We start from the raw sequence: 140,006 nt of genomic DNA, 5'->3' as shown, positions 1-140,006 counted from the left end.
ATGACCATCAGCAAGGCTACTTACAGGCCTGGGTCTTCTTCACACCAATTGGGCTTGCAGCCAGTTCTGAATCCTGCCACGCAAACACTGCCTGTGAATAAACGGCAGGTCAGTCCACTGGCTTCTCTTTTCCTTTCTTCTACAATCACACACAGAGCCTTGCTTCAAGCTTCTAGGAATTAATAGAGGAAGAGACAAACATTAGACTACCGAGATTCTAATTAACTTTGATGTGGATTTATGTGTAAAGTTGGATGAGTCACTGATTTTTAATAAAGGGGAGAGAAAAATTTTAAAGATTAATGTAATAGCTGAGAACACAGGAGCGAGAACTTTGATGCTTGCTTAATTCTTTTTCCCAGCCCACGTCATTTAGAGAAAAAAAAAATCAAAGTCCTTTACAAAGTGGGGAAAGGAAAGGGGATTATGCAAATTCAAAGTTCACAGGACTAAATAATTACTCTTGTGCAAATGAGCTTCTCCTTCATGTGCTTTTCAGGAGTGTTTTAGGGCTATATTTGCTGAGGATACATTCCTGAGGATAATGAGAAATGGAGGCACGATTAAAAAAAGAGACTGATTATGAACTAATTGCTCTTTCTGTACGTTACAGAGTTGTATGTATTGAGTTTTCCCCCTCCTCCCATCCAGTCCAGGCAGCATGTCAGAAGCCTGGACCAGTATGGCTACCTTTCCAGCTGTCCTTACAGTGGTCTAAGCGCTTCATTCGCTTCAGGACCATTGCTGTCCTGCCCCCTTTTTTGCCCTGATTTGAGGACTAGGGCAGAGCAAAGGTTTCTGATGGCCAACAGAAGCTTCTCACTCTTGGGTGCACTGGTTAAAACCAGCAGCTCTGTGGGCTCCCAGGCTGCTCACTTTCCCATCTGATGGAATGTTCCAGTGTTGAGTGTGATCAGGTTAAATAATTTAGCCTTAAGCTCCCTTTGGCCTGATAGTAGACAGCTGCAATATATAAAGATGTATTTTGAGTGGTTGTATAGATTAAGTATTCAACTTTTTCCTAAATGGTAAACTGGCAGGGTGATAGATAGGAAACAATGCACAAGGCCTTACTGTGTCTGATTAACCTTGACTGTGGATGGTTCTGTAGCTTACACAGCTGGTTTGAACAAAATTGTAATTTCGCAGCCTTACCAAAAAAGTCATTAATCTTTCATTATTTTATAAAGTAGGAATTTAGTATATATTTACTGATAATGAAGGGACATGTAGGGTGACATAATTTATTGATACCTTATTTCACACTTGATTTCTGTGGACAAATATTTATAAATAACCTCCTGGGATATATATCTTTTCTCACCTGTCATATTTTTTCTTAGAATAAATTTATGAGACTGTATGAGATTTCTGAGGGAAGTAACTAATAGTGGTGAAGACTGTGAAGGCTGACTTCAGGCTTTACGTCTTATGAGCTGTGCATCTTTATTTAAGTCACTTAACAGCTCAATATCTTCAGCTCAAAAATAGAAATGATACCACTTCATCCTCGAGCTCTGTATTAAATGAAATAACATCTGTAATGTACATAGGCCAGTGTTGGGCATGTAGGAAAACACTTATTAGCATAGCAATTATTCCTAGAAATAGAGTTGCTGGGTTAAGGGTAGGATGTTAAAAATATTAATACAAATTGCTAAAGTTAATCTTAAAATTTTGATTATAAAGTTGTGGGACTCATTATGGAATATATGATAGTAAGAGGTAATAGGCATGCCCGTGAATGTAAGAATCTGCTCCTAGTATTCACCTGTTTGTTTTTTATCTCTTCTCTCTTCTGATAACAGCACCTTGATTTTCCTTGGCAAAACCATATTTCCTCCATTCTTAATCTTAGTTCACTGGTGCTGACCCCATCCTGTGGCTTCAGCAGGGAGCAGGAGTATATGAGACAATTCTCGGTAATCAAGACAACATAACCTGCCACAGTGATTGGTTCAGTAATGGGCATATGATCGAACTGGGTCATCGAGTCCAGGATGCATATTGATATTATTGGGAAAGTGACACCATCTTTTTGCTGGGGTTGCTAAGACTTGAGTTGCTGGTGACTATCTTTGCTCCTATCTAGAAAGAATCTACTGGGGAATGAAGCATGAAGAAATGCAAAGTTGAAATATGGAGATGTTTCCTGGTGACCGTGTTTGAACTCTTGGATGTAACTATGTCATGTTTTGAGTTACATGAGTCAAAATATTCCCTTTATTGCTCAAATCACTTTGTGTTGGGTTCTTATTGAAAGGTGACCATACCTGATAAATCACATTATGTCCTTCAAGGTCACATCCTGCATATGAAATAAGCAGTTTCTATCATATTAAATGTCAGAGACATTTATGTTCTGGGATATTTCTGAATGCGGGTAGGTCACAAGTCAATACGAGTTATGCGATGCGTGTCTGAAGCTGTCATTGGATTAAGACTCACATTGGACAGCTTTAGGTTTCCTTCAAAAGCATTACTGCAACAATGGATATCTGTTGATTACCTGGTAACTAGCTGTGTTTCTATGAAAGTATGTATGAGTGAAGGTAAATACAGGGAATTTTTAAAAAGCTGAATGAATTGTTAAAATGAAAATCTGCAGACTGTATCTGTTGGTGTTAATTCCTAAGACTTCTTCCCAGTAAGTTTCCATTACAAAACATAAGCATTGTTTGTGTTTGACTTTTTCATTTGTCCACACTGAGACTACAAAGGCTAAAATAGAGGGTCACAGAAAACGAAGCCAAGCAGAATGTAAAGACCAAATTTAAGAGGGCTTTGAGCACTGGTCTAAGGCATTTGCACTTCATTCCTTGTGTAATGAGGCGTCCTTAAATATTTTGAGAAAGTTTCTAGAAGGTTAATAGGGCAATAATAGAGAAGAGACAAGAGGCAGCATTACTGGCCTATCATAGTGATTCAGGTTGACATTTAAAAAAGGGGGTGGGGGCTTTGGGAGTGGAAAGAAAACAATGGATGGGGGAGACATTGAGAATGAGGAATCAACAAGACTTGGCCACCACAAGAATAAGGGGCAACAGAGAGAAAGAGTCAAAGATGAGCTTTTGTCATTAAGGTTTTTTAAAAAGCCAAGTTATTTAGGGGAACTGGTTTGGCTTGGTGGAGAAGCAGTGGGGAAGATAATGCATTTGGTTTTATATTTATTTGAACTTTTTTCTATTTGGATTTCAGTTCTCTTAGAAGTTGAATGTAGTATTGAGAGTGGAAGGTAACCATTAGGCAGCCCTGGAAGTTGAAAACTGCTCTCCTAGAGCTATATTTGAAGAGAAGTATAAAAAGTAACTTTATGTTTAAGTCTTTGATCCATTTTGAGTTGATTTTTGTATATGGTATAAGGGAGTGTTCTAGCTTCATTGTTTTACATGCTGCTGTCCAGTTTTCCCAACACCGTTTGCTGAAGAGACTGTCTTTATTCCATTGTATATTCTTGCCTCCTTTGTCGAAGATTAGTTGACCAAAAGTTTGTGGGTTCATTTCTGGGCTCTCTATTCAGAAGATGTGATATATTTATACAATGAAATACTACTCAGCCATAAAAACTGACAACATAATGCCATTTGCAGCAACATGGATGCTCCTGGAGAATGTCATTCTAAGTGAAGTAAGCCAGAAAGAGACAGAAAAATACCATATGAGATCGCTCATATGTGGAATCTAAAAAACAACAACAACAACAACAAACAAGGCATAAATACAAAACAGAAATAGACTCATAGACATCGAATACAAACTTGTGGTTACCAAGGGGGTGGGGGGTAGGAAGGGATAGACGGGATTTCAAAATTGTAGAATAGATAAACAAGATTATACTGTATAGCACAGGGAAATACACACAAAATCTTATGGTAGCTCATAGAGAAAAAAATGTGACAATGAATATATATATGTTCATGTATAACTGAAAAATTGTGCTGAACACTGGAATTTGACACATTGTAAAATGATTATAAATCAATAAAAAATGTTTAAAAAAAGTAACTTTAAGAGCATTAATCTTTATCCATAGCTTGTGATCATATTAACTGATCTAAAAAAAGAATGGCTCATTAGAAAGGGGGTTGTTTGGTAATGAAGTACACAAAATGGTGAGTCATGGAGACAGTTTGGCAGTGCCCCCAAAACACTGTTCGGAGTGGTCTGAGGCCTTGGGCAGTCTGGTGTGATTGGCAGCTGTGACCCAGCATGCTGATGGATGGATGTACCAGGCTATTTTAGCCTTATGGCACTTCCTAGTTTGTTCTAATTTTATACTGACCAAATCAACCTTCTAAATATAATTTGGCTCCTCATATGGTTCTATGCTGGAAGAAAAATTCCTTTTGAGTAGCAGTTCTTTTTCATTGTCTGTTATTAAATTGGTATTCTGGGTAAGAAGCACACATGTCAATTATGACTGTCCACAGTGTTCAGTCATCATCTCCATGATGTGTCCCACCCTGAGACACAGGCAAAACTGGCTTTCCCTGTGTACGGCTGAGGCCCAGTCTGCCTGGTGGTGAGCTACCAGGTCAAGGCCTCACAATAGGTAGGTAGCTGACTTGCCCCCTGGTATGTTTTGACTTTTCTATGATCTCTTCTCCTCAAGTGTATACACTCCGTGATTCAGAACACACCAGGCAACAGAGAATCAGCAACAAGGACTTGAATCTGATAGAAGATCTGTCACAGGCTATGATAATTAACAGCTGGGGCATTTTTCCACTTGGGGAATTTTAAGGCACCACCCAAATCCTATTTACTTTGTTCAGTTTTTTTGCGTGTGTGTGCGTGCGTGTGTGTGCGCACGCGCACGCGTGTGATCATAAAAGTTACTCTTAGTTATTATAGAAAAGAAATAATGAGGAAACAAAGGTGAATAAAAGCAAGTTAATGCCCCTACCCAGAGGCAGCCACAGTTCGGTATATTTCCACCTAGGCAATTTCTTTTTACTGTTAATTTATACACAATTTAAAAAGCTTCATTACATGGTTCCTAATTCCACTGTAAATTAGAAGTAGTAATTTAAATAAAGGGAAGAGAAAGAAAAGTCATAAAAAGTAGATACAATTTGTTGAAGTGCATAGTGTTCGGGATCATTTAATGGGCCACAGTCATGCACAGTTCAGTAACTCCTGGGTTCAGTCCCTGTATTGTAATTGATACAATAATAAATTTATAGCAGGATAATTTTAAATCATCATTAAATGGTTAACTTATGTTTATATACTTCTGTTAAAAGTAGATATAAAGAGTACACTTGAACTATGTTATTCAAACCAGTTAATATACATCAGGGGTGATGTACCCTTAGCTCTCTGGAAACTTGATTATACAGAATTCTTCTTTTTCAATGGGTTCCAAATAGACAAGCTGTAGCTGAAACGATTGGTTGCCTCTCTTGTGTCCATTCTACCCTTCTCCTATCATGTAGCAGCTGTGCTCTTGGTGGGACTCACACATCTCTTGCTCCAGAGAAAGGCTCTGCTTGGCCTAAGCTAATCATTGCTTGCCCCAGCAACTGATTCAGGAATGACCCTGGAACTGTGACCTAAACCAATGGCTCAAAGCATTTCTCGGGCCAGAGTGACCATTCAGAGGTAGATGCTGACCCCAATTCATCAGTCAGAATAAAGCCATTAGCTTCTGTTCAGTGGCTGTGGAAGAGAGACTCTCCTTTCCTGTAATCCGAGATGTACATTTGAGCCCTGGAATTGCTGTAATCATTTGTTACCGCAAGAAAGCCCACCTGAGAATTTTTTTTTAAGCAGCATAAGAGATGATTTATTGTATGTATGTTACACTCAACCACAACTGAGAACACGACTAGTCCAGAATGTCACTGGACGGAGAGTCTGTTTTGGTATGATCGTGGTGGGCCTCACAGAGGTGGCTGTGGCAACTGGATGGCTACAGAAGTTCTAGAGCCACTGAAATAAATTCCAGACAGTAGCATGCAGTCTGAAAACTTGTATCAGCATCCCCAGCCTCCAGCCTTCCATATTTCTGCTACTGTGGCTTCTATGGGTATATAAGACAGTGGCTTACTTGGACCTCTGACTCAACTTTATTTTCTTTTGGTCTTTGGCCTGCACATTTGCTTCTTTCTCTCCTTGGCTCAATGATGCAGAGATTTCTAAGAAAAAAGTGCTAAGATCAATAGCCTTCCTGAGTACTAATGCAACCCACAGAAGAGGGCAGAGCTGAGACAAAGAGAGAAAAGCCAGAATCCTGAAATTCACTCTTCACGTGGGCTTGAGTAAATGATTTTCATTTATATTTAGGCTATTTTGATTTGAACATCCTGTTGCTTGCAATTGAAAGTACACATGTTTTTACTGTGCTTTCTTGGAGGCAAAGGTAGGCCATCAACACATAAATGTCCATGAGTTCTGTGAAGGGCACACATCTAACGTTCTGGACAACAGTCAGGGCTGGGCTTGAGTCACAATTAGGAAGGTAGTAGCGTATCACCCAGAAAAGGGGCGGCTCAATCCAAATATTGGTTGAGTGCGGTTGGAATAGTTAGAATGGATCAGGGCTCACTAGGAGGAAAGACATAAGAGTAGGTCAGAAGACCCAAACTCCAGTGAGCATAAGGAAGAGAAATTAGAATTAATGAAGGAGTCACTGAAGAGATCAGGAGACAGGCAGCATGTTGTTCCATTATTGTGCCTAATGAGAAAAAAGCTTCCATTAAGAGCTGGTGATCTACAATGTTATATGTTTCAGCAGCATCAAGATAATCAATGAGCAGGATGAACTTAGTAATTTGGAGGTAATTGGTGACTTTGTGAGATGCAAAGAAACAAACAGTAAGTGACTTTGAATTTTATTAGATTTGGGATAAATATGGTGTAAAAAGAAGTTTCCCAGAGACGCTGGTCCAACAAAGTATAGGGTCATAATGACAGTCACAAAATGGATTTTCTTTGGTTCTGCTTTTATTTTCTTTGTAGAAAAATCCAGAGATTTAAAAATTCTTTATGCATTTTGGGGGACTCTGGAGTTTTTTTTGTGTCTATTACAAACTCACTGGTTGCTAAGTGCTTTTTACCATTTTCCTCTTGTCCTTCTCTGGCTCTCTGCAGAGTCAGGTGATGTTAGCAAAGGCATAGGGCAAGGAAGAGAAGTCACTTCTAGAAGACCAGCCAGCCACCAACTACTTTCCATAGCTCGTGGCTTTCACTCCGGGAGTTTGACTACCATCGGGGCATAGCTAGTCCTCAGCAGTGGGGTTCAGACCTCTCATTCTGCCAGCACCCTGAGACAGTGCCATTAAGTCAGCTCTCAGAGGCTTGTCTCCTGTGTATAAATTTGTCAATTTTAGGATGCATTATAACAACCCTCAAGAAATGAGAATGCCTGTATTGACAGAAGATTGGAGACAAGGAATCCAAATATTGGGAGTAATTTGATTCAAGAAGTATCCCCCAGCCGGGATAGATTAAGGTACTTCTAGGGATGATGCTGCCAAGAAATTCAAAATGTTTAGTGTTCGGTCAGAATTCCTTTTCCTCTCGGTAACACTGGCATAGTTACCTGTAAACATTTTCTTCCTCTGGGATCCTGTGTTTTCCCCTGTTCATGTGGCTGATCATCCTCTACTCATGTGGTTTTTCAAACACGGGTCTGATACACTTGCTTAGGATTCTGCTTACAATCAAATGCCAGTTCTGCCTCCTTGAGACTGCTCTCAGTCATCTTGATTGGAGCTTTAAGTTTTCATTAACTTTCCCTTCAAACAGTTTTAAAGACAATTTTTGAAATTTATTCCTATGGTTGAAAATGTATATCCAGTGACTCCAATATTTCCTAGTTTGTTCATTCATACATTTTTCATCCATTTATTCACTCATTCATCCCATGAATATTCAGTGTATGCCTCCTAAGTGTCAGGTGCTGTGTTAGATGTTGGGATGGTAACGATTCGTAATACAGGCATAGTTTGGCTCTTTGCAGCTTTGATGGTAAGTACTGGGAGACAGTTCACTCTAGACCCTGGGTGAGGTGACAGTTTCTGCTGCTATGGGAGCCCAAAACATTGATGCCTATGGGAGTGTCCATTGATGCCCCTCAGTGACAGTCAGTTTTCCTTGTTGATGACTCCACCGCCTTGGTACCTAGTACTGCCTTGTATTAGACGCTGCTCAAGGTGGTAGTAAGGCAGCTGAGTCTGCCCCTCAGGCTGGACTCAGGACAGCCAGGGCTGCGAGAACATGAATAATAAATACTGAGGGTGCCGTCTTCTGACACTGAACCAGGCTGCTGGCTTCATTGCCGATCACTCTGCTCCCCTGAACTTCCGTCTGTTTTAGCATTTCTCACTCTTTCTACCCGCCTCCAATTTTATTGAGGTATAATTGACATGTTGTGTAAGTTTAAAAGGTACCCTGTGATGATTTGATAGACATATATATTGTGAAATATTTACCATAATGTTAGTCAACACGTCCTTCACCTTATGTAATTGCCATTTTGATGCCATTTTTGTGAGAACCTTTAAAATCCTGTATAGCAACTTTCAAGTATAAAATACAGTACTGTTAACTAGAGTCACCATGTTGTGCAGTAGATCCCTGGAACTTATTTCTCCTGTAACTGGAAATTTATATCCTTTGACCAACATCTCATTTTCCTCACCCTACTTACCCTGCTCCCCGCCCCGGCCCCCGTCAGCCCCTGGGAACCACTGTTCTGCTCTCTACTTCTATGAATTTGGCTTTTTAAGATTCCACCTATAAGTGAGATCATACAATATTTGTCTTTCTCTGACTTACTTCATTTAGCATAATGCCATCCTTGTCGCAAATGGTAAGATTTCCTTCTTTTTTATGGCTGAATAATATTTTTATATATGAATACAATATATATGAATATATATACTTCTTTTTCCATTCATACATCTACACTTAGGTTGTTTCTATATCTTGACTATTGTGAATAATGCTGCATTGAACATGAGGGTGCAGATAGCTCTTTGAGATAGTGATTTCATTTCCTTTGGCTATAACCAGAGGTGTGACTGCTGGATCATATGGTTGTTCTATTTTTAATTTTGGGGGAATCTCCATACTGTTTTCTATGGTGGTTATACCAATTTACATTGCCACCAACAGTGCACAAGCATTCCCTTTTCTCTGTGTCCTCATCCACCTCTTGTCTTTTTGATAATAGTTATTATTACAGGTATGAAGAGATATCTCATTCTAGTTTTGATTTGCATTTCCCTCATGATTATTGTTGTTGAACATATTTTCATGTGCCTGTTGGTCATTTGTAAGTCTTCTTTGGAAAAATATCTATTCAGGTCCTTTGCCCACTTTTAATCAGATTATTTGTTGTTAGTTTTTTTTTTTTTTGCTTTGATACATGAGTTCCATATGTATTTTTGATATTAACCCCTTATCAGATATACACAGTTTGTAAATATTTTCTCCCATTCAGTAGGTTGCCTTTTCATTCTGTTGATTGTTTCTTATGTTGTGCAGAAGCTTCCTAGTTTGATGTAGTCCCACTTGTTGATATTTTCCTTTGTTGTTTGTGCTTTTGGTGTCATATCCAAAAAATACTTGGTAAGACCAATGTTAAAGTGTATTTTCCCTTTTCTTTGTTTTAGGAGTTTTACTTTTCAGGTTTCAGGTCTTGTGTTTAAGTTCTTAATCTATTTCAAGTTAATTTTTGTGAGAGGTGTAAGATAGGGGTCCAATTTTATCCTTTTGAATATAAATATCTAGTTTTCCCAACACCATTTATCAAAGACATTATCCTTTCCCCACTGAATTTTTTTTACTACTTTTTCAAATATTAGTTGACTGTAAGTATGCCTGAGTTTATTTCTGAGCTCTTAATTCTGTTCCATAATCAATGTGTATGTTTTAATGCCAGTACCATATTGTTTTGATTACTATAGCTTTGTAATGTAGTTTGAAGTCAGGAACTGTAATGCCTCCAAGGTTGTTGTTTTTTTATCACGATTGCTTTGGCTATTTGGGGTCTTTACTGATTTCACTCAAATTTTAGGTTTATTTTTTTCTATTTCTGTGAAAAATGACTTTGGAATTCTGATAGCAATTGCAATAAATCTGTAGATTGCTTTGGGTAGTATGGACATTTTAACAGTATTAATTCTTCTAATCCATGAACATAGTTATCTTTCCATTTATTTGTGTCTTCTTCAATTTCTTTCACCAATATCCTATATTTTTAGTATATAGATTTTTTTACTTCCTTGGTTAAGTTTATTCATAGTTATTTTATTGTTTTTGATGCTATTGTGAATAAAACTGTTTTCTTTATTTCTTTTTCAGATAGTTTATTGTTAGTGTATAGAAATGCAACTGATTTTTGTATGTTGATTTTTGTGTCTTGAAACTACTGAATTTATTTATTAGTTCTAACATTTTTTTGGTGGAATGTTTAGTATTTTCTATATGCAAGATTATGTCAACCATAAACAGAGACATTTTACTTTTTTCCTTTCTGATTTGTTTGCATTTCTTTCTTTCTTTTTTTTTTTTTAACTTAATTGCTCTGGCTAGGACTCCCAGTACTATATTGAATAGAAGTGGTGATACTGGGCACTCTTGTCATGTTTCTGATTTTTTGGGGGGGAGGAGGTAATTAGGTTTGTTTACTTATTTACCCATTTATTTATTTATTATTTTAGTGGAGGAACTGTGGATTTTAGAGGGGAAGCTTTCAACCTTTCACCACTGAGTATGATGTTAGTTGTGGGCTTGTCATATGTGGCCTCTATTATGTTAAGGTATGTTCCTTTATACCTACTTTGTTGAGGTTTTTTATTATGAAAGGATGTTGAATTTTGTTAAATTTTTTTTGCATTTATTGAAGTGATCATGATTTTTATCTTTCATTCTATAAATGTGACCTATTACATTTATTGATTTGCATATGTTGAACGATTGCATCCTAGGGATGAATCCCACTTGATCATGGTGGATGGTGTATCCTTATCTGGCTTTGGTAGTAGGATAATGCTGGCCTCAAAAAATGGGTTTGGAAGTGTTCCCTCTTCTTCAATTTTTCAGAAGAGTTTGAGAAGGATTGGTGTTAATTCTTTAAATGTGTGGTAGAATTCATTCTAGAAGCCATCTGGTCCCAGAGTTTTCTTCTTGGGAGGTTTTTGATTACTGACTCAGTCTCATTGCTTATTATTGGTCTGTTTCTTCATGATTCAGTCTTGGTAGAGTGGATATTTCTAGGAATTTATCCATTTCTTCTAGCTTGTTCAATTTGTTGGTATATAATTATTCATAGTAGTCTCATAATACTTTGTATTTCTATGCTCAGTTTTAATGCCTTCTCTTTCATTTATAATTTTATTTATTTGAGGCCTCTCTTTTTCTTGGCTACTCTAACTAAAGGTTTGTGAATTTTGTTTATCTTTTCAAAAAAATCAATTCTTTGTTTATCTTTTCCATTTTTTTCTATTCTTTATTTCATTTATTTCTACTCTGATCTTTATTTCCTTCCCTCTGCTAAATTTGGGCTTAGTTTTTTCTTTTTTCCTAGTCCTTAAGGTGTAAAGTTAGGTTGTTTATTTAAGATTTTTCCCTTTTAAAATGTAGACGTTTATTGTTATAATCTTCGTACTTAGAACTGCTTTTGCTGTGACCCATAAGTTTTGATATGTTGTTTCCATTTTCATTTGTTTCAAGATATTTTTTCATTTCCTCTTTGATTTCTTCTTTTACTCATTGGTTGTTCAGTAGTGTGTTTAAATTCCACACATTAGTGAAATTTTCAATGTTTCTTTTATTTCTGATTTCTAACTTCATACCATGTGGTAAAAAATGTACTTGGTATGAAATTAATATTTTTAAGTTTGCTAAGATTTGTCTTGTGACCTAATATATGGTGGAAAAAAATATGAAAATGAATATACGCATATTCATGTATGACTGAAGCATTATACTATACATCAGAAATTGACACATTGTAAACTGACTATACTTCAATAAAAAACATATATATGATCTATTCTGGAGAATGTTCAGTGTGCACTTAAGAAGAATGTGTATTCTGCTGCTGTTGGATGGTCTGTTAGGTTTATTTGGTTTAAAGTATAGATCAAGTCCAATGTTTTCTTACTGATTTTCTGTCTGGATGATGGGTCCATTGTTGAAAGTGAGGTATTGAAGTCACCTACAATTATTGTATTATTTTCCATTATTCCTTTAAGATATTTTAGTATTTGCTTAATATATTCAGGTGATCTGATGTTGGTTGCATATGTATTTATGTAATTTGTTATTATAAGTTTTTTTGAGGGGGGGAGGTGGCAATTAGGCTTATTTATTTATCTATTTATTATTTTAGTGGAGGTAGTGGGGATTGAACCCAGGACCTCATGCATGCTAGGGATGCATTCTACCACTGAGCTATACAATTTTTGATAAATTAACCCCTTTATCATTATATAACAATCTTCTTTTCTGTTATTACAGTTTTGGCTTAAGGTGTATTTTATCTAAGTATAGTTTTTGCTATACTTGCTCTTTTCTTGTTTCTATTTGCATGGAAAATATTTTTCCATCCCTTTACTTTGAGATATGTATGTTCTTAAAGCAGAAATGAGTCTCTTGTAGACAGGAGATAATTTGGTTTTTTAAAAAAAAAATTCATTCAGGCACTCAATACCTTTTGATTGGAGAACTGAATCAGTTTACATTTAAAGTAATTGTTGATAGGTAAGGACTTGCTAATGCCTCGTTAATTGTTTTCTCACTGGTTTTTAGTTCCTTTGTTCCTTTCTTCCTCTCTTACTGTCTTCCATTGTGAATTCATAATTTCTGTAGTGGTGTATTTTGATTCCCTTTCTTTGTTTTGTTTTTATAGACTATAGGTTTTTGTTTTGTGGTTACCTTGAAGCTTCTATGAAATATCTTACAGGTTTAACAGTCTATCCAAAGCTGACTGTAACTTAACTTCCATTGTATACAAAAATTCTACCCTTTTACTCCTTATCCACCTTTTGTTTTTAATGTCACAATGTACATGTGCTTATATTGTGTACCCACTGACAAATTATTGTAGCTAAAGCTATTTTTAATACTTCTATCCTTTACCTTTATACTAGAGTTAAATGATCAACACACCACCATATTGCTGTATTGGAGTATTCTGAATTTGGTATATACTTACCTTTACTGTATGTTTTATATGTCATATGTTTTCATGTTACTAATTAGCATCCTTTCATTACAACTTGAAGAACTCCTTTCAACATTTCTTGTAAGGTAGGCCTAGTGGTGATGAATTCCCTTAGCTTTTGTTTGGGAGTCTTTATCTCTCATTCTAAAGATTCTGAATGACATATTTGCTAGGTAAAGTATTCTTGGTTCAAAAATTTTTTTCTTTTAGCACTTTGGAAATATAATATTACTCTCTCTTGACCTGTAAGGTTTCTGCTGGGAAATTTGCTCAAAGCCTTATGGGGGTTCTTTTATAAGTGACAAGCTTCTATTCTCGTGCTGCTTTCAAGGTTTCTGTTTATCTTTGATTTTAGACAATTTTATTGTAATATATTTTGAAGCAGATCATTTTGGGTTTAAATTTTGGGGACATTTATGGGCTTCATGAACTTGTATGTCCAACTCTCTCTCCAGTTTTGGAAATTCTCAGCTATTATTTCTTTAAATAGCTTTCTGTTCCTTTCTCTCTTCTACTGGCACTCCAATAATGCATAGATTGTTTCTCTTTATTTTGTCCCACAAGTTCTATTGCTTTCTTCATTCCTTTTTGTTTTTTTTTCTTTTTTCTCCTCTAACTGGATAATTTCAAATGATCTACTTTAGAATTTTTTTTAATTCTTTCTTTTGCTTGGTCTAATTAATTATTGAAGCTCTATATTGAATTCTTCAGTTCAGTCATTATATTCCTCAGCTGCTATATTTCTGTTTGGTTGTTTTTTATGTTTTCTATATTATTCTTGAACTTTTCATTTTGTCTTTGCATTGTTTTCCTGATATTGTTAAATTGTTTATCTCTGTTCTTTTGTAGCTCTCTGAGCATTTTTACAATAATTATTTTGAATCTTGTCAGGAAATACATTTATCTCCATTTCTGTGGGGTCTGTTAGTGGAAGTTTACTGTGTTGCTTTGGTGGTGTCATGTTTCCCTAATTCTTCATGATCCCCGTAACCCTGCATAGGTATCTGCACATTTGAAGAAGCAGTCACCTCTTTCATACTTTATGGACTGACTTTGGTATGGGAAGAATTTCACCTGATGGTGAGTGCACACTGTAGCACGCTACATACTTGGGTCTAGGGGTACAGGGCACCAAGTGCAGGAACTTGTGGTAACTCTGGGTCTGGGGGGCAGTGTGTGTGATGTCTTATTGGCTTAGGCTGCTGGGGTCCATTGGCATTGACAACTGTGTGGTTCTTGACAAGCACTGTGGGGGTTCCACGGTGGCTGCAAGGCCTGTTGAGGTTTTAGCAGAGCCTCCAGTCACCAGAACTGGGCAGCAGTGGTGCTTTGCGTACACTTGGCTGTGGGGGCTGACTTCAGGTGCCTGTATCATAGCAGGGGCTAGATGCAGACATATACGTAGTAGTCGGGGGCCAGGGCCAGTAGCTAGTGCGGGGGCCAACTGTGGGCATGCTAGCAGCCATGGGGGCCCTGGCTGCCAGTGTGTACTCATATGGCTACAGGGTATCCCCACAGGTGTGCATATGGAAGTGAGGGCCACTGATGGAAGTTGGGCCAGGAGGCATGCACATGCACAGCTAGCTAGGGGCTAGCTACAGGTGAGCCAGCAGTGTAGGCCAGTGACAGACCAGGGCCAGGTCTGGGCCCATAATCAGCTTTGGGGGGATCTGGCTATCAGTGTGTACTCCTGTGGTAGCAGGGTCTCCCCATGGGCATGTGCAAGTGCGTGGCACTGAAGGCTGGTTACAGGTGCTGGGTCAGAGTCTTGCAGGTGCACAGCCAGAGGGGGTAGTCTTGGAAGCACACAGTGGTGGGGGCCAGCTGCTGGGAATCTAGGCTGGTGTCTTACACTCACACAGTAGCAGAGGCCAGTGCTGGCTACCTGTATTGATCCCAGCTCTTTTAGGGATGGGGAGGGCATGGCTGGGGAGTGAGCAGGGAGAGAGCTGGTGTCTGCAAATGGAAAAACCTGTAGAGGGGAAAACCTCACTGGTGAGATCTGTAGGGAACTTGTGGCAGCTGTCCTGGCCCATGGTTTCCTCAGCAGTGAGAGCTGCTGGGGTCCTCTGTGGAGCCGGTCACTGGGAACCTGTTCTGATGGCTGCCACTGCTGCATGGCTCCTGCTTCATGGCTGATTCTGGTAGCCCCTGCCCTTCTTCTGTTTCTAGCTATCTCTAGGTGTCTCAGCTTTGTTGGTCTCTGGATAAGGTGAGGGTCATTCAAGAAGTACCCTGAAAGTCTGGTAAAGCTGGTCACTCACCTCGTTCTCCTCTCCCTGGTTGTGAAGATACACTGCATTGCTGACGTTTTTAAAGGGGACTTCTAAGCCCTCCCAGAGCTGTTTTTGTTCATGGATAGCTGTCTAATTGCTGATCCTCGTTGGGAGGTGGAAGTTGGGGTCTCCTCCTCAATTGTTATGGTAACATCATCTGGCTTTCTCACTCTTTCATTGTAGCCCTTTTCTTCTAGGACTTACTACCCTTGCTCCTACAACTAACACGTGCATATTGACTCTCTCCTTAGAATGAGTTCTTTCTGAAGAAACTTTTTTTTTCCCTCCCCTGATGCAAATATACTCTTGATTTGCCTGCTCCATTATTCCTCCAGATATACGAAGACATCCTAAATCCCTCAGTAAGCAAACCTTATGGTCAAGTCAATGTACCTAAAACAGATTCATTTAACTCCATCACCAATATACATGAATACATACATAGAGAACATTAACCCAGGGCCTAGCAAAGGAACTCACACAGTAAGAAGAAAGGATGAGAGGGAAGGAATGAAAAGGGGAGGAAAATAAAGGAAGAAGAATGAAATAAAGAATGAATTCTAGTGCAGAATTCAAGAAACTGAGCACATAATGAATCCTTAATAATTTAAGATAGGAAGAATAGTTGGATGTAACAGTTTTCTAGAGATTCTGATACTTTTTTTTAGAGAGTGTACGTTATATAATCTGGAATGTATAAAGAGAAACAAGGTTATGATTGCCAAGATACAATATATAACTGGAATATATAGCATAATATTTAAAGCAAAATTCTGAAATACTTTTATACATTTACTTCATCTTTCCAAGGATAGAAATGTCATATCTTTGGAAATTTCAGATGACTAGGTAGTGCCAAATTCATATGAACTGTTTGTGAAATTCATGTGAGAAAATAACAGTATAGAAATTGCTTATCCAGAATGTAAGAAGACTGCAGCATCAGCTGGAAAGTCAGTCTGTGACAGGCTGTTCACATCACTGAGAGGCAGAGCCCCCTGCTGTGAGAGGCTGAGGCCCCTGCTGGGAAATGCTATCTGCACATTTGCTGGGTTTCTTGTATTGCTGGGCTCTTTGTGTTTTGTGGTAAGTTAGAAGCAGCGGAATATGTGAAATGAGGACAGGTGTATTAAAGATCTCTTATAGCTTTTGGTTGCACATATTTAAACTGCTTAGAAACAGTAGCTCCAGGTTCATACCTTCTGTCCTATATATGCGTTTAATCAGTTATAAAGCATATCTTCACTTTGTAAAATGATAACTGGAAGGCTGATTTTTACATTCAGAAAAAAGGGCTGTATCAGAATCACTGGTATCAGGAGTCTTATGCATATGATACAGTATCTTGTGGCTGAAAAGGACCAGATCCAGAAAGGCTATTTCTTCCTGAACTGAAATCTTTACTATAAGTTTAACTGCTTTGTCTCTGAGCAAGGACCCTTTTGTTTAGCTATAGAGACAAAGGAGTTTGCAGAGAAAGTGATGTGTGTGGACTGCTCATCTTTCTCTAGGGAGAAAGCGACTTGGGCACCCCCACTACGTCCTTCCCTTACCTCAAGACTTAGATCCGGATAAAGGGAGATGAGAGTGACCAAGGTAGAAGACAGAAATGATTTGATAACAATGGAATCATGCTCTACAGGGAATTCCAAAATAATAAAAAAGTGTTATATTAGTTATGCTGTCTCTTTCAGTTGTATGCAATAAAAATTAAACTTGAACTGGTTTAAAGAAAATAAACGTACTGACTCCAAGGTACATGATCAGACAAGGCTGGATTCTGGTATACAAGGATTGCTGGCAGGCACCTGACACATTCCACCCCTTGACTTATCTTTTTTCTTGGTGTTGGCTTTGTTCTTAGACTCTTTGCAAACAATCAAAGCCTTCCTTATATTCTACTGCTTCAGCGACACCAGCAGAGTGTCTCTCTTTCCTTACAGATACAGAAACAGCTCTCCAGCTGATGCTCACTGGCCCAAGTCTGGTCATGTATCCATTCCTGAACCCAGTGTTTACTCTGATGGATAGAACCTGGGTCATGTGACCACTCTTTCCCTGCAATCAGGTTGGGCTCCACTCCACCCACATCAATGATCTGACAGTAAGAGAGGGATGGCTCTGCAAACTATATGAAAGGAAAAAAACCCAGAAAACTTAAACAAGCGGGAAAATATTCTCTGTTTTTGGATAGAATGGCTTAACCTCATAGAAATATCAACTCTCTCAAGTTAGTATATTAAGTTTAAGGCAAGACCAATAAAGATACCAATGAACTTTTCCCCTAGAGCTAGACAAGTTGATTCTAAAGATAATGTTAAAAATAAACAAGCAAGTACATCTAGGCAAACCTTAAAATGCAAAGCAATGAAAGAAACTATACTTTAATACCCTATTAAACTTTTCATTATTATCTATTATAAACAATACAGCAAATAATATTCTCTACATGACTTCTTGTGCACATATACAAGATTTTTCTTTAAGATATCTCCTTAGAAGGGAACTTAGGAGGTATAGGATAGGTGTACCTACTAAGCAGTTCTTTTTAAAATTTTTTAGTTGTAAAGGTTTAAAAAATTAACTATAGTGTGACATACATATTTCTGTATAAACGTTTTACAGGTACAGTTTATATGGTGTCAAAAGTACTGAGGATAATGGAACCCACCCCACAGAACGAGAGTTAATTGAGAATTGAGTTTATTCAACAACTAATATTGTAATCATATTAGAGAAAAATCTAAAACTAACAGGCATTGTGATGGTGTTTACTGAAACTCCACTCTCTCTTCAGCCGGGAAATTACTTAACTCTTGGCTGGCCCTGACCTTATCTTTGTGACCCATGATTTTCATTTTGGTTCTTCTCCCATCCTTTTGAATTGATTAGCCCTTGTATCAATGCCTTTATTACTTAAAAGAGTTCTCAGAATCTTTGCATTTTTAAAAATTCACACTTGACTGAGTTTTCTGTTTCAAGCATCTAGCACAGTGCTTGGCAAACAGAAGAACTTCTGTTCGACTGAAGTCTTTTGTCAATTATAGTTCATAGCTCTAACTATCCCTGACCTTATTTGCATAGCTCCATGCAAAGTTCCAAACTGGAACTCCTAATGCATGTTTGGAAATAGTATTGCCAGATGGTTCCAACAAGAATACTAAGATCGCTTGAGAAAAAAAAAAAAATGACCACATACCAAAATTACACATGCCAGGAGGAGCGGTTTGCTGATGACAGTCTATGTTACATCTTGTGCTTTACATTAGATAGTGCTTAATCAAATGTTTATTTTTCAAGAATACACTCTGTTTTCAAACAAGTGGATAATATATCCCAAGAAAGCAAGTTCTTTTTTTTGAGCTAACACTTAATCCTCTGTGTTAATTGTTCCATATATTAAGCATGATCACTGCTGATGTTATAGAGGAACTTCTCTGAAGTTCATTCCAGAACACTCTTTTCCCTGAGAATTATGCAAACGAGAGTTGCATTTTATAGCTGAAGTTATATTTACCAGTGAATTTTAACGTTCACGTATCTTTATATGTCTATCAGTTATCCATCACTGTGGAACAAATTACTCCAAACCTTGGGGGCTTTACATGACATTTATTACCACTTGTAGCACTTATTATTCTTGCCGGTCGGGAATCCAGGAGTGTCTTGGGTGGGTGGTTCTGATTCAGGGTTTCTAATGAGGTTGAGTCAGTTGTCAGCAGCCCTGTGAAGACCTCATGGGGGTTGGAAGACGCACTTCCAAGGTGGCGCACTCATGTGATTGGCAAACTCGTGCTGGCTGTTGACTTCTCGCCATGTGGGTATCTCCAAGAAACTGCCTGAGTGATGGTCTGCAGGATCATGATTCCCTGTGGCAAGCACACTGGAGTCTCTGTGTGGAATTTTCAAAATATCACTCTTGTTCTGGGATTCTGATTACTTACACTAATAATGGTGGTGTGGGAACAATTTAGCACTAATACTGTATGTAAATAGGAAGAATTACATCTATGTCATGATTTTCTGAACTCAAAGTGAATGGCATTTTATCTGCCAATTTTGGGGTGTTATCTCAAGGTCATCCTCAGCACAATCCAATGAGGTGGGTATTATTATTACTTCCAATTTAAAGCTGAGAAAATTGAGAAAGCGCCTGTTCAGGTAATAGCTCCATGGAGCTGAAATTTGAATTTGGGCAGTGGACTCTGAAACCTGTGCTCCTAACAATCAAGCTGTAATGTCTCCTCTTTGGGTCTTATTTTTTTTATAAAATTAAAACTCTATTTTATTCCAAGAATTTGAATATACAATAAAGTAGACAGAATAATTTTATGAACCTATATGTACTTAACACCCAACTCCACCAGTTATCAACTTATGTCCATTCATGGCTCATCTACACCTCTCTCTCCCTTATTTATTTTGAAGGGATTTCAGATATCACATCATTTCATCCATAAATATTTCAGTATGACTCTCTGAAAGATAAGGATTTTTTAAAACATAAACATTATCAGACCAAAAAATTAACACTAATTCCTTATTATCAATATTCACTATTCAAATTTTGAATTGCTTTTATAAATATCATTCCTTTTTAGAAAAGATTTTCATTTGAGTCATCATTCAAATAATATCCACACACTGTGATTGGCTGATATAACTTTTAATTTTATTTTAATCTATATATTCCTCTCTTTTTTTTTTTATCATTGATAAACATGTATTTGCAAGACTTGACTATACAAAGCTGAAATAAATGTCCTTGTATTTATTTTTCTGGGAACTGATGCTTCATGTTTTCATCTATTTTTTATTGGAGTATTTAATGTTTTCAAACTGATTTTAAGAGCTCTTTAAATGTTAAAGAAATGATCTTATTTTTTATATTTATATTATACATATTTTTCCAGTTTGTTGTTTATATTTTGAAATCTTTTGTGGTGTTTAAGTTTAAAATTTGCATGTTGTCAAATTTATCAAGTATCTGGGTTTCTTTCTCTCTTCTGTGATGCCACCAGCCATTTATAATTGATGGCTAGATTTTATAATTTATTAGATGTTGCAAAATGGTAATATTCGATTACTATTTCATCCTTTCTTAATTTACTCACTAGTTGTGATACTTGTATAAAGAGGGACACTCTTTATCTACTATTTGGCTACTCAGTGATCCAGTTTATATAAGAAAGAGAGAAAACAAGAAAAATCTCAGTCTAACCTTAAACCTAAAGGAACTAGAAAAAAGAAGAAGAAAAAAAAGCCCAAGTTCGTAGAAGGAAATAATAAAGATCAGAGTGGAAATAAATGAATAGAGACTGAAAAAATAATAGAAAAGATCCGTGAAACTAACAGCCGGTTCTTTGAAAAGATAAATAAAATCCGTAAGCCTTTAGCCAGACTCATCAAGAAAAAGAGGGCCCAAATAAATAAAATGAGAAATGAAAAAAAAAAAACTATCAGGAAGAGAAATTAGGAAAACAATATCATTTACAATTGTATCAAAAAGAATAAAATATCTAGGAATAAATTTAAACAAGGAAGTAAAGGGCCTGTACTTTGAAACCTGTACGACACGGATGAAAGAAATTGAAAATGACACAAATGGACAGATATACCATGCTTATGGGTTGGAAATTAATGTTAAAATGTCTGTACTACACAAAGCAATCTACAGATTCAAAGCATTCCCTATCAAAGTACCAAAGGCATTTTCCGCAGAACTAGAACAAATAATCCTAAAATTTATAAGGAACCAGACAAGACCCAAACTGCGAAAGCAATCTTGAGAAAGAAAAACAAAGTTGGACGTATCATGCACTCTGATTTTAAGCCATACTACAAAGCTACAGTAATCAAAAGTATGACACTAACACAAAAACAGGCACATAACATCAATTAAACAGAATAGAGACACCAATCTATTAAAGGTATTCTTATGCTCAAATTATCCCATTTTTGAGCAATGAGAACCTCTTTAAGTTGGCTCTAGAATCCTTTTAACATAACTCTAATAGCTTTTAAGAGTTTTTTTTTTTCATCCCCCTATGAATATGAGTAAATGTTCTAAACTTATCTTGTGGATCTCCTGCCGCAGTCTTGGACTCAGGCATTTTTTTGAAGGGTCTTGTACAGAGAGGCAGCAGGATATTTTAAACTTTGAGTGAAACACAGCAAAAATCAACATTTGTTGAATGGGATGTGAACTACCAGCACAGGTATATTCCATTTTTAACATTATGTAGCGCTATAATAGTTTCAATGATGGCATATATTTGCAGTTCTAGGTTTTTGGTGGTTGCTGGGATAAAAAGCAAGTGGCTCTGGAAATCAGTGTGGAACAGGAAATGAGGATGGTGTGTCCAATCTGACTCCAAGCTTTGAGAGGCTGTGCAGACCCCAACAGGTGCATATATCCTGTTAGTAAGTAACTGTCACTATTAAAAAATGAAATAATTTTTTTCAGTTTATGTGTATTACTTTTTTCAAATGACCACTAAGTTGTTAGAAAATAAACACTTAAATTCTTTGGACCTAACTACTCAATAAATGAAATTGTTTCATTTTTAAACATTTTAAAAATCTAGGGCTACCAAGAAGAAACTACTGAGACATCAAGACACTGTGAACTGAGAAAGTTTGGGACCCTCTAGATTAAACTCTCCTTATTTTTATCTGTGGCTAAAAGTTCTCTGTAAGTGTCATCACTGTCACTTTAAAATTTACTTCTGTTTATTTTAGTAGTAGTATTTTTCATCTGTGTTTATTTTGTAGCAACTCCCTTAAGTCACTTGCCCAACATTTGAAAGTTAATTTAGCTAAAACAAAACAATATAATAAAGTTGAAAGTGGTCACAGTGCTAGCCCAGTAAAATATTAGAATCAATCTGTTTGTTGAGACTTTAACTTGCTTTCTCTAACAACTGGTACACAGTGCTGCATTATTCCAGGGGCCGATTTTCTTATTGAAAAGCCACATCAGTGAATTTCATTTCAGATGAATCTGGCTGCTCCACTAGGAACAGGTTAACTATAATATATCATAATATACTGAAGGCAGGTGAACAAGCGCTGGTGCCACTGTTGACTTCCCGAAACTTCCGCTCTTCCCTCAAGACTGTTTAGGAAATTAATGTGCACATGACCACTTAATATACAGAATCAGGCAGGGTGCCAGGGTCAACTGGTATATGAGATAATGGCAAAGCTTAAATACTTCGTTATTTTTCTTCAGATAAAATAGAATTAATAGTTCTAATAATTTTTCTATGACTCCTGGACTATACTCCCTCTCTTTGGAGATTACTACTCCAGAGCAGTTACTCCATGATCACATTTTCCTTGCTACCTACATCTCTTCCTAAGCTAAGCCAATGAAGCTATTGACCGGCCATCAAGGACTTAGGCAAGTCAACTGGGGCCAGGTTTGCAGCATTTCCTGACACTTGCTTGGTACAGCCGACCTTGTCTGGTTGTTTTATTCAGAAGTAAGTTAGGTAGCCTGCATTTCTGAGTTTTCATAAAAATCGGAGCAGAATATTCCACATGGCAGAATATATTTGAGAACTACTAGGGTGGGTTTTGTTTCCCTTTGTTTGCTCTACCTCCCAACCATTGATTCTCCCACTGAGCTAACACCCTCTGTGGCCTCAGGAGGCGTTCATTTGTGCCAGCGATGGACAGACACAGAAGAGTTAAGAAAGAAGAAAATGTTATTTGCATTTTTAAATGCATTGAAAAACCCATAGTAGAACCATATCTTGGAAGCCTGGGTGCTTTCAATTTGAAAGAACCTTTTGAGAGAGAACAGGTTTTTTTTTTTTTAAATTTCATAAGCTTCACTTTGAATATTAAGAGCCAAAGGTCTTAAATATTTGTATGTACAGTTTATCCATTAACTATAAGTGTGAGAGAATTCTGCCACCACCTCTGCCCACTCCTTCAACACACACAGAGAAGAAATATAAAAACCTTTTCTGCACTGAAAATGAAGACAAGAATTCTCAACAGTTGATTAGTCCTTAGCACTCCCATCCTCCAATATAGGGAGGGTGAAAGCAACCCTACATAAAGTTTGGAGGATGCTGTGGAAAAGATCTGTGATTCATTTTAAAGAATGTAGCCCAAGGAGACTGTCAGCTTCTCGGGGAATCCACTGGCTTGCTTGGTGCTGGCATGGTGGATCAGTAGTGAGATGGGCACAGACAAATGGACTTGCAGGCAGCTTCACAGGTCTCAGACAGCAGAGTATTCCAATCTCTGAGAAGGTGTCAGGAGTTTGGGTTGAGGAGGTGAGAGGGCCCAAAGGGACATGACAGTGGGAATGAGGAGGATGCAGAGTTCAGGGGCCAGTCAACTGGAAATCTTGGTGGATATACAGACAATTCATGTAATTTACTTCTGCTTGCTTTATTAATATCTTTCACAACTGCAGACCAGGCGCCTCATCCCCTGCTGCAATGACTCTACATACACCCAAGTAGAACAAAGATACAGGAAAAGTGAGGAAGGCCTAGAAGCTTGAAATGACTAAATTAAGATCCTGAAAAAGAGATAATGAAAAAAATGATTTCATTCAACATGCTTTTCTGAATTTCTACAAATGAGCAGAGATAGTTCTAGGGACTGAGGAAACAGTAATCACCACAGGAGATTAAAAACTTTGCCTTTAGGAGCTTACATGCTCAAGGGGGAGTCTAGACAAAAAAAGATAAATTTAAAAAAATACACAGCATGTTTGACCTTGTGCTATGGAAAGATTAAATCAGGGAAATGGAATAAGTAGTGCTGAGTAGGAAAGTGATGGGCAGTGATCAGGAGGGGAGGTTGAAATTTTAAATAGCGTTGCCAAGAAAGTCCTCACTAAGATTGCAACATTTGAGTAAAAACCTGAAGGGAGTGAAGGAATGAGCTATGTGGATAAGTGGGGGAAAAGCATTCCAGGCAGAATAAACAGTAAAGTGCAAACTCCTTAGCTAAGGCTGGGGGTATGCGTGGTGGGCTGATAAACAGCATAGAAGCCAATGCAGCCAGCACAGAGTGAGTGTTAGGAGAAGGACTCAGAGAATAACACCAGGAGTGTGTGTGTGTACTGAGATGGGACACATATAAAGAGTTTGGGGGAGAAGAATAGCATGATCCAACTTACGTTTAACGAGATTACTCTGGCAGCAGTATAAGAATGGGCTGGAGGATGATTTGAGAGGAAGAAGCAAGGAGACCCATGCAGAGGCTCTGGGAATGACCCAGGAGAGAAGGGCTGTGAACTGGACCAAGGTAACAGCAGTGGCGCTAAGAGCTGGTGAGATTCTGGGTGGATGGTTAGATGGGTGGATGCATGGGCAAGTGTAAGGCACAACTTGAACAACATGAAGTATGGAATTATCACGGGCTCAGATGGGAAGACTAAGCAGGAGAGGAAAAAAGAAGTTGTGATCTGGACTTGTTGAGATACAATGCCTAACAGATATCCAAGTGGAGATAAGGAGGAAGCAGAAGAGCATAAAAGTCTAAGAGTTAATGGGAGAAGTCTGAGCTGGGCTATAAATTTGGGAGTCATAAGAATACTGAGATATTTAAAGCCAAGAGACTAGATGAGATACCCAAGGGAATAAATGATATCCAAAAACCTAGGAGAGAAAAACAGAAGAATGGGGTCATGTCAAAGTAACACAGAAGACAACCTGAAAGAACTGGAATCATTTGAGGAACAAAATAAGTAACATTATTGGATTATAATTCAAAATGTAAAGTAAACATACACAGGTCCATAATGATAGAAATTAATGACTGAATAAACAAAAAACAAACAAATGGAGAAGACACAAATCTTCCTTACAAAAGAATTCTATTTTGTATATATTGATAGTTTCCCCTTGAGGAAGTAGAACCCTCTGTGCCTTGAGGGTGGGCTAGACTTAGTGACTTAATTCTAAAAAAAGACTATAGGAAGGGAGAAATAGTAACTTTACATTACAGAAACCTGGAAGATATTGAAAAGTTGTCCCAGGAAATACTGGGAAACTGTCATAGACTAGAGGAGGCTAGGGAGACATGTCAAGTAAATGAAATGTGGTACCCTTGGGTCTTGGAACAGAAAGGGTATTATTAGCAAACCTGAGAAATCCAAATAAACCTAGGAGATTAATTAATACTAATGTACCACGGTTTTTTGTTTTGTTTTGTTTTGTTTTTGGTTAGCTTTGACAAATGTACTACGGTGGTATAAGATATTAATGATGGGTGAGGGGTATACTGAAACTCTGCATATTCTTTTCAAACAGAAAAGTTTATTAAAAAGAAAAACCAAAATAACTAGGAGAATGCAAGTATTTCCTCTCATTCAAAAAAAGTCCTCCCAAGATTATCTATATTAGCTAGAGCTCTGAAGTTATCAAAGAGATTTGTTATGGCTATGAAAATAATCTTGGATAGCACACAAATATGGAACAGGTAACCAGAGCCAACATCAGTTGCCTTGGTTACAGGAAACTTGCTGCTTACAAAGAGAAAAAGTCAAGTAGATTCAAGCTTGACCTTGCTACCTGTGAAGTATAAAAAGGAAAACACCAGTCCTTCCCAGGGAATTGTACAGCATAGACCTACAGAGCCTGGGAGGCTAAGAAGGGGAGAAGGAGATCTGTATTGCTGGCTAAGGCTGCTTTCCAGTTTCCACATGTCCTGCTTGTTAATGTGTTTTCCTTGATGTGGGCCCATTTGTTCAGTACTTAAGGATGTTTAAAATCATTTATTTTATATCTTGTACCCGAGCTACCAATATTGTTCTAGTAGGTAATACTCATTAATTTATCATTTATTTTATATATAAAACATTTCCATTCATTAAAACAACAATTAAAAACAACAACAAAAAGACTGAACATAGTATGGAAACCTAGGGACTTCTGAAACTTATGAGTAACAAGGCATGGGATATGCAGTGAATTCAATTCCTAGCTTCATCATTGACCACCTATATGACTTTGAATTTATTTCTCTTATTTTTTAAAAATCTTTATTCTCAGATTATTTTTGTTTTCATTATAAATGATAACTTTAGGGCATGCCATGTTCCCAGGGTCTTTACTCAGTTTTATCATTAAGTAATTTTTTTTTCTCTTGCTTAGTTAGATATAAGTAAGGCACAATCTAAAATCCCTAAGGGCAACGATACCTTGGAGAAATTGTATTATCTCTTGAGATAGTGATATTTCATTCTTTTAGAATTATATAAACACATTAATAAAATTCCATTTAAAAACATACAGTGTCTGTTGACAGTAAGGTGAGAGGCAATGATGTCACCACTGACTTTACAATGTCTCCTTTGGCTTATATTATCTTTGACATTTCTAGTTTGGGGCTTTTTTCTTTATCTAATAACAAACTTTTTTTTTTAAACCCTTTTATGGATCACTTGTGAAACTAGAGAACAAACAAAACCTTTTAAGATAGCATTTAGCTAGCATCTTTCATGCCCTGAGCACAAAATCATTGCTAATTTCCACCCCTTTTAGATTTCAATACATATGAAGATACACCTGATGCAGGAAATTCAAGGAGTACAGAGAGGAAGCAGTACTTGAAATCATCCCCATTTATCAATTCCCTAGGTTAAGTACAAGTTTGATCTTAGTGACTTTGAGTTCTAGTAAGGTATTTTATTTTTAAAATAGTGCATATAGCTCAAGATATAAATTTCTAGTGACTTTAAGGAGTCTAAAGGGGAAAACAAAAGGTCAGCTGGAATACAGACATGATTCAATGGCCAAAGGACATTTCTGAATCTGTGACTTTCACTTAACAAAACAAGTTTCTGGATTTTAGGATCCTGGGAATTTCAGCTCCTTCCCCCTAGGTATACCCCTACGCGTACATGTAATTCAAATGCTGAAAAAAAACCAAAATAAACAGAATAATTGACGCTTTTTCGTATTTTTAAGAACAATTAGAAACTGTTTTTTCTAGAGGAATGGAGATGCTGAAGGTTCCCCAACCTTCAGGGGCTGGTTTCTCAATCATAAAGGATCTCTGCCCTTTGAAGGCTCAAGTTTATCATGTCATGTTTGGGTTTGGTGCCACCAAGACCCCCTCATTCTGGTCATTCACTTGTATCAGACTAGTAATACTCCTTCTTTTTAGTTTACACTTAGTCAAAGTAAGAGAATATGAAATCATCTGAATGTGCCAAGAACACTATTAGGAAATACTGCTATGGGCAGCTTAAGCTGTCCAAATTTTATTGAAACGTCTGTTCTGTATTAGGATATACTCACTTATTTTAAAAGGTGAGTGATTATTAACAACCTTGAGAAAGCTGAATAAGAATCACCAGCTTCCATTTTATAAGATTTCTATTCAGTCATCTTGAATAGTATATTTAGAGGATTTTAATAAAACATATATTTTGAATAGTCTAGGTTGGGTAGTAAGTAGTTAGCCTCTTCTTAGGATTTAAGATAATTATTAGATAATATGGAGTTAAAACTTGAAATGTAACTAAAAAGGTCTATTTTTGATATTACAGCTATTCTTAAACTTTTCAGAATTTTGACATTCCAGTTTGGTTATCCTATTTGTCTGACAGGTTTCTCTGCTTCCATAAATGCAAAGTGCCATGTGGTATGCACATTTATTTTAAACTACTGTAGATTTGAATTAGCTTTAAATTGTGTGAAGGCCTATTGTTCAAGGAACTTTAGGGATTACAGAATCAAGGCAGCAATTAGCAACCAATTTTGAATGTTCATTAAGCTTCATCTTCGAATACCAACTCCCTGGTTTTAAGTGAATAATTTTGGTAGGAGAAGAATCAGTATTCCACAAATTCATGATGAAAGACTACTATTGCTCAAGCATAATTATCATGACTGACATAAATACTTGAAAGTAAGTAACAAAATCACTCTCAACACTACCAGCCCATCCTGTATTCGGAATTCAATATGCAGATAAGGAAAATTAGAAAGAAGATGAGAAACGGTGTGCATTCCAATCTGCCATCAAGGTTATTCACTAGTCAAAATCCCTTGTTTTTTTGGCTTCATCATATACTCAATCTTTTCTAAAACCTGATTATTTCAGCAATATGGCCTTATTTACTAAAATAAAAGTGTTTATCAAGGAGGCAGTTTTTTCATTGGGAAAAAAAATTAGAAAAGAAGAAAATCAAGCTATAAAAGATGAAATAATGTGACCAGCCAATTTAAATGATGCTTTGTCTAAGTTTTAAATCTTTTCTTTTTCTGCAGCTGAATTAAGCTGTTTCCTTCGTTGTGCATCTTATTGGAGAAAATTTCTGAGTCAAAAAGTCCTCACAGTCCTTAAACGTGAGCTCTTTGCTCGAAAGCCTGTTTTCTGGCACAGCACCATGACTGGAGGGTTAGAGGTCATGGTTATCGATAGCCCAACCACAGAAGCTGGAATTTCTACAGCTGTTATAGCCGCGTATGTTTTTCTGCTTTAAGTTTCTCTATGAGCTAAATCGCAGAGTCACAGTGTGACCTTGGGCAAATTCGCTTAACCTTTCTGGACATCATTTTACTCTAAGTGTTTTCACAAAGGTGCTTTCCATTTCTGAAATACAGTTGATAAATTCTTTGACTACAGAGAATTTATAAGTCAAACTGAAATGCGGGATTCATTCAATCAATAATAAATTATGTTCTTGTTTAGAAGATAAATACATTATATTCAAACAAAATACTCTATTACTATGATAAGCTGTGGTCTGAAGGAATTTTTTTACAATTTTGAACCAAGAGGGATTTCTCTCTCAGAACAGACTAGACACATTTCTAACACAGTAAAACAGTGTTCCTCCAAAGGCAGCTCTCCAAGAGGAGGCCTCCTAGTTTAGTTCTGCTAAGGAAAAAATTATCAAAAAATTGGAAATAAAGCAAAGGGATGGCTGTGTGTCCTTTCAGCATCATACTGCAACACTGGCTAATAGGCCCACCCAAGACTTACTTAATTCTTTTGAGGGACTATCCTTTTCTTTGACATATTTGTTATTGATTAGGGCCAACATTCAATTTTGACATATTTGTAAGTCATGGCTGTAACATTAAAACATTTCACTTTGATAGTTCATCGTTGCTTTTGCTACCTTCCTACTGCCACCACCTGGAAGAGCAGAGGGAGTCTATCTTTAAATACTCCTCACTGCTTGGATTCCCATTGCTTTTCCTTTTAATCTGTGTGCTACCCGCTACTTCATGGTGTCTGTTGTAATGACTGAGTCCAATCAGAGTACATTATTGGCATTTGAGTTTTAAAAGTTTGTGCTTTTGACTATTTTCAAGTAACTTAACATATAGTGATTCGCAGTTTTGCTGAGGAATGAATTTTGGTCGTAAGCATTGCAATACTGACGTGGCTAGAATGACTCACAGAAGTAGGGAGGTGTCTAGAACAGCCTCTGAATTTTCACTTGGCTGTGTTCTATCTCATTAGCATTCACACAAACTCCTAAAGTGATAAAAACTTAGTTTCTTTGTGTACAATGGACTATAAAAGAAAATTATCTGCTAGTGTTGGTAACGGCAGTAAAGAGACGGGAAAGAGATCTAAGAAAACAGTCATTCTTGGCCACAAAGCAGATATTTTGGAGGTACAAAGTACACTGTCAATTCAGTTAATTCAACAAAAAAAAACATGAAAAATGTTAATCTGACCTAATAATCAACTAATTTAATTAAAATAATATATTTAATTAAAATAATGTATTTTACTCTTACTAAGTTGTCAAAATTTAACAAAAAATGTTGGTATTTCAAGGGTTTGAGATAGGGTTGTTCTTGTGTGGAAGGCAAAGCAATAGAGTGGAAAGGCCCCCAAACTTGTATTCATCATGTCCAACTTCAAGTTTTAGCTCTTCTACTAATTAGCTATAGAACCTATACCTAAAATCTCTGGGTCGTAATTCTAGGAGGACATTGTTTACTGATTTATTGAATAGATTACATGAAGTTCTAGGTTTGGGATAAATCAGTGACTATTATAAAGATCTCTGCCCTCAAAGAGCTTTTGTTTTGCATTGTAGGAGGAGGAGCTAGGGAGAAAGGAAAGACAGTGAATTAAAAAAAAAACAATCAATACCTTAGAATATGACAAATGACATAGAAAAGTAAAAAAAAAAAAGGGACAGGGTGAGAAGAGAATGGTGGGACATTGTGTGTGTGTGCGTGTGTGTGTGCAGTTGTGTCGTTGCAGTACTAAATAGGTTGGTGACAGTAAGCCCCCATGATAAGGTGGCATTTGAGCAAAGATATAAAAAGGTTAGGGAGTTAAACAAGCTGGAAATAATATCCACACAGAAGGAGCAGCTTAAGTGTAGGTGCTGAGGTGGGAGCTTCTCCGGCTTGTGCTCTAGGAAGAAAAAAGGAGCCATGTGGCTGGAGTGGTGTAATCAAAGGGGAGAGCCGTTGGAGATGAAGCGATGTGGTGTTTTCAGTCCTATAAGGTCTAGTAAGCCAATGTCTTTTACTCTGTGCCAATGAGGGAACAATTGGGGATTTTGACCAGAAACTAATATGAGAGTATTTTAGAGGAAGTCAGCCTAGCTGCCAGGTTGAGAGTGACTTGTAAAGGGGTAAGGGCAGAAGTAGGGGAACCGTTAAGAGGCTACTGTAGTAGCCAGGTGAGAGGTGATGACTTAGACCAGGTGGCAGCAGAGAAAGTGGTGAAAAGCATTAGTACAGCTGATACAGGAAAAAGTGGGGTGTGCAAGAGGATGGCCATGTCCCAGGTCTCAGTTGAGTTCCTGGGACATGCCCCGCCAAGTGAGGGTCTTTGGCTTTGCTCAGGAAGGAATTCAAGAGCAAGCCATAGTTGACTAAAAGTAGATTTATTTTTAGAGAGATGTACATGGAAGGGAGGGCAGGGTGGTTAAAGTAAAGGTAGATACACACTCCATAGACAGAGTGCAGGCCATCTTGGAAGGCACGAGAGCAAATGTGATGTGTGGTTGGAATGGATGTGGGGTCTGAGAGAAGGAGATAAGTCAAAGAGGACTCCAGGGTTTTTCATCTGCTGAATGGGAAGGTGGGGTTGCTATTAACTCAGAGAAGGCTGAGGGTAGAGCAGGTTTTGACAGTAAGATCAAGAGTTCAGATTTGGACATGTGGTGTTTTAGATGTTTACTTTACGTCCAAGGACAGACAAATCTGGAGCTAGTGAATGTGGTCTGAGTTGGAGATACACATTTGGAGGTCAGCAGCATATCACTTGTATTTAAAGCCATAATACTGCTTTTTTCATCAAGGGAATCAGTGTAGTTAGAGAAAGGAACAGGATCAAGGACTGGGCCCTGGGGCATTACAAATTTCAAGGGTCTGATAAAAAGAGAAAGAACCAACAAAGGAGATTAAGAAGGAGCAGCCAGTGAGACAGGAGAAAAACAAGAGAATGTAGTGTCCTGGAAGCCAAGTGAAAAAGTGTATCAAGAAGGAGGGAGTGACCAACTGTGCCAAATGCTGCTGATAGGCAAGCAAAGGGAGGACTGGGCTGCTGGACTGGCAGATATTGTTCAGAGTGAACAGTTAAGAGTAGTTTCAGTGGAGGCAAAAATCTGACCAAATTCGGTTTTAATGGAGAATGGCAAGAAACAAAATACAGACTGCAGTTATAGATCATCTCCTGGAGGTGTTTTTGTTCAAAAGGGAGGGAAGAAATGAGACAAAAGCCGGAGAGTGAAATGAAATCCAGAGAAGTTATTGTTTTACTTTAAGTGTTTTTCAAAGACGGGAGTGACATCAACATCTTGTTTGCATTTGAAAGAAAATGATCCGGCAGACTTCTGGAATGATGTCTTTGAGTAAGCTGTAGGGGTTGTGATTTAGTGACTAAGAAGGGGCGACGGCTTTAGGTAGGATCACGGGTAGTAACAGGCATGGAGACAGAGATGTGATACCTGTACTGGTAGGCCGGTACCTATGGTGGGAGGAAGTCTGTGGAGGTTCTCTTGATTGCTTTCCTTTTCTCAGTGATGAAGGATAGTGCAAACAGGAAGTAAGTCTGAATGTTTGAGAAGAGTGAGTGTGAAAAGGCTGTCCAGGAGAGTGGGAAACTGAATGATCTTGGAAAATAAGGTTGTGATCTGCGTAAGCAGTAATAAGAGCTAACTTGAGGATCCATTCGTGAGTTTAAAGTGAGACAATTCAGTATAAATGTATCCCTTTTCTCCAGTCACAGTTTTAGGGTGAAGGTTTGGCACAGGCAGAGTTGGATTTTAAACCAAGATTCTAGTTTTCCAAGTGAGAATGGTAACGCTGAGACGGAAGGGAAGGGGGAAGGCCACAGCCACTCAAGAAAAGACAGCAATTTGACACCAAAATGGTGGAAGATTCACCTCCTAGTGGGCGTTAAGGATTAAGAGGTTTAATTTCTAGTAGACCTTGAGCTTCATTATATGCTCATTGGAACAGCATGATCACATAACATGCCCGCAGGTGCCATGACAGCCCCAAGGCTAATCACAAAAGGCCAAAGAATGGGCGGTGGCCCAATTCCTGGTAATCCCAGCCCCTTCCCCAGGGCAGTTGGATTGATCCCGCCTGTAAGCATGTGAAGCTGCTGAGACCATAAGAAGTGACAACACCACACCTAGTGGCCCTTTGAACTCTCTCTTCCCTTTGGAGACAGGCTGCACTCTGTCTATGGAGTGTGTACCTACTTTTACTTTAACCTGAGCACCCAATTCCCACACCTCTTTCCTTGCCTTTCTCTTGCCTTATACGCTATACATTATGTATCTCTCTAAATAAGTCTACCTTAACTCAACGGTGGCTCGCCCTTGAATTCTTTCCTGTGCGAAGCCAAGGACCCACACTTGGCAGGGCATGTCCCAGGAGCTCAACTGAGACCGCCCCACATCTGTTTTCCTGCATCAAAGCTGAAGAAAGGCAAAAGAGTCAAGGGTATATAGAAGGGAACAAGTATAAAGATTGGTCATGGAATTTAAGCTTGTCAAGTAGGGGGGTGATAACATTAAGGGGTGAAGGATAGTGGAATGCCTAGTGAATTTGAAAGATGACTGGGGATGAGATAGTAGAGGGAGTGAGCTGGAAAGATTAGAGGTGGTGGTCAGAGGGTGGAACACATGAATTTAACATTAAGAATGGTTGCATTTATGGCTAATGACATGATCTAGGGCTATGACCATGGGATTAGAAGTTGTGGTAGAATGACTAACATAATCAATGGAGAAGAGAAAAGTCCAAGGAATTGAGAGGCCCAAGTATAAGCATGATTATCTATCTGTATGTCCAGAGCTCAGGAATTAAGGCAGTAGTAGCACTGGAGAATACCACTATGAGTCAAGAGCTAGAATCCAGAGAAATGATGGAATGGCAGCGTCATCAACTAACGTGATACATGATGACGTGAGGTTCAAGTTGGCATTTTTAGTGTAGAGTGAGGGAGAAGTGTCCAAAATCAGTGAGGAGTAAGGATGCCACCTACTCATTTCCAGGCTCAAAGATCTGAAGGCTACAAAAGGAAAAGCAGTCTCCAATTGGGAGGCTGATAGGGCATTCTCAGGGGGAAGCCAGATTTTGATGAGAGCAAAAAGGTGAAGGGAGTATTAAAAGAACTGTTTGTGAAATAGAGGTGTGGCAGCCAGCCACCAAGATAACACCTAATGATCCTCACTTCCCGGTATTTAAGCCTTTTTTGAGTCCCCTCCCTTATTGAATCAGCTGACCTGTGTGACCTGTGTGACCAATGGAATACTGCAGAAGTGATGACACGTAATTTCCCAGGCAAGGTCATAAAGGCACTGCAGCTTCTGCTTTGCTCTTACATGACTGATTCTTAGTGAATCCAGCCACCAGGCCATGAGGACACTCAAGCAGCCCTGTGGATAGGTCCTTGGGGAGGGGAAGAGAGACTTCTCCCCAACAACCACCACCAGCTTGCCAGCATGTGAGTAAACGACATTGGGAGCAGGTCCCTACTTCTCAAACTTTCAGATGTCCACAGCCTCCAGAGAGGCTTCAAGCTAAAAATGTCTAAACAAACCATTATCTGATTTCCAATCTCTAAAAATTATGCTATATAATAAATTATTATTTTAAGTCACTAGTTTTTGGAGTTATTTGCTATGCAGCAAATCTGTGCATAACTAATACAGGGGTGTTTTGCAAATAACAGTCGTGAATTTCAAAAAGCACAGTCAATGGCTTTTAGGACTAGTGGAAGGGAGAGAGAAGATGAAAGAATAGGATTTGTGAAAAGCTTTAAAAGGATTAGAGTGTGGGAGATGAGAGTCAGTCTGGGAGGTTTTGTGGTGGCTGACATAAATGAGAGTAAGTGAAAACAGGAGACAATTATCAAGACAGATAACAGCGGTGAGAACGCGTGTTTGGTGGTGAAGAGGAAGGAGTTTCTGGAGATCTGTCTTCACCTTTGATAACGGAGATGGAAGGACTCAGGGAGGTTCGTCTTGGTCTCAGGGACAGTTTGCTCTTAACCACCTGTCTTACATGTGTGCTCTGTGTGGATCCCTGTTAGTTGTATATGTTGTGTATTTCTCATTTGAACCTTTGATTTTCATATTATTATCCTCATTTCACAAATGAGAACATTGAGACCTAATGAGGTTAAGTAACTGGCCTGAGGCCACATAGCCAGTAAGGCAGAGTCAGGTTCTGAATTTGGGGTTTTCTGATTTAAGATCCTGCCCTCGTTCCGCATTTCACCTGGAGATAGAAACGTTTTAAAACCAACGTACTTTAATTTTCAAAGGATAGGATGGAAGTTAGTCATCTTGGACATAGATTTGTTAAGTGTAATTATAAATGCTCTTTTAAAAAGCCCACATGATACATGTGAATAATTACATAGAAAAGAATCCAACATGAGAGCCATCGACTCAGAGTAATATCAAGTACCTGGAAGATGCCAGCAAATGGAAGAAAAGAAATAAGAACAAGTACAAATGGATGCTAAATTCGTTTTACTGTCCTCCCCATTTAGAATGTAAATTCTATGAGGTCAGAACTTTGCCTTGTGTCTGGTACTCAACGAATATTAGTGTGTGTTGAAAGAATGAGGAAAAGGGGGTCAGCTAAAGGAAAACTATTCGGATGAAAACATCCTACGTAACATGTTCAAGCATGTTCAGGATAAGAGAGGGGTCAGGACAAGTTGAAGGCAGACTTAAGAGGTTGAAGAAATTCGTCTTCAGGACTTGTTCCTTGTCTACACTGCTCTGCTAATCCAGCCTCCAGGGCAGGTTCATATTCAGAGACATTTCATCATATCATTCTTGTTCTGTTCTCCTTTAAGTCCCTTAGAAACATTGAGAAACCAATAGTTCTTACCTGGCAACACATTAGCATATTTGGGAAGTTAACAACAAAATAAAAAATGCAACAGAAAAGTATCTGGGTTCCCCTCCCCAACACAGTCTAATTTAACTGGCTTAGGGGTGAGACTCAGACACTGACAGTGTTTCAAAGAAGTCCCTTAGGTGATTTTACTGTGTAGCTAGGATTGAGACTCAACTAATAACTTTAAAGTATTGTCCTTCTCAGGGAAATTTGAACATTGAGAGGTCTAAACTTGATAGGATAGTTATGCAGTTCTGACTAGCACTATTTCAGATGTCAGTGGGTGGGGAAGTTCCCAGAAATCACAACAACCTAGACGTAGCGTGGCACTCGAAGAGGAGGTACTCGAGAAATGTTTGCTGAAGGGATGGATGAATTCATACCACGTAGATGCCCCTTGCTCTTGCATAAAGGCTTCTCTCTCTACCTGGAGAAGCAGAGCTATGGAGACAATTGAACAGTCTGAGAAACAAAAATTCTGTATCAGTTGTGGGAGGACGCGTGGGTCGGAGGATGGTTGTGAATCCATGTGTAGACAAAACATCAATATGTCTTGCTTGTGTACTCTACTTTCTTTTTCCCCAAAAGTGTATTCAGAATATCATGGTGAACAAAACAAAGTTTTCTTTTTAAACATATTCTTGAATTCACTGAAGCTTTTTTTATTCTGTATTTTCTTGTTCAGCAGATAACAAAATTACAATTATTGTCGTGGGTAGTCTGGTCTTTTTTTTTTTTTTACCATTGAAAAGAAATGTTTACATTTGAAAAGAATGATACACTCTCATCTAGTCTGGAGGAAAGAGGTTTTGTAGAATGAAGGACATGCATGAAAGTGAGAGGAATTAGTGGAGAGCTATTCAGCATATACTCAATATATTCCTTTTTGCACTAGAAGAAGCTGGAGTTACATGAGCCCTGAGCACAAGAGTTTAATGTAAAACAAAGCATCCTCATCCTGCCCTTCTCCAAAGGTGATCCAACATCATTGTTAACTTAAATAAACGTAAAGAGACTTGTCTGGAGTTTCTGGGTTAGACAATTTATCCATGGTAAATTTAGCATAACCACAGCTCAGATTACTGTAAAAAGTGACACTATCTCCCTCTGTCATGACAATTAGCAGGCAAAAGAGCCACCCATTTCTTTATCAGCTCCAAAGAAAGGGTAAATGAGAAAGCAGCATTCTTGCCCAAAATGAATGAATGTAATGGCTAAATGCTTATTTTTGTGTGATTCACTGCTTCAAGTTGACTTCTGAATCAAATATACACAGGTCACTTGTACATTCTCCATCAAATCATTAATAAGTGAAATGACAATGGCTAGCCACTGTCTCCAACATTTATAATACATGAAAAGCATTTGGGAGATGTAAAGACCAGGCAATTGTGAAGCACCTATAAAGATGCGAGGCCGAAATCACTCATAGTGACATTCAGCTGCTCAGTTATACCAGAATATGGTTAGTGCCCTTTCATTTGTGGCTTTAATTCTGATGTAGGCTCAAGACAGGAAAAGGCCACCATCATATCACAGTGGAATGATATTTGACTTGAAGTCATATGTCCTGCTTCTGAGTCACTGCTCTGACAATGAAAACTTATTGATCCTGAGCAAGTCATGTAATCTCCCAGAGTCTTAATTTCCCCATCTGTAAACAGGAAATAACAAGAATTTCTGCCCTACTATTTTAGTGTGTGGTTCAATCGACATACTGAGTACTATAAAAGTATTTCATAAAATAAAAAACATTGTGCAGATATTTGCTATTACTATTGCATTAATCATCATTCAATTCGAAATAGTGAAGCCAGATCATGGCTTCATGGTCTCCAAGTTCCCATATCCTCATCAGCAGTAAATATTTACTGTAGTTATACAATATAATAGTAGTTGTGTGATGTAGCTTAAAGATATTGTAAATATATCTCTATATACATCCATAAGTAGTGGAATAAGGAAAGTAGTGGAAAGGAAAATTGTCAAAACCTATCTGGGAAGAGTCAAGTCTACTAGTAATATGAAAATATTGACTTTTTGATAAGGTTGATAATAAAGGGTTTTAAAAAGTATGGAAAGAGGCAGGAGGATTAGGGGAGGGAGAACTGGATGAAGGTGGTCAAAAGGTACAAACTTCCAGTTATAAGATAAATAAGTACTAGGGATATAATGTACAACATGATTAATATAATGAACACTGCTGTATGTTTTATATAAAAGTTGTTATGAGAGTAAATCCTAAGAGCACTCATCATTAAGAAAAATATTTTTTTCTTTTTTTAAAATTGTGTACCTATATGAGATGATGGATGGTCACTAAACTTACTGTGGTAATTTTTATGAGGTATGTAAGTCAAATCATTACTCTGTACACCTTAAACTTATATGATGCTCTATGTCAATTATACCTCAATAAAACTAGAAGAAAAAACAAAATAATTTAAATAATGTAAAAAAAAGTTAAGGAAACATGGAGATATTGGGAATCTTAGGAAGCTGTTCAAACAATAGGTGAAGGACCAGCACAGGCACAGTATGAGAGCCATCAGGAACTAGCCGGTATGCAAGTTGCCAACGGTGTGCATGGAAGTTCCCTTTGCTTTCTAGCAGAGCATGGCAGAGATGATCAAAAATCATCTCAGTGTCTCAGAATTGAGGCCTTGCCACCTTAGCATCTTCAATGACATCCAAAATGCTTATAGTAGAGGCTACTGGCACCATATGTAATTTTTTTTTCAATCACATGTAATTCTTGAGGACTCACATTTCTTCTACCCGCTGTGCTCTGCTCCTTATAGGAGGTCTTTTTAGTTCCATATTTATTAATATTTACATTTTGGTTTCTGGTACTAAGATCATAACCCCGGAGAGTGCTGCCTTTACCTGATAGCTCCTGGATTGCAGTTATGAGCATGAAGTTTCATATCCTTGTCCTCAGGTCTGGCCTTCCAGACCCACAGAAGTTTCCACCAGTGGCCACTACCACATGCTGTGTGTATCTGGGGAGACCATACAGAGATGTTTATAGTAAGTCAATAATAAATCACTTTCAGTTTCAGGACAACCAAAGCAAGAAGGAAACTTCACGTGTTATATCACACTCATCTGGCTTTAGAGCATTGCATGGTCTCTGTATACCCCAAACTTGTTTATCTCGGAATTCCTTTTCATCTCTAACCACCTCCCCTAGCTCCCTAATATACCTTGTCTGGAACTGTTTATTTGACTAGGTCCTCATTTTGCCTTTTCTTGATTCCACTATCGACTCCAATCTTTTACCCAGTACAATGGTTTCCTGATGAAGGATCCTGGAAAGTAAATGGCTGAATAGGTAAAACTTGGAGGAAGCTCAGTTTTGTCTTTGTTTTTCAAGGCGAAACATGGCACATGAAAAGAAAAAATACAATCATAATTTTTTCCACCTCTGCTAAGTAGAATGAAAAGAGACAGGCTTACCTCATCAAAAACATTTTTTTTTCCAGTAAAGAAACATATGGCCTGACCATACTTCTCCATATCCTAGAATTTGTAGAGGATTCTAAATTATAGTGAAAGACTGAAGGAGATGGTTGAGGGAAGAATTAAAAGCTGGCTGGACAGAAGGAATTTAGGGAGGTGCGGTGATTATGACAATAGTGAAACCCCAGGAAACTCAGAGTGGGTATGTACTCCCTTGGCTCATTCTTTTGGAAATGATGGGCCATCATATAGCTTTTCTAGAAGTCCCTAACGGAGAGGTCATTCAGCAGACATCCTCATAACGATTCAGAAGTCCTTCAACCTCCAGAGGAACAAAGTTTTACTGTGAACAGAGCGTATTATGCAGACGTATCCTGCAGAGGAACTGCTGGACAGATTGGTGTCCATATGAATACCTTTGGCAGGAGATACTGAAAGTTCTGGATTTGTGAAGTTAAAATCTGGTAACAAATGAGCTTAATGCATCAGAAAGGCAAAGTTCGGCTGCATGTGTATGGGATGTGTCCTAGTAACACAGGATATTACTATTGACTGAGGATACAGCCAAAGGGCAGCTGAGTCAGATTCTAGTGCCTCTGATCAGGGCAAAGTTAGGGTTAACTAGAGCAAAATTCTCTGGTGAGTAAAATGAAACAAAAGATTCATGGTATCCATTTAAAAAGTGATTTCTCTCTCAGTCTCTCTACTCTCTTGGATTTATTTGCATTTGCATAATTCCTTAATCCCAGAATGAATTTATCTTTTATAGTATATTTTTAATATGCAACATTAATTTTCAGAATTTAGATCTGTGGCCTATTAAAAGATGCTTTTTTCCCAAACAGATGATGCAGAGCAGTATAATAAACTTCATTATGTAGGAGTTTACTTAGGATGGAATGAGTCATTCATGTCAGTGAAACAGAATTTTTGCTGCCCCTTTAGTCCCTAACTTCACTAAAATTAAAAAAAAAAAGAGGAGAATCTGTGCTAATATTTATTCAGTCATTTACTATTCTGTAATGAACACTGACAGCTTTTAAAGGAACTGGGTACAGCAGCACACACATTTCTGTTTGTTTCGTCATGGGTTTGGGATTTCTGTGCAGAATTTTCATGGTTCTCTGGTTTTTAAATAGATTAGTGTGACACTGTAGAACATTTCTTGTTAGTGGGGAAATATTAGCAGCAATAAATGTCTAGCAAATATAGAGATATATCTCCCAAATAGAGTATTCTTAAAGCTTTGGAGACTAAAGGACTGTATTCTGTTTGATCCTACTGACATCATTAGTTTCCGTGCATCTTTCCCTTTTGCCTACTCTCACTCCTCACACCCCTCACTAACCCTGACATCTCACATGTACCAAAACCTGAACAGATCTAGGTCTTTTTCCTTCTGCCAAATTCAAAAGAAACCCAAATAAATTATAAAATTCCTGTATGCTTTGACTTAAGTATTTTGAAGAGACAGCAATCTGGAATTACACTGTATGGCGCATGACAAACATTCCCATTATTCACAGGGCTCGAGCACTCCCTTCCCCTCCCAACTCCCGGGACTCTCTCCTAGATCATCAGTCAGAACCCCACCTCCTAGGTTTGCCAGCTCCTGCGTCCTCCCCCTGCTGCCTCCTTCAGTCCCCCAGATCCATTCCACTCTGCAGCTCTCTGTCCTCTTGGTTTTTTCTCTTCATCAAGTGCCGGGTTATCAGCATAAAGAAGACCCTTGAAGTGAGCAGCAACCGAACCGTCTCCTGGAACTGGCAGAGGAAGAAAGATGGTGGACACATTCATACTTTTAGCTCTGTCAAATAGACTCAGACTCATTCCAGTAAGTATTCCGAACTCAGAACCTCCACAGGAAATACTGGTTGTTACCAACCTCCATTCCATTCCGATCCCCGTTTCCGCAACGCCGCCTGTTTTGTAAGCTTCGCTATATGCAGTTTCCTTGGGGAAAGGAGTGAGAAACGCTGGAGGCTGTTCAGGAGGTAGGGTCCGGATTGATTCTTCAAAGGGAGGAGGCTTAGCTTGACTCCGGGATGGGGCCTGGGCGCGGAGGACGACTGCTGAAGGCAGCCCCGGGTCGCTGGCCACACTTGGGAGGGCAGCTCCAGGCCCTGCTGGAAACGGGTGGGCCGAAGGCGCAGGCGGCCGGCGCCATTTTGCCGCAGCCCGCGCCCGCCCGCGTGGCCGTGGGGTGGGCGCCGTCGTTGCCCTCCTCCCCGCCGTCCAGGCGGAGGGTCCAGTAGGCCGGGAGGCCTCACGCCGCCGAGCCCTGACTCTTAGTTCTGGGGAGCGCCCGGCCGACGTGAGCGCTGGAGAGGAGAACGACTTCTCCTGCAGTGAGTACGCAGCCGCGGGAGCCGTCCTCGCGGCCCGAAGCAGCGGCTTCCCGGGCCCCAGCGCGGTCGGGCCCGGCCCTGGGGGCCCTCGCGGTCGCTTCCGCACGTGCCGAGACGGCTTCTGGGGTCTACTCCCTGAACACCCCGGAGAGCCCCCTCCCCGCTTTTGGACTCCTGGGTCCGACTTCCCGCGTGGTGCGCCCTCCCTTCTCCCCGCTCCGGTTCTGAGGTGTCCCGGTTCCGAGGTGTGGGTGCCGTCGCCGTGCCGCGGGGGAGACGGACGGGAGGTCCCTCCGGCCGGATGCTGGTGGGTGCTTCCCGCCGGGGCGTTCCTGGCGGCCTCGAGCATCGCAGACGGCCGCCCGCGGCTTGGTCTGGGCGGGAGAAGCCAGCGCGGGCCGGCGCCTCCCGGGGCCGGCGCCTCCCGGGCTCCCGCGCGGCGAGCGGCCGCGTCTCTGTGGGAACCGGGGCGTGGCGTCTAGGAACGCGAAAGCCTGGGCGTTGAAGGCGGGAGCAGCCAAACCCAGTGCTTGGTCGACGGCCGCCGACCCTTAAGCATTCCTGAGGAGAGCTTTGAGGGGAAAAGGCCACAAGGAGCTCTTTTCCCGTCATGTCCCTTCTACTTTCCTTTCAAAATGAAAGTGGAAATTCTATACCACCTTATTTTTCTGATTCCTTGGTGTTTTTTTTCTTTATATCGCAACTTCCAGTGCTTTTCTTCCTATGACCTTTCATGTAAAAACTGCCCACCCCTTTACAGGTTTTTCCGGTAAAAAACAAAAATAAAAAAGGGAATCTTCTCTCTTAGTCTTACATAACTGAACAAATTTCATGGCTCAGTAGTTTTTTGCCATAGTTTATACTATTCTCTTAACTCAAAATGCTACCTGAAAATTACAGGCCCTGCCCCATTTTTCTTCTCAACCCATCTTCCAGAAAAGAGGGCGCAAAGTTCATTACTTTGGGTTGATAAATATAAACATCACAAAGATAAGTTATCCTCAGCTTAAACGTATTAGAACGTTTAGCAATGATTGAGATACATTAACGAAGTTACCCTGATAGTGGAAATTGGTGGAAGTGAGTGTAAAACCCTGAAAAGAAAACAGTCCCCAGGCAGCATGTGTTGGTATTCCAGTCACTAGGGGGAAATTTTTTACAAAAAAAGAAAAAAAAACAATAGGGCATTAAATATACATGTTTATTTTGAGAAAGCATAGACAGAGGGGAGAGAGCAGAACAAAGCTGGAGAGGGTGTCACGGTTGAGGTCAGAAGTCAGCAGAAAATGAAAGTGCAAAAGAAGAGACCATGAAGATATCCAAGGGGGAAAGGGTGGGCAGTGGAACCAAACGCATAGGAAGAAGATGTTAAAGTTTCATAACATTATCGTTTTATTCCTTTTAAGGAACTTATCCTATATTGTTTTTATAGTCGTTATTTGTGAACATGGCATCTTTTTTCTTTTGAACTCCTTGAGGCTGGGATTCAGGTTTGTTTTACCCATGTTGTGGGAAAGATGGTACACCATGGGCACTCTCAGGTATCCAGCACACATCCAGAAGGGCACTGGTTAGTCTTGAATATTTGTGAGGAGATGAAGGAGCCTAAGTGCTGAATCAGGGTCTTGGAAATTGAGATGACAAATCTAACTCCAGTTTTTTGGATACTTTGATACTTTGTTTATTTTAGAATTCATTTAAATATAATTAAGTGTGATAATCTCGACTACTACTTTATCTCTTATGTTACCAGATGTATATCTCACCAATATATACCATAAGTAAAATAAACACATTTAAATTACAACAGGAAGCCATGTTCATTGTTGAAACAAGTGTTTAACAACTATAATTCCTTTCAGACATTGACAGCTATAGCTATAGGTATATATTTATATATTTTGGTACCATGTAGTTATTCAATAAGTTGCTATTTTATTTACTAATATAACGTGTATCTTTCCACATTATTAGATTTCAGTGAGATGTCAGCAAGTATAGTTTGAGAGCAAATTATGTTGGAATAAATCCATACTGTGAATCATTTATTCTGTGACTTGGAAATCAGATGTTTGGAACAAATGGTATCATTAGTCAGGAAAAGATGAAATTCCTCCTAGGAACTTGAATAGTCGTGAAATATCAGCTCTTCATTGTAGAGCCCAGTACAAGAAGAGCCATTTGGAAGGCAGGACAAGGGTATGGCTTATTTTAAAAGTATTTTTGCTATAATCTACAAAGGAATTTAGTAGTGATTAGTGAATTAATATTTGTAAAACATTTCACAATATATTCAGCTTTAGAGCTATATAAAACATTATCCATAAATATAAATTTAGGGCATGGCTTTGCTTTTTATTTTTTCTACAAAGAAAAAAATTCATTCAGGATAGAAAAATATCTGATGTCTTTTCTAGTTCTTAGTTTTGAACTCATATTCTACTGAAAAACAGATATTCTAGAAAATGATTTAATGTCAGAATTACAATACCTGATTTATTATTCACAGCATAATTTTTTATTAAATACATTTTCAATCCCATTATCATTTTTTAAACTACTTAGCTCCAATCAAAATGAAAATGCCCATTTCTTCATCCTTATTCATGCCTTTCACATTCTAGTGCCCTAGAAAGAGGTTTTCTGCATTCATAAATGAAAAATTCTCGGGGTTGCTCATTATATCTGAAAGATAGAAAGTTGTAGTGGAAATGAATGATGAAAAAGCTCTACAGCAGTAACTGTTTGCTTCATTGTGTTTGGTGCCCCGGAACAGTATCTGTTGTTTTTGTCATCACCAAAACCATTTGGTTCCCTTGCCAGTGTCATTTATTCTCCCTACCTTTTCCTGGGGGTCTACATGGCTTAGTCATCTGAGACTTGAGAACATACTTTTTTGCCTTATACATCATAATTGGGAAAAGTTTTTCTCCAAAAGTAGCACTAGGCTGAAGATAAAGTCCTTTAAAGGGATAGTAAGAAAGCAAAAAGATGTTTTCTTTCTAATGGATGTAAATGGAAATGTAGGTTATGTAATGGGCCCTGAGAAATCCTAACATATTTGTAACATGAAAATGTATTTCCTCCAAAAACGATGATTCTTGAAACTTTATTTTCAAATGACAGAAGTCTTGGAAGGAAACATGAAAGATCTGCTACTGTTTAAAAAGTCTGGGTTATTAAAAAATATATATGCATTCCCAGATAAGACATATAAATTTCAGAAGGAGTGTCTTCTAACAGATTTTGTTTAATTTTTTCACTTGGCATAACAGAGAATTTAACACCCTATTTCATAGATGCCATCTGTTTTGGGTTGACCTTAATTTTCTGGATGATTGCTTTTCTTCAAATATTTCAAGTCATGACTAAATTTCATTTAATAAGAAATGTTTAGGTTAGTTTGTGATCAAGAAATCAGATGCTCTAAATCCAAACAAATTTTAACAAACTGATTTGTAATTGTGTTAATGCCAGGACAAGGTCCATTTTTTATTTGACTCTTTAAAGGCCAATAACACATAGGGGCATATTTATCTTAATTCTACTTCATTCTAACCATAAGCAAAACAAAAAGATAACCTATGGAATGGGAGAAAATATTTGCAAATGTTGCCACTGACAAGGGTTTAATTTTCAGAATATATAAACAGCTCACACAACTTAATAACTAAAAAGCAAACAACCCAATCCAAAAATGGGCAGAAGACCTAAACAAACAATTCTCCATTGAAGACATACAAGTGGCCAATAGGCACATAAAAAATGCTCAGTATTGCTAATTATCAGAGAAATGCAAATGAAAACTACAATGAGGTATTACCTCACACCGGTCGGAATCGCCATCATTCAAAAGTCCACAAACGATAAATGCTGGAGAGGGTGTGGAAAAAAGGAAACCCTCCTATGTTGTTGGTAGGAATGTAGTTTGGTGCAGCCATTATGGAAAACAGTATGGAGATTCCTCAAAAGACTAAAAATAGACTTACCCTATGATCCAGCAATTCCACTCCTGGGGATATATCTGGAGGGAACTCTAATACAAAAATATACATGCAACCCAGTGTTCATAGCACTATTTACAATAGGCAAGACATGGGAACAACATAAATGTCCATTGATAGATGATAGATAAAGGAATTGTGGTATATTTATACAATGAAATACTGTTCAGCTATAAAAAAGAATAAAATAATGCCATTTGAAGCAACATGGATGGACCTGGAGATTGTCATTCTAAGTGAAGTAAGCCAGAAAGAAAAAGAAAAATACTGTATGATATCACTTATATGTGGAATCTGAAAAAAAAAAAGACACAAATGAACTTATTTACAAAACAAAAACAGATTCACAGACATAGAAAGCAAACTTATGGTTACCAAGGGGGGAAAGTGGGTGGGAAGGGATAAATTGGGAGTTTGAGATTTGCAGGTACTAACTACTATATATAAAACAGATATACAACAAGTTTCTTCTGTACAGCACAGGGAACTATACTCAATATCTTGTAGTAACCTATAATGAAAAAGAATATGAAAATGAATATAAGTATGTGTATGTATGACTCAAACATGCTGTACACCAGAAATTGACACAACATTGTAAACTGACTACAGTTCAATAAAAAAAAGAAAACAAATTGTACTTCATTTTGACATTTCATACAACAGTAGCATATTTATTATAAAGGCAAACTCTAGTTCATTAATAGTGAAAGACTGATTATAAATTTTAAAAATTTAATTTAGAAGTTAGAATTTATGATGGATTGATTCACATGTCAATAGACAGTTCATTTTATTTTTGAGAAAAGTCAGTGTTTTCCAAATTGATCCAGTTATAAACTGGAATGCTTGCTAGAAATACAGACTCCCAGCCATCTTATTCTGATTTACTGGATTTGGGGCCCAGGTTTAATCATATGCCCATGTGATTCTTAGGACCCAGCAGAGGTAGGAAACACTGGAACAGAGATGGTTCTCAACTCCTGAGGTATACTCAGTTATCTGAGGGAGTTTTCAAGTAGTGTCAGTGCTCAGGCCTCCTTCCAACACCCATTAAACAGATTCTCCAGGCATTGGAATATTAAAGTAAAAATTCCACTTCTCTAGTCATATGATTCCACACTATACACTGATGGGAGATGGATAAACAATTATGTGAAAGTTTTGTGTTTTTTTTTTGCAATGATAGCTAAAATTCCGAGTAGCTAGAATATCAGCTCCATGAGATCAGGAAACATCTGTGTCATGTCATGTCTCTTTCCTTATCCCCGAGCACAGTGACTTCCATATATATTATGGATGCACAATAATTATTTATTGATTAAATAGTTTCTGTTGGCTAAAATTGTAATTGTCTTCAAATGTTGAGGTCTTGCAATAGATGAACTTTAACAACTGGACATGAAATACAGTCCAAAAATGGTTAAAATTGATACATGTTATGGTAGAGATGAGAGACAGCTGGTGATGCCAGGGGACGACTGATACCTTGGAGGTGAGCCAGGGAGAGCTTTCCCCAAGAAGCCCAGAGTTGGTACCCATCTCAGCAGCCGTTAGTGTCTGTTGATTGGCATCACATGTAGTAATCACATTTTTGAGCCTCCATCTCCACTCCTAGGGATGGTATAGATTAGCAGCCAGGCTTTGGGGACTAGGAGAGCAGAATCCCCTACCTCTGCCTCCTAGCCATCCATTCTGCACCTGGTCCTTGTCAAAGCACACACATATTTTAGTTAATTTTGGCCAGCTCCTCCTGCCCACATCTACTTCCCCTCCTGTTTATCAGCCATTGCCAGTGTGAGATTGGCACTCTGAGACTGTCATTTTGTTGTGTCCACAGTAGCACCTAGCATGGTGCCAATCACACAGTTGTGGCCAATTCTAATACTTAGAGATGATGAATATAATAAAGAGGAGAAGAAGCCAGGAAAACACCACCCTTAGATAGGAAAGGAAAGGGTAGTGATGGAGGACAGTGAAATGGCAGAAGCTTTTAATGTAGTTTTCATTTTTACCTTTTATATAAATTTGAACACTTGGCTAGGATGAGTCTCAGCTGTGAGAGGAGATTGGAAGGCCACCTAGGACTGGGAAAGAAGTAATTAAAAAATACCTGGAATGCTTGGGTACAGTTGAACTAGCAGGGCCAGATGACTGGCAGTGTAATGCAGTGGAAGGAGAATTGGATGAATATTCAGAACACCTGGGTTCTATTCTCAACTACTTACTAATTGAGTGACCTTGGGGAAAGAAGCTCTCTCAACCTTGCTCTCCATACCTGTAAAACGGAGATAATATTACCTACCTTAAAGAATTGTAGAGAGTAAATTAAAAAAATCATGAAGTACTGTTTGGACCTAGGACATGTTTAACAATTGCAGATATCACTGCACAGCTGCCAGCCTTTGCTTTTGAGAAATGAAGGTCAGTTTTCTGCAAGGTAAGTATGTGTATCAGTTTGCACTGATACCTGGGAAACGAGTGGAAAAAAATCACCAGCAATTTAAAAGAACCAAGAGGTTGGGAAGTAACCCGTATGGCTTTAAAAGAGCACGTGGTGCCTTACCAAGTTTATTAGCCTCTATAATTGAGGAAAAGTACCCCAAATAAGGAAATGACAGTGGAATCTTCATGATTATTGAGATATCATTGTAAGCTGAGCAGTTTGAAACTTTCAGTACTATGTTTGTCTCTGGCATATGTTTGCTTATCATTAATTAACTTATAAATATATTGTATTATGTCCTGTATTTAAAGATAGTAAGGTAAGGAATCAGCTCAAGGATTTCACATAAAGTTGAGTCAGTTTACCAGGATTTCGTAAGAGTTGGTTTGAGTATACCATGGACTCTGAGATGGGTGGTATTCTCTAACATAATTGAAAGTAAAGGAGTTCAAGCTATTTGTAATCAGTTCCCTATGACTGAGGGAATTGGAATGTCTGTGCCATTGCTTTACAGAATTCTCGAGCATGGTAGAAAGTGAAAAACTCTTCCATGTCTAGTGATTATCCACAGACCTGGAGCCCCGAGGGCAGTGCTTCTCCGGAGGGTTGCCTGCTAATCAGCAATAGCAGAATTATCTGAAGAACTTGCTAAAAATGCAAACCCCCAAGTCCCTTTGCAGATTTACTGAATGAGAACTCTGGGTGGAGCTTAGAGAGTGAATTTTATCAAACATCATCAGGATTCTTAGGCTCACTGAAATTGCTGATCTGCAGAGAAGAATGGTATTATTCAACATCTATTAACATCCGTACTATGAGTATGGCTCGGAGAATTGAGAGTAACATTAAATACTCAGATGAGTCTAAATATGAAGGGACAGTTACTATTCTGGAAAATTGAAATACAAATCAGTGATTTTGAAAAATTTGAAAGTGAGTCATTCAAACACAGAATGAATTATTTCAACAAATAAAGCAAGGGGATATAATTGGAAACCAAAACTCTATGTTGTAATAATAGCCATCTCCTTGGATTGATACTTTCCAGGTCACCTCCTCAGAGAATCTTCACTCCTTCCTAGATTTTTTCTCTTTTTTTCGCCTCCAGGCAGAGAATACTGTTACCAGGTTAATGAACCAAACTGCTATACTCCCTGGGCTCAGTAGTTCCCATCCTAGATTACACATTAGAATAGCCTGGAACAATTTTAAATAATACCAATTCCCAGTCCCTCTTCTCAGTTTAATCAGATTTTTTATAGGTGGGGCCCGGGCACTGGTGTATTTTAAATGCTTCCAAGTGATTCTAGATTTGAGGAGGACTGAGAACCTCTGTGTAGATAAATGGAGGTGGGGTACAGGAGGTGGCAGGAGAGAAAGATGAAAACGCTTTTTCACTCAGTTATGCTTGTATATAAAAACAGAAGTTTTAAATGTTTAAGCAGGCATATCTGAATTAGCAATATTACTAGCCACACTCAGTGTTCAAATCAGTTTTCGCTTTGAAATATTCCAACATCTGACTCCTTTAGCTTCATTGTCCTTGCCAAATTTATGGTTTTCATCTCTGTCTGGGTAACAATTTCAGAAGTCTTGAATCTGGCCTTCCTGTTTGTTTTGATTATTTGGTCTGCCTGAAACCTAAGATGTGAGGATGTTTTCCTGGGGGGCCAATTCATTCTTTGGTGACAGGGTTTGTGGATCTGTCAGGAGAGTTCTTGCATACACACAACAGATTAGTTACCGATTTTGTCTTTTTTACGCTTGAGGTTGGGATCAGATGCCTGGATCAGCAGTCGGCAGGTCATGTTGGAAAGGTTTGTCATCCCTAGTGTGGTCATAGCTATGACTGCAGCAGAGTTAGCCTGGTTTCCTCGTTACTACGATGATTTGTTCATTCACCAGATTTATATTAAACACCTGAAATATTCAGGTATTTTACTGGGCACTGAGTACAGTCTATCAAGATAATATACCTAATCCTTGTCTGGTAAGCAGCTCATGTTACTTCTTTCTCTCCTGCTTTCCCCCATTCTTCTTCCCACCTCTTTCCTTCCCTCTCTGCATTAAGGAACCTGTTTCTAACGTTCGTGGAGCCTGGGGCAAGAGTACAAATGAAGGCTGTTTACTAAAGTATTTAAAAATTATAAGACAAGTTTACAAGCTGTTAAAAGTATTTTCTGTTCTCCTGCATTGAGAAATACACCCTTGTAATGAGGGAGAAGTGTTGGAATTTAGAATTCTCAGACTCCTCAGAATTTTGAGTTAGAAGATGGTGGTTCTGGGAGAGCCCACTCCTGGGACCCCGCACCCAGCTACTGCTTTTTCTTTTCCCACCTCTGGCTCCTCCAGCTCTTGGCGGGGACCTCCCATACATGCATGTTAAACATGGAGCTTACAGGTCAAGCTCTGGCCAATGCCACTCCCTCACCCCTGCCAGTCAGCTGCTCCTTGGCCACTCTGGAAGTGTGCACGACAGTTTGGTTGGCTCTTGAGAGGGCAGGCCCTGGGGGGAGGCCTAGGCAGGCACTGGGAGTGGCTTGGGGCTATATAGGCAGGGAACTTTAAGGTCTTCCACTCCCAGAGCATGGTCAGTGTGGGGGATGGGTACAGGCTCCAGGTAGACATGTCCCCTTGACCCCAAGGGGAGAGATGCAGCTAGAGGAGAGCCTGAGTGGGACCCCTCTTAAGCGTGGCTCCCTTTAAAGTTGAGGTTCCTCTTAACCTGGGTCTAAGAGTGGTTCTGCTTTTACTTGCCTGCTTACTTTGCTAATTTAACATTTATTGAGCACCTCCATTAAGTACAGGTCACAGTAGATACCATATGTGTTCGTGCAGGAAAGGAAGAATGAGGGAAGGGTGGAAAAAAATTGGTTTTTCCTCTTCTAGTCTCCCTTAGTTTCTCCACTGGTTTGTTTGGACTCTACACATTTCTTGGACTACCCCCCTGCAAGGTGTCCGTGGCCTATCTTTGTCATGAATACAATAAAGGAAAGGAGAGACAACTACATTTCCTGTCTAGGACATTACTGACCAGGGCCTGCACATATCAGGCTGGGAGCAGAGCGGACTGAGTGAGATTTAAACTGGCACGTGGCACATATTACACGTAAATACTAGTTAGGCTTTATACTCGAGATATAATTCCGAATTTGGGGAATCTTTTACATCTATTTCAGATTATGCTTTAATAAACACAAATTCATCTGTGTCAAAATCTAATTGTATTTTACTCTTTCCTTGATGAGTAAAGAGAGTTCAGAGGCAGTTACAGCAGTTTACTTCTGAGCCCAATAATAAATATGCAAATACATGCTAAAATAGAAATCCAATTTGAAATAATTCAAGTGAAATTACATAGAAGTGGTTAGCTTAAATTGGGACTTTCTACCTGTCTCTTTTTATTTGGTTCTGTGTGGAGAGTGTGGAATCAAAGCCAATATTGAGACTCAAATTACGCTGAACACACACAGGCACTTTTCAAACACCTTGGGCTTTTGTGAGACTATTAAGGCAGCTGTTAGGATTGTGTTGTACTTGTCTTGGAAGAAGGATACCTGGCAGGAAACCCTTCTAGGTAAATCTGAAAGAGGGAAGGATAATTGAGGGAAAATACTAGTAAGTACTCCATGAAGAAGTGTGCTCTAAAAATAAGGAGAGGCAGTTGGCAGTGAAAGTCCTTGAAAAATACACTGAGTTTGAGAGAGAAAAGAATGAAGGGAAGTAGGCTTTCTGAAACCAAGTCTTAGTGTAAATTGGGTAGGAGATCTCTGGGACTGTGCCTTGATTGCTTAACCAGGGTAATTGCAGGGAGGAAAACTTTCCAGGTATTTGCTGTTGAATAATTTAGTTTATCCTGCTGATTAAAAAATACCTAAACCTACACCAAATGGGTCTAAATTATTTCCATATTAAGACCAATGAGAGCAATTTTTAAGTTTATTGTGGTTTCCTTTAAATACATTTCAGCTCTTTCCATTAAAATGGCTCATTTGGCAATTGAATAAGGTGATTTGATTAAAATGACTAACATTCAAATAATCAAGATAGTAAAAAAAAATTCGTGAGATTTATAAAAAGCCTAATTGTACAGTTCAATCCTTGGAAATCATTAGCTAATGTTCTGATGATCAAGTAATAAATACATAAGTGGATTAAAGAAACATAAATGAAAATTCATCTAAATTTAATTTAGATAAAATCCACATATATGTTTGAATATTGAATTTTAATGATTTAATGATGTACATATTTTAGGGAGAAAGCAGAAGTTTGAGATTAAACATAATTAATTCTAAGTTTCTAAGAAGTTATCCCCAGGTATCCTTTGTTCTTTACTCTTGGCTTTTGGTGGAGTGTTGTACAAAAAATAACATTGTAAATCTCTCTCTTTTTGTTTTCTTTATACATTTTTTTTTCTCTGAGCAGGTAAAACCACTTTAAAATGTGCATTTCTACCTGTAGGAGCCCTCTTCTCCTGGGGCTTGTGGTTGGAAGAGTTTTGATGGGTAGCCATGGATGTTTGAGGAGCATGAATTTGTGAGGAAGGAACTGTCCATGTTCTTTTTTATTCTCTACCTCAAATATTCAACTTTTCTATTTGTATTTTAATTTATAATTTATATATACCTTCTGCTAAGTGCAATTTAAGATTATAATAGAGGGCACACTTATCATAAGACCATTAACACAGAAGTAGAAAATTAGTGGGTGAAGGAGAGAAAAAGCCTACTAAAAACTTGGGTCAGTATCATTGCAGTATGCATGCTAAAGCATGGAATTAACTTTCCAGTTTGGTGAATTTGTGGATGTAGGGCTGGATCTATACTGGGTTAACAAAATGAACATTTTAGTTAAAGCTTTTGGGAGGATCCAAGTAAATGAAAATAAAATTTTTTTAAGAATTTTTTTTATGAATTGTTTTGTGTTTATTTGATTTGCACTGCCTGTACTCACATAAGATTGTATTGTACCTGAAGGACAATTTCTGCGTTTATTGAAAGGGATGTACTCGGACTGGGAGTGAGAAAGCTGTCTTCACAGGGCATTTTCTCGCCGGCGGTAAGACCAACTTAAAAATTCAATTGACTTATGAAGTTGCTTGTTGTTAAGTGACATCAGTAAGGATCTGGTAGTGATAATGCAGTGGTTCCCAAATTCACCTAGTGAAGTGCTCGAATAGCTAAGGAAAATGAAGACCACTTCTTGACCTCTAACTCTGAACCCAGTATCATGCACTAGGTCTAAGAGGAGAGGTTTAGCTTACCTTATGTACAGTTTCATATTTATCATTAAAATTCACTCAGAATTTACATTTTATCTCATAATATAGCTGCGGTTCTTTTGATGTTAATAGTATGTTTTAATTTGACAACTAGTAATATTTCAGAAATGTACCATGTTTACCCGGGAGCTCCTCATATCTCCAAAATCACCTTCAGTTCTCCTGAGGATACTCATACCACGGTCGGAGAATCATTGTCCTGAAGGGTAGTTCCAGCAAGCTGTGCTGATTTTATAAAATGCCCTTCTTAACCCTAGGGATGGTTCTGTCCTGGGAAATAATTTTCTAGAAGTGCTTAGTGATGTTGGAGACACAAGGAGCCATTTATCTCTAGGATCATCTTTTTCAACACTTGTCACTGCAGTTCTTCTGATTACATCATTTTTTCTGCTCTAGTCTCAAAACTTTACAATTACTCAACTACAAGTTTATGACTGCTTCAGGGAGAGAACTCCAGAAATTGACCTTGCTTTACTGTCTTAATCATTTTTTCCCCTTCAACAGCAATAACAAAAAATTATTGAGTTTCTTCTATTTCTAGGGCACCCTCCTAGGGAAACAAAGAAGTGCAGGCATGATTCCTGTTTTTAACCTACATAATACAGTAGAGAAGACAGATCATATGTGTGGAAAGACAAGTAGTATAAAAGGTAGCACAACATGAATGCTATATTACTTAATTAATTATTTAAGTCAGTGAATGCATACTAAGTGCCAACTCTTGATCAAGCATTGGGCAAAGCTGTGGGTGAGGTCCAGAGGAGAGTGAAGTGTTCTTACGAACAAGTATAATCTAGTGCGACATAATTAATATAGCAATTGATATATGTGTAACTTGCTGTGGAAGCACAAGAGGGAGTGCCTAGCTCTTGGAAGGAAGAAGGTTTTCTCCATTTTACTGAGTGTATCTTTTCTATTTTTGGCATCACTTCCTTTATTTTCTAACTCCACAATTTGTCATGGGAATCATTCTCTCACCAATTTCTTGGGATTTTTGTCCTCTCTTTGGATCAGTTCACCTTTCCCCTTCTTGGCTCGTAGGACTGGACTATGGAATGAGATTGGTGCCAGTGCAAATACATGGACTTCAAACTTTGTTCTCTAATCTTCAGTGCTGCCAGAAGTTCTTTATACATCCCATATAAGTTCCCTCTTCTTTTTTCAATAGCAGCTAATACAGACTTCTACTACTCTTCTCAACCCAGCCTCAGTTCCTCTGTCAACAGATAACTTTCTTTGCTTCACAAAGAAAAGTTAGAAACCATTAGTATGCAACACCATCAATTTCTGGTCTTCTTTCTAAATGCTAGGCATGCTCCCACCTCAGAACCTTTGAACTAGCTGATCTGTTTGTCTGAATCACTGTTCTTCGAGATGTTGGCATGGCTAATCCACTTTTCTTTTTTATGTCTTTGCTTAGTTGTCATTTTCTCAATAAGGCTTCCCTCTTTATCCTTGAATCCCATTCCACTCCCTCCACAGACATACTCTATTCCTCTTACGTGACATGCTCAATGAATATTTGTTGAATAAATGTTGAATTCCTACACATTTTTAACATCCCTCTCTCTTACCTAATAGAAAGGGGGCCCCTTTTCCTTCTATGAATAGTTACTTTTACCTCTGTTCCACCTCCTATTCCCTCCAGATCATCAGGAGTCGAGATTCATCAATTATCCAGTTTCTTCATCTCTCTAACTCTATTCCATCAGCACATACATGTTTTTCAATCTCAAAAAAAAAAATCCTCTCCATTCTAGATCTTTCCTCTAGCCACCCTACAGTAAAACTTCTTGAAAGAAAAGCCTTCACTTACTGTGTCCATTTTCATTTCCTGTTCAGCCCTTGATTTCAGTCTGACTTCTGATCATCTGTCTGATGGTCAGAAAAAATTGTTTCTGTAAAAATGATCAGTGGGCTCCTGTTAAATCAGGCCTTCTTCAGGGGTCTTGTATCATACATGGCTCCCTCCATCATACATTCTATTGCAAGGGACTTGTTGTTGTCTTACCCACTGGACCTTTTATTTCACATATCCATTTTTGGGGGTCAGTTATTCCACAAATATCTATTGAATATTAACATGTACAGAAACTGTTTTAGGTCCTGAGGATTTACCGATAAACTGACAGAAAATTTATGTTAAATGCAGCTATTAGCCTTATGGAAGAAGCAGGCATTAAGCAAAGAGGCAAGTACACATCATAAAATTAAAACTGCCAGATGGTTTTAAAGAAGACTTACACGGTACTATAAGAGTACTTAAGAAGAGAATTGGACCTTTCAAAAAGCTTGAAGAACATATTCCTGAGAAAGGAATGTGGGGGCTGAGAAGTAAAGCCGAGCAGGAGTTATCTAGTCAAAGATGAAGGCATGATGAGAGGGAATAGGATGTGTAAAGTCCTGTGGTTGGAGGGAGCATAGAGTTTGAGAATATGAGATAAAGCTGATATGGCTGGAGCCCATGGATATAAGGGAGGAGTGACAGATGGTTAGGCTAGTAAGAGTCAGGGCCACATGACACTGTGACATTAGAAGAGGTTAAGGATTTGGGTCTTTAATACTAAGAATATATGGATGTATTTAAAGTGGAGGTTGTGTCTTTATATCTTAACCACCTGCTATTAGTTTAGGGCAAGAATCATCAAAGAAGCGTATTAAATGTTTATTGAATGAAGGAAGAAATGGACATTTGAACTAGTCTCAAAGACTGAATATGATGGGTCAGTAGGAAGGGGTAAAGGACATCTCTTTGCCAAGGAACCAGTGTTTAAAGAAACATGAAAATATGAAGGAAAAAAACCCCACATTTTGCTTTGGATAGGACAAGGAGTTCAGTGTAACTGAATGGGAAGTGAGCGGGGGAAAGAAAGAGGTTAGAGATGATGAGGGGACACGGGAGGGAGGGCAGGGTGGTGGGCTGCTGAAAGAAATGGTATGAGAGTTCAAAGGAAGGTGAGATCGAGGGTCAGAACAGTCATCTCAGAATTGTTGCATTTGAGAGGTTAGATGAGGATCTATATTTTGTTTGAAAGGACAGTTAGATCTTAGACAAGCAGAGAGTTATGGGAAAGCATTCTCGACAAGGGAAATGAAATGAATTACGGCTTAGAGGCCAGAATATACTGGAATTCTTCCTTTTCTAGTAAAAGCTGTGTCCCTTTTTAACCTCTATACACGTTTCATCAGTTTTTTTTTCTGGTCTATTTTCCATAATGAATTGTGTGGAAAAAAAGTTTTTACCAAAAATTTGCCTAAATCTTAGAGAAAAAATCCTAAAGAGAATATTTTACTTTTCCTAGGTGTTTTGTTTGACTGAAAGTAAGTTAGAAAAAAATGGGGAAGGTGATCATTTTTCGTTCATAACTGTAGACTAGCTAATACATTTTGGGCTGCATGATATTTTGTTTATTAAGCTCACTATCAGCCTCTTTTGTTGCCAGCTGAAGTGCAGTAATAAGATTTTGTTCCAAATTTTACACTTTGCCAAAGGTCTGTTTCTCAGCTGCATTTTGGGAACAGCTGTCAGCCCCAAGCAATCTGATTGCTTTTCATGAATGATAAATCACTTTCCTGTACACTGATTTGTTTAGGTACAATAGGAAGAGACATCTTTCCACCTAGTATGTTAGCAGAGGAATTGGTAGAGTATTATGGTGGGGGAGAAGTGTGAAAGTTCTAGTGGGTGTTTCCTTAGTACTTAAATGTTCAATTAATGATAATTTCATTTTGAGTGGATACAGGAAAGAAATTCTCTTTATTAGTGGGTCTGAAGGCAGCAGGAAAAAGCAGTGGTCCTTTCTCTATTAGGAGCCATTATCAGTTTACTACTGGATCATCTGTTTGAAAATAAAGAGATTCTCCAGGATCATTCATTTGTTTAAAAAATTGCCCATACCAAGTTGTGAGGGTTAAACGGGTGTTGGAAGTTACAAAAAGGAAGCTCAGCTTTCATTAAAGTATTCAATTAGTGAGACTCAGCAGTCCATGAAAATATTTATCATATTCCCAGCTCAGCTCAGACTTTATCTGCTCCAGTTTTCCTTGCACAGAATCACAGACATCTACATTTGCTGCTTCACATCCAGGGGAACAGGAGAAAGGCTGGAGGTGGTGGGGGCATCTCATCCTTAATGTATTATATTTACTGCTTGAATTTTAGTTTTGGAAAGAAAAGTTTTGAAGTGAGAAGTGAGGGATTCAAGTCTTTCTTTTGCCTTGATGTTTGTTCCTCATGGTGGTGTCCCTGTGTCTGCCTGGTGGGCTACTGTCAACATCTTTCTATGAGAGATCCTGTCATTCTATTTGCCTAACTCTTCTTCTTGAATATAAAAAAAAGATAATCCTAAATAATAGATTTTCACTAAGAACAGTAAGTGGCCTGCGATGGCATATTCAGTTTTTGGCCCCCAATTTGTTGAAGTGTCTCCCTTCATTGTAAGCATAGATGGCCTTGCCAGGCACCCCATGCCCTCATCCTGTGTGCCTCCTTTCTGTGTGCCCCCAACCTCTGTGGGGGCTCCTTGGGGACTGGCGAGTGCAGCCAAGCTGACTTGTACAATCAGACAAAGCAGAAAAACTATTGGCATCATTCCTCAGCTGGATGTCAGCAGGCCAGGCACTTACTGCAGGGATGCTCTTTTATTTTAATAAGTAATTTATTTAATGAGCCGACAATGGCAAAATGTCAAATACAGAGACTTCAAGGATGAACAACACAATTATAAGGAGCAGGAAGTCTGTTGGGCTTGTGATATTCAGCATCCTCGGAAATGACGTTCCTTGAGCTGATTTCAAAATCACTTGGCAACTGACTTGAAAAAGGATCTCTGCCATTAGTCTTGAGAGAAGTGATGTCACCCATATGAAGGTTCAGAGTTAGTAATATGAGCATGGCAAGTCCTGAGTGTAGACAGTGTGGGGTAATATGGTGGGTGGTCATATTTGGTGAGAAGCCTTATAGCTGGCCCAATGGAGTGCCTCCTCCTGCCAAGTCACCTGTGTGGCAGCATCTGATGCTTGCACTCAGTGTGGCCAAGGGAGAGGAAAGAGACCTCCACTTTGGTTCTACTGTCAATTCTAGGTGTGTCCTTGGATGATTCACTTTAGGCTCTGAGGTGTTTGTCCTCTCATGTTAAATGGAAGGGCCTGAAGTTTGAAAAGCTTTGAGTTGCTTTCCAGATTCTGAGATCTGATTTTCCCTTAAAGTAATATCCCTTCCAGTGTACAAGATGTGTTCATTAATTCCTCACACCTGGCTCTGGTTGGTTGCTTTCAAATCCTATAAAAGTAATAAACCAGTTAACCTGAATGTAGAATATAAAAGGTTTATAGTAATTCTACTGATCCAACCTTAATTTAATAATTATCTATTGAGTACCTACTGGATGCCAGGTACTATTTTAGGCACCAGACTTATGGCAAAACATCCTTGCTGTCATTAAGCTAACTTCCTATTAACTTATGGACAGAGTATCATCAGGTACCCTGAACTCATGCTTTGAAAGGAGTATTCTTTCTAGAAGCCTGTATTAATTTTTTTTAATTGGTCAAGTGGAAAAAAAGTCACATTGTGAACTGTGCTACGTTTGATGTGTTAATCTGGCATATTCTTCGGCCATTCTAATTTGTTTCTTCTTCCTTTGTTAGAATTTAATTATAACTCATATTGCTTGATTCTTCCCTTCTGACTCCGGAGGGCTCTGTAATATGCCCGTAATCCTTCCTAGGCCCAAATGCAGGGACAAAAACCTGCTTCTACTCAGAGTCTGGGTTCTGTGCTTCAACTTGTTCTGTGCTGCTCCTCTGCTGGCAGCAGTGCATAACTGTGAGCCACTGATTTGCACATGGTGCTAGCTGGCTTTGCTTCTGAAAGGGATAATGTGCATGGCTGTTCTCCCACTGATGTGTGGGAGCTGCCATTTGAGGGTATGTAATACTTTATTTTCCATCTAGCTTAGATTTCTAAGGCTCAATGTCCGACATCTGTTGTCCTTCATGTTGGAATTTTAAAATTACCTGTTTTATGATTATAAACTAATAATATTTATCATTTAAAATATAGAAAATAAAGTATAAGGAAAAGAAAAATAACCCATAATCCCATGACACTGAATTAACCATTATAAGCCTCCTCTTTGTATATATTTCATAATATATGCAGTTTTGTATTCTGTTTATTTTTTGTCCTCAGAAGTATATTTTGAGAATATCTCCAATAATATTAAAAATCTTTGGAGATCTAATTGTAATGGCTACATAATATTCAATCATATAGACTTATCACAATTTATTTAACCAATACCTTATTATTGGACATAGTCTTCAATTTATTACTCTTACAAATACTGTGGGTAATAGCCTTGTTATGTATTTCAAATATCTACCCAAGTTAATTCCTTAAGAAAAATTCTAAGAAATGAAATTGTTGAACTAAACAACATGAATGTTCCTGACCTAGCTATTGTTTAGAATGGTTCAGAAACTATTCTCTTGCTAGAATCATGTATTACATTTTTGAAAAATCTATGTCAATTTGTTAGCCAAAAAAAGTATTTCACTATTGTTTTATTTTCTAATTGTTAGATTACTAGTGAGATCGAATCTGTGTTGCACGTGTTTATTTGCCGTTTATTTTTTATTCTGTATATTGATTGTCTCTACTTCTTTATCTAATTTTCAGTTGATGTGTGGTGCACTGAATAATGGCCTCCTAAAGATGTTCACAACCTAATCTCCACAAGATGTGAATATGTTGCCTTACATGGCAAAGCGATTTTATAAATGTGTTTAAATTAAGGACCTTGAGATGGGGAGATTATTTTGGATTATACAGGTGGGGTCATTACAAGAGGAAGACTAATGAGTTGATGTGAAAGCCAATGTGATGATGCAAGCAGAGGTCAGAGAAGAGAGAGACCTGAAGATACTATACTGCAAGCATTGAGGAGAAAGGAAGGGTCCGTGAGGCAAAGAATGCAGGTGTCTCTAGAAGCTGGAAGAGGCAGGGAAAGGGGCTGTCTTCTAGGGCCTCTAGAAAGAACCAGCCCTTAGGGCATCTTGACTTCAACCCTGTGAAATTGACTTTGGACCTTTGACCTCCAGATATGTAAGGAAATATATTTGGATTGTTTTAAGCCACTAACTTTGTGGTAATCTGTTATGGCAGCAGGAAATGAATACATAGTATGTTCTTATTTTTCTGATTGATATGTAAATTTTCTTCTATACAATAAAGTTATTAACTTGTATATGTTGCAAATATCTTTCCCAGGTTGCAATTTGCTTTTAAATATTTTTATAGTGTTTTCTGATACAGAGTTTTGTTTTTAACTTTTAAAATATTATTGATGTTACATTAGATTAATTTTATTTCTGTGGTATACAAATTTAAAAAATTATGCAGTCAAATCTATGTATCTTTTCCTTGGTGATATATTTTATTGCTTTTAAATCAGTTTTATATTCACCAATGTTACTTCCAGCATTTTTATGGTATGTGATTTTTCATTTATCATTCTTCATTAAGTTTTTATATATTTTTAGTACTATTTCAGGGCTATCTTGTCTGCCCCATTAATCTGTCAAATCCTGTGCTATTACCATACCATCTAAATTATTGTAGTTTCATAAAAGTTTTTATATCTAGTAAGCCAAGTCCTCATTCATTACTCTTTTCCTTAACATTTTTTTAAGCTGGTCTCAATATTTTATTTTTCCAGATGAATCTTAGAATCATTTAGATAAGTTAAAAAATTTCATGGGTATTTAAATGTGAAATTTGCAATAAATCAGTAAATTATTTTGAAAAGAATGGCATCTTTTAAAATCAGCTCTTATCAGAGAAGAATGTAGTATGTTTTTCTTTTATAAAAATACAAAAAATTTTCTATAAAGTTTTATAGATTTATTGATGTAATCTCGGATGTTATTAAATAAGATTAGTGTTAGGCATTTTGTATGTTTTGTTACTATGGAATTAGAATGTTTTTCCATGGTATTTACTAACTGATTTTAGCTTATATACTGAAAATCTGTCTATTTTCATATGTATATCTTCTGCTTTATTGAACTTTACTAATTATGAGTTTTTCAGTTGATTCTTTTGGGTTTTTAAGTATATAATTATATCACATGCAAATACTGGTGATTTTATCTCCTACATCCTTTGTGTTTCTAGGATATACTGTTTTGCTTATTGGACATTAATTTAGGTGGCTAGATTGTTTGTTTATTAGGATTATTGAATCTATATTTATAAATGAGACAAGGCTGTAATTTTAATATTTTCCTCTATCAGATTTTGGCATTGGGGTGGCATATAGTTTCCTAAAATATTTTTGGTGCTTACAGTTTTTTTTTTTTTCCTATTTCCTGAAGCATATATTGCATGGAGACTTGAAAGAACTCACCCATAAATCTAACTGCTTTGGATCATTTTAGAAGTCATTTTTTAAAACTTACTCAATTTCTTTTACTATTTTTTCTAATCAGGTTTCTTCCACTTAAGTCATTTTCATTGATTTATATTCTTTCACAGAATTGTCCTTTCATTCATTTAAATCTCAGTGAAATCTCAACGATTCCAAAGAATTATTTGGGTGACTATGTTTTCAATTCTCCTAAGATGGTACATTGTTACTACCATTCCATATACATAGGAGAAAAGTTAATTCATTATATGCAATAGTTGCCTTAGGGCTTAATTCTCTCCTGGAGCTGGCTGAAAAGAGCTGGAGTTATACATAATACTTTAAACTAATTATAAAAATTTCTGTGTCTTTTTAAATATTCTATCCCTTCTTGTATTTATTGGGATTAATTTTTTTTCAGATTTATATATTTTTTTCCCCAAAGAACCAGCTCTTGAATCTCAGTTACAATTTTAATGTGATTCTGTTTACTAGTTTGGTTATATTCGGTTTTATTTTTATTTTTCCCTTCCTTCAGATTTTAGTAGGTTTCTTTTGTTGAACTCTTTCTAATGGTTTGATTTGAGTAGCTCGTAGGAACACCCTAAGTAGAGCTAACTGGCTAAGGTAAAGGATGGGATGGGTCAGGGATAAAGAGAGATAACAGCTTAAAAGGCTGGTATAGATAGAATTAGGGAGGGCCATGAGTGCAAAAACAGAGATTTTATTCTGAATGGCAGAATTGGGTGTTAGTGGTTGTAGAGCTAGGAAAGTTATTTACTCTGTGGACAGTTTTAGTCAAGGTGCTGCCCAGAGTCCACTCTTTTGTAAAGACAGTCTGTGTTGATTAAGCCATTTCTGGGTTATAAAGTATTTGTGAAGGGTCTACTAGGAGTGCTACATACGGAGCACTGTGTTAGGGGCAACACAGAACATGCAAGAGGAGTGTGACATTTTTGAGCATTTTGTTGCAAAAGCAAACTGAGTTTGTAGTATCCATTCAAAGAAGAAAGATCAGAGTTAGGATCTTGAATAAACAAAAGATTTTCTGAAAAGGCAGAATTTGATCTGGGTCTGAAAGAAGGAAAATGTGAATGGTTTAGCAATAAACCTCACTCTCACAGTATGGAGAGAACCTAATGGGGATGGGAGTGTGGATTGTGGTGAACAGAGAATGGGCTGATGATAGCCAGTGCATACTAGGTTTACAGAGAATCTTTACAAGCCAGAAGAGTTGGTGTCTTAGTGCAGTAAATGGAAGGGAGCCACTGAAAGTTCTTGAAAAGGGAATGGCCCAGTGAAAGCATCCTTTTCACATGATGAGGCTGGCAATAGTATTTAGGCTGGATCAGAGGGGAGAGACCTGACTCTGACAGTCAGGGGGGAAATTATAGTAGGTTATATGCAGAGTTAGGAATGTCAATTTAGAATACAAATAAATGAAAGGGTGATTTTGAGAGGTGACAGATGGAAAATCAAAGACAGGGAAAGATTAATGACACCTCTCAGTTTTAATTCTTAGGTATTTGAAAGCAAATGGTTGTAAAGGGATGATATTTGAGAAGGAATCTCATGTATTACATTTTGGGCTTCTTGAGTTTGAGATTATGACTGGACATCCACTTGCAGAGTGGCTGTAGTTGGTTGGAAATACGAAACTAATGTGCAGAGGACTAGAGGATAAGAGGTTTGACCAGACCATGGACTTGGATGAGTCCGTCAAAAGGTTAAATGCAGATAGAGAAGAGCAGAAGACTGAGTCCTGAGGAGCTAATCTTGGATATTGTTAGAGAATAAATTCAAGGTGTGTAAGCTACAAAAGGAGTATGAGGTGTTATATGGAAACTGAAGCCAGTAGATACAAAATAACATGTTGCATTGGTTGAGCAGCAGAAAGAAACGTGCTACTTGAAAGAAGGGAAACAGGGTCAAGTGAGCAATAACACTAAAGATAAAAATAATAATGCTAGGAAGGATTTTATGTAATCTAAACATCAGGTGATGCTTGAAGGTATGCAGAGAAAGGCAGAAAGAAGTTATACAGAGAAAGATGATTAAGTACAGGAGCAAATTTTAGTCTTTTTCTGAAATATATTAACTATACTGACCCAAATACATTAATCATATTGAATAAAATATAGTTATCTTAGTAAAAGTTCAGATAAACTTAACTGGATGTAGTCTAGTTTCAAAAAAGTATGTTCAAGTCAGTGATAAAGAATAAAATACTATTCAGTATTAGCATATAATATCCAAGAGCAAAGGAATTGACAGTTGACAAATATGAGCTAAGTTCATGCTAAGAAGTTAACTATCCAGAGTTAATCTATTAAAGAATAGATGGATGGTTTTATCAATATTGCTGACTATTTGGCTCTTCAATAAATGGAATCTATGTGTCTTTGAAGTTTATAAATCAAAGTGACTTTGATATGAGCTTCTTTGGAATAATTGGAAAAATACTGATTTTATTTTCATTTTTCTTTTCTTTTGAGTTGTTACTTGGAATTTGCATACTTCTCTCAGAGTAATAAAATTTAATCTAAAGTTCAAGGCAACTATTTATATTTTATGAAACTCTTAAGTTTAAGATTGTATTTCTTGGAATAGTGATTTACATATGTCTGAAAACTTTATAGGGCAAGAATCAGTTACATTTTTTTTTAAAAGAGGAGGGATAGAAAACTCTGAGTAACAAAGTAGAAAATTATTTTTATATCAGAGAAAAGAAGATAAAAATGTGTGTTTCAGGACATGATTTGAAAGACCTTGTTCTTGCTTACACTGAGGAGGAAGGAGGGGAGAATCGAGGAACTGCAGGATTGAAGTTAGAAACAAGGAGAGGATGCTTGGAAATGAGGTCACCCAGCAGGAGACCAGTGCAAAGATCAGAGTGTGCTGAGATGCCTAGATGAAAACGGAGAAGGGCTGGCAAGGAAGAAAGGGACAGGACGTAGGGAAAGTCTGCAGGAGCCCCCTGAACTGGTCTGATAGCATTCTTTTGTGTAAAACTGCCTCTGAAGTCCAAAGGCCTTGTCCTTATAGCTACCCCTCTATAGAGTTAAAGACCCACCATGCTGAAGCCAGCATCTCTCTCTAGTCGCCGAAGAAACATTTTTTTCTTCCAGTAGAATATAGTTTCTCTTAAACATGGCATAATATTTTTTCTCTAAAAACCTTTTTTATTAGACTTAATTTTGTTCTCCACTCTGGAAAAAGTCTGTGCAGACAAGAATGATTTCACTGGGCTTTGTACATATATTCAGACAGACTTGTCTATGCTGTTGGGAAGTTGGTCAGAGTAAGACTGTGCCAGAAACCTGGGGCATACGTGTTGCTCTGGTTGTAGGGTATTCTCAAGTGAATCAAGGATCTGAGATTCAACCTGCCCAGTGTAGTTCCAGTAGGGTCATAATCAGTAGGGAAAGGCATTTCCTACCATTTGTGGAAATCTGCAGAGACCTTTCTTACGTAGAGTAGATAAATCCATAATCCTGACTATGGAAAGAATTTGGCTTGCTTTAGATGAATAGGATATTTTGGAAAAATATAAGAACCAACTGCAGAGGAAGGATAGTAGAGTGGTTATGCGCATGGACTCTGGAGCCAGAATGACTGGATTTATATCCCATAGCTACCACCAGCCAGCTGGATGACCTTGGGCAAGGGCTGGGTCTTTCTATGCCTCATTTCCTCATCCATTAAATGGAAATGATGGTAGTGATGGTATCTAATGGAGAGATATATGGTGATATAATAATAATAGTCATACCTATAAGGTTGTTGTACTGATTAAATAAGTTTGTATATGTAAAGGATTTAGAATTGCACCTGGCACACATGACACACTTTGTAATTAATGTTGTTATTATTAAATAATGAATTCAATGTCAGAGACTGTCTTCTGTTTTCTATAACATGTAGGTTATGATGTGAGGTCAAAGCTATCTTATAAAGTATCCTCTCTCCCTAGTATTTCCTTTGTTTTTGTAGAAACCAAATCATACTTTTCCCACTTGAAAATGACAATAATGTTTTCTACTTACCATCTGGGTATTGTGTCCCATATTTTTGTTCTAGTGCCAAGACAAAATGAAGATCTTTGACTAACTACTTCAATATAGCTCAGTTGACTTAGTTCAATGAGTTGCTGTTGGCTGAAAGTTTTTCTTTTTTTAATGACATTTCAATGAGCCACTTGCTAATTTTTTGGGGAAAAAGAATTTCCTTATTAGAACTGGAACACAAAACTTGTTGGCTTATGAGGCACTCAGAATTATAAATAAGGTGACTAAAGTCAATAATAGAAAAATCTGAAGGGAATTGTTTTATACTCTCAGTCTTCCTAGAAGATACCAAGGATTGCCCATTTGCTTGAAAAGGAGTTTGAAGTTTGGGTTTCTTTTTCATTTTTCATAGTATATTTCTAGCAGTAGAAATTCATGGATATGTTATTTATTCATTCAATTTACTTATTATAAAATTTGTATTGAATGTCTGCTTCATGTAAAACAAACCACTGTCCTAGGTCCTAGAATTACAAAGATGAATTAGACGACAACATTAGTCCTTAAGGAGCTATCCCTTTTGTGGTAAAATAAGATGACATTTAGATAAATATAATATATGACATAATTTTCTAAATGGCGTATCAAAAAGATAAGGGGAATGCCATAAAGATATGGAGGGGGAAAACAGCAAAGTTAATTTGAAGAGTTAGTGAAATTTTCATGAATTAAATGATACTTGAGTTGGATGTTGAAGGCCAGGAAATTTTGGCTAAGAGGATAGCATGAGTAAATGTGGAGAGATGGGAAACAGCAGCAGACATTTTTAGGGAGAAAACATTATTCAGCAAAGTTTAAAGAGAAAACTTCACACAATGAACACCTATTACGTGCCTTGGTCATGCTGTAGGCCCTGGAGATGTGGAGCTGAACAAGGAGACTAGGTGCCTAGTCTCAACAGAGCATGCATATTAGTGGGTGGAGATACAATGTATAAAGTAAACAGACAAGATAATCTATTAGTGAAAAATGCTATAAAATAAAAATAAAATAATGAAAGACGAGTGACGAGGTTGGGAGAAGTTACTTGAGAAGGTACTTTAGAGTTCAAGGAAGACTTCTCTGAAGAGGTGAAATTTAATGTGAGACTAGAGTAATGAGAAAGATCCAGGGTTTTAAAGACCTATGGAGGGGGAACTGCCAGGGTTAGTGATAAAACAAGCTTATTTGATGAACAGAAAGGTCAGTGTGGCTGGAAAGTCATGATCAGTAGCAAGAATAATATGAGATGAGGTCAGAGAGACAGGCAAGATCTCATAGGATCTTAGAGAGTATGACAACTATTTTGTGTTTTATTCCAAATGCAATGGGAGACCATTTGAGGATTTCAGGCAGAGGAGTGATGTTTGAACTACATTTTAGAAAGAACACTAAGGTTGCTGTGTAAAGAGTGGACTGTGGAATATGGAGGGACAAAATGGAAATTAGGGAGATCTCTTGGAGTTTATTGCAGTAATGGGCAACAGATGATGCTGCCTTACATTAGGGCATAGCAGGGAGATGAGACTTCATTCTGGAAAGACAGGGAGTCATAGAGTGAAGGCCTTTGCATTCTCCCAGTATGAAGATTTGGAATTGATTCTGGAGGCAGAAAGGAGAGTAAAATTATTGACAGATTTAAATCTTTGGAGTGTTTACCCTTTGATTTATTTATTTTTTTCCTTTGGAAGATGTATTTTTAATTTAAAAACACTCATTAGTAGTTGATTAGCACATTACATACTAACTACTTCTGTGGTACCTTAATGATCTGACAAATAAACGGGTCTTAAAAAGTTGTCCACTTCGTAACTGTTGTAGAATCAGATTTCCTTTACCCTTGGGAACATCTTCAGGAAGACAGACTAGAGACACAGGTTTGTTGTTGGTTTTTTAAAACTAATTAGTCCATATTATACTATGAAAAGTGGTCAATATAACAGAGTTCTGCTGGTCTCATAGATACTCTAGTCTGAGGAGTCTGGAAGTTTTAAGGCAGGAATGCCCAACTCAGATGTTAAAAGACTGGACAGGAAATGTGAATGATCTAAATGGGGAGTGTGTGGAATGGGGAAAACTAAAAACTTATCTTCATCTAAAAGTGAGCAGTAATTCCTCCGTTGTGGCAATATGGATATTCTAATTTTTAAGAGAAGAATCTGAAATGTCCCTGATTTTTAAAAGATGACAACTAATTAAAATAAATTAATACTATACAGGCCAAAGTAAAATGTGTTTGTAGACTTGTTTCAGTCTGAGGACCACTACTTTGCAAGTTCGAAATGAAGTCTTCTCCAAAAACCACAGGAAGGCTCTGCTTCAGCTAATCTATGATGGAGGCAGAAACAAAGCTCAGTGCCTTGAAAACTGGGACCCAATGGGGAGGGAATAGAGGCAGAAGAGCCTGTGAGAGTTGTGGGAGAAGCTGAGCAGGAAGAGGAGGCAGAAGAATGAAAGAAGGATGTTCAGTGAGGTGGATGGTGTAGTCTGATGAAGACAGGCTGGGTGAAGCAGAGAAGCATTCTGCGTAAGATCATCTAGACCATGAGTGTTTGTGATCATCTGACATTAGGAGTGTTTTGTTTCTGGTAACAGACTGTACTTACGTGTCCTTCCAGACACTATGGGTAAATCTAAGGGGTTATATAATCTTGAAGTGATATTGGCTTCTTGGGGAGTTTATAGATACAAGCTTATTTTCAACTCTTTTTAAAAACTTAATTTCCAATTAAAATCTCTTCTTTGGTTAAACTGGGCTTCCCAATTGCCTTCTTGCCCATGTGGCTGAGTCACTCCAGTTCTTAGTGATCTTCCCATCAGCTGAGTATACAGCCTTGATTACAGATGATGATACAGAAATCAGTCAGGTACTTTTTTGCAGCTTCTTTGCATAATTATAGTATTTGACAACAATGAATTAACTTTCCCCCATATATTTATCTTTTCTTCCCAAATACTGAGTAATTTTGAAGGTTGAAGATCTTACCTTACTCTTCTAGTATTCACCAAAGGGTTTAATATTGTGCTTTTATACCCTGTAGGTGCCCTCCCCTGGCAAAATGTGTCCAGTTTACAAGATAACAAGATACGGAGTTGAAGAGCAGAAAGTAAAAGTTAGCCAACCACATTGTCTATGTGAGATTAAAAAAAAACTTTGATTTTTTTCCCCCCACTGGATTGAGGATTGATTTTTTTAAAAAACTTAATTGATAGCTTTTTTTGTCTTTTTTTTATTGTAGTATAGTCAGTTTACAATGTTTTATCAATTTCTGGTGTACAGCAAAATGTTTCAGTCATACATATTTATACATATGTTCATTTTCATATTCTTTTTCATTATAAGTTACTACAAGATGTTGAATATAGTTCCCTGTGCTATGCAGAAGAAACATGTTGTTTATCTGTTTTCTATATAGTAGTTAGTATCTGCAAATCTCAAACTCCCAATTTATCCCTTCCCACCCCAACTGATAGCTATTTTGTTATTGCACAGGCATAGCTTCTGTGTTATGGAGCCCAAGAATACGTCTGTCCAAAGCAGAGCATGGTAACAGTTCATAAACCTGGAATTTACCCAGGCCATTTAATTAGCAAGCATTTAATGAGTTTCCCTCCCCCCGCCAACCAGTATTTAGGATTGTGGCTGCTTTGTGGCTCATTGTCTACCATGGTTACAGATCGCCATTTGGATCAAAGATCATCAGAGAAAAAGGCATAGCCAAGGAAATCTGCAGTTGCAGAACACAGTGGAGAAAAGGGATATTGTCCTTCTTTCTAACACTACGGTGTTGGCTGAAGAAATTGCCTTGCAATCTGGTTAGAGAAGCTATAAAAAACTTTAGTATTTGAAACTAAATCTTCATATGATATGGGAAACAATGCCAGAAAATTGAAAAATAAAGAGGCAATACATCAAGTACCACTTTGTCAAGGCTTTATTCTAAAGCATGTACTGCAGATTATCAAATATTCCTTGGGAGGGATGTGGAGGGAGAAAGTTTCTAGAAGAAGAAACAAGATGAGCAATATTGTAGAGTTAGCAGAGGCTTGTGAACCCATATGGATTGTGGATTGTCCCAAATGGCTGGAGGAGAGGATTTCTGCTAAGAGTGTTTTAGGAACAAAAGTGGAGTGTATGGGGGAGTTAAAAGTAGACTAGAACTAGCCTCTTCTTCAGGATTTACTTATGTGTCTGCCTCCCAGGTAGATGAGAACTTCTAAAAAGAACCATATTTTATTCTTTTTTTCTCTTAAGACCAATAAATGCTCAATATTCTTGCTACTTTTTTGTAACCTTGGTGTTTATACAAATGCCTGGAAAACAAGGTTCTGTATGAATGTTGAATCTGATAAGGGTTCATGATAATGGAACTCAGCTGTGTATGGCTTTGAAAGCCAAGTAAGCAAGTTCAGGTTTGGTTCTTGTGCAATGAAGAGTCTTTGAAACTTTCTGAGAAAGGAAATCATATGATCAAAGCTGTGCTTTCTGAAGATAGCACAAGGAACGGTATGAAGGAGAACAAATTAGAGAGAGGAGAGAGCCAAGGCAAGGAGACCTGTCAGCTGTCACAAAAGTCTAGGTGAAGGGGGCCAAGCCCAGACCAAGGGATGGAGGCTGTGAGAGTAGAACAGAGAAAGAAGCTCAGAAAATGAAAGCGAGGACCTGGAGTTACAGGTACCTATCAAACTCAGGTTACTTAAAAACCTTTCAGCCAATCTACCACTTCTATGTGATTCAATAGGCAGCTTCAGTGCTCTTATTTCACTCTTGCTGGTGAAGTCCAGCATGCAGTGTTAGCTTTCAGAAACAAAAGCTGGGCTAAGCCATTATCTCCAAATTATTGCAGTTGATGAAAACTTTTGAGGAGCTTCCAACGCAGGAGCCATTCATATAAAAGATAAGGAGCTCCAAAGAGAGGATCAGGGTTAGCGAACACAGTGGCTCCTGTCAGATTTGTCAGGTAAAGGATAGAAGTGTCAGTTATGCCTCAGAGAATCTGCTTAATGATTTGGAGGTGTCTTCAGTATGACACGTTCATGCAACTAGGTTCAGTTGTTGGTTTAAAGGATTTGCCTAGTTGAAGATTGTGATGATGAGGAGGAATATGCTGTCTGCCTTTGGAGCATCCTTTTTTTTTTAATTTGAAAAGTTTGTATGAAATCAGTAAAATGTTCTTCACAATACATTTTTTTTTCTACTGAGGAAATATTTTGGCTGCTGTCTTCAGCCTCATGCTTGTACGAACTGAAAGAAAACATAGCAAATGTATGTCATAGCTTGTCAAATTGAGAATGGCTTCCCAAACAATAAATATAAAGAAACTTGAAACTTTACCAAGGGTTTCATGTTTGTTCACGAAATGATAAAATGTCAAGAAAGCACCTTCTGACAGCTTTTGAAGTTTGTGTGGAATTATTCAGTACCCACAGATGAGCTACTATTTAAAGGAATTGCCACAAATGTCAACAGCCTAGGCATCAAAACAACAATACCAATCACCTATGGAGTGTCAGAATCCAGTGATGTCAGAAAGAAGGACATATGCAATTTACCACTTACAAGGTGGTTTTAAAAAAAAAAGGATGGATGTATGAGAAGCATCAGGAAAGACCTCTAAAATGAAATATGCTGTAGCAAAGTAGCAGGCATTATCTAGCAGATAGAAAACAGTACCTATTCGCAAGTCCTTGGTATTTGCAACCCAAAACAGGGATGAGGCCACTCTTTCTTGCACTGAATACTGAGTAGACTGTGGAGGAGGAATTGGCATAAAACTGGTGAGAATAAATATTCATTAGATGAAAGATGTTTTATTATCAGATAAGCAATAAGAATTAATTCATTTCAGATGATGTTTATTGAACATTTGCTTTGTAAAATATTAAAATAATACAAAAAATTAAGGAACAAACGTACTTTCCAGGAGTCACTGGTAATAACTAAATCATCATTGATTGGGGTGGGGCTACTATCCTTTGGCAGAATTGGGATAGGATGGCTAAATGTCCTTTGTTTTCTGCTTTTTTCCTCTGCTTATTTCTCCTCTTTCAGTTTCTTCTTTTTCTTGTTCTGCGTCTGCTCTTGTCTGCTTTCCCAGACCCTTCCTCTCCCGGAGGAATGTAAGAGGCAAAACTAATTCACCCTGTGGAAGTGGTTCTCAACTCTGGCTCATGTGAACATCATGAGGGTAGGCAAGGTGAGGAGGGTGTTTCCAGAGATTCTGATGTCATTTTTCCTGGGTAGGATCTGGGCATTTGTGGCTTTGATTCAGGCAGAGTTGAGAATCAAGTGGTTTTCAGACTTCCCCCCTCACACACACTTGACATAGTTTTGAAAAATTCTGTTTCACTTTGCACATTTTTAAGTTGACGTCTAAAATGTTTCAACATATGTTTAAGTAACTTCAATAATGTACTTTTCTACATATTACAAATGTTGATGTTTTTAAAATAAAGCAAATAATTGCATAAGTCCAATAAAACCGAAGACTAGGGGATTTGACATCTATTGCCATTTAAGAAATAGATGAAGCCCCCTTTTAGCCTGTAGACATTTTGCATTATTCCTTTTCCTCTGTGAACTCCTACTTCCATTCGATCTCTCACAGAATTTTGGATTTATTGATTATCTCATCATGTTTCCTTGCAACTAGAACATGTTAAATTGAAATTTAACATTTGAAAAATTTCCCATAAAGCTCCAAGTTAAAATTACTCTCACCCTCAGCTGCATTACCATTAAAAAGTACTATTAACATGGACTTGACCTAACTCTATGACAAATTTTGGTAACGATTAAACTTAAAAAGTATAATATTATTGGAAACGAATTTTTAATGTGATGTATGTGGCTTTAAAAATAAGTTAGCTTAGTATTCTTTAATGTATAATACCTAGTGGTAAATGACACAGGGTTCATTGTTATTGATGCAAATACTGACAAACCTTTTTTCACATAGAGACATGTTGGAAAGAACATTGTTATCACAATACCACTCAGTTTTTTTAAATTTCTTCTGAATTGTGTGCAAAAAAAAAAAACTTACTTAGTGATTTTGCCTTAAAAGCATTTAAAAATATCAGTTGAAAACTGGATTTGGTTCTTCCTTCCATTTTGTTGGAAACAAAAAAATTACCTAACTTGCAAAAGGATATCTTGTCTGTTATCAAACCATTTACTTTCTCAACACCACCGAATGGATCTGCTATTGGATATCCCTGCAATGGCACCCCAGGAAATGTACCACTTAATATTTGTGAAGGAGGAGAAGTATACTTTATTTATTTTAAACAATAATGGTTAGAGAACTATTACAAAAAGAGAAGTGAGAATCCAGAACTAGGTTAATATCTTGATCTTAAGCAAGTGAATTGTTTTTTAGAAAAGGGAAGAAATGGAAATTGGAGATCTTGGAAAGTATTTTCCTGTGACCGGGTTGTGTATATTTAACATGTTAGTCCTCTCATGAATATATTTACTTAATAAGTTAAGATACTTAAGGAAAGTGTGGTTAATTTGAAGACGTTAATTCTTGGCGGTAACAGAGAACTTGGGGATGGGAATGTTCTCCTACCGGAATCTCTCAGATCCTGTGTCACCTGCAACCGCAAATTCTGCCTATTTCTTTTTGACTTGCTTGGTCAGTATTTTTTAGATTTTCTTGAGTTCAGTTGAAGTAGATTTACTCCGTCAAAAATATAAAGTATTTAATGAAATATAATGGAAACCACATATGTAATTTTAAATTTTCTAGTAGCTGCACAAGAAAGGAAAAAGGTGAAATTAATTTTAATAATATATTTTATTTTACCCAATATATCACACTGCTATCATTTCAACAGGTTATCAATACGAAAATTATTGATGATATGTTTTGCGTTCTTACTTTTGTGCTACGTCTTTGAAATCCAGGGTCTATTTCATACTGCACATTTCAATTTGCACTAGTCACATGTCATATGCTCAATAGCCACATGTTCCTAGTGGCTACCATATGGGCAGCACGGCTATAGATAGTTGGAAAGTAAATTTTGTGCATTCTCTAGTACTGTTTTGCAGATGTAGAGCCAGTTCTTCAAACGTAGGAAGAAATGCAAACCCGCTAATTTGCATTTTGCTAAATGACATTCTTTACCCCATCTCACACTCCCTATGAAATCTGGCATTTTACTGAAGTTCTAATTAGCTACTGATTTTTGCAGTGTGTATCACTTCTTGGCAAATGTTCATGGTATAGTACTTATCACACTCCTAAATTACATTTGAAGTAGAATAATCAAGTCTATTTTTCATTAGAACACTGATTTCCTCCAGCTTTTTATTGGTTGCATTGGTTCCCTCTAAACAGCAAATATCAATAATTTTAGATGCTTCTCAAGCAATAGGCTCAGTCTGAATTGAGATCTACTACTATGGGGTTTGGAGCTGCCTTGCTCCTACTCTTCTTCCTCCTTTTCCCCCCCACTTCCACTCCTCACCTCTGCTCTCCTCTCCTCCCTTTCTGTCATCAGAAGCTCAATTTTAATACAAGCCCCCAGGTGCCCAGTTACAATCGATAAATAATGGTTGGTAAGTGATCTGACTTTCCTTTGCCAGTGATTGGGGCAGTGGCTCTTAAAACTTAATGTGACTCAGAATCACGTGGAGAACTTGTTACAACCTAGAATTCTGGGTCCTAACTCTGGAGTTTCTGACTCCATAGGTCTGGGGTGGGGCCTGAGAATTTGTATTTTTAAGAAGTTCCCAGGTACTGCTGCCCCTGCTGGTCTGAGGACCACATTTTAAGAAGTGCTGGTATAGGGTATAGGCATGTGATCCATTTTGGTCAATAAGCTGTAAGGACAACTGGGAAAATTTATTCTTCCTAAGAAGAAACCATCCAGGAAAAAACAGCATTATTCTTTTTCTCTCTCTAACTCCATCTTCTTGCTTCCTGCTTTGGATGCCGTCACGCAAGGTCAAAGTTGTTGGAGCTGCTGTCGTCATCCTGTAACAATAAAAGGGAACCAGGAGAATTTCAGAGATGCCTTTCATATTCTGACATTACGAATCTCCTGAAATACCTACTTCCATGGTCTTGTGTGTGAAATAATTTTAAAAGTCTTTATTTTCTAGCTACAATCTGTCTTATTTTCCGTTGTTTGAAGCCAAAGGGTTCACTGCAGATAGAGTGACTATTCCTCTAAACCACCGTGCCATCAATCGCATTATTGGAAAGGTAATATAGATGCAAAATGATATCATCATAGAATTGTGGCACTAAATCCATGCCTTTTCTTAAAATGACACCAAGTCTTTTTTTTTTTTTTTTTTTTTTTTTTTTTGGATAAACATACCATCTCTGGGTGTGGTGTTTCAGAGTTAAGAAGTTAGAGGAAGCTATGTAGACCGAGTGTTCTCTATGCATAGGTTGGATTTCAAGAAGCTGGAATACGGTATCTAGAGTGCTGTTCCATGGATAAAGTGTGGGAGGTATCCTGATCAGATTAGGTAGGAAGATGAGAGAGAATGTGTGTGATGTCTAGGACTTTCTGGTGAGAAGGGAAGAAGACATTCTGGGTACTTTCAGATAAAAGAACTGGTACAAATGGATTGAATTTATAAAAAGGCAATTTTAGCTCTCTATAAGCAGACAAATTTTCCAACACCAAGAGTATGTGTATAAAGAAACTTTCACTGTGAAGTGGTAAGGTCTGCATTACTTAACTGTTCATTGAGAGGCTTAGAAACCACTTGCAGTCCTGTGGTTTATTTTTCAGCAAAAAGCATCACAACAAACTGAAAATTTCCCATAATATACATTAGGTTTGATCAGACAAAACTGCTGGTATTTAATCATTTTTTGACATATAAAAATGGCAATTTTGTATGATTCTATTTGATGGAAATAGAGTAATGTCCTGGAGTAGAAAGTGAAGTCTGTTTTAAGTCACTGATTGGAAGGGCAACATTTAAACCTTCATCTTCATGTAGGTAGTTTGGCTTTTGTTAACCACAATGTTGGATTCAGTTCCTGGAACCTGCTAAGATTTCATTAAAAGAGTTACTGACCTAAGAATGAACTCTAGCTCTAACTAGCTCAGAGGTTTTGTTTTTGTGTTTTGTGGGGCTAGGAAAGGTGGCACCAGCTTTAGAAAGTAGAGATGTATCTCGAGAATATCGCCGACTTTTTCAGGAAGCTACTTCATTTTGAATCTGTGTCACTTCATTTGGGAAATTGGCTTAATAAATTTATAATCAGAGAAGTAGAAGTATTAGCTCTATATTTACTTTTTCAGAATCTAAAGGATCTTCTGAGTTTTACTATTTTGAGATATTACTCTGTTTTATTCATAATGTTTATAAGTTTCTACATTATCATTATTATATAACCTTCTTGATCTCTGGCTTTCTGGAATTTGAAGTTCGGATGTTTTCAGGTTGGTTCTTAGTTTATTGTTAGTTGTCTTTAGTTGACTTTTTAAAGCTCTCCCTATACAGACACAGCTCTGTTCCTTTTTCTTCCGCCCTTGCCAGGGCTCCTCCCACTCTCTTCAGATCTCAACTTCTTCTAAGAAGTGGTCCATGACTTCTTCCAAACTAGCTTGGGCTTACCTGCAGTAATCTCTCAGAGCAATGTGTACTTCCCATATCACGGTGCTTCCCTACAAGCTGTTGTTTATTTTTAATTTTATAAATAGTCATACAGCACTTTTTATGCACAGGACACTGTTTTAAGCGATATTGACTTACTCAATCTTCACAACAAAACTTTGATGTAGTGCTATTACTGTCCCCAACTTATGGATGAGATGCATGAGGCACAGTGAGGTTACGTTGTCCAAGGCCATGGCTAATCAATGACGGAGCAGGATTTGAATCAGATGGTCTGGCTCTTGCATCCATCCTCTTTACCACCAGGCTATGCTGCCTTTCATTTTATCATGATTCTTTGTTTAATAGTAATATCATAGCAGTCTCCCTTCACCCCCCGCCCCAGTCATGTCTTTGTTAACCATTGTGTGCTCCCACAAATGGTAAGCTTTTCAGAAGGACAATGACAACGTCTGTTTTGTTTCCTATTGAATTCTAGTACCTCCTAAGATAGCGCTTAACACATAATTGGTATTCAGTGCATGTTTATTGGATACATGGACACGTGTATGTTCATTGTAAATGAAATAACAGCAACATCTCTTAGGTACAATCCAAATGTGATCCACTTATACTGGAGGAAAAGGGAACTTATCCTGACATGTGGTATTCTGAAAATTTCAACTGTCTAAAAAAGATGAAAGCTGAAGGGGATTTCAGGGCTGGTATCAGACAGTTCAATTTGAAGCAGAGCTGCTGCTATTTAACCCTTCCCTACTCCCAGCCACAGGAGAAGGCAGACATTTATGAAAGCTTGCAGGCTGGAAGGAAATTCTAATTCCTCAGAATGCACTGAAGAAGGAGGTAGAGCTGTAGATTCTGACTACCTTACTGTAAGACCTGATAACCCTGAAAAAATAGAAAAAACACATAAAAGAGGCCACGAGCCAGATTAGAGGGCCAAGTTGGAGCTGTGTTATCACACGTCCTCAAGAAATCAGCAGGGCCAGAAATAAGGCAGGCTGCAGGCAATTACAGATTGTCATTACAGTTAAAAATATGACCCACAGCACTGTTGCAGTATTGCTTTAGGCAACTAAACCTCCACGCTGTCGGTTGTGACAGGAAGCATGGGAAAGGACGATCAGAATTCTATAGCATTTCTGCATTTTGTTACAGAAGTAAAAATCTGTACATTGTTAGACAACAGCACAGGTAAGCCCGGGCTGATTTTCACGACAGAGAGAGTAGAAAGGTGGAGAAGAGGTACTCGATGTACTTAAAGAAGAGCATTCAAATGGCTGCTTCATAATTGCTTAGGTCTGCGTGGCCACATAATCAGTAACAAGGACGACCTTTCCCACTGGTCAGAAACTATCTTCAACAGTTTTCAAAGCCAAAAATTGAGGACAGTAGACAATATAGGCACTGCATCTGATGAATTAAAAAAACGCATGAGGATTATGGCCAAGTAAAACATTTCATGTAGGTGTCTAATGTGCTAAAAAAAATTCACAACAACGAGAAGACTTAGATTAAAGAAGATTCAATTCTGAGTAAGGGCACAAGGATAAGTGAATGTTAAGATGAACATCTCAGTATAGATCCATTCCTTGTATGACAATTGAACCCTTACTTCACAGTGTGGTAGAGCATAATTTAGCTTAAGAGGGGATAAATGTGTTAGGTAGGAATGATTTGATAAAGAAGGAAGGAGTTTTAATGTCAAGGACAAAGCAATTTGCAATTCGGTTTTTAATCTACAGGCAGTAGGTAGTATCAAGTCATCAAATAGTCCAAAGAATAGGCCGCTAATTGAAACAGAATGTGGACACATTAATGAAATTGATTAGAAGTCACAAAGCAGCTGGATTTGTCTGAATTTCAGCAGATGGAATAGCTCTGATTGATGAAATGACAAGGCTCAGAAACAAAACTGAAATTGAAATGTACAGCCAGATAGTCCTGGCACTGAGAATGTACAACTGCATAAAATTTGAGGAACAAGCCAAAAAGGGATCTTGAAAATGCTCCTGAACGGCATTAGAGAATACGGTTGTTTGTCACTTGGCTCGAACCTGCTACTTCTGGTGACTGCTAGGAGTCTGAGAGTTGGTATGGTGAAACACTTGATGCTATTGCTTGGGTTTAGATGGTGATATCACAGGGAACAGGATTGCTGTAGAATGACCGTCTCTTCACTCTAATTGTATAACTACTGCTCCATGGGCTTTGTCACATTACACAAATGCCGCATTTTCCCAGCTACGTGCCTTGAAGCACTAAGGACCCCATGAGGTGTTAATAGACGTTCAGTGGGAAGGATGCTAGGTCAGATGAGTCTGGAGAAGGCTGTGCACTCTAGAGAGTCGCAACACACATCAGCATAGCAAATGCAAAGTCCTATATTAGAGAGAGTTTGCTGGGCTTCCATAACCACTGAAGTGAACTTTTAAGAAACACCTATCCTATCTCAGAGGGACAATTGCTCTTTGGAGCAAAGCTTGGAAAATGTTGGTGTCCCCAGAGCATTCATGTACCTGGGCCCTTCTGAATATCTACTTCCTGCACTCTGGGAGAATGAGGTAACTCCTGAAAAGAGTCCAGCTCATCGTGAAATGTTTGCCTAATAGTTGACACTCCATATGTATTTGAAAAGATGCTGCCTGACTTTTCCTGCTTGTATTTGCGTGGATTATAGACTCTGTTCCTATAGTTGATCATAGGCAGGCTGCAATTCTGTTATGCTGAGACTATTTGTCTGGTGTATCTTTTGATTTAAGGTGGCAATTCTGGGTAAGAAAAGCAAACCTAGTTGTCAGTGATATCAAATTCTGTGGAACACAAGAGCATCTCCTTGGGTTTTATTTAAAATAAATCGAGACATCTGATAGAGCAAACGTTTCTTCTTTCATTGCCTTAATTGTGTATTTTTTTAGTTAAGGCATTTGTTTAAAGGCTGCTTTAAATATTTCTTAAGTTCATAGAATAGACCCAATTTCAAATTATCTTAATTTAAAAAGTAACAATGTATATGCCACAATGTGTAAAAATCTATGACTTTTTTAACATCCAAAAATCAACTAATGTAAAAAAAATATTAATAGACTAACAGAGAAAAACCTCGTGAAAAGGGGAACGATCAGGAATTGAGGAAGAAGATGACCAGTTGTTTTCACCAATTTTATGCTACAAAGGGGAAGAAAACCCCATACAAATGGAATAGAACATTTCTCACTAAAATTAAACCGAATGAATCAGGCACACATAGTATAACTTCAAGTTATTTATATCGCCTCAAGTTTCTATGATCCATTTACACAGACAAACCCTGAGAGCCATGTTTTTGTGGAATATTTAGCTAAGGGCACAACTTTCACAGCTCGTGGGCATTTGGCCCATGACTGTTTGCAGACGTGTGGATATAGTTCCACAGAAGAGTGCACTGTCTGCGTCCCTGGGGATCTCTGTTTTCTGTCTGCTTCAGCCGAATTGCAGCGTATCTTCTCTTTCTTAGCAAACTCACTCACTGCTCCAGTTTCAGACGTTTCATCTACAAGTGAATGTTATATTTTTGAAATGATTCTTTCTGCTGTCCTGGTTTTCCCAAGGCTTTAATCTCAGCATTTAAAATGGAGATTGAGATAGAAGCAATCAGAAATATACTGTCAAGAAAGAATATCTCCTGAATGAGATTCAGTTAGTGAAATATTTTCTTTTGGTTTCAGTTTTCTTACAAAAAGGAGAGGGTTCTTCCTATAATTCCTATAATTAGTGTGGATTCTTTTTTTCAAATGTGACTGGATATGACATATAGAATGTCAGCTGTATTCGTCTTTGGTGGTTTTATGTATTGAAGATGTTTACTGCAGAACCAGGAAGAGCATCCCATCTTAAGAGGGCTCAGATGGACCACTTCCTGGATAGCCATCTAGAGAAGATAACAGCACTGAAATTTTAGGTTCTGGTACTGCTGACTTGCTTAAATTTGTGCTCACTTAAACTCTGCCTTTTGGGCGGAACAGGAACAAGCATGGTTTGAACTGTTTGTTAGTTTGTCTCATGCTTCTTTTTCCTGCAAAGAGCAAGAAAATAAGGGAGAAGGAGGTAGGAAAAGGCACATATTTTGCTATTAAAAAACTTATCTACATGCATTTCCAATATTTAAATTTATAAAGCTGAGCTGTGATTTACATGTAAATCAAAGTCCAGAACATTGCTTGACTTCAAGAAGTGAAGATTGACCTTGGCTAAAATGGCAAGAGAAGTGGGCTCCAGTTAGAAGATAATCTGGGATGGGCGCCATGCTGTGATGGGCAAGCCCTCACCAGGCTTTCCCATGGCTCTAGAGCTGTAGCATATCACTGGTTTACTGCTTTCAGGGACTGTGGGATATTCACCAGGGCCCAGTAAGCATGACTTTAGGTAGTGCTTCCAAGGACTGGGAGATGCCCATTGCAGTGCTGGGAATTGAGGAGTTGACTCTTGGGAGGTGGTCATTGTTTCCATTTGTCTTGAGAAACCACATATTCTGGATGGCTTGTATAAATAAGAAAATATTATAAAGATCTCAGTAGTATATATCTTTACAAATAAAGATTTCCAAAACCCAGAACTGAGTAACTTAAAAGTTGTGGGGCATGTCAGGACAGACTCAGTATCTGGTGTCCTGAGACTACCTAAGCAGAGACATTTCTCTTGGAAAGTGACAAGCTGTCACTAGAAAGTGAACTGTTCTCCTTTATTGGTTTCTAAGAGTTTGGCCTTTTAGAGAGTTTCTATATCTAACTGAACTTTTGGTGACATATTTTATTCTCCCATCAACTTTTCACAGGATGAAATATTATCTTAAGTAGGTCAGCTGGCCTTTCCATGAATGAAGTCTTCCCTGCTAGATACTTCTACCTTAGAGAATGATTGGAATCGAGGAACCTGATTCTGGACCGCTGTGGAATGATGAAGAATCCTTGTGTATGCCATTGTCACATGCTGGGTATGGGCTTGGTGAAAATAGTGGTTGTGTCCCAAGTGACAGCTCGAGGCAAGATGAAGCAGAATAGCATTTAGGGAATACTTTGGAAGGACTTTGTTTCACTCCATTTCTCTACGAGTCTTCCTCACTTTCTTTAGTCACAGAAGCTATACATTTTCAGATTTAGGAATTCTTACATCAGCTTCCCTGATGAACACTCATTGCCTCTTGGAAGATTCCTTCCTTCTTGCATGATGACTGAGTCAAGAAGTATTAGTAAAGCATGTGCCAAGGGCTCCTCCCCCATTCTCATTTCTCTTGCCTTTTCTTCTTTCATTACTCACATTAAATTCTTTTCAGAATGCAATTCTTTAAAGAATTAGAATTCTTTTTGGAATCATAACAATGAGAGTAGGAAACATCATTGCTTGGTATACGTTTATCAAAAGGAATTGACAAGAGTGGAGACAGATTGTAGAGAAAGGTGAAGGAAGTAGAGAATCGTAGGCATCTAGCTGCAATCCAGAAGAAAGGCAGGGTAACAGACCATGTAGCATAGTTTAGGAGGTGAGCCATAGTAGGGGAGAAAATGAGCTTAGTTTTGGACATGCTGTACACAGAGCCTGAAGCTAGAGCCTCATTCAGTTTCATGAAGCAAATTGAGGAAGATTATTTGTTTCCTGTAACTACTATAAAATGTATCCTAAGTTTTGAAGCTTGAAACAGCACAAGTTTATTCTCTTATCACTCTAGAGGTCAGAAGTCTGAAATGGATCTTGCTGGGCTAAAATCTAGGTACTAGCAGGGCTGTATTCCTTCTGGAGCCATTAGAGGGATAGTCTGTTTCTTTGCCTTTTCCAGCTTCTGTTTGCCACCTGCATCCCATTGTTTGTGAACCCTTTCTCCATATTCAAAGCAGGAAGTGTAGCATCTTCAAATATTTCTCTGATTATCATTACTCTCCTATCTCCCTCTTTCACTTAGAAGAACCCTTGCAATTGCATTGGGTCCATCCACAAAATCCACATACCTGGAAAGTCCCTTTGGCCATGTAAAGGAATCAGATTCCAATGATTAGGACATGGGCCTCTTTAGCAGGGGCATTATTCTGCCCATCACAGGAGGCATCTGTCTAGAGGTAGTAATTAGATTTACCCTTTTATATATCCAAGGGAGTGTGGGTGGAGAGAGAATGGGAGAGATGAGGAATAAGACTTTCTCCTATTAGTTTTCTGTCATCTTTTCTTATCCCCTTTCCCCTTTCTCTTCTCAGTATCAGGGTATCAAAGGGAAGTTCTCTTCCCCTGCTTTGTTCTCCTCCCCACTCTTTTAACTACTCTCAGGGGTCTTCTCAAACAAGGCTTTAACCAGGGTGGCATTTCTCCTGGAAAAGAGAGTGATTGTACTTCCTTGTTTGTTCTCACCTGTAGCCTTGCAAAGCACTGGAATTTTTTAAAAATCAAAAGGAGAGCTTATTTTCATTTGTTTAGTCTTAGTAGTGTTTAGTCATATCTACTTAGAGTGAATTTATAAAATAGCATTGTAGTTGGACTACTGCTAAGTAAGCCACATGCAGTTCATCCTTTCCCTCCATTTAAATAATGAGGAAATAATTGTATTTTCAATATAAGGACTAAACTGCTGTGCTATTGACAACGTCTTAATTGATTTGAAATATGAGAAAGCTTATGCCCTTCTCTGATATAATTGGCTTAGACCCTTGGGTTCTCTACCTGGATTTAACTACTGAGAATGCTTACTGAATGCTGCCTTCCCATTGGGCCCTGTGCTCAGTGCTGCCACACACTTGATCTGAGAGGCAGTGTGCTGCAAGCTGAGAAGCCACTTAACCTGTGGCAGCAGGGCATGTGGACTTTGGAGTCTATATCCATTCACTTAACCACTGATTTCTTTTATTCTGCCTTAAACACTGGAGTGCCTCTGCTGTGTAGGAACTGTGTGGACCCTGGGGATAAGTCCTGAATAAACCACAGTCTCTAGCAATTAAGATACTTACAGTCAGTGGTTGGGGATAGGAGGAGAAGTCCTACAAGAAAATAGGCAACTATATTATACCATGAAAAGCACTGTCAGAAATGGTGGTGTGCCTACAGTACTGTGGGAACACATACATACAAGAGGCAGGCTGCCTATAGAAAATAGCACATAAGTCAAGTCCTGAAAGACCAGTAAGAATTATCCAGGCAAACAAAGAGATGAGGAGAGGACATTATAATCTTTCCTGGGAGAAGTGCTAGCAGGTGCAGAAGATGAGGCAAGAGAGAATATAGTTGAAATCCTTATTCAACTCCTTTCGTGTGAGTATCCTTGAGTAATTACTTGAATTGTCCAAGTCTGAGTCCCTTCATCTGTAAAACGAGGTTAGGAATATTTCAAGGATTTGTCAAAGAAATGGTAGAGTTGAGGGATAATATGTTTCTTGTTTGTTGTTGTTGTCGTTTTTCATTACTTACATAGTAATTAATCAATGATGCACCCCACTCCACAAAAGAACTAAAAAACAAAATAAAAACAAATAAAATCCCAACCTGCATATGCTCTAGATTTCTTAGCCTAAAGCCAGGTTGCGTATTCTGACAGCATTGATGTAATTTAGAATATTAAATGATTAATAATGATTTTAACTTCTCAATCACAGTTGCAGTAGTTCTTATCTCTGGCATATATATATGTATACACACACACACACACACACACACACACACACACATAAACCATATTATGTATTTTTATTAAAGCCTTATCCTTTGCTTTTCAAAACACTTTGACACATCAAATGAACACGTGCCCACGTGGCTTAAAATAGATGAATCATGGAACTAAAGAACATGTGTTTTCTCTGACTTCTGTAATTCATTTTCAAAGGAAGTTTTCTTCCAGGGAAATCCTGAGTTTGTTAAGCTGGAGGTGTTCTTTCAGATGCTGGTAACAGTTGGGGACAGTGGGCATGACTAAGAGGGAGTGAAAAGCATTATTTTAAATGAGGACAGTTTAATCATGCTGACTGATGAACGCATCCTGCAATTGAGAACAATTTGTCCTTTCTATGCAAGTCTGCATTATCATCATTTGTCATCGCTCTTGTTATAAATATATTAAGCACATAGGGATTCTGGACAATACTTATTTTTTTCAGGGCAGGGATTATAAAAATTATTTATTGTTCTGTATTTAAACAGGCATCCTGAATTCATAGAAAATTGAGAGAAGACATGGCATAGTGAGGCGTGGAGTGTCAGTGAAGATACTAAGTTCAGGAGCTTCTTAATATCAGAGAGACCTTGATTTAAATTCAGGACTCAATATGTGGCCCCGAAAAATTATCTGTCTCTGTGGCTCAGTTTTCTCGTCTGTAAAATGGAGGTATGAGCAGTACTTCCCTCAAAAGTTACTTAAAAGAATTAAGTGAAATGCTCCATTAGAAGTAATTGTGTTTCATACATATCTCTCCATGAGAGATAAATATTATTAGGTATCATGATCAAAGTATTTTTTTTTCAAGTTTAGGTCATGTTGCAATGAGCTGAAGAGTCAAGGTATAGGAAGGAGTCATTAACGCTGGTAACTTTTTCCAATGAGGGAATCAAAGTACAGCACTGAGATATGGCCCAGAGTGGCAAACGACATGAAACCCAGGCTCTCAAGGGTCCATTTTTACAGGCTGAATGCATACCATCATGCATGCATAGGTCCTGCATCTGTTGTCTGGATAGTTATGCAAGTAACGGGATGTCAGTAAACTGAGTCAAGGAAGGTCCAAGTTGGAGAGATTTGGTTGTGAAAGTTGGCCCGCAAAGATTTTTTAAGCTGTTGCCTTTTCAACATGATTTTATCCTAATAAGCTAATTAAATCTAAGAATGTGAAAGTGAGTCTGAACATGGACTTATCATTGACTCTTATCTTGTTTTTTTGAACAAGCAGAGTATTTTCTAGTCTTCTCTCGTAAGATCTATTTCCCAGCTAGAACACTTCAGAATAGATTGCTCAGGCCACCTCCATTAACACTGCACCTCTTCCCACTGCAGGTACGGGCCTGATCCATTCACGTCTGGATTAATGGAGCCTCACTCCCAGTCACACAGGCAACTGGCTAAGTGGCCTTCAGCTCTCCCTCTTCTCTGCAGAGGGCACTGCTCAATGCTTGTGAGTACACATGCTTAATTAAGTAGGGGCTTACTTTTAATAACATTCTGTTTTAAATTATGAGATGTTCTTAATTCTAATGACAATTCCACTCTAGAAATGACCTGTACAGCAGGCCAGAAATGCTCTTTGGTGAATTTATTAGATATTATTAGGCTAATAACAATCTGGTTTGTAAATCAGGAGAAATTGATCAATTACCCAGATGTCCGCTGAGCAAGGATCACATTGGGTCTGAACAGATTGCTGCCTTTTTTTTTTTTTCCCTTCAGTGCTTCATATTACCTTTCTGCCTTCAGAGTTTGCTTGATGGTGAAACAGGGAATATAAACATGAACCTATGTGACAGTATGCCACATGACCCACATCTAACGCACTCTGGCTTTCCTTGAATAAAGGCTTCATGACAAGCCATTGCAGAAGTACTTCAGGGTTTTATAAGCCTAATTAGAATTTCATTAACTTAATCATGAATTACCCCTGGCTCATGTCTGCTTGTTACCTTTTCCCTCTCAGTTTGGATTTTGACCCATGGGTTTAAACTGTTTAATGTGGCAGCTGCTTAGATCCTATGTTGAAGGGTAGGCTTGAAATTCATGCAGTGAAGGGGCTATCTTTCTCAGTCTGTTTGAAGTGCACCTGGAAATTGTAGGCTTAGCAGGAAGAGAAAACGCTCAAACCTGACACTGCAGCTCGAAGTGTTAAATGGGCGGTACTCTAAGGAAGCGTGGAGATATGCTGCCTCTGCACCAACGGTGCTTTGAACTTAAAAAAATCCAGATCTCATTCAAAAAGTCTGCATGTGGTTTCCTCCCCTAATCTAAGTTTCAAGATTCACTTAGAATTAAAATCAGGCAACAGAAAAATATCAAAAGTTTAAAATGTCACATCTAAACTCACTGGTTTATGGAAATGGAAGAATACTGAGGAAGGTACATCTGAAATGTCGTCCAATAGCTCTGAGAGTTATGTGTTGCCCAAAGGTGTGAATCCTGTATCACTTAAGATAATCTGCTGGCTGCTCTAAGTCTGACAGTTCACAGCACATTGTAAATCACCTGAATCTGATTTATGTACACACAAACACTGTAATGAGAAGAATTACTATGACTGTTAGTGGTGGATGCTGTCTGAATGGGTGCCAAGATGTTGGCTGATTATTGGTGCAATGCCAAGCTTTGTGTGTATGTGTGTGTGTGTGTGTGTGTGTTAATGTGGATAGATAATTCTGCATTTCAAATTGTGCAGGGCTTTAATTGGCAAGATGAGTGGCATCTTGTTTGGTTTTATCTGGTTTCCTGTACATCCAAAGGTACTGGAGTTGGCTGCTCTGATACCAGCTACAAGATTGCCTTGATATCTCTCTATCATCTTCTTTAAAAATGAAAGTTATTTTTTAATGTTGATGTGAGTGATTAGAATCTTTTATAGGTTAAAAATTCTTTTTAGTGTTCAAATGTTGATGACTTCAGTTGGAATTCTAATTGTACTTCATTTCTGCCTCTTTACCAGTTGGAAAACATCAGGGCCTTAGACCAAGAGGTCCTAAAATATTTAATTCACCTAGCTCCTGAGGGAAAAGTCCACCTGCTTTCACAGTTCTCTGTTGAAGTTGTGGGAATGGATTCTTTGGAAATAAAGAATTTTCAAGAAATATAGTTAAGCTTTTTAGAAAATTTATAGCTTATTTGGACATTTGAATACCTGAGGGAAATCTTGCTGAAATCTAGGTGCATAGCCCAGGCCAGAATGCTGTCAACTACCTGGCCGTCTCTGGAGTGTTTTCTTTTTTAGGCCATACAAGTTCCCTCTCAAGATAGGGAAGAGAGTCTGTCACTTCTAGTCTTAAGAGGCCTGGGATCACTTTTTGTCATAATTGTGCTAAACTAGCATTATACTTCAGGATCAGTTACTCTCCTTCTGCAATGTCACTTTAGTAAGTCCAGCTAAACCCAGATGTCAGAAACATTCCTTTTCTAAAATATGAAAATGAATATATGTATGTATATGCATGACTGGGACATTGTGCTGTACACCAGAAATCGACACATTGTAATTGACTGTACTTCAATAAAAAATTAAATAAAATAAAAGTCACTTAAAAATTGAAAAAAACAGAACAAAACAAGACAAAAAAATTCCTCTCCTTATAACTTAGGCATCCCTAGGAAAGAAGGGCAAAGAACTAGGGACTTCAGACAAAGAAAAAGAATAATAGGGGGACTGTCATTCTAAATACAATTAGTGCAGTGAGGCCAGAATTGATCTCTCAATCAAACATTCAAACCTCAAGTTTATACTGAGTGCCTACCACATACACAGTACTATGTGAGGCATTGTTTTCTCAGGAAAAATTGTGAAATACCGGTATGGGACAAAGTAAAAAAAAAAGAAAAATAATCTCAAGTGTCCTATCTAGCATGACCTTCTAGGTTATCTCTGGTTTTCATTGTCTTTTAGTTATTTTATAACTCTGTAAGTTGTGGAGAACCGATAGTAATGCAAATGATTCTTGTCCCTGGAAATGAAAATTGTGTCTGGTGGAATGAAATTGATTATAGCCCTGTGAATAGACCTGTTTGGCATCTAGTTGTAAATTTATTTCAGAATTTCTTATCTAATTATATATGTATGGTACTTTAAATTCTCCTCTGAACAAATTGTAATATCTTACTGGTCCCCTCATTAATTATTCAGTTAAATAAAGTCTTTGACATGTTCATTTTATATTTGTTTAAAGGTCGTGATTATGCCCTCCTTTAAACACTCTAACAATTTGGCAATAAAAATTATGACTCATAGTTGCTCTTAAATTGTTTGATTTTTAAATGGGAAGATGAGACAAATGACTACAAATTGACATGCAATTCTGAGCTCTCTCTGTCAACGAGGTTGGTGTTTATATTCTGAGGGCAGATTATACTAATCAATAACTATTTGCACTTATTCTTTCATTTCTTTTAACTAGTTGATTACTTGCAAGTGAGAAAATTCATGTGAAAAGATCAAAGAGGTGTCTTTTATAGGCTACTGTAGCCACAGTGATTAAAAAAAAATTTAGATAAGACTTTTTTTCATTATCAAAATAAGAATTTTATTAATATCTAGAAAATAATCATGGAGAGTAATAAAACTTGGAAATCATGGAAAATCAAGGAGAATAAAAACAATAAACCACAGCTCTACTAAGTAATGCAAGCATTTTGACATATTTTTATCTAGATTTTCTATGCTCAGTTTTGTTATTTGTTTTCATTTTTAGTTTTGTGTGGTTGTTTGGCTTGTATCTTTTGCATAGTATATATAAGCTGAATAATGGTCCCCCCAAATATCCCACATCCTAATCCATGGGACCTATGAATAAGTGAGTTCCATGGCAAAGGGGAAGTAAAGCTGCAGCTGGAATTAAGGTTGCTAGTCAGCTGACTTTAAAATAGACAGATGATCCTGGATTATTAAGGTAGGCCCAGTATAACTACAAGGGTCTTTAAAGTGAAAAAAGGAGACAGAAAAGGGAAAGCTAGAAAGATGGCAACTCGCTGGAGAAGAGAGCCCCAAGCCAAGGAATGCAGGTGGCCTCTAGAATCTGGAAAAAGTAAGGAAATGAATTTTCTCCTAGAGTATCCAGGAGCAATGCAGTCCTGCTGATACCTTGATTTTAGCCCACTGAGATGCACTTCAGATTTCTCACCTCTAGAACTGTAAAGTAATACATTTATATTGTTTAAACTACTAAGTTTGTGGTTATTGTTTATAGCAACAATATGAAACTAATGCAGTACACATACATAGATTTTTAAAACCTTTAATGTTATATTATATAAACCTACATGTGACTTTAAAGTTTTTGCAAACATAATTTGTAATGGGCACCTCATAGTTTACTTAATCATTCTCTTATTATTGTCCATTTAGAATGTTTCTATTTTTCTACTGAAATGATATGCTCCTATTAATACCTTTGGGCATAAAGCTTTTTGTATATTTTGCATTAACTTCCCTAGGATAGATTCACAAAAATAGAATTACTGTATCAAAAGGTAGAAGCATTTTTAGGGCAAAAAGTTTATGAGGAAAGGCAGATGAAGATCATAGAATTCATATTTCTGACCAATGGGTAGGGGGTGTGTATTTTCAGCTTTTACCAAGCCCACTCAAAAGACCTGAGTAAATAATCCTTCTTTTGCCTCCTTGTCCACCTTCCTCAGTTGCTCAGTGCAACAGAACCCAAAAAGAACAATGAGGCAAGTTTCAAAGATCTGAGTGACAGTCTTACAGACTCAGGTATAGAAAACAGCAGAGTGACTTCATTAACCCTGAAAATAAGTAACTGGTGAAAGGTACAGAATTTAGCAGAGTTTCTTGAAGAAAAACAACCTCCTTCAAGTACATTAAGAGTGACTTTGTGTGTGTGTGTGTGTGTGTGTACAATTAGGACTTGTGCAAGACAGTGATCATCTTGGGATGATCTTGGGTTGGGGCCTCAGAGGGTGATAAGTGCAAATTTTCAGAGTATAAAAAGGGATTTTGAGAATGGACAAGAGATGCTTCCTTTGGTACTATGGTTCAAGTCTTTGCTAATTCCTAGTAAGGGAGAAATTAAAATAAATGTTACAACCAACTGTATTATTTGAATATGTTATTTATAATCAGCTGCTTGGAAACTCCCGTGTAATTCTTACTCTATCTGACAGGCTCTGTGATTTCCAATAAATAGAATTCTATTATTATTTTCCTAAAGGGTTATAATAACAAATCTCTCCAGGTATTCTCATAACTAAGTATCTTGGCAAAGTTGTCACCCTTCACAACTGTAGTCAGAGTTCCTGTATCTGGAGTGAGCAGACCAGGTAAATAATGCCTTCTGACTCTCTCTTCCCCCAAGCCCATGTGCAGTCTTGCCTTTGTCTGGGTGTGCTGTCACATCTTGACTTTGTACTTCCAGAGGCTATAAGCAACCAGTTGGGAAAAAGAAGAATGTGGAATCTTCCAATTAGCTATTTCTTGGATTCCCTAGATAACTAGGAGAAGAGAGATTTTAACCTCTTAAGCCAATCTTAGTGAGATAAAGAAGACTTCATTCCTAGATATGCAGGAAAAAGTAAAACTGGGGGAAAGAAATGAACTCAAAGGTCCAAGTATAGTGTTAATTATATTTTAATTTTTCTATTTGTTAAAAGTTTCTAAGCCATCACTTTATTGTCTCTTCAACTTATTTTACAGGTAACTTCATTTAACATGCAATGAGAAGGTGAAGCAGGACAGGCTGAAGTGTTTATTAGGAGTGTTTATGGGCTGAGGAGGTGACCCATGGGAGGCATCCCTGTAGGAATGATGCTCAGATTAAACAACAAGACAGCTGAGTGGAAAATGTGTCTTTCCAGGATGGGATTGGACCTTGACTGCTATAAACTGCAATAAAATTAGCAAAGGAGAGCATTAAGTGTTGACCTAGAAAGACTGAAGAAAGGTTACAATTTCATTAGAATAATGTTTTTTTTTGAATAAGGAAAGTTTTATATGGGACGACAAGGAGGATGGGAATTATTACTGATATTTAGTTATGCTTTTGGGAGTACAATCAGTGCTCTGTATCCACAGGTTCCATATTCATGGATTCAACTACCCATGGATTGAAAATATATATAAAAAAATTCCAGAAAGTTCCAAAAAGTAAAACTTGAACTTACATAGCATTTACATTGTATTTACAACTATTTACATAGCATTTACATTGTATTAAGTATTATGAGTAATCTAGAGATGATATAAAGTGTATAGGAGAATGTGCAAATACTATGCCATTTTAAATAAGGGACTTGAGCATCTGTGGATTTTGATATCCACGCGTGGGTTCTGGATACCAAGGGACAATTGCAATAAAGAGGAACACAGAGTAAAATGGCAACAATTGCTTAGGAGCCAGCCAGTAGTTCCTCTGTTATATTTTCCCAGGATGAAGACATTTGCTTAGAATGTAATGGACTTCCAAATAATCACTTTCATCCTAAATGAGTCTATCCAGGAAGAAAAAGCTATTAAGCCATCAAGGCAGCCCCCTCCCTGCTCCTCACCTAGGTGTTAAAACAAAATGTTTGCAAACCAAGGATCTCATTTTCAGGAGAGGCCTGTAAGTTAACAGCCTTGCCTATGGAATCTCAATTTGCAAACACATTCTGAATATTTACCTAAAAACTTAAGTTCTTACAATGTCAATTGTTTGGAGATGAGATATTGACCTGTGATGCTATGTAAAGAAGTATATTATAAGGCTACTTTGGAGAAGTGAATTTCAAAAAATAGTATCTGAATCTGTAGTTGTTTCAACATTCAATTGTGTGAATAAATTAAGTATTCTAACTCCTCATTTTTGCTTTGCATATGTAAATATGGTATTTTGTACTTGTGGAATTGTTTAGATAATTAGAGAGTTGGATTCTGAGCTCAAAAATCAAATCTTTCAAAGGCACATTTGGCTGAGAAAAGAATGGGGCAATTTTTTTCATCTTTGCTTTTTTGGGTTATGAGAAAAAGTTCTTTTGGTCGAGTTGTGTTGCTGCCAACCTCTCTCAGAGTGAAATGGTAGTTTGTGTATGGAAATCCATGAGTCAGGAGCAAAAATAAATGGTGATTAAAAAAAAGAGAGTGAGATTAATGTGGAAAGATTTCAAATGGTGCATAGGTGCCAAACGCTTATGCTGCTGAGCGGTTGCAGAGGGCTATACTCAAATATCTTTTGAGCCTCCAGTAGGTGGTAGGCAATCCTTTAGGTGCTGGTGGTTTAGTAGTGAATAGGCAGATGAAACTCAGGCCCCATTGGAAAGGACCCAGAGAAAGGATCATTGAAAAGTCTTAAGGCCAGAGTATAGTTGTAGTGCTGACCATGAGGGAAGCACATTTCTCAGCTTCTACCTCATTGGCTCCATATTAACTAGGCAAGTGTCCGAAAAAGTCTTTGGAACAGAACATACCTCACAGGTTCCCTGCACCTTTCAAGGCAAGGGCTGGGTCTGGAGACTCCACTAGAGAGTTGTTCTTTTGAGTATACTTTGATGATCCAGGCCTGGGATTTCTCAAGCAGGGTTAGATTATTCATCCAAATAGTTAATAAATAGTTATTTAGCTTCTCCTAGGTTCCAGGCACCATAAAGATACAATGGTGACAAAATATTCACAGACTCTGCCTCATCTAGTTTTGAGGCTAGTGAGAGAGACAGATGTAATAGAAAAAAAATGAAAATATAATTACAAACTGAGATCAGAAGTTCAGGGTTCTGCAAGAACACAGAATGGGGGCCTCTCAACTGTGATGGGATTTGAAAGGTGAGTAGAGTTTAGTAGGGGAGTGGGAGGAGAGGCTCATTCCAGAAAGGGGCCAGGTTATGAGAGTTCCTGGGATTGGGGAGGAAGAAGGCCACTATGGCTGGACTACCGAGTGTTGGCAAGGACGTTAAGATTATAGGCAGAGTTGGCAAGGAAAGTATGTACAAAGAGAGAGAATCCTCTTGATGCTAGTCGGGCTGCTGGTGGTTTCCAGCAGGTATGGAGAGATGCTCTCTATTTCTAGTCTAGAAATTGGGGTGTGGGTGAAGGTTGGGGGTGGTGTGGGAGAGCATTAGATCATTTATTTTTTCAAAATTAGGCTAACATTAGACTGATTTACTAAACAGGAATAGTTTGTTATAGCATTCTAAGATTGAATAGAGTAAGATACTATTATGAAATACCAATATACCATTGGTTTATCCATATCTAGCTACTTTCTCTATTTCATAGGCATTAAGGAGTGATTTGATAACATATTTCCTACAATCTAGCACAGTGCCTGCTTGGAGTATGCACCTAAAAATTTGCTGATTGATTAAGTTCACTTTAATCACAAAAATCACTACCCTATAGACTAAAACCTAATGAAGGCCTTATGTATATGATGGAAATCCAAGCATGCAAATTGGGGAAAGAAAAATGGGGATCATAACTAAATAATTTACATATTCATCCCCAAAGCTGAATTGCCCAAGTCCTGGAAAACAGATTTTTTTTTTAATCATTGGAATTTGGGGATAATTCAGAGGCATTTTCTTATGTTAAGGAAGGAGACTTTATGGTTATGGGAATTTAGTCTGCATGTTTTACCTACAAAAGATGCATCATATCTGAGAAAAAAACCAAAGTAATTTAAAGAAGTGATCCTACATGTTCTCAGGAGTATTTTGTACTGTAAGTTCCAGTATCAAAGCTAGTGTTCTAACTTAATAAATCCACTTCTATTTTCAGTTGGATAAAATTTTTTTGTTTGTTTATCTTGTTTGGGTTTAAAACAGCAATTTTCAAACAAGTGTCCGTACAAACCTGGAAGTACACAGACTTTGCAGAGCTACAAAGTCGTAGCTCCCTTTAAGGGAATCCATTTCCAGATCCTCACCTTCTACATGGACTCTTTCCTAAAACTAATCTCCCAGAGAGAATGACTGGAGAGAATCCTTCCCCATTACCTTTTCACAACCACTCTCCTTTATTCTATATAAGAAAACCATGCGTCTAACTCATCTCTAATCTTATTGTAGTGTGTAACAGTGATAGTTGAGACTGCATGGCTCCTGAGGGAGGCTCTGGTAAAAGCAAAGCAGAGAAAACTTGGATCGGAATTACTGATGCCTGCTGCGCCCTATTTCTATGTCATTATGGCAACAAACTCACATCTTTCTATCTCACAATGAGTTTGAAAATATAGGTAATAATAAATTGAGGTTTTTAGCTCCAAGTTTTGACAAATATATGTTTAAAACATATATTGATGTAAACTATGCTGGTAAATAATCCTCTGCAGTAATTTAAACTTATATGAAAAGTTTTAGAAGTTAACTTAAAAGTGTGAAAGGGGATACACGGTTTTTCAGAAGCTTATGGATGTAAAATATTAGCTTATGGGAATAAGAGAATGTGCGGTGGCCCAGTGAATGAAAAGGAGCTCCCAAACCTCTCACTAGGAAAATGATTTGGCACCAATTAAATCACTTAACATTAAATAAACAAATTTCCTGGAGAATGATTGTATATACATGTGTATGTGTATATGTGTACCTATATATTTCTCACAATTTTCCAGAGGTAAATGATGGATTTGTTGAGTTTTTCATTGACACTCTGCCTTTCTTCTAGGGGAGCATAGGCTATCTTGTTCAGCAAAGTTGTCTTCCAGGGGTTGAGAAATAAGTCTGTCATTTCAATTTTTAAACACTCTGGAGGCAGGGCCACGAGAAGAGTGTTTTAACCCCAGATTTACTAAAAGATCTATTTTCTCACTGTGAAAGTAATGTTTGTTGTAGAAAATTTTGAAAATACAAAAAGGACATTAAAAAAAAAACAGCAATGCATTGCCGTTAGGTTGCATATGTATCTTTTTACTCATTTTTCTATGTATAGAAATTACTTTCTTTTTGTAACATTAGAATCCTACTGCTGCAGTTTACAACCATTTTTAAATTGAAAAAATAAGTCTTGATCATTTCCCCACTTCATTAAATGTTATTCTACAATGTCATTTGTAATGATTGAGTATTATTCCTTTGGAAAGAGGTTCCATAATTAATTAACTCTACATTTCTCAGTCTTGAGCAAATATATGGATCCTTTTTAAGGGAAAAATAAATTCTCATGCTCCCTTCTGGGTTGGCTTATATTATTTTTATTATGTAGTTACTCTCTATATAGAAATATAAAATTAGTATTAATTATTCATGATCCTAACTTGTCTACAACTATAAAAACAACACAAATTTACATTTAAATTGAGATATAAAATCAATATAATTTAAATGCCAACAGTCATTGAAGGTGATAGTTGATATTTAATAGTAGGATGAAAAATGTTTTATATTTTTTTGCTTGGCATGGTGCATTTGATTTTAAGCCTGGTGGAACATCATCTGAATTATTTGAATATCATCATCATTATTTTTCCTTATAATAATAAACTCATTTTAAAACAGTGATCTATTATTTCCATGGATTAATCAATCTAATGGTGCACCTCAAAATACAATACCACCAGAAGTTTAAACAAAAATTCTTTACTACTATACTTATTCTCGTTAGATGCAAAGACGGCTCCTCATAGTGTGAATGTGACATTAACAGCTATTTGCCCGCGATAACATAGTCTTCCCACAACTCTTCTCTGAACTGCCGTGTCAGCTTTGTTCTTGGAGTACTCCGTGGAGTTAGCCTTCACTTGGCACTACTAATGTGACTATAAACACAAACACAAACTCGGGCATTGAAATCATAGCGTAGCTGTTGGTTATAAATTGATCTACCAGATGGTCCAGAATATCTTTACATGAACGTTTTTTAGATTATCATCAAAATAAAAACACTGGGTTAAAAAAAAAAACTTTCATAACTCAGACCCTGAAGTACAAGGCTTTTGGAGCCCTAAATTGGTTAAAGTCTCTCTTCCTTGATATCTGGTACATTAGTTTTTCATTGCTATTGTATCAAATGACCACAACTTTAGCATCTTAAAACAACACAAATTTTTTAATCTTACAATTCTGGAGGTCAGAAGCCCTAAAACTGTGGTGTCAGCATGGCTTTCTTTCTAAATTTCTAGTGCTGGAATGTCGGAGCCAGCCGACAATCGATCAGGTCCAGAAACCTGTGCTGCAGGACTGAGAAAAGGAAAGACGTAACAAAGAGACAGCAAGACAAGACTAAAAGGTGGGGCTGAGAGGGTCTCACTCTAGCCCGCAAGACGCTAGGTCAAGAGTGGACGACGAGTTTATTTCAGGTGGTTCTTTTATATGATTTTAACCCATTAGCTCATACATTCCTGCACGTAGGCAATAAGGCCTAACCTCGTGACTCGTATACATTCAACTCAGGTGATACATTCAACTCAGGTGATTGTTCTCTAAAAGGATCACTGATTTATGTGCCAATTGTATCTCTCCCTCCGAAGGTCTTTTGTAACTTAATAGCTCAAAGATGTTTTCCTCAGGCATTAGCGCACCTGGTGCATTCTTTAGTAAAAGAGGTGGCGGGACAGAGATTGTTCTAACTCAATTGACCTTTGAGCCGGGCGCCCCGCACTGTGGGAGTTTAGGCCCAACCTTTGTGCTCGGCAGCCTCAATCTCAGAGCCTGGCGCCCTGCACTTTGGGGTTTTACGCCCAAGTTTTGTGCTCGGCAGCCCTCCGTCACGAGCGGCTCCCCGCACTGGAATGTATAAACCACAGAAGAAAATAATTGGCTGCATTGCTTATAGAGGTTGACTTTGCTATGTAGACACCACCTAACCTGTAAGTGGTATCTTTCTGAAATTGTAACATCAAGAAGAAAATGAAGAATGCCTTTGAACTAAAGTTTGCATATCGGAATGTTAAGGAGAGTGAACTAATTGTTTAGATGGATGCAAGGGTGATACTGTTCAGGAGGAAATTAATTCAGCCTGGTGTGTTTTGTGTGTAGGGGCATTATACCCTTCTAACCGGGGTAGCGTGCTCACACATAGAGGCATGTCAGGGCTGGAGTGTCTCTTGTTGCTGCTGCACTAGGCTGTAGTCTGCTCTCCAGGAAAAACACCCTACGATGGATTTACATCATTGCTCAATAAAAACTAGATATTTTATCTGAGACCAATTATTACCTCATTATGATTGTAAAAATATGAGACAGAAAAACTTTCTAAATAGATGAACATTTGATGGATTTTTAGAAATTGTTTTATTATACAATTGTTACATGCTTAGTGAATAAACATTTTAAATTCAGGTAAGCAAAAGGGGGAAAAAAAAGTCATGGTGAAAGGAATAGTTCCTAAAGCCTTCTTTTATCCCCAGGATGGTTGAGAAGTCAGACGCCTGGGATGTGAGTAACTGAGTCTAGAATGGTAAGACTGAACACGTTAGATTAAGTGAGCAGGGTGTTATAGGTGGCTAGGCTTTATTTGCGTAAAGACTCTAGGCTTTCTCCCTCCGAAGAATTCTTAACTTGTTGCTGCTGAATTAGGGAAAAACAGACGCAACACAAAGCATTTAACCCTGCGGAAATCTTGCTAAAATATTGCCCTCAGAGTTTTGGGAGCCAAGGATATCCTCCTTTTCCTTGCTGAATCACTGTGGGGCTTTGCTTTCCTTGAAGAAGACAAATGTCAGTGGTTTTCTTCCTTTAAGATCTCCGGGAGGAGGCTGTTTTTAGCTGAGAGCTGCTGCTTTGCCTGTCACTGCGGTGCTGTGTAGGTTGCTTGGTTGAGAAGGCAGCTGGAGAGGGGGAAGTCTGAAAGTGAGCACGTGTAAGGAGGGAGCTGGGGAATCAAAAGAGAATGTGCTGGGACTTAAGCACCCAGCAAGTGAAGCCTTTCGGCATAGCAGACCTGGGCGCCTTTGGCCATATCTAGCCTTCGGGCTTTTTCATCTGTTTGGTGTTTTACCAAGATCTGATTTATTTGTGTCATTTCAATGATACTGTGAGGTTAAAAATGTTTCCTTGTGCATAGTAATTAACAACAGGCCCTGCAGAATGGAATATTCCAGGACTTGGAGAGTGCTAGGCATTTTATCAGCTGCAGCCAGCAGATGGTGGTAGTGTATCACAAAAAGGCAAATAAATTAGGCTTGGCAAAGCTGGGAGGTTCAGTTTTGGTTTGCTTTGTTATTTAAGCTTGACGATACCCACCTATATATTCTGTGGGCACAGAGTGTTTGAGCCCAGTCTGATCTTAAACTTGTTTTATGATGATATCATTATTTTTTACTGCTACAAATTAACTGTCGGTTTCAATCTAACCCATGCTTCCGGTGCCTTCCGGGATCATCTTGTCAGTTATGCAGCTTTCCAATTTTATGGCTGAGATCAAGAATGATTCCTTAAAGGCACATGGGAAACACAGTGTATCTTTAGAATGAAATGTGGGAGAGTGGATGTGAGCTTTGTTACACGGCCAGTGCTGTAGGTGTGCAGAAAAGATAGATAAGGGCAAACCACTAAGGCCCCTTTCAGTTTGAAATTTGAATGTCTTGACATTTACTCAGGTGCAATCAGTCATGAAAGTATCCATAGTGACCTCCTATCAGTGGAGTGAAATGGAGCTGGATGAGTTCCGATACTATCTTAGAGAGTTATGTTCAAACATATGAAAATGTAAAGAGGAACTTGTGGGCAACACCAGTGCTTCCAGATCTGTAGGAAATTCTTTCACTGGGGTATAAAGTATCACTTGAAGTCATTTATTCATTCTTCCTTACATCTGATGCTTACTGAGTGCCTACTAGGTGCCTGCTCTTGTTCCAAGTGCTGGAGACTTGCAAACTTACCGGGCAGAAACTTGATTGCGGCCTAATCTTTTCTTGAAATGTAAGGGTGAAAAGAGATTAAGATCCTCTTTATAGAGTTGGCAGAGCACCACTGATTGATGATAAACTTGAAGGAGAAAAGGGTCATATAGTAGCTTGCCCCAGTCAAAGATTTCCATCAGCAACACACTGTCATAAATCTATCACTGAATTCTGCTACCGGCTAGCACACTGTCCAACGAGGTACTGAGAGACAGGGAGAAATCCCAAAAGCCAATAAAAAAGGACAGCCTGTCTTTCAAATGTTGGCTGGACAGAGTGAGCTCGTGTTCAAGCTCCCTGCCAAATTATCTGGAGTCTACAGAATGTCACTCTAGTTGCCTAAGTGACATGAAACCTGTTCCTAGAACTTTCTGGTTTTCATCAGAACTGAACAACAACGACCATCCAGCAGCGTGTTCAATATGCGCTAGGTGTTACTTCAATCTTTATAACACTTACTCAAGAGAGGCATTATTGTACCCTTTTTACATATAAGATAAGTGAGGCTTATAGAGGTTGATTAACTTGTCTGGTAAATGGCCAAGCCAAGAGTTTCACAAAGGTCTTTCCATGCTATTCCCACCATGCCGTACTCTCTCTTCTGAAGCCTTCTTTGCTATCACACTGTTCCACTGGCTAGAACAGGTATGGAAGAGAGATAAAGGCAGCCATCCCAAGATTTGTGCTGAGAGGATGACAGATGTAAAGGAGTCAGGCAGAATGCGCCCTGAGCTGGCCCATCATCTGGTCTGCAGAGATTTGGAATAGGGGGAAACAAAATCAGCAGACATGACGTGGAAGTTTAACCAGCAGAAATGGGGTGGCTTGTTCTGAGCAAAGGCTTCAGGGCAGCGGGCAGACTGTGGAGCTAAAGGCAGAGAAACAAAACACAGTTAGAATTGCCACACCAGGGAAATCTTTGCTTGAATTCAGGGAATGGAGAGGATGGATAGCCATGCATTGGTCTTTTCAGCTCCACTCTCAGGCAAGGATAACAACGCAGCTGACAGAAGCGTTTTGAAACTCAGACAGCCACCAGTATTTATTTATAGAGAGAAAGTGCGCAGGGTGGGATAAATGCACAGAAACTCTCTGAACGCTAAACGTAGTGCAAATGGGTCCACTATTGATTCTTAGCGGAAATGTTCACGTCTGCCTCATGAACAAATATTACTCCTGAGACCACCTTTAACAAAATATTTAGTCTGACCTCTCCAGACTGCATTTACAAGCTCATTTCTCTCTTTCTGTTTTGGGCTTTCCTCTGAGATGGAAGTAGGCTCTGTGCAGCAGTCCCAGAAGACTTGCACAAGAAAAGTTTCAGACAACAGAAAATAATCCTAAGTGTTGTGCAGTGGGTTTCCATTGAGAGGTGTCATATCAGTGCTGTAGAAGAAGAATGAGAATTACAGAAAGTTAATATAAATGGACATAAAGGCACAGTAAGGCATCACATCAGCTGGTATGGCCGACTTTAGAATGCCAGGAAGCAAAATGGTCAGATGATGCCTGTTGGGTTTTCACCCCCAACTTGACTCTTTTTCCATGTGCACATAATTGAATCTGTTGTGACTATGGACATAGCCAAGTGTGGAGTACTTAGGATAGTTAAAGAATCCATTAGAATCATTAGATCTCCTCTGAGCTAGCCAGAAAAATCAAATTTATTTCCAAGTGGAACTAGTTTGGCTGTCGATCTTACTTACCTTTCAAAAGAATTGAAAGGAAAATCTTATGCAAGATTCGTTCACAAATGCCTTCTAATGGTTCTCTAAAAACATTCTACTCATCTCCAGTAAAAATGGCTTCATATTTATGTTACTGAAGGTCATTTTTCAAAATATATTGTGACTTCTGTTTAATAGTCTGTGAACCCAGGTTACCTATAGGATGATTTGGAATTGAGCAGTCTGTGACTATAACATAAATGATATTTAAAAAAAAATCAAGCTGCATATTTATTTGATTGCTTGAAGTTCTCAGTGCATTATCTGGATAGCCTGTCCATTTTTGTTTGGGTAAGTGTCAGAAATTTTCAATTGCAAGTCCCTCCAGGACAGGACTGATGTCATCTCCATCTCTCTGAGAGCCCCAGGCCCCTCATCCAATAAGCATTTCTTGAGTGCCCATTACGAGACAGGCATTCCTCTGGCACACAGTGCTCCTCCATCTAGAGATGGCAGCGAAGACATTTTCCTTCCTGCATAAATAAGTATGTGTGGAGAATCAGAGCTTTTTTTTTTCCCTTTTCTGAAAGCTGTCTTTCTCTCTCCTGATCCTGTCAAGGGAAGGAAGGGCAAAATGAGGCGTGTAATTTTTTGAATCTTGAGTGTTCAGTTGAAAGCTAAGGCCGATGTAAGGACAGCTTGCTCAGTGTGATGGTCATAGCTTGCTGTGCTATGTGGCAGATACTTGGTTGTGTTTGATCTTTTTGATCTTTCTCGCTCTCTTTCTGCTTCTGCTATAATCTCCTCAAAGTCAGGAAATAAACACAATGGATTGTGTCAATTGCCACACCGCCTACTAGCACTGCTGCTCTTTTATGCCTCATGGCCTGCCACCATCAGCTGGGAGGGACTTTTGGTCATTGGGCTGTCTTGAGCCTTTAAACCACATGGTGTATGCAGCTGATCTAGGAGAACAGGAACCCGAAGATACCAATCAATATTTTTAGATAGATCCCAAAGATCTATCATGTTCAGAACTCTGTCTCTATGGAAACATTTTTTGTATGGCTATGTAGACATCTGGAGTATTTGCCTTTTGATATAGATCATTTATATTTGTAGAAGTTATTGTAGTTTTAGATCCTTTAATCACCTGATTTGGCGAGTGTTGCCAAAGGTAGGGAATGAAGTATATAGTGAAAAGCCCAGAGGACGAGACGTATGACACCACTTAAAGACTTGCAGATTGGAGCAAGTTGCTCTTTACAAGTCTCAGTATTTCCATCAGTAAAGTGGGAGTAATAATGCCTTCCCTGGCTTTACCTAATCTAAGAAAAGAGCAAGTCTTTTAAAATTCCAAAGTGCTTTGCAAGTGTATATAGTTAGAAGGGAAAATAACATTTATTCAGCCTCTTCTCTGTGTGACAAGTCATGCTAAGGTAATACTATTGTACAAGGAGACAGCCTTATCTAGAATAATCCTTACTTGAAATTCTTGTCTCTAAACAGAGCATCATAGCACAAGCAACAATGCAGTGTTAGCGTGATGGCTAAAAATTGGACTTTGGAGCCTTGGATTTTGGATCCAGGGAGATATGGGTTCAGATTCTAGCTGTGCCACTTTGTGACCTTGTCATTTAACCTTTTTATTTTCCCATTCATAAAATAAAGCTGGTAGTTTCTATTTCCTGGAGCTTTGGCAGAGATTAAGTGAGATACCGTATGATGAATTATGTGGCAGAGTGTGAGTGTGAAATGCATTACTAGTTAGGAACTTGTGTGCTCTTCTACCACAAAAGGTAATTTCTGTTTGCTTTAGGTGAAATATTATGCCCTCACTTAAGCTATTAATTCATAAAAGTTATATTTTTTTTATTTCAGAAGCACGTTTGAATTTCACTTGCAGGAAATCTAGCTTCAGCCAACAACCTTTTTTTCCCGTATTGACCCCTCCCACTGAGGAATTAACACTGCCTTCAAGTCTGTGGCATCGTCAGCTTTGGTAGGCGCTAGTCACTGCACTCTTCTCTTCTTAGACTCAGGTCTGCCACAAGCTCTTGGTGGAAAGGAACCCATCACCATCTTGCTACTGTGCTGCTCCTGCTGTGTCAGAAGGGCTGAGTTCAAGTCACACTAGATCCTGGGAGTCTGCTTGTCAGGGAGGTGTCAAGGTTTACTACTTTCACACGTGGGCTTTAGAGATCGGTCGCCTGAAGTCAGAGCCTAGCTTTGTCCATTATTCACTGTATGACCTTGAGAAAGTTACCTAACCTTTGAAGTCTCCACTTTTTCATCTTTAGTGAGCGGATAACACTAATAGTTAAGAATTATTGAAGCTTTTCCATGTGCCAGATTGTATGTTCAATATTTTACATGTACTGACTCACTTCACCTTACAACAGCCTGTGAGGTGGGGATTATTCTAACACTCATCTTGGCAATAATGAAAAAAGAAAACGTAGAGAAAAAACCCAGAAATATATTTTCTGGGGATACACATCTAGTAAACGTTCCTGCTGGGCTTCAGTCTCACCAAGTGGCTTGTGTTCTGGAAGTGATAACACTTCATACTAGTGTTAGGTAGTTTAGACAGAAATGAGCACTGGGTAGGGGGAGAGGAGAGGGAAAGGAACAATCCAGAGCACAAGGAACCTGAGCTGTCAATCAACCAGAGCGCAGGGAACCTGAATTGTCAATCAGTCAATCAGTCAATCAGTCAATCACGAAACCAGGATATAAAAACAGGAAAAACAAGGGAACGGCATCATTTCCTCTCTTGGATAGGCCCGCTCCCAATTCTCGGGAGTGTACTATATTTTACTTTTTTTTTTAACCTCACTAATGAAAGTCTTGCTTATATCACGCTCTTTGTCTCTAGTCAAAAATCTTTTTTACGGGTGATTAAGAACCGAGGTAATTCTTATTTCCCTTTTCCCGGTAACACTAGGATTGAACTCCTAAGAGTGTCTGGCATCTGTAAACTCGAAATAAATGTCATTTAATTCTATTATCATGAATGCTGTTCCTCTGGTTCTAGTGCTTTTGTCCACCTGCCTTGAGTTTTACTCAGTTGAATTTCTGAAGAGGTAAAATTCTCAGTTATGAGGCTGAGCTCAAGCCCATTAAAGAGGTAAATTTGTATTAGTACTAATTCAGAAAACCAGTCTAATCTTAGACTGTTATAAACTTCACGAAATTTTAATAATTTTTACACCTTCTCCTCTTCATGTTCCTCTCCTTACTATATGAATACATTTCATAAATGTATTCATTGATTCCCCAACTAAATATAAATATTAAAAATAAAGTCTTATTCTCTTGCACCAATAGTAAAACCAAAAGCTGTCATTTACTCTCACAAATCAGGATTCTAATCCCCAGAGAGGGTATATCAACTTGATCTGAGAATGAACGAAACTGTACTGACCCTCAGTATTCCTTCTGGAGAGAAGATCAGAACACAGCTGTGGCCACAAGAATGGCTACTAAGCCCCAGAATAAATAGCAGTGAATTGGCCACGCTGCCCGGCAGCTTTTGTTGCCCCTAGGCTAAGAGATGTTTGGAGAAGGGTCAGTGAAAACTAATTGTTTCTTGAGGGTCTTGCCTTGATTGTATGAGGCCAGGATTAGAAGCCCTTGCCAAGCTGGAAGTTTGCTCTGCTTTGGGGAAGTGATTTCTTTACAGATGTGAATGGAGCCGAGGAATAAGGGAGGATGCCAGAGGGAGCTTTGTCACAGCTTACAGCCGTCATTTCACTGGAAGTCATTCTGCCATTTTCCTCTTATCCTGTGGTTCTGGGTTTGTAATTTTTCTCAATGCAGCAAGTTTTCTGCCCTTTTCCCTGTCACAGAAAATGTGGCTTTCCTTATCTGTAAAGTGTCTTAATTTAGTGGAAAATAGAATTGAGTCCACTGCCCACTCTCTGTTCCAGGAATGCTTTTCTCAAAATAGGAAATATATAATGTGTAGGCTGGGTGGCTAGAATTAGGTTGGATCAGTATGAAACAGGGAGATTTGTTTGCTTCAGAAAAAAAATCTCCCACTGCCTTGGCTGGCTGCAGAATCCAGGACAAATACCTGGACTCAGAGATACAGAAATCAGACCACCCTGGGTGGATTATTATCATGATGACCCTCCCCATGGATTCCCACACGCCCTTTTAATAAAGCCTTTGTGTCCAAACTGGCATTCCTAGTTAAGATTTTGAAACCATTATTTTTAATGCCTTCTCATATTGATTAGGGCAAGAAAGAAAGAAATGGACCTTCCTATGGAGATAGGGAAATCTTTTCCTTCTCCCTCTGTTTTTATAATGAACTCAAATACAAAGCTTCTCTAGACATACAGATGAAATTGATCACTTCAAAACGGAGAGGAGGAAAGTCGCAAGTGCGAAATATGTCTGAGTTTTTTGTGGCTTCGAACACCCATCTAGGTAAAGACTACCAGATTTATTGCTTCCAGCCTTTGGGTTATTATTTCCTATCTACCTGTTGGATAATAAAGGCTTAGATTTGTTTTGACTGTTTCAGTACACCACAAAGCAACAATGAAAATGCGAATCACTCCATCTCTAGCACATGGTCTGGGAGGAAAGATGGGGAAAAATGACTCATAGCATGTATGAAATTTCTAGTGCCTGTACTTGAGAGATAGGAGGGTCACAAAACACAGGAGAAGTGTACATTTCTTACTGGCTGAAGGATTTCCAGGTAACGTGATTCATGGAATGCAAATAAATCTTGTACCTTAGGACAGGAAACTTCTTTCTACTCCCCTAGATCTCTCAATCGAAAACTTTATTTTTCCATTAAAAAAGAATTGTGCTTTGTGATTTATAAAGTCTCTTACTTTTTCTTTAAGTTGGATGTTAACGTTCTGCCTTGTGCCCTTAACTTAATGGATATTCTCAAAACTGGCAGCTTCTCTTTCATGCGGGAAGAAGGAATAATTCTGAATTAAGAGCACCAAAATAGGTTAAGGATACATTATGTCAGAGACTGTAGATTGTTAACAAGCAAAGGAAGCACAAGTCATAGGGTGTAATACAATTAAATGCAACTGGGTAAGATTGCCAGCCATTCCATCCCAGTGACTTCACCTGTTGATGCCAGAAGTGACCCTTTCCCGTCTGTCTAAAATTTTTCAAAGTCCTAGGTGTTTTTCTAATTTCTGAGTGAATCGCAAATGGTGTAGTAGATAATATGGGTGCCCTGCCTGAATCCCTCTACCAGGCGCATGTATTCCTTTGCTAGCTGCTGTGAGTATTGTATGCTAAAGACCCACAGCAGTGCGCCCTGCTCCTTCTCCCTCCCCTTCCCCTCTCTTCCGGAGAATTGCTGATGGCAGCTACATCTCCAGAGAGGTATGATCCTCCAGCTTGAAGCAGCCAAAGATTGATGGATGTGGGGCTACAAATGGCTGGCCCCCTTGCATCAAAGGAAAGGGTCATAATTAATTCTGCGGTGTTATCCCATGGATCAGGTCAAGACTAGACTGTATATGGGGCCACATCCTTGCTCAGCCCTCTCGCCTTTTCTCTCCTGCTTGTCGTACTCTCCCCTGAAGAGCTTTCCCTGAGGACTGCCCCTTCAATAAACGTCATGCACCTGAGGTACAGTCTCAGGCTGTAATTCTAGGGTGTCCAGATGTACGACAGTGAATTTGCCTATACATTTTAACTTATTTTGTACTATTGAATTAAACAATACAGTATCATTGTTAACCAGAATTCTACTGGCAAACAATAAACAATTCTTCCTGAACTGTTGAAGTCTGTTCTGTTGACCCTTAATAAGCCTTTGTAACAGAAGAAGAAAAGTTCCTTCAGTTCAGTGGTGTTCTCTGTGCAGCCTTTATCCATCAGCTTACAGAGAAGCATGGCTGGCAAAGCATCAAAGCCACAAAGGTTGGAAATTTGAATTCAATGACTGATTTCTACTCCCTTCCTTCCAACTGTGGTAGTTTGTCTAATATTAACTCTATTTTTGGCACCCCTGAAAGCCTGGCTTTTCAAGTTAGAACGATATCCTGCCACAATAGGAATAATTATTATGGCCTTAGTTTATGGTAGTGGTCTGGATGACAAGACAAAAGATTTTCACTTGGACTCAAACGGTCCATCCAAGTCTAATGGTATTTATTTCCAGGGTCCTCTGTAATTAGAATTGTGTTTGTGTAAATGTCTGAAAATCTTTACTGATTTTAAAGATATTGGCCTTGAGCCCATTCTAATCCAGATAAAATTTGCAAAATTTGAAGGTCTCCTTGTACTGCTACCAGCTAGTGGTATGAGGGTGGGCTGATTCAGCAGTTGGAAGAATAGTGATTCTAGCTGACAAGCACAGTCCTCAAGGAGATGTCAGGTTGACCCTGCTGCTCAGAAAAACAGAGCATACGTAGAGTTGATTAAAAAGGACACAGGGGACAAATATTTTAAAGGCATTATTTTATTTGTTTGATGGGGTAAGGATACATGATTCCACAGTAGAAGTTTGAAACTTTCACAGTCATCAAAATTGGGCTTTGAAATAGACAATGTCCAAATATGCTGACTGATGCACCAAATTAGATATTACTGATTCTCAATACAATATTTTGGTCTAAAGAAATTAACTCTTTGTTTCCACCATGTTAAAGCTAATTTATAATCAATATCTTCTAATTCAATCTAAAACATTCTTTTTAAAGCAAGCCAGGTGCCTTCTATTTTCTATTTAGCCATCTGACGTTCATTTTGGTTCAGTTTCTTTATGTTTACAAGTGATTCTTGCTGGGTTAGGGGAGTGTAAAGTGGTTAGAATTTAATCTTTGAATGAAATGCATCCATCTGAAGGTCAGTACTGAAAAGTCAGATGATTGTTTTTAACATTATATAATTTATGGTTTGTTTGTGATAATCATAGAACTTCACATTCTATTCTTCACATCCCAGGGATTCTGCTTCAAAAAGGCCACTGCTTTTTAAGGAAATATAAACACATTTTGTTGTCGTTGAATTACAAAGCAAAAAAGCTTGGAACTTAGTAATAAAGTTACTAAGAAGGTGGAGATAATTACTATATCCATTAATACTCTTCTTCAGAATCCTTTCCCCACTTGCTGTATGATTACCATAGCACTTGAAAGATTTAGATAACATAAGAAGCATCTCTGCAAGTTAGGTAATTCATATCCTGTTTGGTAGAAGGAAAGCAAGGCTTGGTGGGCCAAAAGAAAAAGAATTATTTCAGAAAAATCTGAATTATTCCTTACTACTTTCCCTATGGCCCTCATGTATTTCATAACCATCTCTATCTAAATGACAATCTATTAATTTTTTTAAAACAAGAATAGTAGCAAAATGTGTTTGAGTTTATTACCAAAGATTAGGAATATAAAAATGAATTTTAAATTTTACATTTTAATATACTGTGTTATTAGAATGTTGCATTCTCTTTTATTTTTGTAAGACTTATTGAAAGTAAATTCAATGGAATTTGAAATATTAAAATCCCATGAGAATAAAATGTTGACTTTGATTAGCTCAAGCACCTCTGGTAGCATTTTTCTTTTCTTTTTTTTCTGTTTCAGTTTTATTAGGTAGAATTATTACAGTTTGACTACACATATACATTATATTATATGTAAATACATATATACAATATACACTTTTTTTTAGTTTACATATATGTACTGATCATTGTTTCTAAGAACAGATTAGAGCTTTAGCTTTTTAAACTTATGTAGTTATCAAAGGAATAAAGCCAACTACAAAATAGGAATCAACAGAATGCAGTAATCCAATCATAAAGGATGGTCAAATGGGCTTACACATAGTCAAGAAATCAATCATCTAAGTTATAAATGTAAGTAGTTCATTTGTGTCTTTTTTTCTTCAGATTCCACATATAAGTGATATCATATGGCATTTTTCTTTCTCTTTCCAGCCCACTTCACTTAGAATGATGATCTCCAGGTCCATCCATGTTGCTGCAAATGACATTATTTTATTCTTTTTTATGGCTGAGTAGTATTCCATTGTGTGTGTGTGTCTGTGTGTGTGTGTATACATCTTCTTTATTCAGTCATCTGTTGATGGACATTTGAGTTGTTTCCATGTCTTGGCTATTGTAAATAGTGCTGTTGTGAACATTGGGGTGCTTATGTCTTTTTGAATTTTACTTTTCTCCAGGTATATGCCCAGTAGTAGGATTGCTGGATCACATGGTAAGTCTATTTTTAGTTTTTTAAGGAACTCCATACTGTCCTCCATAGTGGCTGCACCAATCTACACTCCCATCAACAGTGTAGGAGGGTTCCCTTTTCTCCACACCCTCTCCAACATCTATCATTTGTAGACTTTTTAATGATGGCAATTCTGGCTGGTGTGAGGTGATATCTCATTGTAGTTTTGATCTGCATTTCACTGACAATTAGCGATGCTGAACACTTTTTCATGCGCCTATTTGCCATTTGTATGTCTTCAATGGAGAATTACTGGTTTAGGTCTTCTGCCCATTTTTGGATTAGGTTGTTTCTTTTTTTGATTTTAAGGTGTGTGAGCTGTTTGTATATTTTGAAATTGGTCCCTTGTAGGTTGCATCATTTGCAAATGTTTTCTCCCATTCTGTAGGTTGTCTTTTCATTTTGTTGATGGTATCCTTAGCTGTGCAAAAGCTTTTAATTAGATCCCATTTGTTTATTTTTACTTTTATTTCCATTACTCCAGGAGCTGGTTCAAAAAATATATTGCCGTGATTTATGTCCGAGAGTGTTCCGCCTATTTTTTCCTCTAGGAGTTTTATAGTATTTGCTTTTACATTTAGGTCTTTAATCCATTTTGAGTTTATTTTTGTATATAGTGTTAGAGAATGTTCTAATTTCAGCCTTTTACATTCAGCTGTCCAATTTTCGCAGCATCACTTAGCAAAGAGACTGTCTTTTCTCCTTTGTATATTCTTGCCTCCTTTGCTGTAGATTAATTGACCATAAGTGTGTAGGTTTATTTCTAGGCTCTCTGTCCTTTCCATTGATCTATGTGTCTTTTTCTGTGCCAGTACCATACTGTTTTTATTAACATAGCTTTGTAGTATAGTCTGAAGTCAAGGCTCATGATTCCTCTAGCTCTGTTCTTCTTAAGATTGTTTTGAATATTTGAGGTCTTTTATGTTTCCATATAAATTTTAAAATTATTTATTCTAGTTCTGTGAAAAATGCCATTGGTATTTTGATGGGGATTACATTGAATCTGTAGATTGCCTTGGGTAGTATGGTTATTTTAACAATATTGATTGTTCTGATCCAAGAACACAGTATATCGTTCCATCTTTTTGTGTCATCTTCAGTTTCTTTCATTAGTTTCTTATAGTTTTCTGAGTACAGGTCTTTTATCTCTTTAGGTAGTTTTACTCCTAGGTATTTTATTCTTTTTGATGTGATAGTAAATGGAATTGTTTTCTTAATTTCTCTTTCTGATAGTTTGTTTTTAGTGTATAGAAATGCAACAGATTCCTGTATATTAATTTTGTATCCTGAAACTTTACCAAATTCATTGATGAGCTCTAGTAGTTTTCTGATGGCATCTTTAGGGTTTTCTATGTATAGTATCATGTCATCTGCAAACAGTGAGAGTTTTACTTCTTCCTTTCCAATTTGGATTCCTTTTACTTCTTTTTCTTCTCTGATGGCTGGGACTTCCAAAACTATGCTGAATAAAAGTGGTGAGAATGGGCATTCTTTTCTTGTTTCTGATCTTAGAGGAAATGCGTTCAGCTTTTCACCATTAAGTATGGTGTTAGCTGTGGGTTTGTCATATATGGTTTTTATTATGTTGAGGTATGTCCCCTCTGTGCCTACCTGCTGGAAAGTTATTATCATAAATGGATGTTGAATTTTATCAAAAGCTTTTTCTGCATCTATTGAGATGATCATATGGTTTTTATTCTTCAGTTTGTTAATGTGTTCTATCACATTGATTGATTTGCAGGTAATAAGAAATCCTTGCATCTCTGGGATAAATCCCACTTGATCATGTTGTATGATCCTTTTAATGTATTGTTTGATTTGGTTTTCTAGTATTTTGTTGAGGATTTTTGCATCTATATTCATAAGTGATATTGGCGATAATTTCCTTTTTTTGTGATATCCTTGTCTTGTTTTGGTATCAGGATGATTATGGCCTCATAGAATGAGTTCAGAAGTGTTCTTTCGTCTGCAATTTTTTTGGAATAATTTCAGAAGGATAGACATTAACTCTTCTCTAAATGTTTGGTAGAATTCACCTGTGAAGCCTTCTGGTCCTGGCCTTTCATTTGTTGGGAGTTTTTAAATTACTGATTCAGTTTCAGTACTGGTAATTGGTCTATTCATATTTTATATTTCTTCCTGGTTCAGTCTTGGGAGATTATACCTTTCTAAGAATTTGTTCATTTCTTCTAGGTTTTCCATTATGTTGATGTATGGTTGCTCATAGTATTATTCTCTTATGCGCTTTTGTATTCCTGTGGTGTTGACTGTAATTTTTCCTTTTTCACTTCAGATTTTATTGATTTGGGCTCTCTCCCTTTTTTTCTTGATGAATCTGGCTAAGGGTTTCAATTTTATCTTTTCAAAGTACTAGCTTTTAGTTTCATTGATCTTTTCTTTCTTTTTCTTTTTTCTTTCTTTCTACTAACTTTGGGTTTTGTTTGTTCTTCTTTCTCTGGTTGCTTTAGGTGTAAAGTTAGGTTGTTTATTTGAGATGTTTCTTGTTTCCTGAGGTAAGCTTGTATCACTATAAACTTCCCTCTTAGAACTACTTTTGCTGCATCTTGTTGGTATTGGATCATCATGTTTTTGTCTTCATTTGTCTCTAGGTATTTTTTTATTTCCTCAGTGATTCACTGGTTGGTTAGTAATATATAATTTAGCCTCCATGTATTTGTATTTTTTGCAGTTTTTTTCTTGTAGTTGCTCTTAGTCACATAGCATTGTGTTAGAAAAGATGCTTGATATGATTTCAATTTTTAAAAATTTACCAAGGCTTGTTTTGTGGCCTGGCATGTGATCTGTCCCAGGGAATGTTCCGTGTGTCCTTGAAAAGAATGTACATTCTGCTACTTTTGGATGGAATGTTTTATATATAGTAATTAATTCCGTCTTGACCAGACTAATAGTCATTAAGGCAGGTTAATCTTCTGTGAATAAATAATTATTTTTGTAGACAAAAATATGGATAGTATATGGAAAAATAGGCTGTTGATATAATGGAAGCCTTAAAATAGTTAAACCTCAATTATATATGTTCATTAAAAAGTCAAAGATAATACAAGGGATAAATATCTCAGAAATAACCTGGTATGTTTATGTGCTTATATGATTGTTAGAGCAGATTTTCTTCCATAATTAAAATGTTTAAGGCGACATCAAAAATAATTTGTGTTCTCTGAGTTTCTACCAACTAATAACATGGTGAGGCCATATAAAAATACTCAGTGTTGGAGGTCAGATAGCCTAGAAGTAAAACATTCATTTTGTGCAGCTAATTTACTAAGTGAATAAAACACATCTGGGTAATTGAGAATTATCTTCAGGCAGGAAAAAAATACAAAAACATGATAGCTACACACACAAAAATGCAAAAGTCCCCAAGTGTTTGCAACATGTATTAATAATTATTTCATTGTGTATATAAAATATTTGCTAAATTAAGTCTTGCAGATTCTCAAACCACGTAGTGTGGGATCTATCGTAGCTGTATTAAGAAGTAATAAAACTGTATGTTGGCAAGTTACCTGCTTCCCTTACTTAGGAGTTTTTCTCAGGGCTATCTTTAGGATGTACAGCACCTCAGGCAAAATTTTTTGGTAGGGTCTCTGTCTATAGAAAAATTTTGATTTCAAAAAGTGTCATAAAATTCATGGACCTCTATGAAGTGTGGTAATTTTTAATCAAGCTTCAGAATAATGGATAAAGTAGAGCTATTTACATGTTTGTTTATTGTCTAATTATTGTATGTAAAGAATCTTCATAGTAGCTAGTATGTAGTCACTGTTTTCTTGTTCTTGATTGTCAAATGCATGGTTCCTGGCTAATTTTCTATCTCCCACCATGTGAGAAAAAGGTAGAAATGCTTTTATTGTTCACAGTGCCATGGCTTTTCAGATCCTGTTTGAATTGGAACAATATAGATCTTCTTGCCTCTGTAGTTTCTAATATCATTTATTTAAGTTACATCATCACACATGAGTCTGCATCACCCATCATGCCACAAACACTGGGTTTCCCAAGACTGTCTCAAAGGTTGTTCCTGTGCTTTGTTGATGATGGCCACAAATGCAAGGCTTATCCAGTACATGCAGCAAAATGTAAATGATAAGCTATTTTCTGGTCATGTCAAATTTAGTGTTAGAATTTTATAGCATAAACATAGAATGATACATCCACTGATTATGCCTTCTCTTCAACTCTTTAGATGACCAGAGCATTCTTAGAATACGATCTCTTTCAGTGTTGGCTTCTGCCATTTCTAACAGTGTGGAAGATAGGTGAGACCCATGGGAGACAAAAAGAGTGGTCCCTTTTATATAAGAAACATCCTTCCCTTGTCCAGCACAGTTTAATACTAACTTAGCAGGGAACAACATCAACACATGATATAAGGCAAGAGAGGACATGGATTGGAAGAATCTCTGGGCACAGGGGAACAAAGGGCTTGAAAATTCTTTGGGGAGATGGTTGAGGTAACCCTGGGGAAACAGGCTGACATGTGATATGGAACCTGAGGAGGAAGTAGAGTGACAGCCTGGGTGAAGGATACCTGTTGCCACCTTGCCCCATTGGTGCTATAGACAGGAGGTGGCACCTCTGTCTAAAGAACTTTTTTACCTGCCCACATGCCTGGCTCAAGCCCAGGGGTTGGCAGTTCACCATCAGTATCCCAGAACCCTGGACTTGTCCCATGTCCCTCAGAAATGGGGGTTTCCCAAATCAGTATGTCAGCACTACTCCAGAGGCCCAACCTCATTTAGACTCTCATGGCTTCATGAAAGAAATGCCCTGCTATTTAGGAGAGCTTTCCTCCTGAAGGCTCTCTGGGGCATTTGGTTTATCCCTTGCATGTGGCGTAGATAGCACTCTGAAGGGGAGAAATGGAAACTGGGGGCCCACAAGGGTCCTTATCTGATCTGATTCTTCCTTCCTGTCTGATGACATTGCCAGCCCTGGCTGGTCCCAGGCACCAGAGGGGAACTTAGAAAATTTCTTGGAATGTTATTTAAGGCATAGGACTCCCTGAGGAGCAGGCACAGGACAGGGGCCCTGCTTGCCTAGGGCTAAGGGTAGTGCGAGATTTCCTCATAGCTTCTCTGTTGCAATTCATCTCTCTAGCAATTGCCTCATATAATCTTGGGGTTTATTCTTAAATTGCTGCTGAGTTACTAGTAAAGTGCCCTCCTCCATGTCCCAGTAGGCAACTTTTAGCAATGTGTTTTTAGAACAGCTCTCTGCAGTGGAGAAGAGGAATTGTAAGATTTTAAGAGCAAATCACACAATCTTCAAAAATTAACATAAATTCTTAAGCATTCGCATTAAGTTTAATAGTCCATCTCCATTTCAGAGCAGTGGATCAAGCTCTGAAGAGGAGCTTTCAGCTCATGGGTTCCTCACACAGAGAAAATGCTCATGGAAACTGGGGCCATTATTATTGCTTACTGTGTTTTCATTTAAATTGATGAAAGCAGGACAACTTGTCACTCTAGTAGAAAAAAATTGAGTATATGAGTTTTGTGGAAGCTTCAAGAGGTGCAATTTATGACTGGTAATGTAAATCTATTTTTTAATGTCTAGTCCTATTCAAAGAACAATGAAAGGTAGTGGAAGTCTCTTTGTCTTTTGTACTTGGAAGAAACAGATGTGAAAAATTGGTATTCTAAATCCATAGATCAAACATTGTAGTTTCAGAACTTTAGATGACAATAATTAGAAAGAAATGCATCTTTTGTGGAAAAAATAAAATGCTTTTTATTTCTTTGGTGTTGCTATGGAGAAGAGATGTGGTAATGGTCAGAGGGTGGAACTTTATTCTTGTTCTGAAGCATAAATTCCTGACTTCAGTTTAATTTGAACTGACTTATTCTACTTTTCTGTTTTCCCCCTCGTCCTCCACCTCTCCCACTTCCTCCTTCTCTTCCTCTTCTTCTTCCTCCTTCTTTTTATCTTTCTTCTTCTTTTTTTGGTTCGCTTCTTCACATGTGAGGAAATTCAGTCAAAACCCTTTTGTAACTAAATAGATGGCTTTCTCCAGAAGTTATTATTTGCATTTACTATGGAGAAAAATTAGCTGATTCTCTTCCAACATAAGGACTCCTGGGGAACCCATCTGCTCTAAAAGAAGTAGGTGTTTCAGATAGAACAATGGGCCTGATATAATAAACTCTATCGATGTCCTTGAGATAATAAATAATCTGTCTTGGTCTTAGGGATGATTCATTCTTGAGCTCTTTGCTCATTCTCAGGCAACTATTAAAGAAATAAAAAAGTTACTTCTGTGTAGCTGTGATAAAGAACAATGTGGATCCGTATTTGAAAGTAAGAAAGGAGGACTGACTGTGGTTATCACAGGAATATATTCTTGGGAGAATGTGGGACAGAGCTGACTTCTTTAATTTCCATTTAAAACCTTTTTGCATCATTTGAATTTCCTTACTATGTTTCATTATGTGGTAGGCAGAATTCTAAGATGAACCCAAGATTTACCACCTCCGTAGAGTATGTACCCTGCATAATCCCAAGATCTGTGAATATGATGAATTTTTACTCTTGTGATTTTATTGTGTTACACGGTATAATTTACTTTGAGAGAGATTATCTGGGTGGTCCTGACTAATCACATGCAGAAAGTTTTCTTTTGCTGCTTGATGAAGAGGAAGTCAGAGTTTCAAAGCACAAGGAAGACTGGACATGCCATTGCTGGTTTGAAGACGGAGGGTTCTACACGGTAAGGCATGTGAGCAGCTTCTGGAGCCGAGAGCAGTCTCGGTTGTCAGCCAGCAAGGAAGTGGGGACATCAGTACTATAACCAAATACAGGGAACTGAATTCTGCTAATAAGAAAGAGTTTCAAAGTAGATTTTCTCCAGAGCGTCCAGATGAGATACCTTAATTTCAGCCTTGTGATAGATACACTGAGCTGAGAACCCAGCCACATACAGCAGGGATGATCTGGGCATTACAATTATGGACCATTCCACCCTACTTAATAGTTCTTTAATTAAATTAAAAAAAAAACCTTAGTAAATATTATTTTTAAAAACCCAAGTCTTATTGTAAGGAGAATATGTACTCTTTCAAAATTGGATAAAAAGTTACTTTACCTAAAATAAGTCAAATTTTCTCATTGGTTTCTATCGTGTATTTTTATTTATTCATTTCTGTCTCATCCTAGCAAAGATCAACTAACACACATTAGCAATGTGTTTTCATGAGAGAAAATCCCCTAAAATTAAATAAACAAAATACAAACCAAAAACAAAACCAATTTGAAAACTTTCGGCAAGAGAGTTACTAAACAAGCAGTTTATTCCAGGGCACACTGGGACAGCAGTCCGGAAGGCCATGTCTGCTTGGTTTGCAATGAACCAGTGAATGCAGTGCCTCCATGAGTCTTGGTATACAGTTTATGTGCGATACTTACTTGTGAATTAAAACAAATGAATGTGCTTGCTGTCAGTGTTGCATAAAGATATAGGTTTTCTTCCACTCAGAGTCTCCCTTCCACCATTTTGTCTCACACTTTAGAGCAGGGAAACCTCTATTGCTGTGTATTCTTTACATCCACAAACTTGCACCCTCCAGATTCCTTCCATCTCCATCCTGGACATTTACGGTATGTTACACACCTGAGCTACGATATCTCCATGAACTATCTTGAGTGACTCTTTCTCAAATAACAATCTTCTGAAGGCTGAAGATTTATTTTCCTTGCAAATTATTTGTTCCCTCTTGCTTTGCTTCTGTAAATGCTAATACTTTATGTAGGGGGCTCCCAGAACTTTCCCCTTCCTCAATAGATAGAAAGTTCTTAGATAGCAGACTCTTCTCTTATTTGTGTCTTATCGATGGACCCAGCTCAGGACCTGGCACATACAGATGGCCAATAAATGTTAATAAAACAAAATGGATACCTTAACTGGGGACATGTTTCTTGTATATAAAAACTACTAGTGGTTAATGGATAATTCAGGCGTAACTGCTTATATTTAATCTCTGAAAAGTCTAGCTACCAGATAATTGGGAAAGATCTTTTGGTCTCTGACAAGAAAAAGACCGATGGCAGAAAGGAAAAAAGAGAGAAAGAGAACTAACAATTGTAATGAAATTACACCCAGCGCACATCAGTCTCCCTTTCTCTGGTTAATCTCAGGGGCAATCCCATAAGCTAAGATATGCTTTTCTCCATCCATCCTGGGAAGGAGGGAGGGGCTTCTTTTTATTATGTAGGGGCTTAAAATGATTGATTTAAAGTCTCTAGGAAATTTGGTTTTTCCAATAAGGGCACATTCCCCAGAATATACTGCCTTTCTCTGCACGTCATTGGGGTTCTGGAGATGATTAACAGGCAGTGGACCTTGGAGAACAAGGACCTTGGAGCTAATCCCTGAGCGTCTTTAGAGCTTCAAGTGTTTGCAAGCATAGAGTTTCTCCTTAACAAAGGACATCTTGCCCCTTGTGCTAAATTGGTATCAGGTTTTTTTTTTCCCCAGCTCTGAGCTCTGAAGTCTCAATTTAGCATCCAGAAAATTGAGCTGTGTTCTTTTCCTTTAGTACCTCATTACTAACAATAAAGAGTTGAAGAATTGGAGTGTTGGCTGGCCATTTTGCTCTGATATATGGCAGAGCAGAGTGCAGACTTGCCTTCTGTCATCTGTAGGACCTCCAGGTTATTGATAGGAGTAGATATTTTTCTACTGGAACATAGAAATGGAATAGTCACATTATATGCTCAGTTTACCCCAAATACCAATCCCTTTGACACCCAGGGCTCTACAGGTAACCCACTAGCTAGTGCTGCAAACAACAGGAAGTGGTGTTCTCCCGTTAGAGAACGTATAACCACCTTTCAGTGTGATTGGTGACTTGTCTCCTCAGCGCATCGACTGTGCAGCGTAACAGCAGTCTTTCCACAAATGCAGTAAGAAAATTTCTTACAAGTTCAGGCAAGGATATTTTTGCATTTTCTCTTTCCTTAAGAAAATGTTTGTGCTTTTTCTCAAGGCAGATCCAATCCTGTTAGTAGCTTTCTTTTCCCCATGTCTGTGCCTTGAGGAGGGGAAGGAGAACCCAAGAGCCTTCCCTTACAGACCAGGAGTCTGAATCTGAAGGTCTGTCCCGAGGCTCCAACCAGACAGCAGAGAGTTACAGTCAGCTCACACCATGTTTAAAATGATTTGAGCTAGTTGCCAAAAATTAAAAGCCAGGAGATTTTCATGTAAAAAAGAAATCTAAATTCTAGCTCTTCTTAAAAGAAGGGGAGACTTTGGCAACACTGGGCCTGACTTCCCACTTGGCAACTGGAGTCGGGCAGTGGAACCGACTTACCACAATCGAGGGAGGCTTCTGGAACATAACATCCCTTTTGGGAAACTAGCAAAGGCACCACCTCTAGGTAGATGCATGATGTGGGTGCCCCATCAGAGAGGTCAAGGCCCACTTTGCCACAACTGCTGCCACTGCCTCAAACCACGTTGCTTATGCGTCAGTCCCTTAGGCATTTGAGTTTGTGAGCACTGCCAGAACCTTGCAGAAAGTCATTGCCTGCAGCATACCTCCTGATGAGTGAGGGCTGGGCTGTAGGGTTTTCTTTGCTTGCTTCCCCACAGCAATGGAGACACCAGCTTTTTCTTGACTTAGCTCCTGTTTTCCTTGAGAAGACAGCCGGACAGTTTTTCAGGAGTGATCTTCAGAGACTAGGTCTCTGTATTATCAGGGTTCACCCTACTTCCCAAACCCCCACGCTTCCTCCACCCTCTGCTGATTTGGCCATTTGCTTGTATTTTCAGCCTAGGAGAGGATGTGTCCAGACAAGTTAAAGTGATTTCTTCTAGCATGACAAGGGATATGACTCCTTTAACTTGAAGAGTTTGAGGCAGACTTCTTGTGCCATTTTTGAATTAGCTGATTGTAGTATCTATCTCTGTTGACAGCTTGCACTTATTAAACTGTGCCCCACAGTGAACCCTGTGGCCACTGACAATGGACAATGCCAAGGAGCTTAGGAGCCCCTCTGTGGCCTGAGCAGACCTGAACAGTAGTCTCTCTGTGGTTCCCCAAGAACCGTGAGCTGTTTTTTCTTAGCATCAGTATGACTATCATTAAAATCATTTACAAAGTGCAGATGTATAAGGGGCAATAAAATGAAGTTCATACTGTACCATTTGAGAGCTTATAAAGTGATTCATAATTAAGCACAGTTGGGTGATATAATTAGGAGCCTGTGTTGGCAGTAGCATGGATTTCACTGGGGTTGAGCACTGACACTCAGTAGTTACTTGAACTTGGACAAGTCTTTTAATTCTGTGACCTTCAAAGGAAGAATACTTAAATTGTAACATGCTGAATGAGAATTTAGAGTGGTTAAGAACTCTGGCGCTCCCTCTCTCACCACATCTTACTAGTTGGAGTAGTAAATTAACTTCAGAAGTCTCACTGTAAAAATAATACTTTTGTAATAGGATCCATTTGATTAAATGAGATAATGCTTGTATCTAGCATGTGGTAGGTACACAGTATTCCTTACCATTGGAGTGCCCACTCTGGGGTAGATTAAGCTATCAGAAATGTTAGTTCCTTCTCCCCCATGCTTGTGTTACTGCTTTGGGCACTACGAATTTTACTGGGTAGAAGGGACAAATCTCTATATTGCTCTATAAATATTTAATGAATTGTATTTTAGTGGAAAGTCTTTAAGTGTATGAATATCAAGCTATTTTGCTAAAAGCGTGGGTTCTTCATTGGGGCAGTTTGTGTGGAGAGTTAAAGATAATTTTAGAGTTTCAAATACTACAGGATAATGCAATGGTTAAAACAAAAAAACCAGAAGAATGTATCTTTAATAATGTGAATTACTGCCTGTTCCCCGGAAGAATGCATTCCCAGCTGCAGAAGTCTCTATCTCGCTGCCCAGATCAAGCAGAATACAAAGGTCCAATGCCAATTTCGTCTGAAACTTGTTTTGCAGTGTCAGAGTCTTGGTTTTTAGGAAAAGACTTGTGGTTGCTATGGAACTGTTAATAATGATTGCTGCCTGTACCTCCATTCCTCATACTCCCAGTCTCCAATATAAAATCACTTAGACTGGGGCCGGAGGGCAGTAAACAAAGTTTCGAGCAGGAATTAACTGGGCTTGGGCATTAGTGTCTTAATGTAGGAAATGACTTTCATTATAACCTTTACTTACACTAGCGGCTTGGCTCTGTCAAAGGAGCTTCTAGTTTCCTGATAGTGGACTGAAGAGCGTGGGGTTCAAACCTTGCTCTTCTGCATAAGCATTGCTAAAAGCAGAAACATTTTAGGCTTTCATCACACAGTACATGTAAAAATATCTTTATTTGGTGCAGAACTGCCCTTTTTGTGGGTCTTTTATTTTCATGTATAAAAAGAAATTCAGCCAAATACTAGAGTTGTAAGTGGAAAGAGGAAAATATTTTTGTTGAAATATATGTATATGTATTTGAAAAATAAAATCTCATGGAAGAATGACATCTTTGTTGTATTTCTGTGAGATTTGTGATCCATGTAATAGATACATCTTATTCCTGAATTGTCTTTCTAAGATACGGATCTCAGTGCTTATTAATGTATAACCAATCTTTGGGGGAAAACTAATCCAGTTCTTGAGCTCCAGGCACATAAAGTTAGGAATGGGTTATTGGATGGGTGGGAAGAAGATATATCTAATTTGGGGACTTTGCAGCCTCACCAGTATGCAAATGATTTTACAATAATGCAGATTAAATAGTTTCCCTTTCCACAACTGCTGCTGTCTCTAATCCCTACAGTATGTGTCTTCCAGCAATTATCTGGCCTAATTCTCTCTTTTATTGCCTAGGATTGTAACGCTTCAAATGAGGAACAAAGAATAAATGTTTGTCAGTCAAGTCTAAAACGATGCCTGAGTGCAGTTTTTCACTGACATGCAGATAGTTTCTAGAAACAAAGGACATAAGCATTTTTGAAAAGGAAATGTACACATTACATTAGCCCTGGATCCCCCAACTTCTCAGCTTCAAGAAATGACTGTAACTTTGTAAAGGTTAAACAGACATGTTTAGGGCCCTGGGTGAAATTAAGTCTTTTACCAAGTGGATGGCACTGCATAAGGCAGAGGTGTATCTGGGCGAATCAACTGAATGTACGGTTCAGTACATTCATGTTTGCAGGGCTGTTTAAGGTATTATAAGGTCTGGTACAAAATAATAAAAATGCAGATGGAACTATCAAATTCATCAAGCTGCTGCAATAAATTCAGATGCTCTCCAGAGCTGGCAAGGTGATGTCAAGAAAGTTAAACTTGAAGAATGAGACTCAGATTTCTAAATGAGATCAGGGAAAAAAGAAAGCAGAGTTAATAGGGGAAATCAGGACTGAAACAATCAACATTACGGCTACATTTGGAGGAGAGTTTAAAAGTCAATTCTTTCTGGTTGTTTTAAAATCATTCTGCCAAGAAACTGACATTTTTATATACTTTTTATTTTTTGGTTTATTTAGTCTTCTTTAACATAGCCAGTGTTAGTTCAATAATCTAATATTTGGGGTACATTATTGCAAAATAATAATATAGCTGTATCAGTGAGGCAACAAAATACATCTGTTAATTCTGTATCTTTTCTAAGACAAAGCATAGTTTGTTAATACTGTCTTGGATTATCTATATTTGTAAGGTTACTTATAGTGAGTGGTGCATACTAAAGGAAGGGAATTTGCTCTCTGGTACAACTGTCTTTAAACTATAATCGTTTTCTCAAAACATTACCATTCTGTAATTAAAAATAGATAAAACAATACTTTAGTATAATGTTAGGTGGTAGTAAAAATTACTCTGAGTAACTGTGCACATGTACATAAACACTAGCATGCTTTAAGAAGTTAAGAAACACATTAATATTCTGTGAAATGACTATATAAATAAAACTGCAATGAAATTACCATTATGTACAAAAAGAGGAAAAACAGAATCTTTTCCTTAAACCTGTTGATTCTGACATCTTATAAACCCACATTACATCATTTGGAGTGTAAGGATTATATCAAATTTGGAAAACGTTTAAGAGTACTGTGACACAACTTCCTACAAAAGGCAGTATGTACTAATTTTGAAGATTTATGTTCACTCCAGTGTTAAAGAGACAGCATCCTTTTGAACTTCCTTAGAGAAATACTTGTAATGTCTTTTATTTATTAAGAAAAATGCAGCTTTAACAGAGTAAAGTGTTTTTATATAATTTGAAAACATTGGAAAATAAAAATACTGTGAAGAGATAATATATTATCCACAATATATGAACTTCTTTAGTGTTGTTATATAGAGTGAAGTGCTTGAACTAATACTGTAAAAGTTTCGCTTTTGAGCATATACTCTTTTCTGTCTTCATTCTCTTTGGCAGTCTTGGTTTCCTGTTGCTCTTATTTTCCGAAGTCTCCTTAGTTTTCTTTATCTAATCATCTCAACTTTTCTACATATCTCTTACTTCATTAGCTGATTATCATAGTCTTTCAATTTCTCCTTCACTTTCAATAAACATTAGTTTCCACTATGTGAATGATCAACTGAATTTTCTCTTCTACCTTTTAAGAAAGGTGTTTTCTTCCTAAGAGATACAAGTAGTTACCTCTTTTAGCTAAAATACATATGTGTATTATGTATCACACACTTGAAGACTATAGATTTACAGAGTTCTATGGAAATTCAATATATTACTGGTAGACTTCAGCAAGCTTATGGAATGACAAAAAATGAATCACATTTCATGATTAGTATCTTACATAGCCTGTGGTTTTTCTGACTAAGCCGAATTGATCGGTGTTTTGCGACTGCTCCATTTCTTCTGGGCAATCTTAAAGAACTACAGAAATGGAACCTAAGAGTAAATTAGAAGTGTAGACCCTGATAGGCTGCCTTCTTAGTAAGTCTTGGTCACGTGTGTGCTGCTACTGTGTAGTAAGTGATGACTGCCTGGACAGTAACGGGAGTGAATGCATAGTGCTGGAGATGCTCAGGAGTTCGTTTCTAGGCTCCAGTTACGCCCCTAACTGAAAGCGCAGGCCGGGCGCAGCAGGCTGTGCGTTTAGGCGGTCTGGTCCACCTGGAAGACCGCCGGCTGCACAGGCTGCTCCTCCGACTGCTCTGCCTCCTCGGAGGTCAGCATGTAGTCTCCTGCGTAGCGCACCAGCTGCGCCTGCTCCAGGGCCACCGACTCCTCCTCTTCATCTTCCACGATGGTCAGGTCGACGTTGCTGTCCACAGCCGAGTGACTCCCTCTCGAGGCCGCCCCGTCCGCATCCCCGTCCGCGCTCTTCCCTTCCGCCAGGGCACTGGAGAGGGAGGCTTCGGAAAGACCCTCCGCAAACGAGCTCTCCTCGTGGTCGTTGGGCATCTCACTGCTGGGCATGTCTTCTGACCTGGTTTCATTTTCTGCAGGGCTTTCTCCCTCTCGGACTTTCTTTCGACCAAAAGTGAGGGGAGAAACCTTGAAGGGAGAGCTTTTCCCCGAGGATATTTTTTGGTGATTGGAAGTGAGAGATTTCTTAATCTTCTCTCTCCTCTCTACAGATACGATCTTTGTCCCTAGCTTGTTCATCTTTTTCTCGATGTTCTGGCGAGAAAAGGCTTTCTTGAGGCTATCCACTTTCCGGAGACTGGATCTTTTTATTTTTTCTGCCCTACTTTCTTCCATCTTCTCGTCAGCACTGTCTTCCAGGGCCTCCTCGTCGTGGGGCAATTCATCATCAGATGAGAGGTCCACTGTGTGCAAAGCTTCCTCCAGGGACTTGTTTTCGTCAGCTGGCTCCTCCTTCCCTTCCGCTGGGCTGGAAACCGGCTCCTTCACAAACACACTGGCAGGGATCTCATTTTCTTCCTGAAAAGATGGCCAATGTAGATTTCATGTTAATAACACATTTAACAGTGGTCCCGAACTGCTGTAATTTGTGTGTACGTGTTTTGGCCTGACAGAAACCGTATGTCTGTGTTTCAGTTTTCTAGAATATGAAGTTAATTCTAAACTGATCAGCTCATCCCCCCTAGGCTGGATAAGGCCAAGGGCTGCCTATTGGGAATATTCTGAGGGCATCTGGCAAGGGCTGTATCAGTGACAGGCAGGGAGGGAAGTGGGCTGTGGCTCAGATTGACCAGGAAGCTGCCTAGATAAAGGAGCTAAAGTAAGTTACTGTGAACCCAGAGGGCCTCTCTCTTCTACCCTCAGCTCTGTTCCTGCCAAAATCCCACCACAAAAGAGCCTGGAAGTCAAGATAAAAGATGAGGGCAGGGGGAGAACTGGAAAATCCTCAAGTGTCAGGCACCCAGTGAACCAGACACCAGGTTCCCTCCACAAACAAGAAGTCAGAGGTAAAGGCATGATCAACCTTGGTAGCTGTTTAAAAGTGCACACTAATTTTTCTAATGACATAATTTTGGAGTAAGAGTAGCAAGGGCCAGGCTTACTGGGGACCCACTTGCAAAGCCTTGTGGTTTAGTGCATTCTTTGTGGGCATTATAAGGGAAGATGGTATACTTGGGCCATTTCTGGAGCAATAAGGGGATTTATGCTTCCAGGTGTACCTTATCAAGCCTCTCTTGTTAAACAGGGCTTCCCTGGGCAAGAATACTTCAGCTCCTACCTAGAGTGAAGACTGAGGAGGGAAACTCAGGAATCTGCCTCCCGCACTATTCCCAGCACACCTCTTCCTCCAGCTTCTAGGAGTACAAAGATCTGCCTCTCCCTATGCCTCAGCACACCTCTTCCCCCCGAGTGTAAGAGAGATGGTTCTCCGGTGTTGCTAAGTGGGGAGATTTGAATTCAGACAGATTTGTGTCACCCAGCATAGGAATCCCTTTGATTTTTACTTTTTTTTTTGACTATTGGAAAACGAGAGCCAGCCAGCAGGTGCCTTCATTGGAAGAAACAGCACAGGGACAAGAACATGTGACAGGAGGCGTGGCTCTCAGTCCTTGCTGTCCTGCTCGATGGCTCTGAGGCTTTCAGCAAATAACTTCATCTCCTTGGGTCTCAGTTCCTTCCAAATGTGAACAAGAGGATTTGACCTAGAGTATCAGCTTTCAAACTGCACAACCAGGAGTACTAGGGGATCTGCAAGAATGCCGAGGTGGGCCAAGCTCCAGGCCCCTGCACCGGCCTTCAGGCCGAGATTCCTGATTATACTGTGGACTTCCCAGTAAACTTCCAGTTAAAAAAAAACACACACACACAGGATTTAGTGAATTTAAAAGTCTGTCTGGGACATAGAAGACAAACTTAATGGTTACCAAAAGGGAAGGGGTGGGTTGGGATACATTAGGAGTTTGAGATTAACATATATATACACTATATATAAAATAACCAACAAGAACCTATTGTGTAGCACAAGGAACTACAGTCAATATCTTATAATAACCTATAATGGATAAGAACCTGAAAAAGAATATAAGTATATATATATATATATTATATATATATATGTGTGTGTGTGTGTATATATATGTGGCTGTGTATATATATACATATATACACAGCCACATATATATGTGTATAACTGAATCTTTTTGCTGTATGCCTGAAACTATCACAACATTGTAAATCAACTATACTTTAATTAAAAAAATTTTTTAAGCCTTCCTGGGAGCTGAACTTCATGCAAAGTTTATGTTAATGGTAAGAGCTTCCCTTCCTGTTTTGCAATTTTGATTGACTGAAAAGTCAATAAAATTGGGGTTATGATCAAAAACATGTTCTAAGAGTTTACCTGCTTACTTGTAACTTCTTGCTACAAAGACTAAGTGGACAATGTTTTAACTATACTGAACAGTATAATTATGATACTCTTTGAAAAAATACAGCTCCATGTCTCCCCCTTACACACACCTACTCGTAAGAGTCCTTTCTGTAAATTGGTTAACATCTTGGGTACAGGTAAAAAGCAGGGCATCTGGTTAAACAGGATCCTTGGTAGAGTGAAGAAATCACAGATTCTCTTTCTCAAAGCTCTCTCCACACTCTCCCATTTCAAATATCACAGAATGTGTCAGAAACACAGTATAAAAGATAAAGTAAAAAAGTGAAAGGAGCATGAGATTCCCACGAGTCATTTATGATGTGGACGTTTACAGAGAACAACTTTGCCACGTGTCAAGTTTCGACTTGCCTCTTTTTCATTGGCATATAGTTCTCATGAGAGGGGAACTTGGGTCTCTTGTTGGTTGTTGTGCCCCGGTGACTAGAGCAGTTCCTGAGAGCTCCACAGGTGTTTTGAGTGAGTGCATGTTGGGTGAGGAGGCTTTCTAACGCAGCCCTGGGGGTCGCTGGGGTGGACACTGTCCCTCTGCTGAGTAGGCCTGAGGACTACGGACGAATGGGCCTGGCTCTGTGTCTAGAAGGAAGTTTGCTGACTGCTGCCACCACTGGGAAATGAGAACCAGGCCTAAGGGGCTTGGTGGTTTCCCTTTTTAAGGAAGGATTTTATTCTCAGTGGATGAGTATTACTGAAGAAGGGGCAGGCTGCAGAAATAGCGAGAGCTCCGATGCTTAGTCCAGAAGCAAAATTACTTTTGGGGTTTGACAAGAGGGTTGGGAAAGTTTGACAGGAGTTGCCTGCAGGAAAGGAAGAAACCAAGAGCTCAGTGAAGTGTTACTTAAAGTTCTCAGGGAAGAAGGCAGAAATTCAGGTGGAAAACTGGAAAAATAAGCCTTGGTTACTAAAGAAGAGGTACATTCTGTATAGTCTAATCTCTGGGTAATCAAAGGATTACTCTGATAACTTCCCTTTCTTCAACCTCGACAGAAGAGAGACATACTAACTAATTCTCAAAGAGTTAAACTATTAATAGTGCATTTTTAATGAAATGTAAATCTTATTGTTCAAAAAGCACAGTTACTGTTGAGTCTTAGACTCTTGACTCTCTCACCATGTGTCCCTTGAGGGCAGGTTTGGGAAAAGTGAATTACCAGGTGAATCAGAAGTGATCTGTGGTGGATACACACTGCATACACAAGGGCAGTTGAAGGAAGGTGGGAAACCCAACTGAACTCCTTTATATGATGCCAGATAAATTTATACAAGAACCCTTTGATGCCAGCTATGAAGATAAACCCAGTGGGAACAGACAGAATCCAGAAAGAGTTAGAACTGTCTTTCCACAACTGGAAACAAGTGAGATATGTCTTCTTGGCCAACTGCTATGCTTCTGCTGTCATTTTAATTACTCAAGCAGTATTTTGTGTTCTGTCTCCTGGATAATGTTTATTTTGCGGCTTTTTATAGTTCCACTCTGAGGGGAAGCCCTTTCCTTTCACATAGGAATTTGTGAAGTCCTAGTACATGTAGGTCTTACCTTTCCATAATGTGTGTTTAGAAGCAGAAAAATGCTGACACTCTTCACAATCTCTATTTGTTAGGAAAATGTATACAAGGTTTTTGACTGTAGGATAGCTGTTACAGTGGTGGAAATTCAACCTGAACTTTGGACAGTGGATCCTCTGTATACTGCACTGTCCCCCAGGTGTCCAGTCTTACCTGCTCATGTGTGAGTTGCTCAGGGCACACACCTCGTGGAAATACTTGATATTTCACCTGCCTACAGGTGAGGCAATACTTCTACCTTCAGCCTCCTATTATAAAGTATTTGATCTGCTTTCTCTTGCAGATTCTAAGATTGATGGCTCTTTCAAGGGGAAGGATCAAATATACATCCTTGATTCTGCTTCGGGTCTGTAACTCCTTCATGTGGCATTAAGAATCCCTTGTGGGTTGCATTGCTTCCTTGAGTAGTTCTACACAGTAGAGACTCCCAGACAACTGACTATTTGTCCTACAGATTAATTTTCAAAAAGGTATTCAGCCCCAGTGATGCAGCTGCTCCTGGTTCTGACCTTTCACAAGGACCCTTAGGAGTTTTTAAAAGGAAGGGAGAATTAAACACGTATGAGTGATATATGCTTGAACCATAAAAGAGAAAAAGAGTGGAAAGAACTCTTGAGAAGTGGCATTTTTCCTTGCACTTTTGCTTGTTTGCAGTTTCTGTTGATTCTTGTGTACTAATAGTCTCAGTCGTTCCTGTAGATATCAACACAGAGAAACCGGCCAACATGCTGGGCACTGGGGTTGATGCTCATGGAAGCAAATCTTCTTTGCACATGTATAGATACGCACACTTTAGAAGAGGAGGAGACTCTATGACTAGCATGAGAAAAGGAAGCCTGCAGTGAGTCATTTAAAAGCTTGAAAAAGGCAGTTTGCCCTCCTGTCACTAACTTATCATCCCCGTTGTTAGAAGAAAATAACAAAGACTGTTACATTCCCACAGGGATGTAGTGGCATCCTGGAGGGATATGAGGACCATAAATTTGTGTCCATGGAATGTTTTATCCAATAATCTCTAAATACTAGTTATTAAAATGGAACTGTGCCCACCTGACATTCTGACTTATAGGTCTCTTTTACACTTTGACGGTTTTCTCCAATTTGTGTTTCTGAGGTATAGACTGCCAAGCGGATAAAGCCATTGATTAGAACTGCACCCCTAAGGCAGCTGTCAGTGGAATCAGCAAGTCATAAGAATAAAATGCATTAGTTATAATCCCCAAGCAGTCTTTCACATTCTGGAGGATTTAAAAGTTTCATTATTTTTCAGTGTTATCAAGGGCTCAATTCTTTTGTAAGATCACACTGGTTAGGTGTTCCTTGTTGCACGCACAAAAACCCATGAAACAAAACAAAAAGCAAACCATGCTGAATTATTTAAAAGCTGTTGTAGAAAACCTAGTAGACATGAACTTTGCCATAGTGGGATTATAGTGTTTCATTTTCACTCATTTCATAATTCAGTTCTATAATTTCCATTATTACTAAAGTGAAACCTTGCTAGTCACTTTGTTTCTCAGGGCCTCTCCTCCTTTAATATAAAATGAGGTTAAACTACATGATTATTGAGGTGCTTGCCAGCTCTAAAGTATTTGATACTGTGATATTAACCTAAATCCCATGAAAACTAGTTAACAAATTGCAGAAATGATCTCATAGGGTACAAATGCCTCACATGTTTGCTTTCATACAATCATCAAAACTGCAGGACCTGAGTTGCATTGGAGAACATTTTTCATTTGTTCAATTCAAACAGATATAGATTACAAAACAACAGAAGGGGTGACATTTACTTGGAAAGGCTGCATCTCAGGTAGAGTCTAGTTTTTTGATATATGAGAGAAAAGGATTCTTTAGAAGAAATATTGACAATAATCAGTTGTTCGTTTAAAGTGCCTGAGGCAGTTCTGACATTCAGTAAGTGTAAGTAATACAGTAAGAACTAGTATTTTGTTTATCTCATAAACTGAAAGTGCACTGGATAACTAGTGCATCAAAACCAGTATCCCACTATGGGAACATTAATCAATGTGTTATGAACATCAAGAGGTTATATAAAGGTGTCTTTGATCACCTATATCCCCATTTCTTCTAAGGCTGTACTAATGTAGCAGTTTTCAGGGTAATGAAAAAGTACAGTCTTTAAAAAAATGAATTTAAAAAAATAGTCTGATGATGTTACACTTTTAGCACCTTTCTAAACTTCTCATCAAAGGAACCCAAATGATGAATATTTGAACACATTTATAGCCTTGATTCTCCACAGTATCCACAGCAAATATCTAACCTCTACTCTTTTCACCTAATTTCACAATTTTATGTGGATGTAAGTGTAAACTGTCCATGAGTACTCTCATTTTGTTCCCTGGATTTGAAATCATTCCCAAACTGCTCATTCAAATAATCATCACACCCTCAGGGCCAGTTACCTGTGAAATTCTAGTGAAAATTTCATCTTAACTGTAAATTCACTGATTTTTCTGTATAAATTTTGCTTTTAGTAAAAAAAATACGTATGTACTTACAGGCAAAGAATTAGTTCTATTAGTCTTTAGCATTTGCTTTTTGAATCACAACCCCTCTGAGTCTTATTTCATTTATACTGGATCCTGTCACAGTATTTTGAATTCAAACATTGATCTTAAGCTATTATTTTAAAAAACTGTAAAAAGGGAAGCTGATAAGTTTAATAAGGATTTTACAATGTATTTTATTGCTCAAAAGGAGATGAATTTTCTCCAGTTTTAGATTCTACTGGTTATAACTTGAAGTAATTGCTGTCTTGAGAGGCTTAACAGCTACAACAATGTAGTAAGTTCAGTACCAACTTAAATAAATACATGACATGTTTTCAATAGAACAAATTAAGGACAGATTTTAGAATTTTTAAAAATGCTAATGTGTATCTAGTAGGTGAACCAACCAACCAAAAAGTATCTGCAGATTTTGGCGGACACAACAGGACTTTACAATGGAAACATCTGGGAACATAATCCTCTAAACACTACACTACTGAATATGTTCCAGTCCGGTGACAGATTTTTTTCCTCACTCTCTTATTTTTACATTAATTTTTTTGTCTTAAACTAGAAAGCCAGTGGATTTAGGAAAGGAAAGTCTGGCATACGGATCAAGTGGACTGAAAGTGACAAACAACTTAAAGACATGAAGTGGTGCCTGGTACATTATCTGCCCTCCTCACTCTGCAGGTTCTACTAGGAAACACCTACCCTCTGTCTCATTTTGAAGACTGTGCTGCTACTAGAAGGGTCTATTTAGAGTAGGCCCTTTGGGCAGAGTCCTTTGCTTTCAGGGAGTGGTAGGGATGTAATATTGACTTCAACATGGTAGTTGTCATACAATATATGGCAGTGTGTGTGTGTGTCTGTGTGTCTGTGTGTGTGTGTATGTAGCTTTTAATAAGTCCTGACTGAAAAAAGCAAATGCATTGCTGTTTTACAGACCCTGGGTAGGATGGGAACAGTTTTTACTAAAGAGCCTTATTTCTGACCAAGCACAAGTGTAGCCTCCTCTCCATGCAGTGCATTTCAGATCCACCCAGGAAGAGCTTCTATTCCTTGAGCTCTTAAATCATGACAGTCATTAACCATTTAAAATATGTTATTCCATTTATTCCTTATCCTATGAGGGAGACATGAGGGAAGAACCACTAATGTTTAAGAGCATACTTTGAAATCAATTAAGTATGAGTTCAAATTTCAGCTTCACTACTTGCTTACTAAATAACTTCGGACAAGATACAAGCATTTCTGAATCTCGGCATCCTCATCTGTAAGTTGGGGCAATTGAGATAAACTCCAGAAAGATGCTTAGTGGAGTATGCGGGGCTTCCTATGAGCTCAAGAATATTTTTGCTCTTGTTAATATTCTGAGATATTAATAAGATGTACAGATGAGGAAGCAGAAGCTTGGAAAAGCTACCAAATGTGCACAAGTGGCAAGTGGTGAAACTAGGATTTGAACCAGTGTCTGTATGACAAAATTTATCTTCTCAACCTCAGTACCAGACCACTCTCTAACACAAGTGATTATTTTTATCCATTGGCATAATTACTACCCTCAAACCCCTACTTTAAGAAGGATCAAGAGAAAGGGCAACTTTTCCACTGAGGGACTTCACTTGTGTTTTCTGTGTTTTTTTTTTTATTCAAAATTGTCATCTTGCAATACCCTGAGAGTTGAGATTTCTAATATCCTTCAAGCTAAGAAAAATCTTATACGGTTTAAGAAAGGTCCAGTTCCTTACCTCTAGTTTTCTGTCTCCTTAACTGCTCTTTAAAAAAAGATCCTTGGGGGCTGCTTGCTAAGGGGCCCTGAATGGAGACTGGACACGTTGCTTTGGATTCTCTTAGCTTCCACCGTGGTCTTGAGCCCCTGTTTCAGCTTTTCCTCACTCTGTGGAGAATTCCTACCATTTCTGGCTGCAATTTCACACCTGTCAGTCTAATGTGACAAAACAGGAGACCGTGGCACCATTTCACCAGCAGCACGTGTCTTTAAGTTCCCAGCAGTTTTTTTTCTTTTAAATGTCAGATTTACAGTTCTCTTGAATTTTTTAGTCACATATCTTCTTCATCCCTCCCCTCAACACCTATAGAACATACGTGGCAAAACCAAACAAAAACTGGTCCCAACGAATTATGATTTTCCTCTGCTAGATAATTTTTTGTTTTTCCTCCTTAACTGAGGGATAGGACAAGAGATAATCTCTCTGACTCATACTGGAAGGGGAGAGAGTTCCTTTGATAACTCAGATTTAAACAGGTCTGTACATGTTTGGTTTTGTTTGGAGATCAGTATTTAATTTAGAAATGCCTTGAGAGTTGAGATTTCTAATATCTTTTAGGCTAATAAAGTAAGGATCTTATATGGCTTAAGAAAGGCACAGTTACCCATATCTCTTCAGTTCATCTGGTGCATGAAAAGCTATCCCATTTGCATTAAAAGCTAAAAAATTTCCGGGCTGCAAAAGCCTGTAAGGTATAGGAGGACATCAGCTGCCAGAAGCTTTACAACATCAAGTGCAATTTGAGGAGGCCAAAAAAGCAATGAGATGAGTCTCCTTTTATGGAGGAAGGGGGCTTAGGTTCTAACTTGGCAGAGCGGATTCATTTAGAGAAAGAAGGCTCCGTCGGTTTAAATTCCAATTTCTAAATCTCTTTTGGGAGATGAAGGCTCTTCTTGTGTGCCTTTCACAATCGAACAGTTGGTTATAGCCTCTCCCCTCCATGGCTTTGAAATCCTTTCCTATTCACATGGCCACAACGAGACAGCCCTGGGGCAGGGATGGTGATTGCTTCCTGGGCTCTGTGCTGGCTGGCTTCCACTGGGCGGAAGGGCTTCCAGCGTTAGGCAGGGCTGCCCTTGGATTCACAAATGCCCACCACTTTGCGGAACAACAGCCCCACGCAATTTCCCTGTCCCCAAATAGCCTCTAGCTACATTAATTGCATCATTGATGCATTAAAAAAATTAAGTGGCCTTTTTATTCCAAGGCAACCCTTTGAAGGAGAAAATATTCAAGACTAGCCTTTGTAACTGTAACCGATAACACTGCTTTTGTTTTATTTTACATTTGTGGTCTCTCTGAGCAATGAGAAGCATATCTGGTGTGTTTGTAAAAGTTATGCTCTATAGTTTTAGTGCATCATTTGCTAGAAAACAACCGACAAGATTGTTTTGGCCAAAAGTGTCTTAAAAAGAGGCTAGTTCATCTCTAATGGAATCAGCCTTCAACATTTGGTTAGTCTTCAAAAGATTGGTGGTGACCTTTGGACAAGGGGATGCTTTGAATACTTACAGACTTGCTTCTTGATTATAAAAAAGATATAAAACAAAACCTCACATGATTACCTCATTTCCACAAAGAGTTAATAAACAGCCACTGAATTAATTTGCCCTGTCCAGCTAACAGCTGCAGTCAGAGCCCCAAGTTCACAAGGCAAGGAGACAAATAAATTTGACGAGGGTGCCTGCACCTGCTCACCTTCCCAACCTGTATGGAGTGAATGCAGGTGCTCCGTGACAAATGACCCGACCTGCTACCTCCTGAGGCACCTGCCTTGGGTTTAGGCTTCAGCGACCTGGGAAATTCCCACCCCTGTGTGCAGATTTCACGTTCGCCCGCCGAAGACAGCGGGGACAATGCCTTGTGTGTGTGATCCCTGACAGGCAGGACAGATGTACAAATGACTGTGAGAGCCAGGCCGACTGAGATCATGGATGCGGAGGAGTCCCAGCTGGGTGGGAGGAGCAGTAGGGGCACTGACCTGGAAGATGAGCACTTTGAAATGGTTGCGTCTGAGGAGCTGGGCGTGGTTGTTCTCCAGCCGCTTCACCTGCGCGCACTGCCTCTCCATGCGCTCCTTGACGGCCCGCGTGTGAGCGCTGACCTTGCGGGACTTTTCCAGCAGCTTGCTCACCGTGTTGCTGGTGGAGGCCTGGTACTTGGAGAGCTTGGTGAGGTCGTTCTGGATGCCCTTCACGGAGCCCTCCAGGCTGATCTGACGCTGCTCCATCTTGTGCTGGTTCTCCTGCACGGCGTCCAGCATGTTCACCAGCTTGTCCAGGAGCGTGAGCACGGTGACTGCGTTCACCTGCGAGGTGTCCCGGATGGCCTCCTCCGTGCTCCCCGGGTTCAGACTGGGGCTCGGCGTGGAGGAAGGCACCGGGCTGGAGCTGGCTGGCTTCTCCTGCCGCATGTCAGGCCCTGGGTGCTGGAACTTTTCAGCTTGTGCAGCGTCCTCCCCCATGGCTGGATGGGTGGGAACGTTATTCTGACTCCGGTGAGAAGGAAGGTGGTGAGGGTGCAGAGCGTGGCCCGCTGGTTTGCGCTCAGAGCACCGCTCTCTAGGGCTGGCAGAGGTTCAGACGGGCAACAACTGGCTACACTGATCAGGGGAACTGCATTCCAGCTGCTCTTAAAAGGCCTACTCCACCCAGTGGGAGGCGAAGAATACAGAACTGAGAACCACTCAGGGTTCAGAGGCACACGCACACGTCCTAACCGCCTTCTCCTCGGCCCAGGGCACTTTCCTGCAGGTTTAGCTTTTCTTTCCTGTGCCTCTTCCCTTTTAAAAATAAATTCAATGTCATATTTCACTCATGACTTCATCTAGAGGCGGAGAAAAACATGCTAATTTGGCCCAGCTCCATAGCCTCCAATTGGCTAAAGCTAGTAAACTTTGCTCTGGCTGCTATGCTACATATGCTACAGAGCGCCTGTTTTTCATCCTGGACACAAGTTATTGTAACGGAAAGTACTGTTTGCCTTTGCCGGAGAACAGATTGATGGGATGCAGAATGCCGGGTGTCCCGCTGGGAGAGGCCAAGAGTAAAGGGTGCTTGCGGTCAAGCTTGTAGTGTTAGTTTTTAATTGCCAAGGGAATATAAGTAACTCTGATGATGAGGAGAAAAACAGCCCCGTTCTTACTCTTGCAATTGGTGGTGCAAGATAAGATGAAAGAGACTGAAATTCAGGGATATTAACATATGCAATGCTGTTATGGACTGTTACCATGTAATAGATGGAAATTTTTTGAATAACCACTTTTTTTTTTAAGTAGAGAGTTCCTTATGACAAGTAAAATTGAAATAGGACATGCAAAAAAAAAAGTGGTCTTTTTAAAGAACCTATCATGATTACTTGTTTTAACTAATTTTGAATCAAAGCTGAGAGATGTTTTCAAGATGCCCGTCCCCACAAGGCATTTATTGACACCTGTCCAGGTCTGTGACTCTTGGGCAGGTTGGGCTGGAGTTTCTGAAGTGCTTCTAATGTTTGACATTTCTAAATTCCTGCTCAGTGAAGTGGCACACCTGTTCTAAAGCGTGGCCCTCCTCAGCTGAGCCCTTGGGACGTGGGGCTTATTTCCTAAAACGACTTTACATGCTTGAATTGGTTTTAAATGAATCCAGCCTTTGAACGTGCTTTCAGCCGGAAGTTTGTAATAGGCCTTCTATGAACAGTTTTGAGAAGAACAAATGCCAGCTTGTATTGGGTCAGGGATTGATAATGGAAAAGTGCCATTCTTCAATGACAAAATCTACTGTGTGAGCCAATCAATCAGAACGTCATTTGTTGTCACATGTATTGAATTTGTGAGTCTCCACTGTCTGCTCAGTTGTGTGCTCGATGTACTATCCAGAGGGAACTAGTAAAGCATGATCCAGACCCTGCCCTCAGTGAGTGTGTCTGCTAGTTAGGGAGATGAATTAAAGATATTTACAGAAGCCCCTGGTTTTCCTCAGATAGTTGGTACCCCAAACAAAATTAAAGTGAATCTTTTAAATATAGGGAGAAAAAAAGTGAAAGTATTTGGTTGAGACATTATCTTTAAAAAAAAGTAAGAAAATTATTAAAATGGATTTACCTCACATTTAATAAAATTTAGTTGGGTGATGATGTGTTAAACCTCAGAACAAAGGATGAATCAAGTGTTGATTTTGAGAAGCTTAATTTTCTAGCAAAATTATAAGGTATCATGACACAATATCCCTTTTACATTTGGCTTCTGTGGACAAATCATACAGAGGGTCATTATTGCAAAATATTTGAGGGCTTCATCAGTTTTCCAAGAGCCTCTCTTAAATTTTGACATTCTAATCATTCCCTTTTAAAGCACTTATTGTGCCATCATCTGTGTGGATGTTTTTCTTCTTCAAACGTTAACTATTCCAGCTGCAGAGTCTTATTTCCCAGAGACGTTGCCCACGATTCAAGGGCTCCTCTAATGTTACCTTCATCAACTTCATGATTTCTTACATATTCTGAAAAATTTGCAATTTCACACTATAATCACTTTGCCCTGATTTTGCATTGATTTGCACTGATTTTACAATGCATTGTTGGATATTGTATAATCAGTTAGATGAATAGAGACGCTAAAGATATGGGGTTGAGGCGGGAAAAGGAGAGAGGCTAGTTGTTAAGCAGGAAGAAAGGTTTACATGTGGCTTATTTATTTTTAAAAATTAATTTTGAATAACCCATGTAACATAACAGTTGCCTTTAGCTGTGTAACAAACCAGCCTGAAATTTAGTGGCTGAAAACAACAATCACAATTTTTTTTTTTTTTTGATCAGGATTCTGGGATTGGCTAGGTGGGGCTCAGCTGGACTGGGTCATCTCTGCTAGACATGCTCATTCAGCTTTAATGGAATCTAAGATGGTCTCAATCACATGTCTGGCTCCTTTAATGGGATGACTAGAAGGCTGGAATTTCTCTGTCCTTGGTCTTTGAGCCTCCAGGGACTTACCCTCTGATCTCTTTAGTAGGGTAGCCACACTTCTTTACTTGGTGCCTCAGGTGTTCCCAAGCAGTGGAAGCAAAAGCTGCGGGATCTCTTAAGGCTGGGCTCTGGAACTTTCTCCCCTTGTCACTTTCACCACGTTTGTTGGTCTAAGCAGGTCACAGGCCAAGCTCAGATTCAAGGGGACAGGAAATAGACTTCACCTCTGTCTGGAAGGAGCAGCAGAGTCCCGTGATGAAGGGTGAGCAGCATGGCAGAGATCATTGTAGCCATCTTTGGAAACAATCTGCCTCAACATGAGTATATTTTTGTTTCAAAAGACTGTTACAGCTAAAGCAGAAGGCCTTTCAGCCACCATTTTTATTCCATTCCCTTTTGGCTTTTGTCAGAAGTAATCATTTTTACGGGTTTGGAGTGTATCCTTTGGGAGTCATATTTGTATGCGATCAATTCATTCATTAATATTTTACGTTGTGATGTAATTTTATTTGTTGTACAACTTTATAATCATGGGATCTGTGAGGAGCTATATAATGGGAATCTCTTCTGTACAAGGTGGCATGTAACGGAGTAATATATTGTGACATAAACTCTAAGGGCATCAAGAGTTTATATGAGGGGAAAGCAAAGGCGATAAAAGAAAGCACTGTTTGCAAGTTAGAATTTGAGGTAACCCTAAGCAGACACACTCACTATCTAGTTGACCTTAACTAAGTCCTATTTCTGTATGAAAGAGATCAGTGAAATTCAGCGACTCTTAAAATACATTTTTGAAAAATTAAATCTACTTATTACTTTCTATGATGTTCCTTAGAGATTAGGTAATGGAGTTTAGACATGATACAATGACAGGTAGGAGAGGCTTCTAGAGTTTTTTGAACATGTGAAAGTTTGTGTTTAAGAAGGCTTAATACAGCAATAAAATGTAATAAGGGGTCACTCAGTTGGTAATGCTTGCTGAATGTGCAATAAATTGTAGGCACTGAGGATACAAAGGTAACTGACATCTATTTGCTATCCTTTAAAAACTCCCACTTGACTGGGAGAACTAGGCAGCTAGACAGATACTGGGTATAGGTACATAGGGGTGGTGCTGGAGTTGGGTAACCTGAGGGCTTTAGTCATGGCAGGGTCTGGTTAGGGGTCTGAATTCTCCAACTGACTATCACTATCTCAGGTCTCTAAGTCACCTATGCACAGAAGTCACTTCAAGAAATGCCTACATTATTCCTGGCTAGGGTATCCCTCCCAATCTCCATGTGGTTTTTCATTCTGGATCATTAGTAAGCCCCAAGGCTTGGTTAATTCTTTAGTATAATTTCTAAACCAGAGGCAGAGGCAGCTCAATGACCTCCTTGGTTGATCTTTTCCATTTAAACCCATATGGGCATCCTGATATTCTTGGTCTTACTGCTGTGGCGATGATAGGAGACCTGGAGTGATGAGTCTACAGAAAAGAAAGTCCTTCTTCTCAATGGCTAAAGAAGCAGAGTAAGCTAAGCTGGCTCCTGCGTGTATGTTCTTCTGTGAGCCCCATATTGGTATCCAGAAGTCTTTCAAGTGTTGGATTGCCTCTTAAGTAGGTGGTCATATGAGTATACAGACCATATGGAAATAAAGAGGAACAACATGGTAACACATGTTTTTTTAAAGAAAGAAGTAGAGAAAGAACAAGATTAATAGAGAAAACAAAAGAATGGTGTCTTCCAGAGGAAGAGAAGTCTTTCCACCTTTTTATTCTTCTTAATGAAATATCTTTCCACCACCTACCAAGTAAATGTGAGGTCTCCACTATGTCTCTAGCTTCTGGCTGTTAAGAGGCAATTCTCCATGGATCTTTCATATTTCTAAATGTTTTTTGAGCAGATACACTGTCAGTCTTTTATTCTGGACTATCTTTTAAAGAATGTTTGTATAGTGAAGAGCTTTGGAAAATAAAGATATAGCAGAGGATGGAGAGGGAGCAGAGTGTAGGGTTATTGGATGTCCAGTATGATAAAGATAATGTTTTCCTCTGGGACAAAGGTTAGGCAGGTTGTTTGCAGCCTCTTATAAAAAACCGGAGTTTCCTAAACTTGGGGTTCCTCAGATTTGATGTAAATAGGCAGGATCCACCTATACCTGCCTCTGTTTCTTGCCCATGTGACTGGGGCAGGGAAGCAAAGGGGACTCTTGTGAACATGAAGCTTGTGTGCTTCCTTTGCCATGAGGAGTAAAGAGTCTGTCTCTGAGCCAGGAGTCTCTGACCTTCTGCCATGAAACTGTTACAGGTTTAACTTGTTTGTTTGCAAGTAAGGTGAAATGTCAGACCGTTTACAGTTCTTGACACTGGTCAGTTTTTCATCTAACCATAACATCTTGCATGAATGAAGTTAAGAGAGTGAGGCTGAGAATACAGAAGTATGTTTAAAGGCACTGGCTGGCTGCCTCAGGAGCCCCAAATGGCATTTGCATCTGCATTTCTTGTGGACTGAATCTTGCGTGGAGAGATGTGTAGGGAGATGATTTCTAATGGTAATCTTGTCTTGGCACGATAAGGATTTCTGATATCAGGGCTCAAGTGGTAGAGTGCATGCTTAGCATGCATGAGGTCCTGGGTTCAATCCCCAGTACCTCCATTGAAAAACCAAATAAATAAACTAACCTAATTACCTCCCCCTGCAAAAAAAATTAATAAAAAATTTAAAAAGAAAAACTTACCTCTGAGCTTGATAACAAAGGTAGTGGGATAAAAGCGCATTACTAAGATAACATGATTGGGCAGAAAGGAAGAAGCTGAAAGCATCTGACCACATCTGCTTCACTCTGCATTGCATCCTGCAGTGGGTGTAGGTGAAAGGGAGCGTGTAGTTTGGAGAAGGCCCGAGGGTCCTGCCTTTTCCTTATCCTTTGCTGAGGCAATGGAGAGGAGTTGAGTGTTCATTTTCACTAGAGAGATTGAAGATGAAAAAGCACATGATCACATGACCCTAATCTACCCCAGCCAAGTCCCTGTATAACCTCTCAATGATGTCAGTGTGAAGTACAGTAACATATAAGGAAATTCTACATAACTGAGCGATGAAGCATAAATAATGCATAGTGTTGACATAAAGGTAGATTTTGCTCCACTCCCCATGTGCTGTCATTTAGGGAATGTCACGATTTTTGGAAATTCCACAGGGGCTTGCATTCTCAAGGCCTCCTCTGTCTCTTGGACACCCATTTCCCTCCATGCCATGTCCATGCTGTTCCATTCCTGCCCAGTTGTGAACCCTAACCCCTGCTTTAAGCATCACGGAATCTGCTCACATGAAACACTCACAAGTACAGTGGATGTTAATGAAACTTTTGGCTCACAGGAAAATTTCTGAGCTCAGCTGGTTCCACTCATTCTCTCATCCCAGTTTCATGTTTTCTATTTTCTTCTTACTTCCATTTCCTATTTCATGCGGGGCGATTCTACTCAAGTACTGGCTCTTGGGTTTTATCTTCTACCTCAAAGAGATATGTTATTATTATCATGAAAGATAGTTTTCTACCTTCCTAGGAAAAATTCTCATGCCAGTTAAGATAACTAAACTCTTTTCCATCTTGTTTTATTGTCAAGATCAAAGGCAGGGAGACAAGTTAGAACATTGTTTATTCATTCGTTCA

The 140,006-nt window shown here is 38.4% G+C and overlaps 2 protein-coding genes and 3 long non-coding RNA genes across 7 annotated transcripts in view; 2 read left to right on the top strand and 3 right to left on the bottom strand.

Annotated features, from left to right (window-relative positions):
* LOC140696463 (uncharacterized) overlaps nucleotides 1-17,086 on the bottom strand; it is a 19,715-nt gene extending 2,629 nt beyond the window's left edge. Inside the window, exons 1-2 of the long non-coding RNA XR_012072849.1 lie at nucleotides 17,010-17,086; nucleotides 1-91 (exon numbers count right to left, since the gene is read on the bottom strand). The exon at nucleotides 1-91 is cut by the window's left edge and continues 60 nt beyond it. This is a non-coding gene — a long non-coding RNA (uncharacterized lncRNA). The remainder of the gene's footprint in view (nucleotides 92-17,009) is intronic.
* Nucleotides 17,087-19,048: 1,962 nt separating this feature from the next.
* LOC116280556 (uncharacterized) lies at nucleotides 19,049-41,985 on the bottom strand. Its single transcript, XM_072961573.1, has 4 exons — nucleotides 41,137-41,985; nucleotides 40,845-41,014; nucleotides 38,676-38,791; nucleotides 19,049-19,348 (listed from the first exon to the last, which is right to left on the bottom strand). Exons 1-2 carry the CDS (start codon nucleotides 41,946-41,948, stop codon nucleotides 40,963-40,965), a joined length of 864 nt encoding a protein of 287 aa, XP_072817674.1. The 5' UTR covers nucleotides 41,949-41,985; the 3' UTR covers nucleotides 19,049-19,348; nucleotides 38,676-38,791; nucleotides 40,845-40,962.
* Nucleotides 40,807-103,366, top strand: LOC140696460 (uncharacterized). Of its 3 annotated transcripts, none has more exons than XR_012072840.1 (3): nucleotides 40,807-41,085; nucleotides 85,383-85,500; nucleotides 102,385-103,366. It is a non-coding gene; the product is annotated as an uncharacterized lncRNA (long non-coding RNA). The 3 variants fall into 3 exon arrangements; XR_012072841.1 differs by lacking the exon at nucleotides 40,807-41,085 and adding an exon at nucleotides 41,102-41,245; XR_012072842.1 differs by lacking the exon at nucleotides 40,807-41,085 and adding an exon at nucleotides 41,464-41,599.
* Nucleotides 53,885-60,594, top strand: LOC140696461 (uncharacterized). The gene is made up of 2 exons (XR_012072843.1): nucleotides 53,885-53,983; nucleotides 60,016-60,594. It is a non-coding gene; the product is annotated as an uncharacterized lncRNA (long non-coding RNA).
* An 18,886-nt stretch (nucleotides 103,367-122,252) lies between the features above and the next one.
* On the bottom strand, nucleotides 122,253-134,009 carry CAVIN2 (caveolae associated protein 2). The gene is made up of 2 exons (XM_006207289.4): nucleotides 133,387-134,009; nucleotides 122,253-123,600 (listed from the first exon to the last, which is right to left on the bottom strand). The coding sequence occupies exons 1-2, from the start codon at nucleotides 133,867-133,869 to the stop codon at nucleotides 122,809-122,811; spliced, it is 1,275 nt and encodes a 424-aa protein (XP_006207351.2). The 5' UTR covers nucleotides 133,870-134,009; the 3' UTR covers nucleotides 122,253-122,808.
* Nucleotides 134,010-140,006: the final 5,997 nt, after the last annotated feature.

The sequence above is a fragment of the Vicugna pacos genome, chromosome 5, assembly GCF_048564905.1.
Source record: "Vicugna pacos chromosome 5, VicPac4, whole genome shotgun sequence".
Lineage (NCBI taxonomy): Eukaryota > Metazoa > Chordata > Mammalia > Artiodactyla > Camelidae > Vicugna > Vicugna pacos.
This window is presented reverse-complemented; position numbering and strand designations above follow the sequence as displayed.

What these genes read in the sequence shown, in the direction of transcription:
- LOC116280556 (XM_072961573.1), bottom strand. Translation starts at nt 41,948, where the DNA reads ATGCTCGAGGCCGCCAGGAACGCCCCGGCGGGAAGCACCCACCAGCAT. An exon ending in GGGATCGGAATGGAATGGAG is followed by an intron (nt 41,015 to 41,136) that starts GTTGGTAACAAC and finishes TTCCTCTGCCAG; the next exon opens with TTCCAGGAGACGGTTCGGTT.
- CAVIN2 (XM_006207289.4), bottom strand. Translation starts at nt 133,869, where the DNA reads ATGGGGGAGGACGCTGCACAAGCTGAAAAGTTCCAGCACCCAGGGCCT. An exon ending in TCAAAGTGCTCATCTTCCAG is followed by an intron (nt 123,601 to 133,386) that starts GTCAGTGCCCCT and finishes CCATCTTTTCAG; the next exon opens with GAAGAAAATGAGATCCCTGC.